Source organism: Lotus japonicus, chromosome 4 (genome assembly GCF_012489685.1).
Source record: "Lotus japonicus ecotype B-129 chromosome 4, LjGifu_v1.2".
Taxonomy (NCBI): Eukaryota; Viridiplantae; Streptophyta; class Magnoliopsida; order Fabales; family Fabaceae; genus Lotus; species Lotus japonicus.
In genome coordinates this window covers 6639517-6742416 of record NC_080044.1, presented here as the reverse complement: position 1 = coordinate 6742416, position 102900 = coordinate 6639517, and the positions used below count along the sequence as shown (strand labels likewise).

The 102900-nt window shown below is 37.0% G+C and overlaps 12 protein-coding genes and 1 long non-coding RNA gene across 19 annotated transcripts; 8 read left to right on the top strand and 5 right to left on the bottom strand.

Moving 5' to 3' along the window:
* Positions 1-717: 717 nt before the first annotated feature.
* Positions 718-2955, bottom strand: LOC130715433 (pentatricopeptide repeat-containing protein At2g33760). Its single transcript, XM_057565530.1, has 2 exons — positions 998-2955; positions 718-889 (listed from the first exon to the last, which is right to left on the bottom strand). Exon 1 carries the CDS (start codon positions 2940-2942, stop codon positions 1179-1181), a length of 1764 nt encoding a protein of 587 aa, XP_057421513.1. The 5' UTR covers positions 2943-2955; the 3' UTR covers positions 718-889; positions 998-1178.
* A 616-nt stretch (positions 2956-3571) lies between these two features.
* Positions 3572-4842, bottom strand: LOC130714793 (CASP-like protein 1C1). The gene is made up of 3 exons (XM_057564741.1): positions 4634-4842; positions 4077-4182; positions 3572-3971 (listed from the first exon to the last, which is right to left on the bottom strand). The coding sequence occupies exons 1-3, from the start codon at positions 4786-4788 to the stop codon at positions 3714-3716; spliced, it is 519 nt and encodes a 172-aa protein (XP_057420724.1). The 5' UTR covers positions 4789-4842; the 3' UTR covers positions 3572-3713.
* Positions 4843-11809: 6967 nt separating this feature from the next.
* On the top strand, positions 11810-15053 carry LOC130715950 (protein LOL2). The gene is made up of 4 exons (XM_057566113.1): positions 11810-12196; positions 13511-13618; positions 14131-14240; positions 14834-15053. The coding sequence occupies exons 1-4, from the start codon at positions 12058-12060 to the stop codon at positions 14900-14902; spliced, it is 426 nt and encodes a 141-aa protein (XP_057422096.1). The 5' UTR covers positions 11810-12057; the 3' UTR covers positions 14903-15053.
* Positions 15054-15186: 133 nt separating this feature from the next.
* LOC130715949 (uncharacterized) lies at positions 15187-17809 on the bottom strand. The gene is made up of 8 exons (XM_057566112.1): positions 17581-17809; positions 17360-17449; positions 16824-16883; positions 16300-16339; positions 16094-16187; positions 15794-15853; positions 15585-15676; positions 15187-15503 (listed from the first exon to the last, which is right to left on the bottom strand). The coding sequence occupies exons 1-8, from the start codon at positions 17706-17708 to the stop codon at positions 15417-15419; spliced, it is 651 nt and encodes a 216-aa protein (XP_057422095.1). The 5' UTR covers positions 17709-17809; the 3' UTR covers positions 15187-15416.
* Positions 17810-34315: 16506 nt separating this feature from the next.
* Positions 34316-35389, top strand: LOC130715891 (E3 ubiquitin-protein ligase RMA1H1-like). The gene has a single exon (XM_057566040.1). It carries the CDS (start codon positions 34514-34516, stop codon positions 35177-35179), a length of 666 nt encoding a protein of 221 aa, XP_057422023.1. The 5' UTR covers positions 34316-34513; the 3' UTR covers positions 35180-35389.
* A 3120-nt stretch (positions 35390-38509) lies between these two features.
* On the top strand, positions 38510-48240 carry LOC130711223 (vesicle-fusing ATPase). The gene is made up of 21 exons (XM_057560746.1): positions 38510-38904; positions 39099-39193; positions 39292-39376; positions 39460-39510; positions 40210-40380; positions 40751-40905; positions 40983-41091; positions 42644-42743; positions 42831-42886; positions 43282-43347; positions 43447-43529; positions 44739-44872; positions 45421-45631; positions 45843-45974; positions 46042-46102; positions 46204-46263; positions 46521-46579; positions 46666-46753; positions 47072-47194; positions 47465-47530; positions 47819-48240. Exons 1-21 carry the CDS (start codon positions 38716-38718, stop codon positions 47960-47962), a joined length of 2238 nt encoding a protein of 745 aa, XP_057416729.1. The 5' UTR covers positions 38510-38715; the 3' UTR covers positions 47963-48240.
* A 2769-nt stretch (positions 48241-51009) lies between these two features.
* LOC130715931 (heat stress transcription factor B-1-like) lies at positions 51010-52882 on the top strand. Its single transcript, XM_057566086.1, has 2 exons — positions 51010-51372; positions 52440-52882. Exons 1-2 carry the CDS (start codon positions 51091-51093, stop codon positions 52782-52784), a joined length of 627 nt encoding a protein of 208 aa, XP_057422069.1. The 5' UTR covers positions 51010-51090; the 3' UTR covers positions 52785-52882.
* Positions 52883-57333: 4451 nt separating this feature from the next.
* On the top strand, positions 57334-62770 carry LOC130711613 (uncharacterized). 5 transcript variants are annotated; one of them, XM_057561304.1, is made up of 6 exons: positions 57351-57921; positions 58742-59699; positions 59801-60325; positions 60528-60989; positions 61357-61702; positions 62474-62770. In XM_057561304.1, exons 1-5 carry the CDS (start codon positions 57464-57466, stop codon positions 61666-61668), a joined length of 2715 nt encoding a protein of 904 aa, XP_057417287.1. In that variant the 5' UTR covers positions 57351-57463; the 3' UTR covers positions 61669-61702; positions 62474-62770. The 5 variants fall into 5 exon arrangements, with proteins under 5 accessions (XP_057417285.1, XP_057417290.1, XP_057417288.1 ...); XM_057561303.1 differs by lacking the exon at positions 62474-62770 and adding an exon at positions 61975-62397; XM_057561302.1 differs by lacking the exon at positions 62474-62770 and having other exon boundaries at positions 57334-57921; positions 61357-62397.
* Positions 62771-74759: 11989 nt separating this feature from the next.
* Positions 74760-78279, top strand: LOC130711616 (monothiol glutaredoxin-S17). The gene is made up of 3 exons (XM_057561312.1): positions 74760-74991; positions 75070-75144; positions 76883-78279. The coding sequence occupies exons 1-3, from the start codon at positions 74821-74823 to the stop codon at positions 78098-78100; spliced, it is 1464 nt and encodes a 487-aa protein (XP_057417295.1). The 5' UTR covers positions 74760-74820; the 3' UTR covers positions 78101-78279.
* A 1073-nt stretch (positions 78280-79352) lies between these two features.
* On the bottom strand, positions 79353-86633 carry LOC130711617 (general transcription and DNA repair factor IIH subunit TFB2). The gene is made up of 16 exons (XM_057561313.1): positions 86464-86633; positions 85904-86066; positions 85345-85512; positions 83220-83288; positions 82775-82868; positions 82481-82581; positions 82325-82370; positions 82181-82240; positions 82036-82104; positions 81787-81870; positions 81583-81666; positions 80802-80887; positions 80446-80536; positions 80192-80272; positions 80045-80119; positions 79353-79844 (listed from the first exon to the last, which is right to left on the bottom strand). Exons 2-16 carry the CDS (start codon positions 86020-86022, stop codon positions 79710-79712), a joined length of 1362 nt encoding a protein of 453 aa, XP_057417296.1. The 5' UTR covers positions 86023-86066; positions 86464-86633; the 3' UTR covers positions 79353-79709.
* A 2702-nt stretch (positions 86634-89335) lies between these two features.
* On the top strand, positions 89336-92041 carry LOC130711620 (transcription factor bHLH10-like). The gene is made up of 4 exons (XM_057561315.1): positions 89336-89503; positions 89827-90692; positions 91178-91573; positions 91691-92041. The coding sequence occupies exons 2-4, from the start codon at positions 90018-90020 to the stop codon at positions 91796-91798; spliced, it is 1179 nt and encodes a 392-aa protein (XP_057417298.1). The 5' UTR covers positions 89336-89503; positions 89827-90017; the 3' UTR covers positions 91799-92041.
* Positions 92042-92977: 936 nt separating this feature from the next.
* LOC130711614 (DNA polymerase eta) lies at positions 92978-98920 on the bottom strand. 3 transcript variants are annotated; one of them, XM_057561308.1, is made up of 16 exons: positions 98792-98920; positions 98525-98645; positions 98313-98424; positions 98047-98217; positions 97592-97756; positions 97374-97477; positions 97055-97174; positions 96624-96747; positions 96252-96365; positions 95896-96111; positions 95488-95596; positions 95306-95406; positions 94454-94523; positions 94247-94368; positions 93519-93627; positions 92978-93436 (listed from the first exon to the last, which is right to left on the bottom strand). In XM_057561308.1, the coding sequence occupies exons 1-16, from the start codon at positions 98865-98867 to the stop codon at positions 93162-93164; spliced, it is 2109 nt and encodes a 702-aa protein (XP_057417291.1). In that variant the 5' UTR covers positions 98868-98920; the 3' UTR covers positions 92978-93161. The 3 variants fall into 3 exon arrangements, with proteins under 3 accessions (XP_057417291.1, XP_057417292.1, XP_057417293.1); XM_057561309.1 differs by having other exon boundaries at positions 94247-94365; positions 98792-98898; XM_057561310.1 differs by having other exon boundaries at positions 95527-95596; positions 98792-98898.
* A 134-nt stretch (positions 98921-99054) lies between these two features.
* On the top strand, positions 99055-99686 carry LOC130711628 (uncharacterized). Its single transcript, XR_009010731.1, has 2 exons — positions 99055-99193; positions 99387-99686. It is a non-coding gene; the product is annotated as an uncharacterized LOC130711628 (long non-coding RNA).
* Positions 99687-102900: the final 3214 nt, after the last annotated feature.

The window sequence follows — 102900 nt, the reverse complement described above, 5'->3', positions numbered from 1 at the left end:
CTCAGACCTCTTCAACTAATTTATGACTAGGAATTGGTTTTATCTTTATTTTGTTGAACTATCTTTTCCTCATTATCCTTATTCTTCTTTCCATTTTCTAGTCCATTGTGTCTTGAAGGTTAGTAGATGATCCTCTCAATTAAGGTTAGTAGACAATCCTAAGCAACCCAACTTGTAAATTCAAGCATCAAACCCATGATCACATGCTTAAGAGACTCGAGTCACTCCCTCTCGGACCAGCTCGGGCCTCTTCAACTAATAGTTATGAGTAGGAATTGGTTTTATCTATCTTTCTTCATTATCCTTATACTTCTTTCCATTTTCTTGTTCATTGTGTCTTGAAGGTTAGAAGATAATACTCTCAATTAAGGTTAGATGACAAACCTAAGCAACCTAACTTATAAATTCTTTGTTTTAGTCAGCTCGTTTAGCTTCAGTTTGGTTTTACTATTTATGGAATCAACCAGATTTAGTTATGTCTTCGATACTAATCCCTTACCATTGCACACCACTAGTATTAGAATTATGTTTGAACTTTGAAGAAACCTCTAAGTTTCCAAAAGGGGTGCCACAAGAGAAAGATTAAAAAATGAAGTCGCCATTTTACCAAAAGAGGAAGAATCAAAATATAGGTCTTTCACTTTCTCTAGTTAATTGCCACGCCTCGGCTGGCTTCTCGATGGAAGTTATTTTATTGTTGCATGCCAAGTTCTTAACTTTGGTTTCAGAACCTATGATACGTTTTATACATATGACATGGATTGATATAAGAATCTCTTGTTACATACACTATAGATAGTCTTTAGTAGCCCTTCACTGCAGGGAATAAATATAAAGCATGTTACAAAATCTCCTTCAGGCTTCAGCTATTTGAAACAGCACCAATGAGCTGCAATTAGAATCACAAAGCTATATTAGGTACCATATATGTACAAAGTGGACAGAAAAACAAAATTAGATCATAGTGGCATTAGTAAGAACAGAGGTTAGCACTCACAAAAATATTGGTAAATTGATATGTTAATCACTATCCGAATTCCTGCAACCTTTGTATTGGAAGCCATATTACAACATTCCTCTCACATACTCTGCTGATGTATATTGAAAGAACATCATTCTCTTCAGAATTGTTCTCAAAATAATCTCCAGTCAATCAAATTCACCCAAGTTAAATCCTATCACCAATAATCTAAACAAGAACATGAGCCTTCTCGGAAATGATGGAAACGAAGCTTATCCCGAATAACTATCTCTCTGTTTGTGACAGCAGAGATTAACTTAATTGCAGCATGACAGTCCTCACACATCCGAAGGTTCTTGACAATCCTGAGAGTCACTCCATGGCTAGTTTTCATCAACCCAAATGCCACTGCCAGCTTCTCACTATGATATCTAAGGGCATACTCCCTTTCTTCTTCCTCCAACTCGTGCATTGCCGATTCGGGAACAGGTGCATAACCTGCTTCCTTGCACCTCCAAATCAATTCATCCAAATATTGATAAATCTCATTGGTCTCAGGGTGTGACTTATCACCCATGCTAAAAAGGTAACTGTTGTTGTTGACATCAATGATGCTATAACCCACTTGCTTTTTCAGTCCTCTTTGGATCATTACATTTCTAACTGACTCTACTTTATCCATCCTCCCTGACAATGCATACATGTTAGAAAGCAACACATAATGGCCAGGATTCTCTGGCTCTAAAGATATGAGATGCTCGGCAGCTTCCACGCCGAGATCGAAATTCTTATGCATCTTGCAAGCCCCAAGCATGGCGGTCCACACCGCCGGAACAAGCTCCTCAGGACTAAGTTCTTTGATGAATTGGTATGCTTCACAGAGCAACCCAGCCCTCCCAAGCATATCAACCATACAAACATGGTGCTCCACTCCTGGAACTACACCATACTCATGTCCCATGCTTGCAAACACTTGGCGCCCTTCATGTACTAGCCCTGCATGAGCACATGCAGATAAGACAGCAACAAAAGTGACCCTGTTAGGAGCTAGCCCTCGTGCTTTCATATCATGAAAAAGCTCCATTGCTTGAACACCATGCCCATGCATACCATACCCGGATATCATAGCGGTCCACGCAATAACATTCCCTTCATTCATCGAATCAAAAACCGCTCGCGCTCTGCTCACATCACCACACCGCGAAAACATGTTTATCAACGAGGTAGCGAGAACGACATTAACATGAACCCCACTGCTAACAACACAGTCATGCACCCAACACCCCAAATCAAGAGACCCCAATTGAGAGCAAGCCGATAACACACAAACAAAACTCGCGGAATCAGGACGAACCCCGAGTTCACACATCTCGCGAAACAGCGCAACCGCTTCATTGGGAAGCCCATTTTGCTCGTAACCCGAAATCATGGAGTTCCAAGCAACGACACTTCGTTGAGGCATTTCATCGAACACCTTGCGTGCAACCGGTAACGCACTAGATTTCGCGTAGAACGTGACGATTGCGGCTTGGACAAAGGGATTGGAGCCATACCCAGAAACGAAAACGTGGGAATGGACAACGGTACCAACTCGGAGAGCGGAAAGGTGAGCGCAGGCCTTGAAGACGGAGGTGAAAGTGTAAGAGGAAGGTGCAATGCGGGAGTGGAGCATGCGACTGTAGAAGAGGATGGTGTCGAGAGAGAAGCCGGAGGCGGAGGTGGCTTTGAGGAGGGAGTTGAAGAGGAAGGAGTCGGGGTTGATGGCGGCGCGTAGGAGGCGGCGCGTGTAGGCGATGGAGCCGGCGGCGCAGGAGAGTGTGAGGAGCTTGGTGATGAGGGCGCGGCTGCGGTGGCAGCCGGTGACGACGAGATGAGCGTGAGCTTGCTGGAGGGGACGCACGTGTGGGCCTGCACGTACCACTGCTTGGTATTCTGCAGATTTTGTTGGTCCTTCTTCTCTATGCTTTTCTTTCCACTCCATCAAAGAAACCAAAGTGGCATTTTTTGTGAATTAATAGAGTTTTTGATACATTATGATTAACTTTTTCTCTTAATTTTCTATCGGATCACGTATTATATCACTCATTTATCTATTTTCTCTTCATATATTATTAAGATGGAAGTGTTTTAGAAGTGCATACATGAGATCTTACGAATTAATATATACATGAAGTAAACATTTAACGTTGAGGTTGAAAAATGGTAACAGAAACAAATTCGGGGGATTTTATGAAATCCGGGGTACATTGATTAATAGACTATTTTATGAAATTCGAGTTACATTGATTAATAGACTATTTTATGAAAAATGAAAGGGTTTAGAGAAACATCTTCAAACCTATTAGATAGGGTGTCTGTGACATATTAGAGATCTTTGCCGTAGAAGATTATCTCCTCTTTACTTTTATGAAGGTTAGTAGAGGCACACTTCATTGGTATGCTGAAATGTTAGGGACCTTCCTGAGTAGCAATATTCACCAATTTACAATTTCTGTCTATAAGGGATTTGAACTCACACCTTTGGGGAGGAGGCTCAAACCCGGGCTGGGACGGCTAGGTGTGTCAACCCATGTTGGCGATAATAAAGGGGAACACATAAAACACATATATCCAAATTTAATATTCATAAGTGTCATCATTTTGATTGTCTATAACTTGGATAAATCAAATACAAGTGATTTAAAGGGACTAGTACTATAGCACACGTGAAGGATCAAGGATGCAAGACAAAATTAAAAAAGAGTAAAAACAACTAGGTAACATGTGATGGATCTGTTTCAGGTTTCACAGGAAGAGTGCATTCTGTAGAGTAAAGGGAAGAAAATAATATAAGAAGGAAGTAGATTATAGCTGCAGCAGAACTAGCAACGAGTGCTCCAGAGACATGGTCACAAAACTTAGGAACTTGTCCGCAAATAGGTAACCAACCGGCATGGCTGTTACCTTTCTTCCCCACCTGAGCTATTGCAAGTGCTGCTGAAACGCTTGAACTGAGTAGCATTGCCATCACCTGATGATCAAAACATATAAAATGTGGAAATTTAATTAATCAGTGATTTACCAAGGATTATAAGAGAGTGAGATTAGATTACACAAATGGTTGCTTAGTGCTTACCACATCCAAGATCACAATCAAACGCCAAAGTGAATTTTGGAAACATGTGAAGAGAACAATGATGAGGCTGTATCCACTTGCTATGGCTTCTGCTATCACAAAGTACCTATATGAAATTTTAAGATAACATAGGGACTAAGCCAATGAGAAGTGATCAATTTAGTACATGTTTGAAAATTATTCTTCTACAATTTGATTCTAAACACGGAAATGACTGAATCAAATTATGGGAAGAAGTTTCTGTGATCAGTAGCTTCTGGATATTAGAAATTTGATTTTGAGAAAAAATAAGTCGATCTAAACATACTATTAAAATTGGTTTTATCTACCTTTGACCCAAGAAAAATCTGGTTCACAAGTTAAAATAGATTTTTCTAAAAAGTTAAATGCTTTTGACACATGAGAAGCACGTTGTGAAAAACATCGATCTAGTGAATTTAGTTGTAAAAACATGGTTTATGGGTTAGCCAGTTTTTCACATGAAACCTCACTTGAAATGTTTAGAAAAACAGAGATTTACGTAGCAAGGAGAAAATGGGTAAAACATGAAACCTCACTTGAATACTGGCTCGTCGCTATATTTTGCGGTGAAAGTTAGGTTCAGGATCTCAGTAGATTCATGGCTTGTCACCATAACAATGGCTGCTGCTATAGTTGCTCCAAAGGCTAGGAGCCTTAGCAAAAGCGTAAGGGCTCTCTTGGTCTTGTTCATGAAGGACACTGCCTTGAAATAGCATCAAGTTGAACAGAAATGAAATTGGTGCTTAGTTTTAAACATACTAAGCTGAACAAAATATGCATTGAATATATATAAATGTGATTGCTGGTGTGGCAAATATTAGGTAGCCAATATATAGGTTCAGTTGCCTTTGAAATGCATCAAAATTCAAAATGTATACTTTTTATTGTTTACCTACAGCATGTATCCAAAGATTCTAAACCAACTTGATTATGACACTTAACAGACATTCGTCAGCCACTGAAGAAATGTGCCTTTGTCACTTAATTCTTAAGAGTAACACATAGCAAGAGCTAATTGGCTTTTGGACAATACAGCTTTCACATGAACAAAACGAGTAAGAAATGATGTCAAGTAATTTTGGTTTAAAGTATATTATGATGAGGAAATGAGGATTGGGGTAAAATTGGTTAGTTTAATTTGTGAATTCGGATTAGAGTTATCCACAGTATATACACTTAGGAATCACTCTAAGCCGAATTATCGCTTGCGTGACACTTTCTGATTGGCTAATTTCCTTAAAAACCATACATGGCAATTATTCTTTCCTTTCTCTTATTCTACAACCTTCTTCTTATCCTACACTTACCTCTCTTAAAACGTATATATAAGACTATAATTCATCTTTCCACTCTCCATAATTTTATCTCCACAACTCTCATCATCTCTTGGTCTCTAGCGATTCATTCTCGGTATTCATCCCCATTTTCTATTCAATCGACCAGTTAAATCTAAATTTTTTTCGTTAACTATCAACAAGTTGAGTGTTTTTTCAATTGCAGGTCATGATTACCAGATCATGGTTTGGAACTACATCTACATAGGTACAGTCGAGATTTTTTTTAACCTCCTTGAATGTTCACTCATAACGGATTGATTTTAGAAAAAAAAAGTTTCATGTGATATATCATGTGCGTTGAATGTCTCTAGCAATAGGAAAGGTAGAAAACATAATTTTTCTACCTCTAGAAATAGGATTTGCAAAAAGTTTCATGTTCATCCCTGCACTTGATGGCGTTGAATGTCTCTCGAAATAGGAAAGGTAGATTCCAGAACACCTCATATCACAGGTTCAACTACGGTCCAGATTCTAGAGTATTAATTCATCAGCAATGCACAAATATCACGTCGAGAAAGTGGTATTGCTTTGTATACTCTGCCCTATGCTATTTCATATTATTAAATTTGAAGTACAAATTTCTGATTTGAATCTGTTTAATTATTTTTCAAATCTCAATAATTAAGTTAAGGTTTGACTAAAATCTGAATATTTTTTTAATCAAATTTATATATTTGGTATTTGATATCATAATATTATTATTTTCCATTAAATCTACTAGATTTTTCTCCTAATCAACTCTATATAATGATATCATAACATATTATGGTAATCATACAACCGCCTCCTATTACAAATTTCTGATTTGAATCTGTTTAATTATTTTTCAAATCTCAATAATTAAGTTAAGGTTTGACTAAAATCTGAATATTTTTTTAATCAAATTTATATATTTGGTATTTGATATCAGAATATTATTATTTTCCATTAAATCTACTAGATTTTTCTCCTAATCAACTCTATATAATGATATCATAACATATTATGGTAATCATACAACCGTCTCCTATTACTCTTCTCTCTGTGTTGAGATTTTTGTGTCATTCTACATGGCTTCAAGATCTGTTTTTATGGTTCTCCATGACTATCTTTATTTACTGATAAAGATTCTTTTTACAAAAACTCTTCAATACTTAAGTTTACAAAACTCGCGGAATAAATAAATAACAATATAACTTCTGTATTAATCAACTCTTCCAATTAAAAGAAATAAACCAACAGAAACATTATCCAAAGCCACGGACTAAGGTCCAAAATCAAATACATCAAATATCCTCTGAAAATAAAACAAAGTACAAGATAGCAGCGGCGGACCTTCATGGTGACATCGGGGAGTTGCAGCTCCCTCACCATTGTCAGAAAAACTAAAAGTATCAATAAGATACAGATGTGTTGCTTTTAGCAAATTATAATAATAAAATACTTCAAAGCTATCTCTCTTTCTCTCTTTTTTTGGCCAAAAATCTCTCTTTCTCTTGTCTTGTACTAGGCACTAGCTACCAATTCACACTCACATGTTTCAAATACTAGCTTTGCATCCTATCTCTTTTCTGTTTTGATGTACGTGCGGTGAAACCTATATATCTCTACAACTAAAACTAAAGCAATTATCTTTCCATTTTAATTATCTTTTTATAAAAATTGTTCTTGATAATCAAAAGTGAAATTATAATCTGTATATATTTCCATTTTTTATAATGTTTGATGAAGATCACTAGACACTTACAGTGAGATGATTAAAAATGAGAGATAAGTGATAAATGTGGTATATGACATAAAGTGATATGAAAACTTGCCATGAGAACGATGGCACCGACTCATGGTGAAGATCAAGAGTTCGGTAACTTCGTGGACGATCGATCTACCTGACCAAGGGAAGGACAATGCCTGGCAGACCGACTCTCGCCAGGTACGTCGATTATATGTCGGCAGTGCTACAATTACCGGCCGCGATCGGCATGGGAACATCGTTGAAACCCAGACGATGGAGTGGGGCAAGGTGAAGATGCCTTTTGCGCCTTGCCGTTTCCTACATCCTGGTGATGAGGGCTCCGGGTCAAATTCTCCACAATTGTCTGACGTGGAAGAGGATCCTTCCGTGGGTGTAGAGGTTGTTGTCGTACCGCCCGTTGCTGAAGCTGCTGCACCAGCGGAGCCAGAGTCGAAGGTCAACCATGACGAGCCCGAGGCCATGGTTCCAGTCAAGAAGCGGAAGAAGTCGGATGGGTGGCTTGGACCGACAGTATTTGAAGCTGGGAAAGTAGAGAAGAGACATTGCGAGTGGCTTGAGGAGTCTGATTCTGAGTGATGTTCGTTTCCTTTGGGGGTCGAGTGATGCGTAGTACTGAACTATCTTGTACTAGTTTTTATTTTCAGAGGATATTTGATGTATTTGATTTTGGACCTTAGTTTGTGGTTTTGGATAATGTTTCTGTTGGTTTATTTCTTTTAATGGTTTAGTTCTTTTAATTGGAAGAGTTGATTAATACAGAAGTTATATTGTTATTTATTTATTCCGCGAGTTTTGTAAACTTAAGTATTGAAGAGTTTTTGTAAAAATAATCTTTATCAGTAAATAAAGATTAATAATTGAATCGACGAAAATTCTTTATGAAATTTATGACGTCTGATTAAAAATAGTTTTTTTAAGGGAATGAATATAGCAGTTAATGTCTTTTAATAATTAACAAAAAAAATAATGTATATAAACACAATTAAATAGCTAGGTGTATTAAAACCGTTTTATTTTTTGGAAATGAATTTAGCATTTATTGTATTTATTAGTTGACTTAAAATAAATGTATTAAAATTACTCCCTCCGTTCCTTATTATAAGTCAAATTTTTTGAAAAAAAATTGTTACAAAATATAAGTCACTTTCTAATATCTAGGAAGCATTAAATAATTTTTTCCAAGTTCACCCTCATATTTAATATGAAAGAGATGATAAACTTTATAAGTATTAAATTGGAGAGAGAAAATCATAGGAAAGTAAATAAGGGTAATCTAGGAAAGTAAATCATTTTTTTTACAAATTTATTACTAGTAACTACTTTTCTTAATCTAAGAGAATTAGTTATTTGTGACTTATATATAGGAACGGAGGGAGTATCAAATAAGTGTCATTATTATTTAACTAACATTAATTTTAGAAATAATCATTGAATGTGTGTATTCGAATATAGAGTTTTAATGTTTTTTTTCTTTATTAATTGCATGGACTTTCTGTAGTGATAAGAATCATTAATTAAAAATGGAAGTTTTAAAAAATTGATTAATTACATTTGAATTTAAATACAAATGTGGAATATTTTTTAATGGTAAAAGAACTTAATTTAAGGCTAATTTTGAGGTATAAATTTTGTTTATAACGAAATTAATGATTTTTAATGTCTTATCTAATTATACCATAATAAAGTTCATAAATAAAAGAAATTAAAACTAATCAATACTAATTAAAGAATAAAATATATGATGGAAAAATTAATTGAAATTTTGACTGAATATTAATGGTTAATAAATTCTCGTTATTCAATTAAACTTAATGTTTAATTTCTGAAAAAGAAACTATTTTTAGTAATATTCATGAAATAAATATTAATTGCATGGACTTTTTGTAGTGACAGTAATCATTAAGTTTAATTAAAGGGGAGTTTTTTAAAATATTAAATAAATTTTAATTTTGAATTTTCTATTTAAATACAAATATGGAATTGTTTTTAATAGAAAAACGTAATTTAAGGCTAACTTGATAAAAAAAAAGTTAATAAGGAATAATGATCTACCTTCGTATAGTCATGGAGAACCACAAAAGGAGATCTTGAAGCCATGTAAAATGACACAAAAATCTTAACACGGAGAAGATATAATAGGAGACGGTTGTATGATTACCATAATATGTTATGATATCATTATATAAAGTTGATTAGAAGAAAAATCTAGTAGATTTAATGGGAAAAAATAATAATATTCTGATATCAAATACCAAATATAAAAATTTGATTAAAAAATATTCAGATTTTAGTTAAACTTTAACTTAAATATTGAGATTTGAAAATTAATTAAACATATTCAAATCAGAAATTTGTACTTAAAATTTAATAATAGGTGTCGCAATAATATAGAGCAGCCACCAATTTATTTTGGGAAATTGGAACCCTCAAAATTAATTCAAACTAGTCTGTGATTAGAGTTCTGAATTCGGGAGTCGTTTATGTGTGTGAAGGTTTTAGCACCTCACGAAGTCCGTAAAAAGGTTACCTATGATTAATTGTGCAAAATTTAAAATTATCTAATTTACCCTAAGAAAAGAATTTCGACCTTACTTAATTGTATTAATAAAGGGAAAAAATTATTTTGAAATTTGGCCTGACAAACTTTGAAGCTTGTACCTACGTATTCCCCTTTATGAAATGTGGTGCTCAGGGTCACGTAGTTCTGAGATTTATTTTAGGTTGGTTTGTATTTTTTAATTTAAAAATAGTTTTATTTATTATATTAACGTATTTTAATTTTTCCATAAAAAATAAATTTTTAGTTTTTTTTTGAACGTAAAATGTATTTTTAGTTGGTGGATATCTTTTAGTTTTATTAATACACGTATATAAACCCTTTTTATATTTTTTACAGATCTGATTTAAACAAAAAAGAAATGCATGAAGTTATCACAAAAGTTTAACAAAACAATTTTACATAACTTTGCAAAGAGAATCACGTGAGACATAGAGAACTATCAATCGATAAAAATTAAACACAATTGAAATAAAGACAAACAATATAGCTTATACTGTACAAATAAACAAAGAGGTGAAGTGTTAAAGCTTATACCTTATAATCGAAAGACAAAAAAATGCTTAGACTGAATACAAGTGCTGCAAGCAACTCTTCTACATCATGCCACGAAGTCAGTATACAAAGTGACTCTTCCAGTATAAACCAATGGTGTTATATATATAGAGGAATCAAGGGTCGGTTATTATATCAATTAAGGTTAGAAACAGTAAGCATCGATGGTTTGAATTAGTAGGGAAAAAGGTTAGGGAATGTGACGTGCTATGATAATTTAAAGAAAGAAGAAAAAGGAGTGGAAAGAGAAGCGGCTGATAGGTTGTGAGGAGAAGCACGGTGGTCACTAGGTTAGAAGGGTATGGAGGCTCCCCTTTTCACCACAAATCTATCTCAATTTATAATTGTTCTCCTAGGTTAGTCCCTCTAGTCCCCCATTTGATGCATCATATATTTTATTCTTCATTTCTTAAATTAAATGGTATATTCTGATTATTTCATGAAATCATTCCTCTATTTTTGTAGAAGATTAAATGTTTAACTAAGAAAATCTCCTAATTAATTTTAAATCCTCTAATTTTATTTTTATTATTATTTTCGAAATTAATTACTTGATATAATTTCCAAAATCATTTAATTTATTATTAATATTATAACTTTGAGTGTTAATTTTAATATATTTCAGATATATAAGCTATATCAAGGTATGAAAAAATTATGCTGACAATAGAAAATAGCATGGCGCAGAGTATATAAAACAATACCACTTTTTCGACGTGATATTTATGCATTTGCTAATGAATTGATACTCTGGAATCTGAATCGTAGTTGAACTTTGTGATGAGGTGTTCTGGAATTTACCTTTCTTATTTTGAGAGACATTCAACACCATTAAGTGTTAGGATGGAAATTAAACTTTTTGCCAATCCTATTTCCAGAGGTAGAAAAATTATCTTTTCTACCTTTCCTATCGCCAGAGACATTCAACGAACATGATATATATCACATGAATTTTTTTTTTCTAAAATCAATCCGTTATGAGTGAACATTCCAGGGAGTTAAAAAAGTCAATATGAACATTATAAATTTAATCTCGACTTCACATGTGTAGATGATCTGGTAATCATGACCTGCAATTGAAAAAGCACTACACTTGTTAATAGTTAACGAAAAAGATTCAAATCTAACTGGTCGATTGAATATAAAAAGGGGATGAATACCAAGAATGAATTGTCGGAGACCAAGAGAGGATGACAGTTGTGGAAATAAAATTATGGAGAGAGATTCAAATTATGAAGATGGGAATGATGAATTATAGAGTCTTATATATGCTTTTTAAGAGAGATGAGTGCAGGATAAGAAGAAAGGTGTAGAATAAGAGAAATGAAGGAATAGCTAACATGTAGGATTTTTTAGGAAATTAGCCGATCATGAAGTGTCACGCAGGCGATGATTGAGCTTAGAGTGATTCCTTTTTTTTTGAAAAGAGCTTAGAGTGATTCCTGAATATATATACTATAGATAAGTAAAAGGGATAAATATGAAAATGGTCACTTGACTATGACCGATGGCTGGTTTTGGTCTCTTATTGGAGTAACTTCCGGAAAAAGTCCCTTTGATGAGGCGAACCACCGTGCTTGCTCTTGCCGGAGACTTGGGCCCACCACCGTTCATACATGGACATTCCACAACAATTAATGAGCTGAAGTTTTTGTTTTTCATTTTTGATTGAATAAGGGACCATTATCAATTCCTAATCCTAAAAATAAAAGTGTTGAAACTTGCGGGGTTAAGTGTTTACAGTCAAGTCAAAAGTGCGGAGCTAAGCACAGAGCGAGGATGCAAAGTCATGAAGCAGAGAAACAAGAAGACGGTGATGGCCCACCGCCGGGGTGGCAACCAAAGAAAGAAGAAGACGACGATGGTCCACCGCCGGGGTGGCAAACAATCCTCACTCCGCCACCGTCACGTCCATCCGGTGAGCTCATAGTCATACCTTCCACTGTAGTTCTGTTTGCATTTGCTTCCCTCTTTTTCTACTTTCAATATTGAAGGATACCCAGTTTTATTTTTGGGTAAAGTTCTAATCTTTTTGAACTAGTTGCGCGTTTTCTAAACAGCTACTGCACAATCTAGGAGATTTCATGGGTGGGTTTTGTTTTGTTTTGTTTTGTCTTTGTTCTTCTGAATCGTATTTTTTTTGTTATGAACTGTGAAACATGCAATCCTTGAGTTTTTTATGTTTTGAAGTGTATGTGATTACAGGCATATATGTATTTTATTTTCTCTGGTGGCACAATGAGGTTCATGTCTCATTGAGTTAGGTTTTACTTTTTTTAAGCTAATAGCTTCAAGATTCTGGTCTAATTGTTTCTCAGTAGAAGATTTTTGAATGAGGTATAATAGCTGCAGAAGGGGTGTAGTGTAATGTTTGGTTGGAGGGGAGGGTTTTTTTAAACTTAGCTTGTTTGGTTGAATTTTTAGGAGGGGAGGGTAGGGGAATGGAGGGGGTACAAAACCCCTCCTAACTCAATTTTGTGTCCCCTCCAAAAGTGGGGGGGAATGGGAGGGAAAACATTTTATTAGACAAAGAATGACCTTCCCTTGTAATCAATGTCTTTCTGCTACCCTGCTACCCATGTTCTTCCTTGGTCCTGGCGTTTAGGCCTTCAGTTATGGACCACATGAATATCAGAAGAAATTGCTAACAGGTCAAAGGGCTGCAAAGCTGCTTGACAAAGTGGCTGAGGGCCAGGACAGCAAGGCAATGCCCCCTCCCCTCAAGTCGTCAATAATCAATAGAGCCTAGAGCATCTTCATGGAAGCTCATTCATCTGTATAATGATCTTTTAGCTCCATTGATTTTTTGATATCGTTACTCATGGTTTAGGTAACCATCTGCTTAAGTGTATGTAGCTCAAACAATTTTTTCTTATGAAACGGATATGTGCGTATGTATTTTGTCTGAAAAAATAAATCTTCTTCATATTGAGTAAACAAAAAAGCGGTTAAAAGTAAATATGTTTTAGAATCCCTCCCCTCCCCTTCTGAACCAAATAAAATTTGGGTTATTTCCCCTCCCCTCCTCTTAACCAAACACAATAACATTGAAAATACCTCCCCTCCTTTCAATAAATCGCACCCTAGGAATTGGTTGTTTATTGCTGTACTGTTTTTGATATGTCTCTAATAGTATCCTTGATTTGTCTTTTATATATAATTTCAAAATTTTGACTTACGCACCAAATTGGATATCAATTTGATGATTCTGACTAGTAAGCTGCATTAACAGGTCTAGCTCAAATGGTTTGTGGTTCTTGTCGTCGCCTGCTTTCATATCCACGAGGTGCCAAACATGTCAAATGTTCATGTTGTCAGACTGTCAACATTGTATTAGAAGGTCTGTTCTTTTCCTCTACGTCTCTGATGTGACCTGGGAGTCTCAATTTTGCATTTTAGGTTATATTTTTATTTGTTTGATCGAGTAAATATTTTCATAAGCAATTCTATGCTTGGTCCAAGACTACTGTCATGTGTAGTTGTGAGCTTTTCTGCTTGGATTAATAATCTTGTATGTTTATTAAAATTTATAATATTTATTGAAAAATAAAGAAAGAAAAGAAAGAATTTTTGGTCTCCATAGAATGGTTGCAGTCCAAACACCAAGTAGGATTTGATGATCCTATCATGCTTTAAGTTTTCAACTAGAGACTTTATTATGGTAAATCTCTCCATTAATGCACATAGGCTGCGTATTGACCTTAAATCTTTCCAATGTTGAAATTCTCACTTGTATAACTCTATTCTATTTTCTCAACGATCACCTTACTAGTTCAAAATGACTGAACGACATATGGCATTATCCTTTTTGTGTTGCGAACTATTTATAAGTAATCCATTCCTTTCTTACAGCTGATCAGGTTGGGCAAGTTAAGTGTGCGAGTTGTGCGGTATTGCTAATGTACCCTTATGGTGCTTCACAAGTTAGATGTTCTGCATGTCGATTTGTGACAGAAATCGGGGTATGTTATCCCTTATCATGCGGTAGTTCTATTTAGATGCATGCTTTTTATCTGAGTTTGAAGTCAATATAAATCATGTAACTAAAAGCAATTTTTGTTTTTTATATATGCTTAGTCTTTCAAGTTTCTGAAATGGAGTTTGTTTTACCAGACATATCATGAAATTACATTGAATAAGTGTTCATATGTCAATTGATCACTATAAATATTCCCATAATTTTCTGTTGAAAAATAATTAAATGCTCCCTTAAACTTTTGAGCTTGTACAATGAAAGGAAGAATGATAAAGACTACATATTGTGATTCACTTAATGGATGAAGGATTGTGCATACAAATTTCACTTGAATTGCTGCTGATCATGAATTTCACTCAATGGTTGATCTATTTTGAAAGGGAAAATACTGTTGAGTATGAATTAAACACCAAAAAATCAAGACACCCAAAAGAATGCTACTCATTAATGGGCTGAAGAAAAGTAGGCTTCACACACACACACACACACACACACACACACACACACATATATATATATATATATATATATCTTGTCTGTTCTATTTAAAAGATAATTTTGTTCATGATTATTTTGCAGGAACACAACAAGCGCCCTCCATGGTCTGTACAACAAAGGAAACCAACTCCTGCCCAAACTGGTTGTTAGTGGTCTGTCCATTGGCCTATTAGCTTGGCCATCCTTGTATAACAAATTAGGAAAATTGTGATCTCAAAATTGTTATCCATATGGAATTATTTGTTAATGTCAAGTTTTCTAAGTAATATTCCTATAATTTTTAGATTGTTTTACTTAAGAACCTTCTATTTTTGCAAAGGTTCTCTACTTAAGAAACCTTAATCACTCTGATTCGATTTAATCTCTTCAAACCTCACAATACTAAAAATAGTCTAGCCAGAGAAAATGGAACAGCAGCAGGTGGAGTCACCGCGTTAAGATCAGGAAATATATATATCGTAATATAATCACATATTGCATTGGAATTGTGTCCTAACTCGTAAGAATTATATTTTCAACAGTTGATCGTAATAAGAGAATAAAATATAAGGAAAACTATGGAAAGAGAGTTCATCTCTAGTTTGCCTATGATAACCACTGTTCAGCTATACGATTAGAGTCAGTAAAAGTGACTGAACTAGAAGATCTCCCTGCATTGAAGTCTTCAATCATCAGGTGGGAAATCATCATCCGAAGTACTCTCCAAGAATGAGCCAAGAGTTTTCCTTAGGATGCTGAAAGTTTTATCATCCTGTGTGACAAAAATTAATCAGAGTGAACACATGAGCAAATGAACCTGCTGAAAATCTAGATCCTGCTGCTTTTTATGTACCTGTTTCTTCTTTTTCAATGACTGTTCCAGTTGAGCAATTTTATCATTGCAGGCTTTTTCTTGCTCCGATATCATAGCTTTTTCCTTCTTCCCTGAAATATTCATAAAGTTGTAGAGAAAGTATTATAGAAAATAAGATCATTGACTTCGGGATGCAGACTTTATATGTTCATAATAAGAATGGATAAAAGTGTATAGCTGTAGCATACTCAGTTGTTCATATCTCGTGAATAGCTTTTCCTTTTCCTCTTCATATTTTGATATGGTATCTGTCAATGGGCAGTGGTAATTAGCATCTTAGCAGCAAAGAGTAAGATTATGAGAAACAGATGAATTACCACCATATATTTCAATTTCAAATGTAGCACTTCATTTTAGAGGAATTACCAGCTGCTGTAAAAAACATAATTCTAAGATATCACCAGTAGTTTCAGTCATTCAGAAGTCAGCTCTCATAGCAGATTATGTTATGTTCAATAGTCCTCTAATTATAATATTACAGGGAGTACCTTTCAAGGCCTGCAGAGAAGCGGCTTTCTCTTTGGAAAATTTCTCATAAAGTGCTTGAAACTTAGCAGTTTCATTCTTCAAGGAACTTTCAAACTGCATGCTTACAATCATTAAACAATAATTAAACAAGGTTTGAGCAACACTTAATTCCCTTCCTGCTTTTGACTCAGTTGTCAAAAATATAAACCATTTGTCATTTACAAACCTCTTTAGAACTCTTTGAAAGTGCCTTAGCAAAATTTTGCCTGATATTGAAAGAAAAAATACTCTTCAGTGCAGTATAGCAGAATAAGTAAATAATAACTTAACTGCATTTTTGGTCCCTATTAGTTTACATATGTGTGATTTTGAATCCTATAGTTTCAATTACTCAAATAAAATCTCTTATTTTAAAATTGAACAAACATGGTCATGAAATTAACTTGTCAACTAATAACTAAAGGAGAACTGACATTAACCACAATGTTCAACATTGCAAATGACATAAATATGGTCTAAACCTGCTATCCATGTCATAAATTGTAATCCAGGTGAAATATTGAAATATTGGTTAGCATAGGACCACATTCTTCAATTTTGAAGGATCAATTAGAACCATAGGAACCAAAATCATACATTTGTATAACCATAGGGACAAAAGATGAAATTAAAACTAAATATATAAATAAAGTCCACACATGAAGGATGCTAGCAGTAGCACATTCTAAACATGGAATGATTCAGATATACCTGTCCTTCTCGAATTTGGACCTCATTTCCTCGATCATAGACTTGACCTCAGAGCCCACACTATCACAAACAAAAAGCACCAATCAAAACCAGCTTTGTACCAATCACAAACAAATAAGAAAATAAAACGGTAATTGCAACAAATTCACAGTTACATCGAAGGAAACACAATAATTTGAATTCAACTTCACAAGTCCATTATAACAAGCATGTTTCTGGATATTTATTATATAATGAAACCCCCTATAAGTCACGAATAATCAGGGAAAAAACTGGTTTGAATCACGGAAACAGAGATAACAAACGTGAATCGATTCAGATTCAAAATCTACATCGCTCGAAGCTTCTTCCACATTCAAATATCTCCACGTACAATTTTCAAAAAACAGAAAAACAATCGTTGATCGAAATTCAAACGCAATCAATACCTGATATCTCAAAGCAGATCGAAAATGGAAACAGAGATAACAAACGGTTGAAAATCAAAATCAAAATCCAGATCTCGCAACTAAAATGAACGTTTCAGACATGTTTACCTAGAAATCGTCTCTTCGTTTTTCTTCTGACCATCCTTCTGAGCCTTATCTCTGATCAAATTCAACGCCGACACGATTCCCTTGAGATCACTGCATACAGAGCAAAGTAGATTCACATTGTGTGATTTCAACTTCGATTTACGATTCAAAGCAAAAGAAAACAACAAGAAGAATCAAGAAAAGGTTAGCAAGCTAGAAATGAATGAATGAGGAAGACGAACTCGGAGAGATCGAAATCGAGATCGAGATCGAGATTGTGTGCGGCGTTTGATCGGTTCTTCTTGTCAGATTTGGCGCGATCGAGTTGTTCGGATTCTCGCTTCCTCGATACGGTTTTGGTTGCAGACATGGCGAATTGGCTTGATCTGAGTAACGAGAGAGAAGCTCACACTCACACTCTCACTCACACAAGAAGCGTGTTGATGAATGTTTACTTCGCGCGCGCGCTTAAACCGTTGTGTTTTTCTTTCCAAATTTCAAAACTTCCGCGTTGTCATTCTCTTTTCCCTCGATAATGTATAAATAAATCAATAAATGATTCTAATTATAATTAAAAAAAAGTATTTTGGCATGTCATAATTAAGTCAAATTCAAAAAATAAAATAAAAAATGAATCCTAGTGCTCCCATTGGTTTGTAAGGCAGTAAGGTACTAAGGTTTTGAACTTTTTGTTAAGGTGATTTATGTGATGGGTAAAAAAAATACTTCATCCGTCCTCTATTATAAGTCACTTTTAACTACTTATCTTAGATTGAAAAAAATAGTTAAAAGTAATAAATTTGTAAGACAAAAACATAGCATTTCCAATGTCACCCTTAGAATTTCTCTCTCCAAATTAAAACTTTTCAAATATAACTACCTCTTTCATCTTAAATATGAGGTTAGTATTGGAAACAAATGAAATGAACGTAAAAACAAACAAGCACTAAAATGGAGTGTTATTAGAACTTTTAATCAATAAAATGACTAAAATTCACTTTTGGCCTCTAGTTATATAAATGTGTGATTTTAGTTATTGTATTTTTAATTGGTCTAATTAAGTCTCTTTACTTTTAAAATTGAATAAATATGATCTATACATTAACTTGTCATTCAATAATTATTTAAAAAAATATGAAGTGCATCATAAAAAAATATGTGAGTGAAATGTTAAAATGGCTTATATCTTTTTTTCGCCATAAAAATCATGATATATTTAATTTTTTTATGATAAGTTACCATGTGGTGAATAGAGCCGAATCCATCCATTTTTTATGATAAAAAAATATTAGCATATGAACAAAATTTATTCAATTTTAAAGTAGAGACTTATTTAGAGTAATTGAAATCGGAGTAAAATCACGCATTTTGAAATAACTAAAAACATAACATTTAATATGAAAAAAATGCTTTCAAGGATAAAAACAGAAAATTTGATATGTTGAGGATGAAAAATGGGAAAAAAATTTAAAATGACTAAAATCGGATATATTAGGCAAAAACATATTTAAGCCTAAAAATATTTAATTCAACCTTATAATAATAAGTTAAATACGCCAATCATGTGGAACCACGTAGTTTCTTGCAGTTTGGTCGGTTAAGTTTTTCTAAACTCGACATGCTTATGCTTTTCCCAAAAAACAATTAAGAAAAGTGAAAGAATACTTAAATAAATAAATATATGCCAAACCCCGCAGCACATGAAGTGGCTTGGGTTATCCCATACTTCTTATAACATGTTGTGGGTTCAAACCTAGCACACACCCTCACCTTCTCATCAACCAAATAAATATATTGCTGGTCATTATAAATAAAATCCTGTCCACCATTCTCCTCTCAGGAGCTCACAAGTCACACCTTCTTCCTTCACTCGCAACTCATCATCTCTCTCAGGGTATCGTGTCTCTTACACCTTCTCATGTTAAACTTCTACATTTCATTCTAATTAAGTCTAAGCAACAAGCTTTAAGAAACTTAATTTATTTATTGTGAATGTGTTGGCCCAATATTTTGGCCCAAGAAAGAAAAAACGCATTCAGCCCAAAACTCTCGAGGAAGTCGAATTCTGACTAAAGAAAGGAAAAGGAAGTTGCACCAAGTTAATGGGGCGGCAAAACTCGACAACAACAATTACTGCTAAACACAGGCACATGTAACACGTGCCACATTGACCAAGTCAAATTCCCCCCACGATGGTCGAAAACATGGCCAGGAAACGGTTGGAGCAGTTGAAGCACACGATCTCCACCACCATGCGCAGAACTTCCGGAGCAAGCATCAGATCGTGGGAGAAACCAGACCCACTAACCTATCCACTGAGGGAAAAAAAAACCGTCAAGGACACGCAGAGCACGAAACTCTATAAATAGGAGAATCTAATTCAGAAAGAGGGTTCCCAACTCAAACTCTGAAAAATTCACCAGAAAGCTCTAATGTCCGCATCAATAAGACTCAAGGAGCAAAACGTGATGATGAAGGAGTACGTTGCAGAACCAACACTTTAGTTTCCCTGCATTTCAGCTTGTTGATTTTCAGTTCTTTTGTGCAGTTTGTTTGTCGAAATCTGCAGTTCATGTAGTTTTCATGTTATTTTAGTTTGTTTGACTGTTTTGTAATCGACTCGTATTCAATAAATTCCAGTTTCATCTGAGCTGCTTGTTATTGTCGAAAACACATTCATGTACACACAACACTTTGGCAAAGCGTTTTCTCAAAAGGACCCTGAAATCTAAACTTCCTTTAGTCGAACTAAGAGGATATTTGTTTACCAAAAATCCGTGTAAACAAATTGGCACGCCCAGTGGGACCATTTTTGTGAAAACTAAGTTTTACAGAAGCGTTTTGTGTGTTTTGTTTGCTGCATGCTATTTGGTATTTGCTACTTGCCTTGATTGTGATTTATATGCACCTGAGAAGTGGTAAGACTATAAGTATGGCAAGCAATCGAGGGAGGACTTCCCCCCAAGGGTCTAACGTGGGCAATCAGGGTAGTCCCGGGGGAAGTAGTGGTAATAATAATGAAGAAGTGTCTACTGGAATGGGGCATGGCACCACTATGCCAACCCAGAATGTAGCAATTTCTGCAGTTGCAGAAATGCCTGTATCTACATCAGTACAGGCACAAATTGTTCCAACAGTTACGAGGGAAAACATGCCTTATGGTATGCCTACGTCTATGATGCAAGGCATACAAGGCATGTATTCGACGTTCCCTGAAAATGTTCCTCCATTCGGCATACCCCTTTTGGGGCAAATGGAACAATGCTAAATTTGGGGAGTCGAGTTAGCCCTTCTATTCCCGGATCTAGTTCACAAATTTATTTATCTACAGGTATGAACACTGGTTCACTTCAAGCCATTAGGCAGCAAGTAGATGATAGTAACCATGAAATGGTTAACATGTTATCTCGACAGATAGGTGAGCTAATCAACCCTGTGCTCCAAAATAATAATGCCAATAATCAGCATTTGGCACGACAGATGGATCGTTTGGCGATAGCCCTGGGGGCACCAGTCGAGATCCAATTGGCGCCAGGGATTAACCAAATCCCGTTGCCTAACCATGTCCCTGCCCCTGTGCGCTATCAGGTGCCTCAACACCAAGAGATGAGGGCAAACCCTTTGTACGAGGCAGTGCAGCCGCCATTGCAAAATGTATATATGGTAAACAGGGAAGAACACGCTGATGGTGTGCTGGAAAGAATTCGACACCAGAACGCTGGGGGGCAACAAAATGTTGCTGCTGTGGTGGAGCAACTGTTGAACCAACATGGTTTCAACGTGGGTTTCGTGAATAGACCCCATTTTGTGTCAGCCTTTACGGAGGAGGTTCTCGAATCAGAACTTCCTCGAGGCTGGAAGGTCCCCAAATTCACTAAGTTCTCGGGGGATTCAGGAGAGTCCACTGTAGAACACATAGCCAGGTACCAAATCGAAGCAGGAGACCTAGCCATCAATGAAAATTTAAAAATGAAGTTCTTCCCGAGTTCTTTAACCAAGAATGCATTCACCTGGTTCACCACCCTCGCTCCTAGGTTAGTGCATACATGGGCTCAGTTGGAAAGAATTTTCCATGAACAGTTCTTTAGGGGAGAGTGCAAAGTAAGTTTGAAGGATCTGGCTAGTGTTAAAAGAAAGCCAGCAGAGTCTATTGATGACTACCTAAACAGGTTTAGGATGCTTAAATCTCGATGTTTCACCCAAGTCCCTGAACACGAGCTAGTTGTCTTAGCCGCTGGTGGTCTGGAGTATTCCATTAGAAAGAAAATCGACACTCAGTATATTCGAGATATGTCTTTACTCGCAGATAGAGTGAGGCACATCGAATTACTAAAGGCCGAAAAGTCCGAGGAAAGGGCCAAGACTACTAAGTGGCCAAAGAAGGAGAAGGTAGCGTACATAGACGCGGATTCAGTATGTCAAAATCCATGTGTCTATCGAGAAGTCCCTGCAGACTTCGATTTAAATGATGTCAATCTGGCTGAACTTCAGCCAGGGGATCCTTATGTTTGTAAAGCATTGAAACCACGTGAAAACAAACTTGGGGAGGAAAACCCCAAGAACACAATTCCTGCTGTGAGAACTTATACTTTTGATGTGACCAAATGTGATGCAATCTATGATATACTTGTGTCTGATGGTTTGCTTGTGGTCTCTAAAGACCAAAAACTTCCTTCTCCTGAACAAAGGAAGGGGAAGAAATATTGCAAATATCACAACTTTTTTGGTCATTGGACCTCACAATGTGTTCGTTTCAGGGATCTTGTGCAGGGGGCATTGGACTCGGGAAGGCTCAAGTATGACGAAAAAGCCAAAAGCCAAATGAAGATTGACTCCGACCCACTGCAGGTAGCTGAAGCCAACTACGTGGAACCTTTCTACATTGGCATGGTTGACATTTCTGAGAAGCTGAATCTGGGCTTGACACTCGAGGAGGCAAAGGAGGAAAACACGGCTGTCGAAGAACCAGACGTCGTGAAAGAAGTGAGCCTAGAGGAGGTTTACCCCAAGGCAGGGGAAACTCTTGTCGAGTTTTTGTCACGAAGCAAAGATAGCGAGAAAGAGGTCATGCTTTGTCCTCGATGTAGTGCCGTTTTCGACAAGTCAGCAGCTAAAGCCTATCAAGATTCTGAGATGAAGAGGCGTTACCAGAGCAAAATGCCTGTGTCTAGAAGGTTGAAGTATCCCCACGAGGAGTGGGTTGAGAGGGATCAAGAACTCGATGGCCACAAAGGCCCGAGGACAAGAATCAAGGACAAGACTTATGTCCCTGATGCTGGTTTGCCAAAGAATCAATGGTTTAGGCCAGCACCCCCAAGACCAAAACCATACCCCAAGTGGCAGAAAATCGACTTAGGCCAGGGGTCATCTTACATCAACAATTCCCGTGTGTCGCGGAACTATTCCTATGGCTCTGGGAATTATTATGCTCCTGAGCAAATGACTAGAACTCAATTCAGACGTTTCCTGAGGAAAAGAAAAGCTGAGAGAGAAAGAGGTGGCAAGTTCCGTTCATTATGGGACATAAAGCCAGAAGACAACCCTCACAAGGAACCTAGTGTGGCGTCAATCATCAACCAGCTCGACCATGCTATCAAACAGGGAACAGTTGTGCCCCCAAACCCGGCCAAAGAAAAAGGGAAAGATGTGGCTGAGGACGAGGATGAAGACATGCTCGACGATTTCGATGATAGCGATGGGGAAGATCTCAACATCATCTGCATAGTGTCTATCTTACCCGCTGAATTCGACAGGATCTCGGAGGTCACCGAGAATGAAGAAGACTACTACGACGAGGAGGAGCCAGATGACAATCCCTTGTGCTACTACGTGATGCAAAAAGGATCCGTTGAAGACGAAAGAGCTATTTTCCAGAGGCCAACGGAGCAGATGAAAAGCCATTTGAAGCCATTATTCGTTTGGGCCAAAGTCGACGAAAAAGGAGTCAATAAAGTTCTTGTCGACGGAGGGGCCACGATCAATTTAATGCCTAAGTTTATGCTCAAGAAGCTAGGCAAAACTGAAGCAGACTTAATCCCTCACGACATGGTCCTCTCCGACTATGAAGGGAAAACAGGTTCTTCTTTAGGAGCAATTATGATGAACATAACCGTAGGAACGGTGGCCCGTTCCACATTGTTCATCGTGGTGCCCTCAAAAGCCAACTACAACCTGCTATTGGGGAGAGAATGGATCCACGGCGTGGGGGCAGTGCCCTCTGTTGGGTCCAGGTGGGCCAGCATCCTGCCTGCAGGTAGCATTCGAAACGGGGCGCTGTCTGCTACGCTATAAGAAATAACGTTGCGCCCTCACTAACACCAATTGGTTTTGGCGTAGTGGTAAGCGCGTGATCCTACAAGTGGTATCAGAGCCAGGTCCCGTGTTCGAATCCCACGGAAGGCATGCTGTGCAGCTAGTTTGGCTGGCAGGTGCTGGGGGGGGGGATTGTTGGGTCCAGGTGGGCCAGCATCCTGCCTGCAGGTAGCATTCGAAACGGGGCGCTGTCTGCTACGCTATAAGAAATAACGTTGCGCCCTCACTAACACCAATTGGTTTTGGCGTAGTGGTAAGCGCGTGATCCTACACCCTCAACTCTGCACCAACGTATTTCCATTTGGAAAGCAGATGGAGTCGTCGAGAACGTGCAAGCAGATCAGAGCTACTACTTAGCGGAGACAGGTTACATCAGCAAGAAAAATTTCGAAAAGAGTTTAGCCACAATTGCTCCTCTAGACACAGTGGCCTCTCAATATTTCAACCCGTATTCGGAGTACTCGGTGACGTTGGATCCCATCAGGGGTTTAAACCTTAATGAAGCATACAAACCTGATGCCATGAGTGGATGGCACAGCGATGAAGAAAAGGATGCCACAACTGAGTGGCAAAATGAGGTTAAAGATGATTAATTCGAGCCTAGCTCGAATTTCGGCTTACGCAGCCGAAAACAGAATAAGGACGGCCTTAGAGGCCGCAAGAATAGCCAAAGAAATGGCTACTGACGAAGCCAATGCCTCAATTCTTCCTGTCGAAATGACATCCCAGGAGGAGGCAAAAGCACAGAAGGATAACACGTGCATAAGGAAAAACGAGCAGAGTGTCGATGAATGCGAATTCGAGGACCTTCGCAATTTGAGGCTAGATTGCATCTACGATGACGGCCCATTAGGCTTCGAAAAGCCAGTGGTCGACATGTCCAAGAAAATGGAAGCACAAGACCCTTTGGAAGAAGTGGACCTGGGTGATGGCTCAGAAAAGAGGCCAACATACATCAGTGCTCTTATTGACCCAGAATTAAAGGATAAGATGGTGAAATTACTCAAGGAATTCAAAGACTGTTTCGCTTGGGATTACGATGAAATGCCTGGCCTCAGTCGAGAATTGGTGGAATTGAAGTTACCCATCAAAGAAGACAAGAAACCAGTCAAGCAATTACCCAGGAGGTTCCATCCAGATGTGTTGGTAAAAATCAAGGAAGAAATTGAAAGGCTCCTTAGGTGTAAGTTTATCAGAACGGCTCGATATGTGGACTGGTTAGCCAACGTGGTTCCAGTGATTAAAAAGAACGGCAAGATGAGAGTTTGCATTGATTTTCGAGATCTTAACGCTGCCACTCCAAAAGACGAGTATCACATGCCTATTGCTGAAATGATGGTGGATTCAGCTGCTGGTCATGAATACTTAAGCTTGTTGGATGGTTACTCAGGCTACAATCAAATCTTAATAGCAGAAGAGGATGTGTCGAAAACAGCTTTTCGATGTCCTGGTGCCTTAGGGACATACGAGTGGGTGGTCATGCCATTCGGATTGAAAAACGCTGGCGCGACCTACCAAAGGGTAATGAATACCATTTTTCATGATTTTATTGAAACTTTCATGCAGGTTTACATTGATGATATTGTGGTAAAGTCCCCATCAAGGGATGACCATTTATCCCATCTGAGGAAATCCTTTGAGAGGATGAGGAAATATGGCTTAAAGATGAATCCCCTTAAATGTGCTTTTGGTGTTATTGCAGGTGATTTTTTGGGTTTTGTGGTGCACAAAAAGGGCATCGAGATCAACAAAAATAAAGCTAAAGCCATTCTCGACACAAGTCCACCAACCAGCAAGAAGCAACTACAATCGTTATTGGGGAAGATTAACTTCCTAAGGAGATTCATTACCAACCTCAGTGAAAAGACCAAGTCATTTTCTCCGCTTCTTCGACTAAAAAAGGAAGACGTGTTCCGCTGGGAAGCAGAGCACCAAAAGGCATTCGATGAACTCAAGAAGTACCTGTCCAATCCACCTGTAATGGTACCACCCATCAAGGGGAGGCCAATGAAGCTGTATATTTCTGCCACAGATGAAACCATCGGGAGCATGCTGGCTCAGGAAGATGAAGATGGCAACGAAAGAGCCATATTTTATTTGAGTAGGGTGTTAAATAGCGCAGAAACTCGATACACTATGATCGAGAAATTGTGTCTATGCCTGTACTTCTCTTGTGTAAAGTTGAAATATTATATAAAGCCAATCGATGTAATGGTTTTTTCTCATTATGATATAATAAAGCACATGTTATCCAAACCAATCTTGCATAGTCGAATTGGTAAATGGGCTTTGGCCCTAACCGAATATTCATTAACTTACACCCCATTAAAAGCGATTAAAGGGCAGGCGGTTGCTGATTTCTTGGCAGATCACACCATGCCTAGAGAGATCATAACCTATGTGGGCATACAGCCTTGGAAGTTATATTTCGACGGTTCCAGCCATAAGAATGGAACTGGAATCGGGATGTTTATCATGTCCCCGCAGGGCATCCCCACTAAATTCAAATTTAGGATCAAGAGTAATTGCTCGAACAATGAGGTCGAGTATGAGGCACTGATATCAGGCCTCGAGATCGTGCTAGCTCTCGGGGCAAAGAATGTCGTCGTGAAAGGAGATTCTGAGTTGGTAGTAAAGCAGCTTACCAAAGAATACAAGTGCGTTAGTGAGCATCTAGCCAAATATTATGTGAAAGCAAGCAATTTGTTGGCTAAATTCGACGAAGCTGGAATAGGACATGTTCCTAGAATAGAGAACCAAGAAGCCAATGAATTAGCGCAGATTGCTTTTGGGTATATGATAGATAGACTAAAGTTAACAGAGTTAATCAAGATCAAAGAAAAACTGAGTCCTTCAGATCTCGACATTATGGTCATTGATAATCTAACTCCTGACGATTGGAGAAAGCCAATTGTCGAATACCTGCAGAACCCAGTGGGGTCGACTGATAGAAAAGTCAAGTATAGAGCTCTAAGTTACACCATTTTGGGCAACGAGTTGTTCAAAAAGAACGTCGACGGCACACTGTTGAAATGCTTAAGCGAAGACGACGCATTTATAGCAGTATCAACTGCTCACGATGACCTGTGTGGTGCTCACCAAGCAGGGGCCAAAATGAAATGGATTCTATTTAGACAAGGTTTGTATTGGCCAACTATCATGAAAAATTGCATCGAGTACGCAAAAGGTTGTCAAGATTGCCAAAAACACTCAGGAATCCAGCATGTGCCAGCTAGTGAATTGCACTCTATTATCAAGCCATGGCCTTTTAGGGGATGGACAATAGACTTAATTGGCGAAATTCACCCAGCTTCATCAAAGCAGCACAAGTATATCATTGTGGCAGTCGACTATTTCACTAAATGGGTCGAAGCCATCCCACTACAAAACGTAACACAGGAAACGGTGATCAAGTTCATACAAAACCACATTGTATATCGATTTGGATTGCCAGAGTCCATTACAACGGACCAAGGCACGGTGTTTGTGGGACGCAAAGTGGCAGCCTTCGCAGAATCTTGGGGCATCAAGCTTTTAACCTCGACCCCTTACTACGCTCAGGCTAATGGCCAAGTAGAAGCAGCCAACAAAGTCCTAATAAGCTTGATCAAGAAGCATGTGGGTCGAAAACCAAAAAGCTGGCATGAATCGTTAAGCCAAGTCCTATGGGCTTACCGGAATTCACCAAGGGAAGCGACAGGAACGACGCCTTTTCGACTGGCCTATGGCCAAGAAGCCGTATTGCCCGCAGAGGTATACTTGCAATCATGTCGAATTCAAAGGCAAGAAGAAATCCCAAGCGACGTTTACTGGAATATGATGCTAGATGAAATGGTCAACCTCGACGAAGAAAGGCTCTTGGCACTAGACGTCTTAACAAGGCAAAAGGATCGCATAGCTAAAGCATACAACAAAAAGGTTAGAGATCGATCTTTTATTACAGGGGATTATGTGTGGAAAGTTATTCTCCCAATGGATAAAAAGGATAGAGTTTATGGAAAATGGACCCCTAGTTGGGAAGGGCCATTTACAGTCGAGAAAACGTTACCCAATAATGCTTACGTGATTAAGGAATTGGGCAATCAGAGTCAATGTGTTACGATAAATGGCAAATATTTAAAAGCATATAAGCCAATGTTGCACGAATGTAAAATCGAATAAAACATGAACGATAAAATTGCCAAATTATATTCATTAATCGAAAAACGTTACAAGTATGGCAAAATACAAGTAAAACTAGAAACCTAAAAAGGAAAAATGGCTCTGTATCCGTCATATTTAGCTTGCATGGGTGCTAATCGACCCACCAGCGCCACCATCTGGCCCTCAAGTCGAGCCTTCTTTTGACGAGCAACCAGGTCTTCAAAGGAGGCTGCAAGAATCGCTACTACTGACTGAACAAGACCTTCAAGATCTTGCTGATCCAAAGAGGCCTGGAGAAAATCGAATTTCTCCCTCCACTCATCTATTTGGTGTTCTTGAAAGAACACCATTACTGAAAGTTCCCGGAACTCTTCAAACAGAGGCTTGGCCTCCAAAAGAAGCCCCTGGAACTCCTGAAGAGGAATTCTAACGCGCGCAACGATTGGCCTATGAAGCAGTTGATCAATGAGCCCTAAAAGCTCATCAAGGCCGGCGGAGGAGTCATACAGGTTCTGGAAAAGGTTCTCTTGGAAAGCCAAATCCTTTATACGACGAAGAATTAGTCTGCTATCCATGGTGAAGAATGAAAGGTTCTTGGATCGCAGAAAGAAGGGAAGAATGGAAAGAAAAGAGTTGCTGTTGAAAGACGAGTAGAAAACTGCTTCATTTATAGTAGGGAAATAACAAACAGACGTATTAATGCAAGCATGCAGTTACCAAAGCGTCAGCCAAACACGGCAAGCCACGTCAACCACTACCACAAGTGAAGGAAGTTCTTGAGTCGTTGAACAGAAACGTGATAAAAGCGTTATAAATTATCGTGGTTTTCCAAGAAACTTGGAAGCTGAAAGGTTAGATTAAGCACCAAGTTAAATGGTGAGGCTTAGCAATTCAATGCAAGGAGTAATGTAGCGAAAGCTGATTCAACGATAAAATGCAAATCGAGAAATAAAGCATGTCGAGCATTGCCAATACAAAGTCATTCATTAATTGGAAATCGAATCGAGTTACAGGACAGGAATGATTGTTACAAAGTTGGCAACAAAGGCCATAATAGATCCATGGCCATTACAATAAAGCAACAATTATGAAGCCTAAATTCTCGATTTGAAGGCTTCAAGCTGAACCCCAGCAGCAGCAATCCTACAATCTAAGCTTTGCTTCATACGCTGTTCTGCTGCTACTTCTTTAGAAAGTTGAGATGTCGAGAGCATCACGCTCGTGCACTCAGCAGCCAGCGCATTCAGTTGAGAATTCACAGCTGGGCCTTCATCAATCAACATAGCCTTTTGCTTCTCGAGTCTGGCTACCTCCCTGTGAAGCTCATCCAGTCGAGCATCAACACTCGACAACTCAGCGGCAATGAGAGTCCTCCTAGCAGTCAGCTTGAGAGCCTCTTCTTTTGCGGGCAATAGGCCATTGGTATTGGAAACCACTTGTGCCTTCTTAGTTTCAATAGATTGCTCCACTGCAATGGCTTTGTCAAGCGTGGCCACAACATCGACCACGAGAGTTTGCAATTCGACGAGAGCATCTGCCTGAATTTGATCAAGTTGTTGGCTTAAGAGGAAGGCAAGCAGTTCTTTCACTTCTTGGCCTACTTGAGGAGTGACTCGGACACTGCCAATGAAGCCAGTATCGAAAACCAGCCCTTTTAACTTAACGAGAGCCGCTTCAATCCGGCTATCATCGGGCACTCCACCAGACTGAGCAGTCTCAGCAATTTCAGCTTGGCGCGGCGGAGACTCGAGGTCCAAAGTACCATCAAAGAAGCTCTGGAAGATAGAGAGAGGATCCTCGACCAAAAGAGCACTGAGCCTTTCACTAGAAGTATGAGAAGAAGCAGCCGTCTTAGAAGAAGCTGAACCTCCCTTAGCATGAGGTGAGATCAAAGCGGCTCTAGCATCTTGTTGAAATCGCTGAGGAGAAAGTCGAGGCCGTTGAGGGGAAGTTTGAAGCTGTCGAGAAGAAGGTTCGGAATGAGCAGAGGCCAGAACATCAGCCTTGGGTGGGGGCATTACGCCAATCACTTGGTCAGGCTGAATGATTGGATCCTCACCACCCTGCACTTCATCATGCGGCACGCTTTCTTCACGAGCAGGGGAAGGCAGGTTCTGCATATCCTGTGGAGGAAAATTAGAAAGGTTATCTCGACATTCTTTGGTATAATAGGGTTCACAACCAGGATGTTGCCAAGCAATTGGTTTCGAGTTAAAATAGAATGTCAGTTTGTCCCACACAGGGTCTGACTCAGTAGAGTCTAAACTCGAGCTAGAGGACTCTAAACCGCTCGAAGAACTAGATAGGGCAATTGGTGGAGGTTTAGAAGAAAACCACGTGGCCCGAGGTACAGCCATTTTAGACATGCCAACCCTCTGAGGAATCAAAGTAAAAATGATTGAGAAAGAGGAAAAGGAAGCAAATTGAAACAAGATGTGAGCTAATGATTCACCTTAGGGCCAGATGCTCTGAGGGGACTGGAACTGGTTGAACTCTTAGAATGGCGGGAAGAGGAGCTGCCAGATTTGCGACTAGACCTTTTCCCGGAGGTCTTCTTGGCTTGAGCCATCTCGACAGGAATTGGTGTAGTACCTCGAAGCAGAGGATTAGAAGCCTGCTCATCAACACCTTGTTCAACACCTTGCTGCACTTCCTCACGTCGACTGGCTGATTTAGCCGGGGAGGGATTTCCCACAGAAGATTCACCAGCGCCTTTAGCCCTCTTTTGGCTCGCAGAAGTAGTTGGGGTGGCTCCCCGTTTTCGACTCTGAAACAAAAGCAAATGATCACAAAGATATACACGTCGAGTAAAAGTCAGAGTTTCACAAGGTTCAGTATTACCTTAGGAATCTTGAGCTTATCAGCCAAGGCAACATCATCATCATCATCATCCTCCACTTCGACAATCGCAGAGGCCACCCGAGGAGAAACCTGAGGGGTCGGTCGAGGAATTGGATCAGCTACAAAAAGAAAACAAAAGAGGATTAAGCCATAAATATCGCAGAGATGCCAGGTCGAAATGATTACCTTGACCAATAAGCGATTTTATCGATATGTGGTTGAAGATTTCAACCGGCACATGGAGAGGATAATTCCATAGGTAACGCTTGGTCCAGGTCACCCGCTTCCGAGGGGGCAGTGCACTGTGGTAGAAGTTTTTGATACTTACATGATCAACCCACTTAGGAAGCACTACCGGAAAAGCCAAAGCATACTTACAAGTGGGCAGTGGTGGGAACCTAAAGCCAGTTTTTCGAATAATAAAAGAAAGACCGTCCTCATCAGAAGGAAGGCTCAATCGGGTTTTCTTGGCTTTAGCTTCCCACATTCGCCTGAGAACTTGAGCTGCTTTGGCAACCGTTTCCTGAAGTCGAGGACCCGGAAAGTACACTACACCGAAGAATTGTTGAAAAGCGTTGATCTTAGATGTATGCATACCTTTGGTTTTCTTTGGGGCCTGCCTCTGCAAAAGAAAAACGTTTGTTATGCGCTGGAAGCAATCCTCAATTGGCGTCGAAATATCATGCCAATAAGCAGACCACCACGCCTTAAACGCCTGGGTGACGTAAAAGGATGGAGTGAAACTGAAAGGACTAAGACCCAGTAGCTCCTCATCGTTATAGTAACCAATGGTAGTGTCGAAAACACTACGTTTGGTGATGGTACCAGGATAGAGGATGAGGGATTTGTCGAACAAGGTATTGGGCAAATCTTGACTCAGCCCAAACTGTCGAGACACAAGCTGAGGATTGTAACCGCAAAGAGTAAAATCATTACTGGCGAAGTTGATGGTTAACACCCTGGGAGACAATATAGTCTGCCAAAGCTCGACTTGGTGTTGAGAAAGGTTCTCCGAACCGGGAAGATTAGGATATGAATTCCTTAGCCACCGAAGGCCGTAAGAGGGTTTGTGATACGGTGCAAAGCTCGAGCGGAAACGTTTCAGCTCGAAAAACATGGTGAAATACTTCTTAAAATCAAACTCGAACGTGGAGGCATCATAAGGAGGGGTAAGAGCGTCAAGCCTGAAAGCATCGATCCTTGTGTTAGACACCACAGGAGGAGAGTTCTTGGCTGGAAGAGATGGTTCGAAAACCGCATTCATCCAAAGCTGAAGAAGCCAGAAAGGACCAGCTGCGTTCAAAGACGCCACCTTAGGATCTCGAATATCGGCGATTGCTTCATTGATCATTTGGTAGAGATTACCGAGCACGAGCCTAGCCATGGCGATAATTCGACCCTCGTGCAACAGATTGGCTAAAGGAAGGAGTTTAGCCGGAATCCTCAAAGATTTGGTGCAGAACACATAGGCAGAAAGCCAGTACAGTAGAAACGCGACATGCTCAGCATCGGAGACTTCACCATTCTCGACATAATGATCTTTAATAAACTTACTGAAAGCAATGTTATCTGTCGGAATGGCGATAGGATCGGTGGGAGCAGCAGAAGAATGATAATTGTCACCCACCACCCAAAGGCCAGTGATGGCAGCAACATCGAGAAGAGTAGGAGAAAGCATCCCAAAGGGGACATGAAAGCTATTGGTGGACCGCTCCCAAAAGAAAAGAGAACTCAGAAGCATGGCAGGGTTGTAAGTAATCGGCGACCTCGACAACTGAATGAGGTCGAAAATGCCAGTCACTTTCCAATGCCCAGACTTACTGGCCTCCACCCTGTTGAGCCATCTCAGATAGGCTCCTTCACCAGCAGATGGGTTAGGAGGCGCAGACCTGAAAGCCCTTTTGGGATCTTTCAGAAAAGGGAAGCAGTAAGAAGGTTGGAATGCAAGAATGAGCTCATCCCCACGAATGCTGGGGTGAAAATGCTCGTAGTCCTCAGGGAGACTGTTGGGCCTGCCCTTCTTCGCCTTCTTCAAAGGGCCCAAAATGGCACGTAAATTGCCATTCACAGAAATAGGAATAAATACCTGGGATTTCCAGATAGCCCGTTTCTCCACGTCGTACGGTGGATCTGGAATGGGAGTGCGCTTGGCTTCATTCATCTCACAAGCAGCAGCCAAAGGGATGACATTGTCAGAACCAGAACCAGAAGCCATGGAAATGTTCAGAGAATACACCGGGAAAACAGAAACCAAACGATGGAAGACAGTCACAAGCAAAATCAGGCGAAAGCTTGAGTGTTCGAAAGCTTGAGGATTTGAAAGCGTGAGTGATTGAAAGAACGGTAAAGCTTGAAGAAGGCCAACAATGGCGTATTTATAGGCAAACGAATAGTCGGATGTGAAGCTGCATTACAGGGTGATGCATAAAATTTTTGAAATCCAACGGTTATTTTATTATATAACCGCAAACCCTAATAAAAAGGCTAGGAAAAGGCCATGATTACTCTAAAGTAGAGACGGCACACGGCAGACGAGGTCAGACGTCAAAGCCTCTGATTGGAGCAAAAGTCAAACGATTGGATCTCTGATGGGACTTGAAATCAGAAAAGGAAAAGTCGCGAACGGCCGTCAAGATCCGTCGAAATGCACGGGCAAAAAATGCTTGATCACTCCAAGGACTGGTAGTCGAGAATCAACATTTTTGGGGGGCATCTGTTGGCCCAATATTTTGGCCCAAGAAAGAAAAAACGCATTCAGCCCAAAACTCTCGAGGAAGTCGAATTCTGACTAAAGAAAGGAAAAGGAAGTTGCACCAAGTTAATGGGGCGGCAAAACTCGACAACAACAATTACTGCTAAACACAGGCACATGTAACACGTGCCACATTGACCAAGTCAAATTCCCCCCACGATGGTCGAAAACATGGCCAGGAAACGGTTGGAGCAGTTGAAGCACACGATCTCCACCACCATGCGCAGAACTTCCGGAGCAAGCATCAGATCGTGGGAGAAACCAGACCCACTAACCTATCCACTGAGGAAAAAAAAAAACCGTCAAGGACACGCAGAGCACGAAACTCTATAAATAGGAGAATCTAATTCAGAAAGAGGGTTCCCAACTCAAACTCTGAAAAATTCACCAGAAAGCTCTAATGTCCACATCAATGAGACTTAAGGAGCAAAACGTGATGATGAAGGAGTACGTTGCAGAACCAACACTTTAGTTTCCCTGCATTTCAGCTTGTTGATTTTCAGTTCTTTTGTGCAGTTTGTTTGTCGAAATCTGCAGTTCATGTAGTTTTCATGTTATTTTAGTTTGTTTGACTGTTTTGTAATCGACTCGTATTCAATAAATTCCAGTTTCATCTGAGCTGCTTGTTATTGTCGAAAACACATTCATGTACACACAACACTTTGGCAAAGCGTTTTCTCAAAAGGACCCTGAAATCTAAACTTCCTTTAGTCGAACTAAGAGGATATTTGTTTACCAAAAATCCGTGTAAACAGAATGATGTTCATTTTTCACCCTAAGTATGTATATATATATATATATATATATATATATATATATATGATATTTTTTCTTGATTAATTTTGAAGAGGTTTCGTATACGAAATATAGACAGGGATTGTTGATTAATGCAATGGATAACAACAATTGTGACAGATCTCATCATTTACCATTTGTAGTACTACTAAATAATTGAAGTGATATATACAATACATACACTCCTCCCTCTTCTCTATTCATGTTTGATTTGACACCTTTGGTTTTATACTTTAATCCCAATTCTTCATTACTTATCTTTTTTATTGCATAGATTGGTGATTGGTCTCTTGCAAAAGTAGCCAAATCTGCAAGAGGGGTTTCTTTAATTCATGGCCTTTGAGCACTATCTTACCCAGGAATGGGAAGGATCAGAGACAGAGACAGTAAGTTGTGATGGTGGTTTTGATTGCAATATCTGCTTGGAGTTTGCACATGAACCAGTGGTGACTCTATGTGGTCACCTTTACTGCTGGCCCTGCATCTACAAGTGGCTCTATGTGCAAAGTGCTTCTCTTGCACCTGATGAGCCACCACAATGCCCTGTTTGCAAGGATGGCATATCACACACAACAATGGTTCCTCTCTATGGTCGTGGCCCAAGTGACTCTAATTTGAAGGTACAACATAAAGATGTTTTGATACCACCAAGACCAACTTGTTCTGGTGCTAAATCTCTCTTTGCAGCATCTTCTCAAAGTAGTGGCCAGCAGCTTCCATATCGCAATCCTTATCAGAATCAAGATTTCAATCAAGAAGAGGAGCATGATGATGAGACATCTCAACAAATGGTCACTAATCTTGGTGGTGCTACCATGGCAACAGGATTCCCCCACCTTGTGTTTGGGATGTTTGGGGTGGGAAGCTCAGCAAATTCATACAACAACCCAAATTCACCTCCCAGGTTTAGAAGGCTAGAGATGCAGGCTGACAAATCATTGAACAGAATTTCAATTTTTCTCCTTTGCTGCTTTCTTCTATGTCTCATTGTGTTCTGAGCAAGCAATTGGGGCTATTTTCTGTTTCCCTGTTGTATAATTTGTCAAGAGGCATGGGTGTTAGCATAAGAATGGAATAGGTTAGTGTTTTTTCTTTTCTTTTCCAATTTTTGTATGTTAGATTAAGTGTATGTTTCAAAACTCTGAAGTTTTCCACATGGATATCAGAAGCAGTATTGCCAAATCAAAAAGTAAACAATCTTTTAGCAACAGCAGTAGATCATCAAATAAATCTATCATTTCTCTATAATTTTCAATGTCATCAAAATACAAATTTTGAACATTTTGTTATTGATTTTTGAAATTTAGATTAAATAAAGGTAAGCAATCATTTTATCAGTTTTTAAAATTACAAACAATATGGTTGTTCAAATCTAGCATAAAAGGTGGGAGGCAAATAAAACATTTTCCTTATAAATCCTCAATGGATAAGAGTCTACAAGCAATGAGCTGTCCAGTGTCCACCCGTGACCAACCACCACATTGCAGTAACATGGAGAACTATAATTTTCTCACTTTTTGGTTTGGGGGAAATATCTATCAAGCTTTGAAACAGCTTTATGAAGCTTCTTTGAAACGGAACCACAAGACAAGGATTATGAGAACAGTCCAAAGTTGGTTTACGGTTTGTCTAGCAGTTATGAGTTGTGGATATACATCCATTGACAAAAATAATATAGGTATACATCACAAACCCCACATGGCAACATACACCACACATAGTCCCTGTTTTTTCTCAATCTTTCTCATTTTATCATATCGTATCATATATTATATTCATTACATTTTTTTTCTTTCTCTCTCACTCTAAGTATATTCTCTCATTCAGTGTCCACTAATACATTTTCATTTATCCAACACTTAAAAAATCATTATATGGTTCAATTTAAAGTAAATTGTTAGATGTAATATTTTAAAAGTTAAATATGTTTTAACAGTGGTAACTCCAAACTTGCGGTACCCTGTTTACATCATTATCATTGACTTGTAGACTACTTCAATGTGTTTGTCTTGCCTACTTTACTTGTTCATCTTGTCTTTCACTTCATCTACATCCTTTTTTGTTCCCATAAAATTTAATGGAGTCACACTCTCAATTTGAGTTCGGACTTCTCCCAAAGTTTCACGCGTATACAATTTTGCAGCTTCACTCTCAAATTTATACAAAAAGGTAGTCAACACAGGTTTTGTGAAAAGACTTTTATAATAAGTTACCAACTCATTAAATATGTACCATCTTAAAGCCGGCTCAATGTTGTGCATGAAGTCTACAAGATTATGTCTTTTGATAATGTAGAGCTTTATACGAGAATTGGTTGCTTCACATACTGAGGTCGTATGTATTATTCCTCCAAAATATTGATCACGGAGATGAGTAGTGGCCTACGATGACCTTTTCTCATACACGCTTGAAACTCATTTGTCTCGCTGAAGCCCGTGCTTAGCAACCATAGTATGTCAATGTTCCTCAAACCCATCAATAGTGAAATGCCAATAAAGTGCTTTCTAGAAGTCATCCAAAAATTTATTGGTCTTCACATGATCCTTTGCATTCTTGAACAAGTGTCATGCACATAGTCGGTTTGATGCATGCAGAAATACTTTTCTGATGGCCTCCCTCATAGCACCATCGTCATCGATGATAACAGATTTAAGGTGTTTGCAGCACATTGTTTCCAAGAAAGTTTCTGACACTCACTTGATAACAGATTTACGGTGTTTGTTACACATTGCGTCGAAGTAAGTTTCCAACACTCATTTGTATGTTTCCACAATATCATTCACAACTAAAGCACATGAAAATATAACCGTCTAGGAATGATGATTAGTCTGACAAAATATAACTAATGGATTGTTATATTTTTTTCTTGTCGTATGTAGAGTCAAAGGCAAGAACATCACTGAAGCATTGAAACTCTTCTCTACTACCACCATCTGCCCAAAAAAATTCTTCAATCTACCATCTTATGTTGTTGTGTATTTTGAATAGAACATGCCATATGTATCAACCTTTGTTGTTAGGTAAGTTAAAGCAACTCGAGCATCCCCACCTTTTATTCTTTTATGTCTCTGCCGACTAAAGTAGTTGTGCATGTCTTCTTTTTAAGAAGCCTACTTAAGAATATCTCTCTTTTTGGGTCGTCAAAATAACTCATGACATGATAGGTTCTTACACTAAATGAATGAAGATTATTAGCTTGAGCTTTATCACCTTCAAAAATAGCATGGTAAGCATTAATCATAGGACATATATGGATATCGTAAGTTTGTGATCGTGATCCTCCACAAACGACCCCACCTTCCATTGGAAAGACCGATAATCTTACGCTTTGTTTGTTACCACAGAGTTTGTGCAGAGAGAGATGGATTAGATGAAGTTTGAGGAGAGATCGAGTTCTATCTCACCCTCATTTGTTTTCAAACAATGTAGCGCAAAAAGAGAAGAAAGAGGGTGGTCCATAAGCTTTTTCTAGCCCCCCACATTTTGAAGAGAGATAGAACTAATGACGTCTTTTTTCCTTTTACCTTTATGTCTCCATGTCTTTTCTAAATGCAATTATGTTATTATTTTATGTAGTTGGCTCTAAATGTCTTTTAATATAAAATGTAACTTTACACCTCATTCTCTTCTCTTTCTTATGTATCTCTATCATACCAAACAACCTACAAATCTACTATATTTCTCACTTATTTATCTCTTCTTTACGCTCTCTTCTATATCTCTTTCTTCTCTACTAGACAAACCGTTAGTGTATTCGAAGCTTTGCTAGTCATTTAGTGCGAGTATGAAGTCCATGGTCTCTTTGTCTATCCATCATGAAGTACTTTGCATCCTCCAACCCCTCTACATTGCATACAAATTGTCGCATTTCAACTTTGTCATTTGAATCTCAATTGCATACATCTCTCCTCACCACAAATCCCCTTCCTTTCGCATAAGCAGTGTAAACAGTGTATACATCAAAATCACTGCTAAACTTTAAATCTCGTATTTCATCAACTATTAAGACTAACACATTCTTATATTCACCATCTGAACATTCTGATTATTTTGTACCATCGCAATTCGTATCATCAATACTCCACCCAATTCATTGTCATCCTCTCCCTCAAAGATTACCTCATAACCATTTGGTCAAACTTATGGCAAACTCCTAAACAGTTTCCTATCAGACCATGTCAATGTGGCATCACTGCACCTCCTTAAGGGATGGCTCAGGAAAATTCGCTTACTTACCTCCTAAGTGACTTGGGTACCTTAGCAAACAAGCAGCTAGACAAAAAAAAGTGTAATAAATAAACCAGAAAAAAAAGCCAATATTTAGAAAAAGAAAATAACGCGATAGCAAAAAAAAAAAGCTTTTGTTGAGAAGATCTATTTGCGTTTTACCATTACCTGTCTGTTTATGGCATCACTCTCCCGCGCAGGTTAGCATCATCATCATCATCATCATCATCATCATCTTCTCCATTTCCCTGTGATCTCTCTGCAACTGCAAGAACAAAGCTAGATCTGGTTGTTGTTGCGAACACAAATGGCGAGGCTCTTCGGTTCTTCTTCCTCCGATTCAATCACGATGATCGTCACCAACACGCCTTCACAGGACCTCGCTCTCTCCAACCTCGCCTACTGCTCCCCCTCCGATCTCCCCAATTTCGCCGTCTCCGGTCGCGCTAACCTCTTCCTCGCTTCCATCGCCGATTCCTTCGTCTACGCTCTCTCATATCCTTCATCGCACCATTTTTCTTTCATTTCCGCATTTCTGCATTTTCAGATTAGAATGCAAATCATGTTGAGCGATTGAGTAGCATAGATTTTCAATTAATCGTCAATTTCTTTGATATTAATGAATTAGTCGCATCATCGATGGTTTTTTGTTTATTTGTTTGAATTTTGTGGCCTTAACTGAGAGATACAGGTCATGAAAGCATTCGCAGTGGTCATATCGCGTTGAATTCAATTCAGCGTCGGTGTGTTAGAGTTTCTGCTGCTGAATCCATAACTGTCACCCGGTTAGTTTGTTGATGTAGTTTTATGTAGTGATTAGTATTCATTTTTTAGTGTTTACCATGGCGATTCGTTGTGATTTTGATTTGTCTTGTTGTTTTAGATTCGTGCCGCCTGAAAATTTTAACCTGGCGCTGTTGACGCTTGAATTGGACTTCATTAAAAGGGTTGGAAACAGGAGTGAACAGGTGTGTTGTGTTCTGTTGTTATCAATTTGTTGCTGGTTAGGGTGGTTTAGGGTTAAGATTGTTGATGGTGTTCTTTCTTGTAGATTGATGCTGTTATACTGGCTAAGCAACTTCGGAAGAGGTTTATGAACCAGGTAAGGTCTTTTGACAAGGCTAGTTATTTATACCTTTTGGTTAACTAGCTAATGTTGGTGGTTTTTCACTTGTCATCAATTGGTTGCTTTTTTATTATTAATATCGGGGCCTTCTGTTTCTGATTATTGCGCTTGAGAGTATTGACATTTCTGAGTGGTTGCCGGATGTTATTGTATATGATATGATATGATACATGGTAGTAGAATTCAGCTCGTCAATTATTTATAGTTATTCTAAATGGTTATGCCAAGCCAACTAATACTATTTTTTATTTGATTTTCATGGTTATTTTAAACTTAAACTGGCTCATGCTTCATGGTACCTGATAGTCTTTCCTTGAATTTCGTAGCTATAATTTTGTTTATTTTTTGATCCCTACATTCTGTTAGGAGGATTGTTTTCTATTCCGGTTGGCAATGCCCTTTGTAGTTTTTTTAAGGAGGGGAACAGAATAGAGAGAGCAGTGAGGGAGAAAGATAGAGATGCCTGGGGATTTCTCATTTCTCTCATTCATTTTTCACTTAAATCATGATTTTTTCTTTGCAAATAGTTGGATGAAAGCTATACAGATTTTCTAATATTCATCAGATTGCCTATATTGTTGTTTTGATGTCTAAGGCATGCTGTTCTATTTCTTGTAGTTTGATTTACTATATCCATGTGTCAAAATTTATTAATTTGGATCTTATTTTACGCAGGTCATGACAGCCGGGCAGAAAGTGTTATTTGAGTTTCATGGAAATAATTATAGCTTTACTGTCAATCAAGCTACTCTGGAGGGTCATGAAAAGTCTAAAACTATTGAAAGAGGGATGATTTCAGATGACACATATATTGTTTTTGAAACTGCACGGGATAGTGGAATCAAGGTGAGTTTCCTAATTTTCCTTTGACATCTAGACTATTTTGCTCAGTCCTGTCTTGATATATTCTGAATGCTTACGTTGCTTGCATAACTATCCCATGATGCTTATTTTAACTTACTTGATTTGAGGATTGTTTGGCTAACCTTGTGAGAATATTCACACAAAAGTTTTATTTTATGGGTAATATCTTCTCTGTATCATTTAGAAAACTGAACCTTGTAATTTAGCACTGATAATTATTACATGCACTTCATTTGAGGTAATGACCAACACTTTGCTAAACAATATAATGGCATGTTATGAAAACTTATATGTACTCGATTGACTTAAATTATCCTTGCATAAATTTACTGGTCTTTTTTCTGCTTTGCAGGTTGTCAATCAGCGTGAGGCTGCGACTAGCAACATTTTTAAGCAGAAAGAATTTAACCTTGAGTCTCTGGGTATTGGTGGCCTGAGTGCAGAGTTTGCAGATATATTTCGAAGAGCTTTTGCATCTCGTGTTTTCCCTGCCCACGTGACATCTAAGTAATAGATCAGCTGTTGTTGTCCATTTAATCCACTTTTTTTATGATATACCAGATTCTTACTTGAAAACCTTTCAGATTAGGAATCAAGCATGTGAAGGGCATGCTGCTTTATGGGCCTCCTGGTACTGGAAAGACCCTTATGGCACGTCAAATTGGAAAAATTTTGAATGGAAAGGAACCTAAGGTTGGAAATCACTCCTTATACTTGTGTAATAAATTTGAATATTTACATAGGGAGCATATCAGGTGAGAGGAGTGGTTTATAATGAGAGATGAGAGGATTAATTGGTAACCATCAGATAAAAATAAATGGCTCAGATCTATTTTCTCATTTTGAAATGCACGTGAGTATCTATGCTCATTCTCTCACACCTTACGTCTTCTTCCTTCTCTCTGCGACTTTCTCTCACCCTCCGCCCCACTTTCTCTCACCCTTTTGATTTCAATCTGTTCCTACGATTCAACCATCTTTCAATTTAATTGGCCATGGTGGATTTGGACTTTGGAAAATTGTTGAAAGGATTATTCCTAGAAATTGCTTGAAATACCTCCCTGATTATAATACAGAAAAAGACAATTCTTGGTCGAGAGAGACGGTGTTGCGCGACCACCGTGCGCAACTCTCTCTGTCACCGTGCGCCGTCGCCACTGCCCTTGCTCCGTCGCCATCTTCCATTTTCAGATCTGAACCAGCCACCATCACCTCCTCTGTTCCCGGCGAACCACCACCCCGCTCTGCTAGTCTGTCGCGCGCCACCGCCACTCTCCTCACCTCCTCTGTTTCCGGCGAACCACCACCGCGCTCTGCTAGTCTGCCGCGAGCTGCCGCCACTCTCCTCCTCCATTATGAGATCCGCCGCCGCTTAGCGCCGCCGCTCGTCCCCTCTAATTCCAGCACCTTGCTTCATCGTTACAAGTATGTGGGCAAAGAGACGAGAGAAGAGAAGATGGACAAAGTATTTGAGATAGGAAGAAGACGGAAGCAGAACAAACGACACCCAAGAGAGGAAGAAGAACATGTCACGTGACTCTTTAAAATGAAAATTAAATCTTAGCCGTTCGTTTTTATCTGATGGTTACCAATTAATCCTCTCATCTCTCATTATAAACCACTCCTCTCACCTGATATGCTCCCTATTTACATATTTATGAAATTATGTATGCATGCATTCAACAGTAGTTAATAGAGAAAAGATATTTGTAATTTCCTTAGTTGAATTAATATCATTCAATCTCCTAATTATTCTTCGTATCGGCCAACAATTGCCTTGGAATATGCTTTTCTTGAATACAATTTGGTATTTTATAAATTTTCTACTATCTTGCTTTGCTAAAAATTTGGCAGAACATGTTTGTCTCATTTGTTGTCACATAAAATCATTTTCATCTGCTGTTATTGATAATGAATCTAGGCTTGATTTGACAATATTGAATCCTGTTACTTGTATTTAACTCTTGTCTATTTCTTTATATGTTGGTTGCATAAGTCTTATATGGGTTGGTGTAACTTCTGGAATATTATCAAATCTCACCCTTCATTTATGCCTTCTATACTGACTAGATTTTTGGGACATTCTAACGTTTTGGTTCCTGTCAGATTCCTTAACTAGTTGACATGCTTGAATAGTTTTAATACTGGGTGGAAAATGTGTAATTTTCTTTCTATAGATAGATATTTGGTAACTATCTTTTGTGGTGGTTGATGAATCTTATTTTTCCTCTGTGACCTGTATTAGATTATAAATGGGCCAGAAGTTCTGAGCAAATTTGTTGGTGAAACTGAGAAGAATGTGAGGGACCTTTTTGCTGATGCTGAACAAGATCAGAGGACCCTAGGTGAGGGACACACACACACACACATGCATTGCATTTTCCATAAGTTAAAATTGCAGATAATTCACTTTATTGTTCACTGTTTTCCAGGGGATGAAAGTGAATTGCATGTTATAATCTTTGATGAAATTGATGCCATTTGTAAGGTATGGTGTTTCTGAACATTAGATAACCATCAATGATTACTGTGTTGCTATTGTCAATTTGTTGCTTACAATTAGTAAGCAGCAATTGAGTTAGCCTTAGCTGGTGGAATCTTTACATTTTAGTTATAGCTTAAACTTTCTTTTTGGTGGGTTCATTTTTTCTTCACATTTTGTTTTAATGTACATAACTAGTAGAAATATGGTTCTGTCATCTTGATTTCTGAGTATGTGGATAAGTGTGACCATTGGGAACATGATGAAATTTCAATTCTGGGCCTTGAAAATGTTGCCTGCTGTTCTGAGTAATCACGGGCAGTGGAGCTAAAGTTGTACTGTGATTGAATCGCCCGACATTATGTATAAACTTGCAATTCTTTTCTTAATGTCTTGTGCAGTCAAGAGGTTCAACTCGAGATGGTACTGGAGTTCATGATAGCATTGTTAACCAGCTTCTTACTAAGGTCAGTAGGTGTTTAATGCCCTTCCTTTTTAATATAATAGTCACAACTTTTCTATGGTAGTCATTGGCAATTCTAAGTGACTATTTGTTTGGTTTGCAGATAGATGGTGTGGAGTCACTAAATAATGTTTTGCTTATTGGAATGACTAACAGAAAGGATATGCTTGATGAAGCTCTCTTAAGGTATCTATATCTTCGACCCCTGTTCTAAATCTTTGAATAAACTTTTGTGTAAAGAATAAATATGAACTGTCAATAAGGATATGCTATATTTGTCATCCAATCTACTGCCCCTCGTTGCTTTTTATAGAATATTGGAAGTTGAGCAGATAAGAAAGTGCAAGAAAATGATAGAAAATGAATGAAAACTTGAGAGATAGAATTTAGAGAATTCAGAATACTGAAGTTAATGTGATTACAAGTTTTATGTAATTAAATTGTGTAATTGTCATGAGTTAACACCTGGGTTACATTCATAGTCAAGTGGCTAGTACACAGAGAGCTGTGTGGGTGCCGGGGTTGCAGAGCGTGGTGGGATGTTAGGATCCAATTGCAAGGTATGTGACTTGGGTCACACATAGGAAGTATGAGATTCTAATGTGGGGTTTATAAGGCTTTGTGCTCTCCAACTACTACAGCTAGCTTTTGTGGTATGGTTCTCCAAAGGTTCGTATCATTATCACACAGAATCAAGGGGACAGTGGTGAAATTTACAGCAAGAGGAGTGCTAGTAGTGCTGAAAAATAGACTTGCTGGTTTGGATGAAGATTATTGCTTAGGAAGCTGAGATGCAGCACTAAAGCATTAAGAATTTGGGGTTTGAATTAGAGAATGAGGGGATGTTTTGCTAGGATAGTTCTGAAATATGGGATGTAGTGGAGTTTTTTGGTTTTCTAGCTAGGGAGTAGGGAGGAGCGGTAGAAAAAAAAGGAGAGGGTGGTTGATAGAGTTGCTAAATATTAAGGTGGTCATAGGTTGCAGCTTGTCTAATGCATGCTGTTGCATAGTAGGATTTGTTAAATGTGGAGTATAAATGGTGTTTGGCATGAAATCTGTGCAGAAAACAATGACTGATCAATCTGCACTTGTGTGTGTGTGTGGAGCATATCAGGTTAGAAGAATTAATCATGACTGTACAATTATGATGGGTGGTCAAGAATATATTGACATAAAACATTCTTGACCATCCGAATCAATTGTCGGAATTAGCTCTCAACTGAGAGCTAATAAGCTGCAAACCTATAGGTTGGTAATAGTTCTACTCATTAGTCATTATGCATGTAATCCTAATTCTAGCCCTGACACTTAAAGTGATTTGTATTGTAGTTATGTGTCTATCTGTGCATGTGGTGCATATCTTTTAGTTATTCATCATTTACTTATGTCTTGTAGACCAGGGCGGTTGGAAGTCCAGGTTGAGATAAGCCTTCCTGATGAAAATGGTCGACTTCAAATTCTTCATATTCATACTAACAAGATGAAAGAGAATTCTTTTCTAGCTCCTGATGTGAACCTTCCAGAGCTTGGTATGTGTTTTAGTAATTCCTAGTTTTGTCTTACTACATAGGTTCACACTCATTTTTATTTATTTATGGATGTAATAAAAAAAGGTTGGATGGTTATGCTTCTTACTTGCATCATAGAATATTTCTTTACTGAGAGATATTGTACATGATCTATTTTAAGCTCTTTGATTTGATAGTTTTTTTATCACATGAAATTGAAGTGGAGTTTAGCAAATTGAAAGCGGATTCAGAGAAACCCGTATGAATTATAACTTTGAAATGGTTTTAAATCTTCTAAGACCGCAATAACATAGACTTGTACATTTTATTTGGGACACAGCAGATTGGAGGTGTCCAATTACTTCGTCATGTATTTAGGTGTGTGTGACATGACGTGTCCAACATGGAGAAGGTCAATACAACTTGTTGGTCCATGTTAAGAGTTAGAGACTGTACTTCATTCCTCTCAATTTGTATTGCATATGCACTTCACTCTTAACCTAGTATATATATGTTGACATGACGTGGCCAACATGAGAGGTTTACTGGGTTTACCTTTTCTTGTGCAGCTGCTCGAACAAAAAATTACAGTGGTGCAGAACTTGAAGGTGTTGTGAAAAGTGCTGTCTCATATGCTTTAAATAGACAATTGAGCCTTGAAGATCTCACTAGGCCAGTGGAGGAAGAGAATATTAAGGTCACGATGGATGACTTTTTGAATGCAATCCATGAAGTTGTTCCTGCATTTGGAGCTTCAACCGATGACCTTGAAAGATGCAGGTACTACTTTTTCTCACAAGGATATAGAGTTATAAGAAATTGGCTAAGCAATTTCTTTTGATTTATTCTTGCTCATTATCATTCTGAAAATGAACATACAATGTAATTTATAGAAGATATTTCAGTAATCAAGTTAGAATATAAGTCTGTCTGATAGTACTGTAGTATCAGAAAATTTGCAATGTGTTATATTCTGTTATTTGATTTATAGACTCCATGGCATGGTCGACTGTGGTGATCGACATAAGCACATTTATCAAAGAGCAATGCTACTTGTGGAGCAAGTTAAAGTGAGTAAAGGAAGCTCGCTTGTTACCTGTCTTCTGGAAGGTTCTACCGGCAGGTATGTGTGAATTTTCATCTTCATTCGACTCTTTTGGTAGTGTTTCTAAATCACTTTGTTGTTATAGTGGTAAAACCGCCCTCGCAGCTACCGTTGGTGTTGACAGTGACTTCCCATATGTCAAGATAGTAAGTTCTCTATATCTTGAATATTGCATGCCAGATATCTGCATTTGTTTTGACTTTTTAATCAAGGCTACGTGTAATTTTGATCTTCTGCAATTGAGTAGGTTTCAGCTGAATCAATGATTGGTCTACATGAGAGCACTAAATGTGCACAGATTATTAAGGTTTGTCACGGTATTTTGAGCGCTTCTTTTGAATCTATTGAATATGGATTGTATATAGTTTCTGAAGACTCAGTTACTGCCTCACTGGCCTTATAAGTGGGTGAGGTTTTAGTTTTACTGAGTGTTGTCAAGTATGTACTTTTGACCTTCAATTATCTCTAGCATTTCAATAGTTACGCTGATATGGTGGTATTTTTGTATTTCCCTAGCTGGTTGGCTGAATCATCTAAATTCTAAGGTCTACTGATTTCTAATAGGTTTTTGAGGATGCATACAAGTCACCGTTGAGTGTTATTATTCTTGATGACATTGAGAGGTGAGATTTTTGATTTTTTTTATCATCCTTACCTATAATTCTTCCTTAATGTATAACATTATTTTTACCCTTGAACATTGATTCAGGTTAACAGAGTATATTGCCATTGGTCCTCGTTTTTCAAACTTGATTTCTCAAACACTACTTGTCCTACTCAAACGGCTTCCACCAAAGGTTTCAGTTTGTCCTTGTCCTTTCAGTTCCATTCTAAAGTATATCTATTAGCAGTTTTAAAGCAAAACTGACAATAATAAAATTGGATTCTCAATGATTTTGATTTTCAACTTGCTTTAACACCTTGGTTTTTTGGATGTTTTTATTTTTTCTACAATAAATTCAAGCTGTATGTTTAACAGTTGAGAGTTCATCTCCACATGTTCAATAACTCAAATCGCCCAATGAAAATTTAAAACCACTCACAAATATTTATTTTTTTTGGTTGATGATACATATAACTCGTATGTTATTTTGAACTTCTAACCATGTTTTCAGGGGAAAAAACTCTTGGTTATTGGTACGACAAGTGAACTGGGTTTCTTGGACTCGATTGGATTTTGTGATACTTTCTCTGTCACTTACCATGTTCCTGCCTTGAACACAAATGATGCAAAGAAGGTAAATATATAGGCTCAAGTGCTCTTTACATGCTATTGACCTTTGCATTATGAATGTTTCCTGTTACCGTCGATGCTTTTCTGTTCTCATGGTAACATATCAGTTGTTTTATCTGTTGAAACGTGAGTGGGTTGTATCACTTGTAACGTGAATAAACAATTCAAATTTGTTTCTTCGGTTTATATGCCAAATTGTAGTTTACATGTATATATCCTTTGGCTCAAAAAATATTTTTGTTTTAACTTTTATTTTTCATTTATAAAATTATAGGTCCTACATGAGTTGAATGTTTTTGCTGAAGAAGATATTGATTCTGCTGCCGAGGCATTGAATGATGTAAGTATAATCACTCCTTTATACTGATTATTAGTAGTAGAAAGAATTGCTGGCGGTCTTCTGTCTATTGATATTTTTTCTCTTGTTGTAATAAATGAGGTTTTTTATTTCCACCATTTCTAACATAATATGCCTTTACTGGCTGGAAGTTAATGAAAGGGTTTGATTAATAATTGATTCGCAAAACTTTTGTATTGGAAACCAGTGGTTGATCAAGAACGTTCATTGAACATTGTAATTGGTACTAACTCTTACTCGTTCATTTTGTGCCTCAATTTTTCTTCACAGATACCTATCAGGAAGCTATACATGTTGGTTGAGATGGCAGCGCAAGGTTCCGAAGGTGGATCTGCTGAAGCTATCTTTTCTGGCAAAGAGAAGATTAATATATCTCATTTCTATGATTGCCTACAGGACGTTATTAGATTATAATTTCCTTGTCTAATTAAGTAAGTGCTTTCACTGCAGAGTGTAGTATCATCCTTATTGTGTTGGATTCTAATTTTTGTTCACATTTTTGTAAATTTTATTCCCGCATAGCGTGATACTTCTTTTTAGTTTTGCTGAGTCTTTGTTGCTTGCCTTTTTTTGCTGATAGTAATTTTATGAGTTAGGAGTTCCTAGTTTCTGTTTTGTTTTAGGCTATGTTTTAATTGAATTGAGCTGTACCTAAACTTGGCATAGTTGGTTCATTTTGTGGATTTGCATTATCCAAGCATCTTATATTTAGAAATTTCCTCGATTATTTTTTAAAATGAAAATGTGGAAATTAACAATATACAGGAACATTTTTAATGTTTGTATATCAGAATATATATAATAATAAATAATAAAATTCTTTTTATTATTAGTAGCCGACTAGCCGTTACGATTTTTTGGGTGCCAACATAGGGTTTTTTTGGTTGGGTTGTCTTTTAGATTAAGAGTACCTTTTATACTAAGAATTATCTTTTATTTTGGTTAGTATATCTTATTTCTTTTTTAGGGATTAAGTTTATCGTTATTTGGATTAGTTTATTTTACACAGAAGTACACTAGGGTAGAGGCATGATTGAGTATTGAATATTATATTCCTGAACTAAATGCTACTAGAATAGTGTAGATGCCCCAACTCGACAAACTGCTGATGGTTTTTTCTTTGAATTTAATAATATAAAAGATTATAAATCTGACGTGGCAGTTACATAAAATATAATTGGTTGTAGTGTAAAACTCATTTACAAACCCATATATCCATTGAACTAAAATAATAAGATGTCAAACTAAATCACATATCATTTATGTTTAAAAAAAAGAGGTGTTGGGAGTGGGACATGGACTGAGGGTGTTGGTTGCGGCCTCATCCTTGCTGTTCTCTACGCTCTCACTGGTGCTTGGTTAAGTATGGGTGGAAGAGGTGGTTCTGTTTATAACGTGGGAGTTGTTGGCTTCTTGAACCCAATTATCTGTGAAATTTAGATTTAGCAACTCAACTCGATCGGACCTAGAGCGGCGATTTCTTCCCACGGCTCCGCCACACCTTCAGGGATTGTTATGAGGGCTTGTTCAAAGGCACGCTGCTCAGACGTAGACCACGAATTCACCATTGTAGCACTTGTTCTTTTGCTGAATGTATTTTGCTCTTGTGATACTCTAATGTTGTGGATTTAATTTATAGACTTGTAATCTTGTGAAAATCTTATCTTCTTCTCTTTCAATTTTGAAATGTTTGTTATCTTTGATCAAACTTATCTAATAATTATTAACTCGTTCAAATTTGAAAAAAAAGATGAATGATCGAGTCTTATTTTATTTTATTTTGAAGTTTGAATCGTTTGTTATCTTAGATCAAATTCTTTTGATACAAATTATCGCAACTATGCGCCACACCGCCAGTTATATTTTGATAATTGCATAGCTTAATTCGTTATAAAGAGGCCGTTCGCAATTATCTACGTCTAATTACGTGACCAAAACAATCACTTTGACATGAGAAACAAAAAGGCTAAGTTCAAGAAAAAAAGAAGAATCCTTTTGGTTGCCAGCAAATTGAAAGATGGCAGGGACCAAAATGATTACATCATAATATATCAATTAGGATACAAATTTTGTAAGATTTATTTATATCTCATATTCTCATTTTTCCTTTTATTTCATATTCAAACTTTATTATGTACCAAAATATTCAAACTTTATTTTGGCAATTTAGTACTAGACTACTAGTGGTGCATGATAGGAAACGTTGGAAAGTTTGCAGGACCCAAAGTGGGTCAGACTTCGCGGCTCTTCCTCTGATTTTCCATATCCATAAACTTTAATTTTGTGGGCCTTTATCCAGGATATATGCTCTTCACTTTAGATACATATGTATCACATTCACATGTAAGAAAATAAGAGAGTTTGTCCAAAAAAAAAAATAATAATAATAATAATAAGAGAGTGATAGAATTAAAAGAAGAGAGTCAGAGAGTGATAGAATTAGAAAATATGTGAAAATTTTAAGATAGAAAAAATGAAATGTGATTGAATTAAACTCAATGCAATAACATATATATAAAAATGATTTGTAGTCCATGCTAGACCGTTAGATTATGCATTTATATAAGTTTTTCACTTTGTAACGGTCAAAATTCTCTACAAAATAGGTGTTTAATTTACATTTCACATACATATATATGTATCACATGTAAGAAAATAAAATCGAAAAGCTATGTGGTCTCATGATAGAAGGATGTCACCCCTCCTATAGTCATTGCATTTAATATGAAAAGAAGAGAGTGATAGAATAAGAAAATAAGTAGTGAAAATGTGAAGATAGAAAAAATGAAGTGTAATTGAATTAGAACTCAATCTAATAACATACAAAAATAATTTGTAGCCCACGCTGAACTGCCAAAAAACACATTTATTTAAGGTTTTCACCACACAAAATAGGTGCTGAACACTACAAAAATAAATAGTCTCTGCAAATCAACGTTGAATAAGATATGATGTAAGGGGATTCAATTAATTAGATGCATCAAACTTGAATAACATTTTGTTTTTATGCACCAATTGGCATATTTTTCCTCAGCCCCCTTTATTTTAGTTACGAAAAAGGTTATTCAGCGCCGTAGCTAGGTGTCATTGTCACATAATGCATGTGCTAGTCTTCTAATTAAACGTTCCTAACTCTGACTAATATAAATAGAAAAACGATGCGTAGATAATTGTAGAGTTGAGACATCTAGTGCTATAAAAGAGAGAAAGTCAGAGAAAAATTTAAGTTTTTATTGTGTGTCTACATTATTTGTATATATCTAAATATATGATATGCATGTCATTGATGTCACATCTCTTTTTCAAGTTAGCATGTGGAAACAAAACACATCGCTAGAACATAATTATTATATTTTCTCACGAGAAAGTTGAAGAAAGCACAAGATCGAAAATGAAATCAATGATAAGAAATAAAGGGAAAATCAATTTCCACGACACTAGTAGTTTCCTAGCTACCAAGTGGTGGGTGGAGTGCTACCACTATATAAAGGAAGAGTGTAGAAAATATAACCTGTTTAGGCAACACACAAGCCAAGCTAAGCATGGCTGAAAATATGGTGGAGCTCAACCTTGATTTAGGTAGCTTCTTCAGCCGTCATGCAGGGCAGTCCCCTAGGCCGCGGTGCCCGGCACCGTTTCTCTTGAAGACCTATGATTTGTTAGAAGAAGGTGGTGCAGAAGAAGATGGTGCCAAAATTGTGTCATGGAATTCAGAAGGAACTGGTTTTGTTGTGTGGTCTCCAGCTGAATTCTCAGAACTCACCTTGCCTAGATATTTCAAGCACAACAACTTCTCTAGCTTCATTCGCCAATTGAACACATATGTAAGTCATTTTAATTTCGATATATCTCTATACTCTAACATATACAAGATGAGTGTTTCTAGCCTGGCGTAGATGAGATAGTAGTTACTATAATTCCCTCAACACAATCAGGTATTCGCACTATACTGTAAACGGTTGGGTACTTGGGTGCATAATGTATTTTTTTCTCATTGTGATTGTTCCCCCTTCTATTTTTTCGATTCATTTACATACTACCATCTTTTTTATTTTCATAAATTTTATCTTCCTATTTCCATTTTCTTACTTCAGGAAATCATATCTCACTTTTATCTTCTATATATCTCTCTCGGTGTGTGTGTGGATTTGGGGCTTAAAGGAATTATCACAATGGAAGCAAACAAATCAAACTACGTGCATCTAATTTCAAGAGTTTGGTCAAGTCAATATAACAGATAGTATGGTCAAATTAGTTATTTTAACACAAAGTCAAAATCGTCGATTGTAGCTTACATGCTGTATTGTTATACTGGGAGCACACTTAAGTTGAATATATATAAAGATAACCTTGCTTATTGCGAATGATAACAATGTCTTTGACTTTTTCACTTTATTTTCCTTTGTTCACAAGAGAGTATTATTAGCATTTTTCTAAATTAAAGAAATCATATCAGATCTAGTGAATGCGAGCAGTATTGGGCTTTAGATATATAAAACTTCAGCATCTTTACATTAGACTTAGACACCATATTTTAAACTAAAACCTTAAAGCATATGCATTTTGTGTAAAGTCCTATCACATGTACTTGTACGAGTGGTGAAGTTGGTTCTCCACCAACATTGACACATTACCTTATTAAACACCATATCTTTCAATCTAAACCTTAAGATATTGATGTATTTATCTTTTGGTGACTCACATATACTAATTTTCTTTTGTATCTTTGATGAGCGTCTTCATCCCGTTAGAGGGCGAGACACTAGGAAAACTGAGACGTTGTGTCTAACTATGGACTTTGTTGGTATTTAAATTTGTGTTCTCATTTTTTTTTTGTGGTGGTATATATAATTAACTTGTTTCATCTTTTCGGATCCTTATACAAACACAGGGTTTCAAGAAAACATCATCTAAAAGGTGGGAATTCCAGCATGAGAAATTTCAGAGGGGTTGCAGGCATATGCTGGTTGATATCACGAGGAAGAAGTGCGAGCCAAGTGTGTTTCCTTCATACCTCAAGTCTTCTTCTGAGGAAAACGCAACAATGACATCTAATTCAACGGAAGAAAGCAAAGATTATCATGAACTACTCATGGAGGAGAACAAGAACCTAAAGAAGGAGAGATTGGAGCTGCAGACGCAGATAGCTGAATGCAAATCACTACAAATGAAGTTGTTGGACTGCCTCTCTCAATTTATGGACAAACACCAAAATAAAGTTAGGAAAACATGCTAATTAATTGATGATTATTTAATGGAAGATGCAAATAGTGAAAAGAAAATTGTGGTGTTGCCGTGTTTGTCATTCAATACAAAATAGTACATGTTTTATCCTTTTTGGTTTTGTTAGATGTAATCTTCATTTGAGAATTTCGGAAAATTACAAAACCCCTAGCTAGTGTTCTTCCTGAATTTAAGCGGGAGCACTATCTCAATCTCCATTGATAGTGCATGACTCGGGTTGAGTTTTCCAACACGATGGAGCAATGCAGAGACACGACAGTGGAGGTGCAAAGGCACTCCAATGCTCGAATATGTGTATGAGCAAAGAAAGAAAAGCTCAAGTTCTTATAAGAACAATAAGTTAGTAAGATGGGTAAAACTTTTGTAATTAAACTATCAAATATTTATAGAGCACAATCTATATATATATAAAGGAGACTTGAGGTTTTGCATGTATTAAATGCATTAAACCATAAAGTTCCCATACATTTATATTAAATACATTAAAAAATAACAAAAAAAATTAAATATATTAACAACTAAAAAAAATTATATAATAAAAAAGTATTCAACTACTTATATTAAATAACAACATTCATAAACTTAAAATTGACTTGAGCTTTACATTTTACAAATATTAAAAATTAAAATTAATAATAAATAATATTTATTAATAAATAATATATATAAAATACTTTTAAATCTATCTATCTTCTATATATATATATATATATATATATATATATATATCTTCTATATCTATATATGTAAGTACTGAATGCATTTAACAATGAAGTTGAACAAAATTTCTATTCAACTTTTAATATAATGTAACTTTTAAAACTCTCCAATCTTTTTGTGTTTGTTTTTAATGTTACAAATACTAGCATTAAACAATGAAGTTGGACAAATTTCTATTCAACTTCTTTTATTATAATGTAACTTTTGAATCTCTCTAATTTTTTTTTTTCGATACACATGCTAATATAATGTAACTCTTGAAAAGAATACATATAGCTTCTATAATTGAAAAAGATATATAATAATCGCATGCCAATCTTTCTAAGTGCAAATTTGAATACATATTGTTTTTGAAAGTGCAAATTCCCTACAACTAATGGAAATATGTCATCTTTCTCTTCACCAATTCATTTTCCCAAATTCAATTAATACTATCGGTTACAAATATGGATCAATTTCATTTTTTATGGGCCATTAATCATTCATCCTCTTATTCAAAATTAGTGAGACATTTCATATTCTTCAATGATTAATCTTCAAGTATAAATACACCTCATTTGTTTGAGTTTTATGCAACTTTCATTCAACCCCCATGAAGTATGAGATATATATATATGGAGATAGAGGCCATGGATCTTGGGTGCTACATGTATTTCTTTTGTTATTTGTTTTCATATCTCGCTTTGGTAAGGTTTATTTGTCCTTTTATGGCTTCTTCTTTGTTCTCTCACCTACTTTGATATTTTTATTCTCTAAAACCACCATTTTTCTACCCTTTTACCCTCACCTTGCTTAAACCCTTCTCGGTTTCTTACTCACTTTTTCCTTGCTAGCTTTCACGCCGGGGTGTTTAATTTGAGGCTCTAATATTGTATGTATAAACTAAATTCTTCAAGGATTTCATTTTTTGCACATTTTTTCTTTTACTAATTTTTGTGGTTTTTTATTTTATCTTAATTATTCTTCATCATTCCCTTTCATTTTATACTAAAACTTGAAGAAACATGTATTTCAGATGTACTATTGTGTAATGTGTATGCTTAACTATATACATAAATAGCATTTCATGATATCGATGAAAAAAAATTTCTTTTGCTTTATGATTTATATTGCAGAACTACTTTTCAAATATAACTCTTTCATTCAAACTGTAACATTACATCTCTTTCCTTAGTTTAACTTTTACTTTATCTCTGGTTATTGAAAGGTTGTTGTTTGCACCTTTCTTTAACTTTGTGCTGCTAATATGTGTATTGATTGAAAAAATTATTTAAATATAATTTTGATCGATTTTATATTAGTAAAAATGATTTGATGATGCATAACAGAGGAAAATAACCATGACTAAAGTTGAATAAAGTTAAATTTAATAAATAATTTTTTACACTGATGATTGTTAAATTTTTTTATTGTTGATATAAAGTAAAAAAATGTCATTATAACTTATTTATGATATTAAAAAATTATTACTTTTTTTTGTTACAAGAGGAAGGCTAAAATAACACAAAAGACTACACCGCGATGTCCAAATACAACGAAGCTATAATGAACAACGGGAGAACTCGCTAAATGCGATGCGGAGAGCCTTCTCTTGACGCAAACCGGGCAAAAATTATTACTTGATTTAAAATATTTCAAATTCAATTAATTATTTTCTATATTATCAGATAAAAAATCTTAAATAAAATGTATATTAATTATTTACATCAATTATTAAATTTGAGTAATATTAATTATTTACACCAATAAAACTCTAATTCTATTCAATGAAATGTCACACCTCCATTATTATCTATTTTATAATTAAATATTTTAATATTTATAAATTTATTTAAACAATAATAATTGTATATAATTTTAAAAAATATTATCAATAAACCCGTGCAACGCACTGGTTTTATATCTAGTGTGAAATGTAATTGAGATACTATGCCTTACTGAAGCCTTTGTAGAATGACTTCTAAGATAATTGTCTAAGCTTGGGAAACTTTTAGCTACTTAAATTTGTGTCAGCTTTGTTTTACTCAGCTAGTTGTTGGACGAGAAAAAACTTTCTTTGGTTGTCCTGGTGAGCCGGCACAACATTCGCTCAGTTGTTAGTCCTATAGGCTGTTGAAGACAATATTGGGCCCATTGGCCATTTGGGCCGGCTAGAAAACTTGGGCTGAGATTTTCAAGGGAGGGAATAAGAAGCTTTAAGAGGAAGAGGAAGGGAGGGTAAGTCTTCCCCTTGTTTGGAAGTTCAAAATTTCACAAAACATCTCAATTTTGGGGAGCTCATAAAAACAACTTGAGAGAGGTTTTAGAAGGCTCCAGAACCCAGCCCACAAACAAAGACTTAGGCTCTTAGATTTAATGATTCTCACACAATTAAATTTAAATGAGAATATAAAGACAAGCATATTCATGTTCTTGAACTTCTTGATGGGCCTTAGGGTTCCTTTGGTATAATGATCTTCCTCAACCAAATCATCAATTTCTATCAAGCATGGAAATCAAACCTGAACCCATGGAGTACCCTTGATCCCAACTTTAATTGGAGAAATTAACTTTGATCAGGTTTAGGTAAAAATCAAATCCGAGCCAAAACCCAAACCTGAAGATGCTCGGATGGAGATGGGTTTAGGGGTGAAAGTGCAACCCTAATGTAATAATTAAATAATTTAAATTCTAAAAGTAGTTAAATAATAGCGTCTATCACATATATTTTACTAAAAATTTGATTTAATTCTTAAGTTTCTTATACTTTGAGATGCCTGGAGTGTATTTCTTTATAAATTATTTGAATTAGAATGTATTTTCTATGTATATTTATTTATTTATTTATTTATAAGTGAACATGATTGAATAAAAAAAATAAAAAGGAAGGAATCAGCTGGCTAATAAACGGTCCAATCAGCATATTAAATCAGGCTATTTCAGAACTGGAGATTAGATCGTCGAATCGACAGTGAACCGTTAAAACTGAAAAGTTTACGATCTAGAAGAAAAATGATAAAATGCAACTGCGGCCTATGGAATTTGAACTCAGGATGCGGAAGGTGCAAAAAGAATAATGGACCACTACTCTATGTCTGATTTAGAAAATGTCTATGCAAAGTGCTATATCTATTTACACTTGACCCACGTTTCCCACCAAAACCAAGTTCTCCACTCAAGATTCTAACATTCAAAGCTTTCCAAGCTATGATTTATACACATCTCTTCACTTCTTTTTCACCTTCATTTTGTATTATTTCTCGTTTCTCTATCAATCAAATCACCTATCACATCTTTACTTTCTCTCTCCTTTCGTCCTATCTCTCTCTCTTCCTCCACCTCTCCACACCTCAAAAATGAGGTGTGAAGATATAATTATTCTTTCCAAGCACACCTACAACTTGTTACTTGCATGTGAAGGGTGAGAAGAAGAAGAATGAAGTGAAAATGGGGTGGGATGAAGAAGATGAACAACAACACATGAAGCTAGATGGAGATAGGGTTTCTATTTTTGCGAAGAGGTTCGATTAGGGTGAGTGAGAGTGATTTGAGGATTAGTTTAAGTAATTTTCCGTGGAACTGTTAAAAAAAAACCATCAAATCAACGTCTTTAAAAGTTTAACACATGAGCATACCACATTAGGCCAATCGGATACAAAGTGTAGTGACTCGAGCTCCGAGTTAAAGCGAGAACTAAAATCACATTTTTATTTCCCGAATCTAATGGATATTTTTCCATCTTAACTTTAACTAGTGTAGTGACTGGAATTAAATCTCGCTCATTTTACCGGAATCAAAACTTACTAAACACTTCAAAAAAAATTGCACCAAAAGGAGATAATGGGAAACATATAGGGATGGTGACTAAAAAAACCAACTAACCAAAGTTCCTCCACACAACAACCCAATCCATAACAAACTGGAGGCAGACTCGACTCACTGAGCAACTCGGTTGCCGCGACTCACTCACGGATGCAACTCAGCAGCTGCAACCTCCTCTTCATTCCGGCGAAGAACCCCCCACGGTTTTCATTCAAACCCTGCTTCTGCTTCAACCATAACTCGGCCGAGTCAAACTCACTCCAAGCCGAGACCCTCAAGACACTGGAATGGAGCTCCATATGCAAGCACCTCTCTGCATTCACCTCCACCTCCATGGGCTCCTCCGCCGCCAACGCCGCCCGTTTGCCCATCGGACGGACCCCTCAGGAGAGCCAGAAGCTTCTCGACCAGACTTCCGCCGCCAGACTCGTCACTCATCCGCCTGACTTCACCGGAATCCATGACTTGACGGAGATTCTCACTGTTGCTGTCTCCGGTCAGCTGCTAACCATCCCGGAGCTTTGCACCGTTCGCCGCACGCTTACTGCCGCCAGAGAATTGTTCCACAATTTGAAACACTTGGCTTCTGCTTCTAGTAATCCACAAAGGTATACTAATGTTACACATATAACTTTCTGTCTGTTATTGTCAGTTAGCTGAGTCGTTAGACTGTTATGATTCTGTTATTGAGTTAGTTAAGAGGTAGCCTGATGCGACATATGTTAGACACTTCTTGTGTCTAAGTGTGGGTGTCGTGTCGCGATGTCATGCTTCATAGGTACGAGTCTAGTGGCGGATGAAGCACTACACCGCAACACGACACCGACACTGCTGCGATGAAGTGTCTGACACGTGTCGCGTCGGTGTTGTACTGAGTGTTGGTGTCATGTTTGACACTGGGACACTTCATATCTTAGAGGTGACCGTGCTTCATAGGTGAGTCCTGAAATTATACGGGAGTTTCATTAAGCCATATATAGATTATTTTCACTCTTAGTTTTCAGTCTTTTCTCCCTAGTTTACATTCTTAATATGTTAATCATTTTCTTAGAGTGGCACTCTAGAAGGTTTATGTGACTTTCATGCTCTCAAATCTAATTTGATTTAGTTCAAAGGGGTGATATGAAGTTACAAACAATAGCCTTCATTCAAGGGTTTTTTATGGACTAATTCTGCTTACAAGCAGCTTCTTTTTATGCATTTTGGCTAGGTGCTGTATTTTTCTTGATTAACTTTGGGGTATAGATTGGTAATGGATTCTCAAGTCCCCATAAGGCCTTAAAAGAAAGTTTAGCTCCAAGATAATGATGGCATGCTGAGTGTAGTACTCCAATTGAACTTGTCCTTTTGGCCATAATTGCTTCCTTCTAGAAATCCTGAGATAATGATCAGAATAAATAACCTTGGTGATTCAATTTTTCCAATCAGGTACATACCCCTTCTTGAAATACTGCGTAATTGTAATTTTCAACTGGACTTGGAGCGTAAAATAGGATTTTGCGTAGATTGCAAGCTTTCAGTAATTCTTGATAGAGCAAGTGAAGACCTGGAGATCATTAGATCAGAAAGAAGGAGGAACCTAGAAAATTTGGATTCTTTATTGAAGGAAGCATCATCTCAAATCTTCCGGGCTGGGGGCATTGACAGACCATTAATAACTAAGCGTCGATCTAGAATGTGTGTCGGTGTTAGGGCTTCCCATAGATACTTGCTTCCAAATGGGGTTGTTCTGAATGTTAGCAGTTCTGGAGCAACATACTTTATGGAACCCAAAGACGCAATAGATCTGAACAACATGGAAGTTAGGCTTTCGAACTCCGAGAAGGCTGAGGAAAGAGCTATCTTGAGTATGCTTGCATCTGAAATAGCAAATTCAGAATCAGAGATAAACTATTTATTGGATAGAATTCTTGAGGTTGATCTCGCTTTTGCAAGAGCTGCCTATGCTGGATGGATGAATGGGGTGTGTCCAATTTTTAGTTTAGGTAATTTTGAAGGCTGTGATTCAGTTGAAGAGGATGATGATTTAACAGTAAATATTGATGGTGTACGACATCCATTACTTCTGGAGTCCTCCCTAGAAAAAAATTCAGATAATCTTACAAGATCTGGAAATGTTGCGAAGTTGGGGAATGGAAACGGAGCAGTGGCTTCTACAAATAGACCACAAGGCTTATCAGACTTCCCTGTGCCAGTTGACTTTAAAATTAGACATGGAACTAGAGTGGTGGTGATCTCAGGACCTAATACTGGAGGGAAAACTGCTTCCATGAAAACATTGGGCCTGGTGTCACTTATGTCAAAGGCTGGAATGCACCTGCCTGCCAAGAACAGTCCAAAACTTCCTTGGTTTGACCTTATCCTTGCAGATATTGGAGATCATCAGGTAATATCTGAACTTTTTTATGGACAATAAAGACATTTGGTTGACATCATGTAGTTGTTTCGTTTGTTGTCTGATTCTTGTTTTTCCCCTCCAAATTGAAGTCCCTTGAACAAAACCTCTCAACTTTTAGTGGGCACATCTCACGTATTTGTAAGTTTTTGGAAGTGGCCTCAAAACAATCACTTGTTCTCATTGATGAAATCGGCAGTGGAACTGATCCATCAGAAGGTGTAGCTCTTTCTACCAGTATCTTACAATATTTAAAGGATCATGTTAACTTGGCTGTTGTGACCACTCATTATGCTGATCTAAGTAATTTGAAGGAAAAGGATACCAGTTTTGACAATGCAGCAATGGAGTTTTCACTTGAAACATTAGAACCAACTTATAGGATCCTTTGGGGATGTACTGGTGATTCAAATGCCTTAAGCATAGCACAATCTATTGGCTTCGATAGAAATGTAATTAATCATGCCCAAAAATGGGTAGAGAAGTTAAAACCAGAACAGCAGCAAGAGCGAAGAGGAATACTGTATCAGTCATTGCAGGAGGAAAGAAACCGATTAAAGGCCCAGGCTGAAAAGGCTGCATACATTCATAAAGAAATCATGGACGTATACCGTGAGGTACAATCTGGTTGTTAAGGGGATTCTGCTTTTTATTATTATTATTATTATTATTATTATTATTATTATTATTATTATTATTATTATTATTATTATTATTATTATTATTATTATTATTATTATAGCTTCTTTATCATCATATTTGCAGTTGATTATTTTGTTGCGTTTTCTCCTCTCACACTCCTTTTTAAATATTGCAAAGATCCAAGGGGAGGCAGAAGACCTTGATAGACGAGAGATGGAACTTATGGCAAAGGAAACTCAGCAGGTCCAACAAGAGCTAGAGGATGCAAAATCTCAGATGGAAACAACGATACAGAAATTTGAAAAGGAACTCAGAGTCTCTGGGCGTGATAAACTCAATTCACTTATTAGAGAATCTGAATCTGTGATTGCCTCCATTGTAAAATCCCATACTCCTCCTGATAGTTTTCCTGTCAGTGAAGCTGATCACGGTTCATATGCTCCACAATTTGGCGACCAAGTTCGTGTAAAGGGATTGGGAGGGAAATTAGCCACAGTGGTTGAGTTGCCTGGGGATGATGAGGCAATCCTGGTACAGTATGGTAAAGTGAAAGTCCGTGTGAAAAAAAGTAGCATCATAGCTATTCCATCCAGTGCAAAGAATGCTGTAACTAGTTCTTCCACAAATCAGGGGAGGCAGGTATGCATTAAAAGGTTTAGATCTTTGCTCTTGTGTTAATGTTTAATAACTGACCTTTCATGGAAGAAATAATGTTATGTACTTTCTCATTAAGAAAGTGAAAGTGATTATGGCTAGCATTGATTAAAAGAGACATTTCTGAACATGGGAAAACTTAGCTTAAGTTGAAAGAAGAACTGCTGTTGATCATGTTTCTAGTTAGATCATCCTCTAATTAGGGCCCATATCAAGTTTATATCTAAAAATTGTTATGTCTCCTTTATAAAACAGGCTTCTTAACCTGATTTGATTTATTCAAAAGTTCAGAGGATAATTTCATTGGTCTAAATCAAAATCCTAAGGTTTAACATTTTGATTTAATTTGTAGAGTCTGCAGAAAGCACAACACAGGGGTAATTTAGATGTCAACAGCAATGATGATCTTCCATATGGTCCAGTGGTGCGAACATCTAAGAATACTGTGGATCTTCGCGGTATGCGAGTGGAAGAAGCTTCTATCCACCTTGAGATGGCAATTAATGCAAGTCGACCATATTCGGTTCTCTTTGTGATACATGGGATGGGCACTGGCGCTATTAAGGAACGTGCGCTTGAGATCTTACAGAGTCATGCACGTGTTTCTAATTATGAGCCTGAAAATCCAATGAATTATGGTTGTACCATTGCCTATGTCAAGTGAACCCTCGTTGCCCTGGTGCCATAAGCCATGCCAGGTTAACCCACTTTTGTTAAGGAAAGCCCTGCTCCTTTCTTACCTGATCAACCAAATGACTAATTTGATTTGTACACAAACAAATATAATCAAATGAGAGATTATAGCAGTTTTAATTTATTGATATCTACACCAGCGTTCTTTGTTTTTTTGATATCATCTTCTGAAGCATTCTTTACCGCTTTTCCTCTAACAGAGTGAATTTTTAATTTGTTCTATCTATATGATGGCTCTAGAAATGGTAGCACCCTGACAATAAAGTATGATGTGCAGTGGAAAGTTCGAAAGTTCGGCTGATAGAAAGTTCATGAAGATACTCCCTTACGGTTATTGTGAGAAAGATAAGAAAGATTTTAGCAAGCAAGGGATTCATAAACCTCAGACCCCAGAAGAAATTGTATAGAAGTCCAAAATCCTTTTGGCCGAGTTCTATGGTAATTCTGGAATATTGGCAGGGAAGGAGGAAAGGGGAGAAAAGAGACTCCTAAATTCTGTAATTCCTACAGTTCACCAAACCTCCAAGTGAAATTTAATGGCTTTGTCCCACAAAGAAGACAGTCCATTATGCTAAAGCAGTGTCTTAGTGTTTATTATTGTTTGTCATTTCTCATGTATATGTTCTAAATTTTAAAAGCACAGACTGTGAAATCACTGTCTTGAGAATATTGCAATGTTTAAACATGGAATTTTTAGTTACCGCTGCTGTATATGCATAAGAAATCAGAGAAGTAAATATTTGAATTCAAATGTTTGAAGTTTGCTGTTCTTGCAGAATTGTGGAAATGAAGAGCTTCCTCTAGGAAGATAAAACAGATGTGGAGAAAGAATGGTCGAGGAAGATAGAAGTACACTCCAGTGAAGTTCAACTAATAAAGTTCCAACCAAGAAAAGAATAAGTTGATTTTCTTTGAATGTACTTAGGCATATCAAAGCTGAATGTCCTCAATCTATAGTGATTTTCTTTACACATTACTATGTCAGTCTTCATTGAGATAATACAACTTCTCATTGAAACTGTAGACATAATTATTTCTATCTAAAGATGGCATGTTTTTGGCAGCCCTTAAAACTCTTGTGGTCAAGATGTGTAAGAATTTCACCACCAGGAAAAGCAGATCTAGTGGCTTCCTTAGCAACCCTGAGGATCAATACAATAAATAACAATACAATTCAGCACTTCACCATACCAACCAAAGCAACTTTTTTTTTGAACTCACCAAAGCAACCTACTAATAAAGAAATTCAGAATGAAATTCAAAGTCTGAACCAAAGACTGAATTATATATGATGATATATTTAGGATTACCAACTTAAGTTTGAATTTTATATTTGAGCCTTATTGATAAGATATAGGCTTAATTGCAACTTTGGTCCCTGACGTTTACCAATTCCACGATTTTAGTCCCCCACCTAATTTAATTACACAGATGGTCTCTGACTTTGCTGGCAGTCTGCAACGTTGGTCCTATCGTTTGTTTGTTAATGGAGGAGGTTTACGTGGATGGTCACTTAGCTGATGTGGAAGTTGAATTGGAGAGAGAAAGAGACCAGCAACTGATTCAACCTTTTTCCTCGCCTCTAGGGACTCGTTCGTTCTTTATCTCTTCCTTTTCGCTAAATCTCAAGCTTCGAAACATCTTCCTCACGGTGCTTTGTTTTTTAAGGAGGAAGAGGGTAGAAGATGACTGTTGTAGGTCTCACGTGCAACTCACGTGTTTCCCTCTCTTCAGTCCTTCTTTCTCTCTCCAATTGGACATCCACGTAAGCCTCCTCCGTTAACAAATAAACGGCAGGACCAACATTGCAGACGGGCAGCAAAGTCAGGGACCATCCGTATAATTAAATTAGGTGGGGGACTAAAATTGTGGAATTGGTAAACGTCAGGGACCAAAGTTGCAATTAAGCCTGAGATATATTGTTTATTTTTGAAAGCAAGATATTGTTTGTTGATAAATTTGTTAAGAATAGGATTGTTTTTTTTAACTATGAACTAAAAATAAACCTATCAATAAGGTTCAAATTTAAAATTCAAAATACTCCTATCAATATCAAAATATATTCCTAATATCAGCAAAGATAAACTTCTCTTATATATGTACCAGATTATACTGCGTAGTTTCTAGCTTCTTGCGTCTTTTTGCTGTGACTGGTAAAGTAGTTTTCATAAGGTCTTCAATTTTTTTGTCATTCAGTTAATAGATCAAGAGATTAATGGCGGCCAAGAAATATGAGGGACCTGCAATAGGAATTGATTTAGGCACCACCTACTCATGTGTTGCTATATGGCAAGGACAGAACAATCGAGCTGAGATCATTCCCAATGAACAAGGAAATAGAACCACTCCTTCCTGTGTTGCTTTCACTGATACACAAAGATTGATTGGTGATTCTGCAAAATATCAGGGTGCAATAAATCCATCAAACACCGTCTTTGGTAATCACTTTTCTTTAGTTTATGTGTCTTAATTTCATTCATGACTTTTCTGTTTTGATCAGAACAAAATGAATTATACATCAATATTGTTTTTACTTTTGCAGATGCAAAGAGGCTAATTGGTAGGAAATATCGTGATTCGGTTGTTCAGGATGATGTTAAGCTCTGGCCCTTCAAGGTCATTGCTGGAACTCATGACAAACCCATGGTTGTTGTTAAGTACAAGGGTAAGGAAAAACGCCTCGTTCCTGAGGAAATCTCATCCATGGTTCTCTCAAAGATGAAGGAGATTGCTGAGGCATTTTTGGTGTCACCTGTGAAGAATGCAGTTATCACAGTGCCTGCTTATTTCAATGACTCTCAGCGAAAAGCCTGGTGCCATTGCTGGCCTCGATGTTATGAGGATAATCAATGAACCAACGGCCGCAGGTCTTGCATATGGCCTTCAAAAGAAATCTAGTTTTGCTGGAAAGCCACGAAATGTGTTCATCTTTGATCTCGGCGGTGGCACTTTTGATGTGTCTACTATCACTATAAAAGATGATAACTTCGAAGTGAAGGCCACTGCTGGTGATACTCACCTTGGAGGAGAGGACTTTGATAACAGAATGGTGGACCACTTTGTTAAGGAGTTTAAGAGGAAGCACAAGAAGGACATTAGTGGGAACCCAAGAGCCTTAAGGAGGTTGAGAAGTGGGTGTGAGAAGGCAAAAAGGACACTCTCATTCACCCCAGGCACCACCATTGAGGTAGATGCTTTATTTGAGAGCACTGACTTGTGTTCAACAATTACTCGCTTCAGATTTGAGCAATTGAACAATGATCTCTTTAAGAAGTGTATGGAGACAGTTGAGAGGTGTCTTGAAGACTCTAAGATGGACAAGAGTGACATAGATGATGTTGTCCTTGTTGGTGGATCTTCTAGGATTCCCAAAGTTCAGGAACTATTGCAGGATTTTTTCAAAGGTAAGGAACTATGCAAGGACATCAATCCTGATGAGGCTGTTGCTTTTGGTGCAGCTGTGCAAGCTGCTTTGTTGACTGAAGAAGGCATTAAGAATGTTCCAAACTTGGTGTTGATGGATGTTACACCATTGTCTCTTGGTATATTAGCAAAAACAGATTTCATGAGTGTGGTGATTCCTAGGAACACTACCATTCCTATCAAGAAGACAAAAATATGTACATATGATAACATACCTAGTGTCTTGATTAAGGTTCTTGAGGGTGAGAGAGCAAGAGCCAGTGATAACAATGTGTTAGGCTCCTTTATTCTTTCTGGCCTCCCTCGCGCTCCTCGTGGCCGTCCGATAGATGTGTGCTTTGCTATAGATGAAAAATGGCATTCTAACTGTTTCTGCTGAGGAAAAAAAATCACTGGTAATAAGAATGGGATAACCATAGCCAATGTAACAAACAGGCTGTCAGCTAAAGAAATCAGAAGAATGATTCAAGAAGCTGAGAATTACGAGGTTGATGATATGAAGTTCAAGAACAAGGTGAACTCAATGAATGCTCTTGATGATTACCTTTACAATATGAACAAACTTATGAAAGATAAGTGTGTCAGTTCTAAGGTCCCCCCACTAGTCCAAGTTAAGATCAATTCAGCTATTGTAAAGGGCAAAAAATTGCTTGATGTGGCCAGAAGCAAGAGACTTTTGTGACTTATTAAGTGAGCTTAAGAGCATTTTTGAACCTGTTAAAGCCAAGATCAACAATGGTGGTTGGACTCATGAGGACAGTGATGAGGATTATGGTAGCACTACTGGACCATCAGAATCAATTGCTGCTTGGACCAAGCGGCACTTGAAGAAGCTTAGTTTAAGAATTTAGTTTGAATTGTTTTTAGTTAACATTCCAGAATGATATTCCACTTAATTGGATTAAGCCACCAGTAGGGCTATCCTTACTTGGAGTAACCAATTTTTTCCTTGTTCTTTATTTTCTTAGTTTTTCTGGAATGTTTTTAGTAGAATTGCTTCCTAGGGATATTTTCTTAGCTTGGAAAGGGATTGCTTTAATTCCTACCATATAATTATTAATAAAGAAGTAATTTTTTTTGGGAGTAAGATTTTAGAATTTTTACAATTTTTAATAGATGCTAAGAGACATATGGCGAATTTATTATTCAAGATGATATATTGTTATAATAATTTTACTTTTAAATGAGTTATTAATTTTTTTTGCAATTTCAAAGAGTTATTATATTTATCTTTTCAAATAATTAATTTTTAGGCTTAATCCTCAAATTAGTCTCTGTCTTTGTCTCGTCGTCTGATCTAAGTCTCTCATCGGAAAAATTTGTGCAAAAGGTCCTCATCAATGCAAAACGTTTGGAGCAAGTCCTCACTGGAGGGCGGAGCTCCGGCGAGTGATGATATGGCCTGCTGACTGTGTTAATGAGGCTTACATGGATTTTTAAAAAAATAAAAAAATACCACATCAGAAATTTAAATTTAATTAAAAAAAATAAAATTAATTAACAAATCTAACCCTAAATTAATTAGAAAAATTAAATCCATCTTCTTCTTTCATATTTCCAGAACCTACCCTTTCTTTTCCTTCTTCCTGAACCCAAACCAAAGCCTTCACCACCGCCGGCCAAACCATGGAGGCAGGAACCACCCCCATGGCAACCTTAAAAGCTCGAAAGAAAGCCATGGTTCGATTCGTGTTCGCTTGGTCTTGATCTGGCTCGATCTGGCGTGATCTGGGTTCGGATGCGACTGGGTCTTGCTTCAGTTTGGGCTTGAGTGGTGGTTATGGCTTGTTGGTTGTCGATATGGCTTCAAGAGGTCGATCTGGGTTTTTCCTTGCTCGTCGTTGGCTCTGGGTTCTTCTTGTTTTGTTCCCTTCTTTCTTCTTCTTCTTAACTGATGGAAGCACGATGGTCGTGGTGATAGACTCTGTGGACGGCGACGAGAAAGCTTGAGGGAGGGCTTCGATCTGTTCCTGGACGGTGGAAACGGTGGCATCGATTTGTTCCTGAGGTTTTGGTTGTTTGTAAATTGGGGATTAGGGTTATTTGATTTTGGTGTTTTGGGTGTTGTGCTCTAGAAATTCTGGGTTGAAATTGGGGGTGGGGTTGGTGCTGGATAGGAGATCGAAAATGAGCGATGATTTTGGAACACTCAATTCAGCAGCTTTTTAAGGAAAGAATGAGAAGGAGAACGAAAAGGGGGAATTTTTGTGTAATTGAGAGGTGAACCTGGTCGAGATTGAAGAAGGGATTGGTAGCGCGTCGAGGAAGAAGAGAGGCAAGAATTCGAAGAGGAATCAGCGTCCATGATTGTTATCTCCAAGGCACACAAGAACGACATCAAGAAGCCCAAGAGACACCGCCACACTTCCACCCGAAGAAGAGTAAATTGTTGTCGCTAATGGAGCTATTAGGATTCTCAACTTAGATTTCTTATTTAGGCTCTATATGTTTTGTTTTTGTTTCAAACCTGTCTCTATATTACAGTCATTTTCATGGTTTGTTCAGAATTCAGACAGAATGGTTGCTTTGATCTGTTTCGTTGAAGACATTTAAATTTTTCTGGGTAGTTCATATGTTTCTGATTTTCTGGATTTTGGGGTTTTATTTTGTGGGTTGGATGTTGTTTTGGAATAAGGTTAATTTGTGGGTAAATTTTTGGAGTTTGGGGGAGGGGTTGATCTTGTGTTAGAGTACATTGAGTTTGTATTTACTATGCTGCTGCATCATCTTTTGAGTAGTTATGACAGCTGACATATGCAGCTGTTTGTATTCTCCTATTTATGTCAGCTGTTGGTATTCTCCTATTTATGTCAGCTGTATGTTACAGCTGTTGGCATTCTCCTGTTCTTCTATATAAGGATATCACATCTTCTGTAATCACTCAGATTATCAATAATACATTTTCTGTTATATTTCTATTTCTCTCTTCTCTCTCTCATTGCTTCTCTAATTTTAACATGGTAATCAGAGCTTCAATCGGTCCTTGATACATGGCTGCTGCACCTGCTTCCGTTGTCAATGTTCTTGAGTCTCTGTCTCGTACTGCAACAATCAAGCTTGATGATTCGAATTTCTATTCTTGGCGTCAACAAGTTGAAGGTGCGATTCGATCGCATCAGCTTCATGATTTTCTGGTTGATCCAGAAATTCCACAACGTTTTCTGACTGAAGAGGATCGTGTAGCTGCGACTGAGAATCCAGCTTATACGACTTGGATTAAGCAAGATTCCATGGTGTTTACATGGCTCTTGACGACTCTATCTCCGTTTGTTCTTCCAACGGTGATCAACTGCGAGAGATCATCGCAGGTTTGGCGTGAGATCCTTGACTTTTTTGAGAATCAGTGTCGCGCACAGTCTGCTCAGCTCAGATCTGAGCTGAAGAACATAACCAAAGGTTCGAAGTCGATCACTGAATATCTTCGACGCATCAAGACGATCGTCAACACTCTGATTTCCATTGGTGAACCCGTAAGTTTTCGCGATCACCTTGAAGCGATTTTTGATGGTTTACCTGAAGATTATAGTGCTTTAAGCACGATTATCTTCACTCATGCTTCTTCGAGCACGATTTCTGAGGTCGAAGCGATGATCATTACTCATGATGCTCGCCTGGAACGATCACGGAAACGTAGCCTTAGCGATTATACTGCTTCTGCGTTGCTTGCGCATACACATGCGTTCGCATCGGTTCCTGCTCCGATTTCACCTCAGATCTCCCGAACGCCGCCACCTTCTGTGGATTTGACGCCGTCTCAGGCCAATTATGCTGCTGAATTTCGTGGTGGACGTGACTATCGGAATGATCAACAACGTCCAAATTATCGTGATTCTGGTGACAATCGTGATACCTATCATGACCAGAATGATTCACGTGGACCAGGCGATGGCCGTGGTGGCTATCCTGCTGGTGGACGCGGTGGTGGACGCGGCCGTGGGCGCGGCCGTAATTTGCAGTGTCAGATTTGTCAGAAGTGGGGACATGATGCGAGTGTCTGCTACCATCGCGCCGTTGGAGGTGGTTCTGTACAGAATGGCACCTTTACTAATATGCCTAGTCCTGCACCTTTTGGAGCCTTTCCTCCTATGCCTCTTGGTTCTGCCACTTTTGGCTCTTCCTCACCGTCTTTTTATGCTTCTGGACCTGCTCCGTGGAATTACTTTGGCTCTTCCGCAGGACCTTACAATGGTGCTTACCCTCCAGGTTCTCAGTTTCCTGCTTTTACTGGTGGTTCTCAATATTCTGCACCTGGAGATGTTTTTGGTCCAGTATCATCTTCTTGGAATTCACCTCGGCCCTCACCTCCATCTTATCCGGGCCTTCTTGGCTCTCAGCCTCGCTCTCCTGCTCATGCTATGCTTGCTGGTCCTCTGCACCATGCTTCTTCTTCCGCATCTCAGCGTCCTGACAAGCCTACTTTGTGGTATCCCGATTCTGGTGCCACTCACCATGTTACCAATGCTGCTGGAAATTTTTCAGACACTTCTTCATTCACTGGAACTGAGCAGATTTTGATGGGCAATGGCCAAGGTTTGCCAATTCACTCTATTGGTTCTTGCACCATTCCCTCACCATATGATTCACACACTGTTCTCACTCTTAGTCAACTGCTTCTAGTTCCTTCTATCACCAAAAACCTTGTCAGTGTTAGTAGGTTTTCCAAGGATAACAATGTTTATTTTGAGTTTCACGCTTCTTTCTGTCTTGTTAAATCACAGGAAACATCTAAAGTGTTGCTTCGTGGAAGTGTTGGTTCTGATGGCTTATACACCTTTGATGATGTCAACGCTGCTAGTGTCTCTTCTAGTTGTTCTAAATCTGATTTGTCTACTAGTACTCCTTCTGTTTTATCTACAGTGTATCCAGGTACTGGAAAATCACAGAATATGTCTTCTGTTTCCAGTTTAGGTAATTCCAGCTATGACTTGTGGCATTGTAGACTAGGTCATCCTCATCATGAGGTCTTGAAAACTACTTTACAACTATGTAATGTTCCTTTGCCTAATAAAACTTCTTTTGCCATGTGTGTTGGTTGTTGTATGGGAAAGGCACATAGGTTGCCCTCTTCTTCTTCTTCTACTGTTTATACTCTGCCTTTTGAGTTGGTTTATGCTGATTTATGGGGACCAGCTTCCATAGAATCCTTTGCTGGTTTTTCATATTTTCTTACTTGTGTTGATGCTTGCACACGATACACTTGGATCTATCCCTTAAAACACAAGTCTGACACCTTTCAGACTTTTAAAAACTTCAAAGCATTGGTTGAACTGCAGTTTCAATGTAAGCTTAAGAGTGTGCAAACTGATGGAGGAGGAGAGTTTCGATCCTTGATTCCCTATTTTACTCAGTTAGGGGTAGTTCATCGTGTGACCTGTCCTCACACACACCATCAAAATGGGAGTGTGGAGAGGAAACATCGCCATATTGTTGAAACGGGACTTGCTTTGCTTGCTTATGCCAAAATGTCATTGCACTTTTGGGATCACGCTTTTCTTACAGCTACCTATCTTATCAATCGGATGCCTACTTCTGTTTTAGGAGGACAAAGTCCTTATTTTCAGTTGTATGGTTCTCAACCTGATTACAAGTTCCTCAAGGTATTTGGGTCAGCTTGTTATCCTTTTCTGCGCCCGTATACCAATAACAAGTTGGCATATAGGTCCCAAGAGTGTGTATTTTTGGGCTACTCTTCTCAACACAAAGGATACAAGTGCTTGGATGCTCAAGGCAGAGTCTATGTCTCTAAAGATGTGTTGTTTAATGAGCATAGGTTCCCTTATGTTGAAATATTTCCTGATTCTGCTACAGAAACAACTTCTCCAGAATCATTTTCTTTGCTGATTCCTCTTGCTGCTGCTCCAAATATTATTTCTAATGCTTCTCCAGCTGCTGAGCCTGCTTCTCCTGCTATGACAATGCATTCTGCGGGTTCTGATTCTTCACCCTCTGGCTCAGTGGATGTCTCTCCTTCGTCTGAGCAATCTCCAGTTATCTCTGCACCTGTTTCTCCTGCTGTGACAGTGCATTCTGAGGGTTCTAATTCTTCCTCCTCTGGTTCAGTGGATGTCTCTCCTTCTTCTGAGCAGCCTCCAGCATCAGCTGCTACACCTGATAATGTTCAAGCTGTCATCCCTGTTAATGCTCATCCAATGCTCACCAGAGCAAAGAATGGCATTGTCAAGCCTCGCTTGTTTCCTTCTGTCTTGTTGACAGAAGTAGAGCCTACTACAGTCAAACAAGCTCTCAAGAGCAGTAAGTGGTTCAGTGCAATGCAGCAAGAGTATGAGGCATTGATGACTAATAAGACCTGGACTCTTATGTCACTTCCAGCTGGAAGAAAGCCTATTGGTTGTAAGTGGATTTTCAGGATTAAAGAAAATCCAGATGGAACAGTGAATAAGTACAAGGCTCGACTTGTAGCTAGAGGGTTCAATCAAGTGCATGGCTTTGACTATTCTGAAACATTTTCTCCAGTGGTCAAACCTATAACTGTGAGGTTGATTCTATCTCTTGCTATTTCCAAAGGGTGGCCTCTTCAACAGTTAGATGTGAATAATGCCTTTCTCAATGGGAACTTAGAAGAAGAGGTTTACATGGTTCAGCCACCTGGATTTGAACAGGGTGATAAGTCTCTTGTGTGTAAGCTTGACAAAGCTTTGTATGGCCTAAAACAAGCTCCTCGAGCCTGGTTTCACAGGTTGACTGCCACTCTTGTTCAATTAGGGTTCAAGGCTAGTAAGTGTGATCCCTCCTTGTTCACTTTGTCTTCACCAACTTGCTGCACATATGTTCTAGTATATGTGGACGATATTATTATCACAGGAGGTTCTTCAGTCCTAATTCAACATCTTGTTGACAAACTGAATTCTTCTTTTGCTTTAAAACAGTTAGGAAAACTTGATTATTTTCTTGGAGTTCAGGTTACACACTTGTCTGATGGCTCTTTGCTACTTAATCAGACCAAATATATTGAAGATCTTCTTGAGAGAGCAAATATGTCTGAAGCCAATGCTCTGCCCACTCCTATGATTAGTAGCAGCAAACTGTCAAAGTTTGGAGGTACTTGCATGAATGATCCCTTTCTCTATAGATCCATAGTTGGAGCATTGCAATATGCTACAATTACCCGGCCGGATATCAGCTTTGCAGTCAATAAAGTCTGTCAATTTCTGTCTCAGCCTCATGATGAACATTGGAAGGCAGTTAAGAGAATTCTGCGGTTTCTTAAGGGTACCATTCATCATGGGTTGCTTTTTAAGCCTTTCTCTCTTGATCGTCCAGTAGCACTTCATGCCTACTGTGATGCAGATTGGGGTTCTGACCCGGATGATAGACGGTCAACTTCTGGCTCATGTGTGTTCTTTGGCCCCAATTTAGTGTCTTGGTCAGCTAAGAAGCAAACTTTGGTTGCTCGCTCAAGCACAGAAGCGGAATATAGGAGTCTGGCCAACATAGCAGCTGAGATTCTTTGGATTCAATCCTTGTTGACTGAGCTGCATATTCCCTTCCAAACACCAACAATTTTCTGTGATAACCTGAGCACCGTAGCCTTGACTCTTAATCCGGTCCTTCACACTAGAACTAAGCATATGGAAATGGATCTTTTCTTTGTGAGAGAGAAGGTTCTCAATAAGACTCTTATTGTTCAGCATGTTCCTTCTCTTCTGCAGAAAGCGGATATCTTTACTAAAGCCCTCTCTTCAGAAAGGTTTCATGAGCTTAAGGACAAACTCAATGTGGTTGACAAATTTTCATTTGTCAAACCACCTTGAGTTTGAGGGGGTATGTTAGAGTACATTGAGTTTGTATTTACTATGCTGCTGCATCATCTTTTGAGTAGTTATGACAGCTGACATATGCAGCTGTTTGTATTCTCCTATTTATGTCAGCTGTTGGTATTCTCCTATTTATGTCAGCTGTATGTTACAGCTGTTGGCATTCTCCTGTTCTTCTATATAAGGATATCACATCTTCTGTAATCACTCAGATTATCAATAATACATTTTCTGTTATATTTCTATTTCTCTCTTCTCTCTCTCATTGCTTCTCTAATTTTAACATCTTGATTTTCATGTTTCTGAGGCTAGTTGTTGGTTCAAGAACATGAAGAATGTGAGGAAGATGATTTGTTTTTCTGGGTTCAAGTTTAGTTGAGGAAGATTTTTTCCTGGGTTGGAGATCATGAAGGGAAGAACATTGATGAACTCATTAATTTTTTTTGTGTGTGTGTGTTTACTTAGGATTAATATTTATGAAATTAGAAATTAAGGATTTTGTAATTAATAATTTTAATTAATTTAATTTAATAATTAAATATGTTATTTAAAATTAATTAAAAATGACGTGGATAAAGCCACATCAGCATTCACCGCCACTCAGCAAGCTCGTCGGAGCTCCGTCCTCCGGTGAGGACTTGCTCCAAATGTTTTGCATTGATGAGGACCTTTTGCACAAATTTTTCCGATGAGGGACTTAGATCAACGGCGAGACAAAGAGAGGGACTAATTTGAGGATTAAGCCTAATTTTTATCATTTAACTTAAATTCATTCTTTTAAATTTAATTATATCGGAAAAAATTTTTGCTCAAGTTTGAAATAATATAGTTATTCATGTACCCAAAAAAAAATATAGTTATTCTCTTAACTTATATAATTATTATAAAATTGTTAAAAATATCTCATGATTTAAAATTTTAATTCTTATAATAATTTTACTTAATTTTCAAATGACTTATTATATTTAAATTTCCAAATGATTGAGTTTTTTTATCATTTAACTCATCTTGGTAGTTTACTCACTCTACCAGAATTTGATGTCATATATCTCTTATTAGGTTTACTATTTTACTACATTCTTTAACTTTTTTTAATTGATTTTTTAAATAAGTAAATTGAATATTCAAAATTTTATTTTATTTATTTTTTGATAAGAAAAAGTTTGAGTGACTTGGGCTTTGGTGTCCCTATGGCACTGTTATGATGCATGTGTTTAACCTTGTTGAAAATTTTCTAAGCCATATATTATTTGTGAAATACCATTTTTATAACTTTATTATGCCTACATGTACGATCCAACACTTTTTCTAACTTTTTTTTAAACTACATGTATCTTTCATTGAGACAATCCTGCTCGAGTCAATTGTAACTATTACGGGTTGTTCGAGCCGATTATGATCATTTTGGGCGGCAAAACTCATCCTATCAATTATTTAACACAACTGCATTCACAAATACGTGAAACAAAGAATATACATCAAACAAAACAACTTCACATCAATCAATTGATCATCTATACATGTTGGGAGATTTTTCTAGCTTAATTTAATTGTGAGAATTAAAATTCTAACACAAATATAAGATAGTTGAATAAAAGGACTAGACCGATTTTATGAGTTTAAATTTTTTTAGTCGTAGCTCAAAAAAGAAAATAGTTCTTCATATTTAGATCACTTCCCTCCCAGCCCCACACCACCACTTATGGGTATCCCCACCCCTGGAGATATGAACCTTCGACGTATGAGGATGTGAGAGTTAAACTCGAAACCTTAAGCTAGTCGTGTCAACCTAGTTTAATATTTTATATCATATAATAATATTCTATTCTTTTTACTATATTTTGGATCAGGGTTAGGGTTTGTTTGTTTGCATTATTATTTCATTCATTCATCGATTTCGACAGTGTGTGAGACTCCGAAGCAGAATGGGTGGTTCAGTGAGAGACGTGAAGTCAAAGGCGGAGCTCGATGAGGTGGTGCACGGTGGCGCCGCCGTGGCGCTTCACTTCTGGGCATCATGGTGTGAAGCTTCCAAACACATGGATAAAATCTTCTCTCACTTGTCAACTGATTTCCCTCATGCTCACTTCCTTAGGGTAACGCTTCGCTTCCCTTAATTGATTACCCTCCTTTTCGTTTTTGATGTTTTGCTTCAATTTTTCATGATTTTGCAGGTTGAAGCTGAAGAACAGCCTGAGATTTCTGAGGCTTATTCGGTTTCTGCTGTTCCTTTCTTTGTCTTCTGCAAGGTATGCTTCCTTATTTCTATTTTCTTTTTCAATTTTTAATCTTTTGCTGTAAAGTTTAATTTGCAAAACAAGTATTTGATGTTGTTTATGTGCATAAGAATGAAAATTATATAGATATATGTTGTATTTTACAATTTTTGTTTACCTATAGTTTATTGAACTTTAATTCTATTAAGGTTGAAGAGGCAGCAATAATTAGATAATGATAGTATTTAATTATATCTATAACCAATCGTCTGTTGAAGTTGTTCAGCACTTCGTCCCTTAAGCAAGTGGTTTGGGGTTCGATTCCCAACTCTTGTGAATGGAAAAAAAACTTTGGCCAGCCCCCTACCGGTTAGTGTGCTGACCGTGGGGCGAGGGATTTGTCTCACAGCTATTGGCTGTGGGGATACCTTGGCTAAGACAAATTTTTTTTATAGAATATAGATTCTCTATTTTGATTTGAGATTTGTGTAGTTTATACTAATAATTGTAGCCATCTTGTGTCCTTCAATTTTTAAAAATTTTGTATCCCTGTGTTCATCTAATGTCGTGTCTGTGCCAATAGTTTACTGTTCCTTGTATCATCATCTACTGTTTAGTGTTTGCTGTTGTAGTAAATTTTAGTGGTTAATCAGTGTCAATTCCAAATTAAATGGCAGAATGACTTAGTAGTTAATAAAACCATGTCCTGGGGGAAGTATATGTCGTGTATATTTCAAGGTGTTAAGGCTCTCCTGCCTGCCTGGTACCTCTGCCAAGAAAATGCTGGATTGTTTTTAAGTTTGTTCCACCATTGCTTGTTCTGTGTATGTATTAGGTTCATTTTTACATACCGCCAATGACAGCAGTTCTGTTATTATATCTGGTGAGCAATAGAGTACAGTTTGTGGGTCTTGTATCTGGTTGACAATAGAGTATATTGTTTGTACGTAGTTCTTGTATCTGGCTGGACAACAGAGAATAATTTGTGGTAGCGTGGTTGATGTTTTGTTTTTGGTTGAGTTATATGGGGTTTGGGGGAGGGCTATTACTTCAAACTTGCCTCATCACTAATGGTGAGTTAGCCCAAAGGCCTATCTCTTAAATGTATGAGGTTGTTGTTGACTGCATAGTGGAGTCCATTCAGCATCTGAAATGAATGGTATTTTCATAAATAGGCATTTGGAGGAGTAAGCCCCATATTCTGTCTTGGTTACCTGGAGTGAAGTGGCTGTGGCTTTGATGTTTGACCGCTTACAGAAAAAAAATCATAAAATAAAAAGGGTGTGACAGGTCTATTATTCTATTGGTCTTTAGTCTTCACTCAATTTTAGGGAAAATATCTTATCTGCACAAAGATTGAGCCTTTTTTATGTTGTAAAGTATCCACATACATTCTCATATTGTACTTTGGTAATGTCTCCAATCATTTCTTTTAATGAGACTATTTATTCATTGCATGATCATTTGCTGCATTGGAATAGCGAGACTTCCTTTGTCTGCAGTCAAGACAACTGGATATAAACACTAAACTAAACTGGATTTATAACTTATCGGAGTTATTTGTTCTTTATCTAAGCTTTTGCAGGTTTATTATTCAGACTCGGTTTCGATATTTTTCTTCCTTTTTATTATCAAAATTTCTCCATTGCACAAAAGAGTATCTTTGTTGTATTGCCTATGATGATGATTCAACCTGTCATTTGGGGTTAAAATGTCACTTTTTACCTTATTTTCTTGATTTTATAGTTGATTAGTAGTCATTATTTTTCAGGATGGCAAGACCGTTGATACCTTGGAGGGAGCTGATCCTTCAAGTTTAGCAAATAAGGTTGCTAAAGTAGCAGGCTCAGTTAACCCTGGTGAAGCTGCATCTCCTGCCAGTCTTGGAATGGCTGCAGGATCTGCTGTTCTTGAAACAGTGAAAGAATTTGCAAAAGATTCGAAGGAAAAAAGTCAAGTTCAAGTTGGTCAAAGTACTCCTCTAAAAAAGCGATTGCAGCAGCTTATTGACTCCCATCCTATCATGCTTTTCATGAAAGGAAGTCCTGAAGAGCCACAATGCGGATTTAGCAGAAAAGTTGTTGATGTTTTGAAGAAAGAAAAGGTCAAATTTGGAAGTTTCGATATCCTGTCAGATTTAGAGGTTCGTGATGGCATAAAGAAGTTTTCTAACTGGCCTACGTTCCCTCAGCTTTACTGCAAAGGAGAACTTCTTGGTGGGTGTGACATAGCAATTGCTATGCATGAGAGTGGAGAATTACATGAGGTTTTCAAAGATCATGGGATTGATACCGTTGATGAAACACAAGTATCAGATTCAGGAAATGCCAAGGGTGGCATTTCTAAATCTACTGATCTGAGTACAACCTTAACCTCTCGGCTGGAGAGCCTGGTAAACTCAAGCCCGGTGATGCTGTTTATGAAGGGAAAACCAGATGAACCGAAGTGTGGTTTCAGTAGGAAGGTAGTTGAAATTCTTCAGCAAGAGAGCGTTCCTTTTAACAGTTTCGACATTCTTACTGATGAAGAAGTTCGTCAAGGACTCAAGGTTTATTCAAACTGGTCTAGTTATCCTCAACTATATATCAAGGGGGAGCTTATTGGCGGATCAGACATTGTGTTGGAGATGCAAAAAAGCGGAGAACTTCAGAAGATTTTACATGAGAAAGGGATACTTCCAAAGGAGACCATTCAAGATCGTCTGAAGAAATTGATTGCCTCTTCCCCTGTGATGCTCTTCATGAAGGGTACCCCAGATGCTCCAAGATGTGGTTTTAGTTCCAGAGTTGTAGGTGCCCTTCAAGAGGAGGGTGTGGATTTTGGCCACTTTGATATACTGACTGATGACGAGGTGAGACAGGGATTGAAGACATTCTCAAACTGGCCTACCTTTCCTCAGCTCTATTACAAAAGTGAGCTGATAGGTGGTTGCGATATTGTGATGGAGCTGCGAAATAACGGGGAGCTGAAGTCGACTTTATCTGAGTAGTTTTGTTATTATTCCATAAAATAACTGGGGTTGTATCTTTGAAGCCATTTTGGCTGTGTGTATTGGAATTTGGAAAGAGTCTGATGATACTATACATGACCATTTTCGACCTGGTGTCAGGGAGGTTGTGTTGTTCGACATTATGATGTTCTATTTATATATCACCTGATTAGAGGCTAGTTTTCAGTGTTTGCAAATTTTTATCCCCTTTTGCACCTATCTGTGGCAGTGTGATAGCATATTTGAATAAGCTTTTATTTTTTTAGAATAAGTTCTGTCTAAAATCTACTTGCAGCAGATGCTTCTCCCCCGAATTGATTATGCCTTTAAAAATGAATTGTTGGATGATTTTAAAACATGTACTAAGTAGCTAGTGGCCATAGACTGTCATTCTGTCAACAATTGGAGTGATTCCTGAAATGCTAGTCCTTCAGATGAGCAACCAAATCCTTTCAAATGCACCTAACATGACACTATAAACATGAAAACCTGCCTCCTATGGAGATCATAACACCTCATTCTGACAATTCACTGATCTTCTCAAAACTCATCCCGCATTTTCTTCACACGCTTAATAAGCAAGGAAATCCAACGAGAAGAGCGTCTGCCACCTAAAATATGAACTAATTTAAATATGATTCAATCCAATCTAATTTGAAGTAGTTCATATTGAATTGATTTTTTAGTTTCAGATTTAGTTCCGTAAAATATAAAAAAATATAATAAAAATTAATTTGAAGAATTAAATAAGTCTATAACTATTATATTTAATCTCGATTTAATGAAACTTAAAATCTACTAATAAAATATAATGTTTTTCATTCACCCATATAATTACTCAAATATTTGTTAAAAGAATAATTGTATTTGAATACATCATTACAATAAATATATTAGTAAATAAGTTTCAGAAACCACCATGGAGGAAACTAAATTTCAGAAAATTAAAAACTTAATGACGTAATTTTCTTGAGAATGGTGGAGTTTGATGTGGGAATGGTGGTAGCATCGCTTATGGTAATATGCTTATACCTAGTGAAATAAAATCTAAATTCACAGAAAAAAAAAACAATCAACCATTTTCTATAAGCAACTTTTGCAGGAATTTCTGTATTTTAACCTACATCTTGCTTTTATCAGCATAATGTATGTTTTTTTTTTTTTATGTCTTGCTTTGCCTTGAGACTTTGGAAGCATCATCTTACCAATAAGCTGGAAATGTTGGAAAATTTTGTAGTTTGGACAATTAGTGTGCCAATGGCTTACATAGTTTTATTGAAGAAAGTTGTTGACTTAGATTTGTGATTATAAGCTTAATATTTCGACCACAACAAATTATAATTATTTTAATAAATACAATAAATATAAAAGCTTCAAAGCATCAAAATAATTTAAAACAATAGCCAGCCCCCTCATTAAAAAAGATTAAAAAATATTCATAGAAGGGAAGAGTATATGAAACATCAAAAAGATGTGGCTGCCAACTGTGGCCACATTGCTTCTTTCATCCTGTTTCCTTTCAAAGAAGCTCAAGATAAAGCATTTTTGTTCCAGGTTCTCCATTGCACATTGGTAGGACCAGAATGCATCCGATGTTCTTCCTTTCCTGCTACTTTTGGCTGCGCAAATAATCTCGCACGTATGTATGTACCTCAGCCTTGACCACCATAAGCATCTTCTTTGAATCTTCCCATAACATACCATTCCATTCCCTGGCACAGTCACATGCACCTTCAAATACATCCTGCCCACAAATGAGACAAACAATCAAACAGACATTACAAGAGATTATTAAGACGTCAAAGATGCTAAGGACGTGTTTGGTTCAGCGGTTAAGAGTCCTATAATCACTTTTAGAGAGAAACCACAAAGTGTAGCTTCTGAAGTTTCCGTGTTGTGGATTGTATGCATATCACCAATCCAAACATGCAATAAGTTGCTTACCCTAGAAGGGAACTCGTCGTAATAATATGCATCGTTCATCTCAACTCTGTTCAGATCAGCTTCCCACAGCCTAATCTGTCATAATTACAATGCTAAACATCAGAAGAAAAAAAAGAAACCAACTCGCAGAATATTAAGATCCAAAACCTGATCAGTGACATTTTCAGGCACAGATGGTATCCTCTCTGCAACGCGAGGATGAGAATTCTGCTGAAGGAAACTGATTATCTGCAACATGATATACACAGTTGTTTATACGAGATTGTCTGAATTAAAGTTTCTAAAAGTCAAGTCAAAAAGGGTTTCCTCATGGAAATTCTTGGTTTCTTCGTTGGAAACTGGTTTACATAACTGAAAGGGTGAAAAAGCAGATACTATATGATAAATTTTCTAATACCTACCTGATCTGCTGTAATGCCATTTTCAAAAGCATTATACAAGCTTTCTTTTGTAATAGCTCCAACAATAAGATTTGGAAGTTGATACTCTACCCTGGATGCATAACAATTATTCACTATTAGATAATTAGATATGAATAAAAACACATTTTGTTGAGACAAATAAGCAGCTGAAAAGTTTACTAGCAAATTAACAATTTCATAATATACATTGTATTAGTTAGCATATTGAATAGCATCTTCCAGGAAGATCAACTTCTAATATCCACAAGATCTAAAACAAAAAGTGCAGGGGAAAGGGAGGAAAGACTAAGGCTTATTTGATGAAAATTGAAGAATATAACATTTTGGTGGCATACCTTGAGAATAGCCGCAATATCTCACAATGTAATTTCGAAGTTGAGTAAGCGTAAACTCTAAAATTGGTTTCCACAACCACAAATCCCTAAAAACATTAAACAGAATGACATATTAAATTCAATAACATTCGCAACTCTTTACACAAAAAAGTATTTGTTTTCAAAAGAAAAGGCCACATTTATTGTTGCTACCATCTGTAACGGAAAATAATAAATTCACGAAAAAACCAAAGATCAATTGAATTTGACATGTTAGAGCTTAGAGATCATCAATCTAAGGTAGTGGGAGATAGTAGTTCAACAAAAGATTCACGCACAAGAATCAACAGATTTCCCAAGTGTAATCCAGTAAAAATTGAAAACTCTAATAAACATGAGTTTTCTGTGTGAGTTTTCTGTGAGTTAGAATTTCAGAGATGAAGCAAGCAAGACACCAAACCTGCCCAACAGAAACATCCATGCATATACTAACAGCAAATAAAGCAACTTGGCCATATATAAATGTCTCAAAGCAACATCTAAATCTGTTTTTCCTTTCTTCTTGTTGATAAAAGAATAAATTTTATTATAAGAAAGAAGGAATATAAGGAGAAGAACATGGCAAACTATGTGAACAAGGAACAAAGGGAAAAGTGCAGCTGAAACAAACAAAACTCACTAGTCACTACAGAGCCCCTACCCGATAGCATGCCTGTTAAGAAGTTTACCAAAACCACATGCTGAAACAAGACTACATTTAATTTTCCATCAGAATAAATTCATTGGGAAACCAAGAAGAGACCTCTTTTCTAGATGATGAGTCAGCCAAGCTCACTGAAAGATTGGTGGCCAATTTTGTAGGTATAAACCAACTTTCTTTCCTTCCCTATAAAGTTATCACAAAAAGAAAGAAAAAAGGAGACAAATACTGATTATTAAATATACAGTTAAAATTATATGAGCCTCATTATATTATCGACAAAAATAAGCAAAGAAATATTATAACCTGTTGAAGTTTAACCAGTCCAAGGTCTGCTAGGTCCTTAATTATGTTCCTCTGAAAATCGGTCAATGTGTTTATATTATACGCCTAATGCATTGAAAAAAATTAAGAGTCAGTTTTTGTCAAACACAGCTATAGGGAGAAAACGAATGAGATAACAAAGTTTATCAGATCAACACTGGTGGAAGTAATGTAGAATAATTAAACAGCTTCATAATCAACAGATTCCCACCAAGGAATAAGATTTTTTACCTCCCCAATGACATGAAAACTAAGCTCTAGCATGAAAGAGATCAAGTCAGCGGCCTCAACACCTCTCTCCTGCACTAAAAGTGGATGAGGGAGAGTATGTAGAAAACAAATAGCAAAGAAATTAAATAGAAAATGATAGAGCTACCTCAGAATTAGATATATATTCTCTGATGATGTACCAAAGCTGTGCATTTGTATCCATCAGCTGCAATTCATAAGGAAAAAAGTCTATATTTAGGAGACTGCATTGCATTAAGTTCAAGTAACTAATAGATCATTTGATGCATACCAAAAACTGGAAACCACTTTCAGTCAATTTTGGAGCTTCTCTATCTCTGTATTGGTACATAAAAAAATGACATCAAATGTGAGATATAGTTTGCAGCGCCCACATACATATATCACTGTTACAAATGAGAAGTAATAATGCCAAGTAAAACAAAACCTTTGACTCACGAGACGCCGCTGGAAAACTTTCATCAAAGAAGAACTTATATTTAAGGATTTTTCAGCATGACTTGGGCTTATAAGTTGCAGCAAGAAACGCTAGTTCATCATTCACAAAACAAAGTCAGTGGAGAGTTTAGGCTTCATTTTAGTCAAAATTTAAAGAAGGCACTTCAGATTAATTATATCAAATAATTAAAGCAACTTATGAAACAAACAATATTAAAGATTAAATTTCTTAAGTAAATGTACAGAATAAATAGAAATTGAAATCAAATATAAAACACTGTACCTCCCATTGTTCTAGAGCATAAGCCTCAAGATCTTCTAAGGTTGGTAGTCTCACAGTGATATTAGAAGGCATTGATTCCCTTGGCAAAGTTCCACTGTCATTTATTCACAAGAAAATATTACCACAGCTGAAGCTAATATTGAACTTGTCTGACATCAGTTTACATCTTAATAACTACATTAGAGAAATTGCTTTTCATAATAAATTCAGGATGCATGAGAGACTATTAAATGCCATTCAGGTGAAGAAATTCCATGGAGACCACCTACTATCTATATAGGTTTGTTAACTCAAAATAAATAGTGGAAGGGATTTTAGCATGACACAGACATGTTTTGTATATCCTCATGGCATCAAGGGAACAAGATGAGATGAATATTATCATTAATAGAAGCTTATCCAAAAATATGAACAGAAAAATAAGATGAAATGAAGTACCACTCACCCATGTAGTAAAAGTTTCTGGAGACTTCTCTGAAATGTTGGATTAACTTTGTAAGTCTTTTCATTCTTCCTGCCAGAAGAAGAAAAATTACTTATGTGGAATGGTATAAGGAAAGGCTTCAAAATGATAATTGCACTGTTCTGGAACTGTGTCTTTTAAAGCTAAACACAAATACACATAATGAGATGGACAATAATCTATATAATCCAGAGAAGTGACTCTGTTAGGGTTGGAAATCCCAAACAGCCAAAACACAATAGAAATAGGGGCAGGTAGGTAATTTACTGGATAAAATAACTGATCTATTATCAAAATAAAAGACACAAGAAGGAAACCATCTTAACAAGGGAAAACCCTTATAAGGTATAAACCTTTTAACTTAATAATCAATTGCTTGCCTTCCCCTAGTGACAATACTCCTATTTATAGTAACCTACTCTAATAAGAATAATATCTTAAATGATATGCTCCTAATAAAAGATAATATCCTAATAAGAGATAGAAAATCTGATGTGAGTACCATCATTCCCAATTTCCATTCAATGATTCCAAATCAATTTAGGGTCACAATGCAAGGGATGATTTCAATCAAACATTTTCTCCCTACTTTCAATTAGGCTAGGGGACATAAGGGTTGGGTGGGATGAAGGGTGAAGGGTCCAGGGTTCGAACCCTGAGGAGGGACTAATTTACTAACAATACTAACAACTAACATTTTCCTATCAAAAAAAAAAATTTGTGTCAACATGCCTCCAACAAGATGGGTTGGCTGAAAGGAATAGTAGACTAACTCAACACTATCGGGCTCTTATCTGTCAAGGAAAGGTTCGTAAATCATATAGGGTAGAGGCTGTTCTCACTATCTCATACATGATAAATAGATTCCCCTCAAGAATTTTAAATTACAAAAGCCCCATTGAGGTCCTTAACAGCTCCACACTCATGGACCTCCAACACGGTCTCATACCTAGGTTATTTGGGTGCACAGCCTTTGTCTAAGTTCATAGCCACCATAGAGCTAAGCCTGACCCTCGGTCTATAATGTGTGTTTTCCTTATGTATTCATCCACTCAAAAAGGGTAAAGTTCTATGACCCCTCATCCAAAAAATGGCATATGTCTGCTGATATCATCTTCACTGAAAATAAGCCTTCTTCTCTAAGTCTTACCCTTAAGGGAGAATCTCAATGATGGAAGATAATCCTTGTGAGTCATGAGTTCCTTGAACTACCTAATTAACCAACACGTGTTGTTAAGCCCTTTCCGTCACCAAATATTGCTCCTAATTCTGATATCAAGCCTAATTTGGAGCCTCCTAAATCAGCTCAAGGATACTGAGGGCTGTTATGTTCAAAATTATCTTGGACGATTTGAAGATCCAATATGAAGGTCTTAGAAGCTCTATTGTGGCAACAAGTCAGCTATTAATATTGCTCATAATCCCATATAGCATGATATGATCAAACCCAATGAAAAAGGTAGACATTTCATCAAAGAAAAATTAGAGGAAGGCTTGATGTGCATGTCCTATGATAGGGCATATCACACTCAACTTTCTCCTGCTGTATACATGCTTAATTATGGGCTTCTCTATGTGGGCTGTATCACAAACTCAGGATTCTATATCATTTTTCACTGATTCCACAGTGAGTTTGAGAGGTAGATATCAGAGTAATTAAGTGTTTAGTTACTAGTCACTATAGTACCTCATAGCAACAATAGATAGCATTACGATCTTTCAGTTACTGTATTGTAGCTGAGTCAGCTTGTAATAGCTGTGCTTGTCAGAGCAGTCAGTCTTACAGCTAAGGTGTGTCACTTAACCATCAAGTTCGTTACTAAGCTAGTCTTCTATAAATTCTTGTGAAGCGGATGTAATTATATACAACTCATTCATTAAATAATATTACAATTCAGAATACAAATTTTCTCTTTGTTTTCTCTCATTCTCGTCAAACTCTATTACATTTTCTTTCACTTTCCCATTCTGATTGAACCCTAATACTAAGGGTTCACTTATATGTCGAAATCAAATGAATCAGTTTGAACCATTCAGAAGCACTCTACTTTTCATCTTCATGAAACATATAGAAAATGAAACTTTTCAAGATAGAATAATCATGTACCTGTCAGCAGCTTCAATGAAAACTCTCAACTGAACCAATCTATCAATGGCAACTCTGTGCTTTGAAAATCCATCTGGAAGCACCCACTCCTCCAATAATTTAGCTGACACCAGCCCATCAATATGCAGGAGCTGTAAAACATATTTCTTTGCTAGAGGTGGAAGAGACCTGATATTAACAAAGTAAAACATAAGAAACTAATAAACAAATACCATTTAAGTAGCCCACTTTTTTTGGTGCATCGGAAAGATAAATTGTACCCTTCAGAGATTGATCCCTGGACCTCCCCCACCCAACCTATATGTCCCCTAGCTCTTACCAGTTGAGCTATCATTCGGGGACTTAAGTAGCGCACTTAATTATAAACATAAAGAAAAAAAATTACAAAATAATTCCACAACAATGGCACATATTTTGAATACAGAATTCCCAAGAGCTATGAAAACTACACAATCTGGAGAGTAGATCCCATAAAAGAACCTAATATTATTGTAAAAAGACACATAATCTTTTACATAAGCTAAGAAAACATGAAAAGTTGTTTTGTGGGGACAAAAACCTGAGAATAGCTTCACAGATGAATCCATTTTCATAGAGCTTATCAAGCTTCATGGAGGGCATGGAAGCCACCATGTCCATGAAGTTCTTCGCAATGATCCTAACCTCAGGCATTCTCATACACCTTTTTCTTCACCTTCAGTTTGTTTCTAATTAACAAGAGCCTGGAGAAAAGTAACAGAGAACATCCAATACAAAGGTGAGCAATAGAAAAGGAACCAAGCTTTAAAAAAACACTAGCCAATTATAGTACAAATTCAAAAGCTTGAATAATATCAACCATGTTACAAACCAAATTTCAAGTCAAACAAAATACTAATTAAAAAAAATAAACAAGAATCTAGATACTCAACCCAAATACCAATTCAAATAAACCATAACAATGAAAATTATGCCAGCAACATCAAATGGTGAAATCAGAAAAACAGGGAATAGTGCAACAACCTAGGATAATAGTACAACAACATAGGATGAATCGAGACACAATTATTACTCTACCACACTTGAGAGTTGAGTGACAGTTGAAGAAGAAGAAGAACAAATTTAAGAAGAAGCACTCACAGTGAAGAAAAAGGGTGATGCGACGGCGGTCCTCCTTCCCTCAACGGCGGTGCGGTGGAGGTCCGGTGGGTGACGACGGACGACAAGGAGGTTGTTGGAGGTGAGGGCTGAAACGGTAGACAGTAGTCACCGTCTACTCCCGTCAGTAAGGGTGGTACTGAGTTAGCTTTAAAAACCAAACGGGTGCTCAATGTATTATTACAAAACTTCAGGGAGGTGAGTGTAATTTTTAGAAATTCGTTATTGGTGTCCTCTAGTCTCTAGACCTCTACTCCTCTCACATTTATTCATGATGTCACTCTTATATTCATAGAATCCGACCAGGGTCGTGTATGGATATTTTGGGGTCTAAAGTGAAAATGTTATAATTTTTTAATAAGAATCTTTTAAAAACTTAATATATTATATAAATTATCAATTTTTTTATTAATCTTCTAGCTTCATGCGGAGAATAATGAACAGTTGAACACTGAACGCCAAAAATGAAATAATGAGAGATTTTGCAACGCGCTGATATCAAGTTTGTTTGATAATTCACTTCAAGTAGAAGCAATGAAATTTTGTAGAGAAGAAATAATGAATAAAGAACAAACTTGTACAATAATATAAATATATAAGCCACACAAAAAAAATTAATCATTATAAATAAACACCAATTTTCTCTCTCAAATCTCGGTACTATATAATATATGTGTACTAAATTATTTTTTATGGGCCTAAGACAATTAAGGGGCCTTAGGCCATTGCCTCAATTGTCTAAAGTCATTCACGGTCATGAATCCAAAAAGATCCTTATCAATTTTTACGCTCGCACATACAAAGTGCGTCACGTTCGCACTTTAAAGTGTGACACATAACACTTTAAACTGCGAGCGTGACACACTTTAAGGTGCGAACGTGATGACACACTTTAAAGTGTGTTTACTTGCAGAATAAAAATGGTAGTAAATGATGATGAACTTTCCTGAAAGTAGAATGGTGACATCGATGGAGCAAGCTCGACAACGACGAGCGATGGACATGCTAGTGGAGATGTGTATGGGTGGTGTGGGTGAGGGTAGAATGAGGAAGGAGGAGAGAGGATTGTAAGTGGTGAGGGTGGGTGATGGGGAATTGAGGTGAGTATTTTTTTTTTCATTTAAGGTATTTTAATATTTTCGTCATTTTAGAGGTGACATCAATAGATTTGAGGGTAACACTAATAACAACTCCCTAAAGTTCATGTAAGTACTTCGATGTGTCATATATTAATTTATAGTTTTAAAAAAACAAATTTTATCAATTAAATTCTTACTATTTGAAATGCATTTTCCCCCTCGTCCCTTCGTTCATTATGTGCACATTGGTCCTTTATATAAGAATCAACTTGGAGTTTGTGGTGAATTAATTACTTCCTCTGTTCCACCAAGATTGTTGTTTAAGATTGTGATAAGGGTAAGATGACAATTATTGATTAATTGTCATCCTTCTGGGTCCCGCTAAGGTGGGCCAAAGCCCTCTCCCGTATCAAGCCAAAAAAAAATCAAACATGTTTTTCGGTCGAACTAAATATAAAAGGTACACGATGTAACAATGATTCATGCCAGAATTATGCTGTTTTTGCTCGGACCTACTGCAGGTATCACTTGGATCAGAATGCACGCAATCAGGCTCGAAGGCGCGCAAGACTCCGCTCGGCTACAGCTACGACTCCGCTCACTCCTGCCCCTAGCCCTCCAACTGAATAGTGGTCAGCTGATGAGCTAGATGTTGCTGTTGTTTTGGAGGATATGTTGGTCGCAAAGATTATTGTTTCTTTGCGGGATTAGAGATTAGAGAGAGGCTGATGTAGAGAGATCATTGACATTTTTGTATGATTGAAACAATTTTTAGAGGACCCATTTTGATTGGATGACAGTATTTTTTTCTTCCGTACAATTTGATTTGGTGATCAGTTTTGTGATTGGAAAGATGACAATTATTGATAGTATAATGTTACTAAAGTACCCTTATTTAATTTTACTAGTATCAAGTGCAACTATTAACTTCAACTTGGATAGAAAAAAATGTAGTTGATAAAGAAGATGTGCGGTTGATTAATATGAAATGTGATAAGTAAGAGAAAATTTATTAAATAAGCGTATAGGTGGAAACAATTAGCGAAAATACATTAGTTGTCCAAAATAACAAACATTTTGGAATATTGAAAAAGTGCGTAAAACAACAATATTTCTGAAACGGAGGAAGTATTGTTTTTTACTCTTATTTAATTGAGTATGCTCTCTCTCTTTTCACTCACAAAAACATTAATGATTCATATAAATTAAAAAAAGTGAGTTCAAGTCAATCTTGAAAGTTCAATATTAGAATATATTTAATGCACTAAACTACAGAGTATTAACTAAGAAGTACTCCCAAGAAAAAAAAAGTTATTAACCCTGTTCTTTATTTGTCAATTTTAAAGAAAAAAATTGTTTTATATATCTGTGTACATTTTAAAAAAGCATTAAGTGATATTTTTCTAAATAATACACTTGTGAGAGTAATAAGCGAGGAAAAATAAAATACATTTTAAAGGGTAAAATAAGAAAACAAATAATATTTTTCTATAAATTAATAAAATTAATTACGCTATTTAATACGCGTATTTCTTCGCTTTATAGACCGTTAAAGAGGAAAAGAGGAATGGAGATAACACACCAAGAAAAATTAGAGACCTTTATAGTTTTGAAGCCAAACGCTCTTGCTAGCATTTCTACCTTCATTTTTTTTCATGATTAAGTCTTGTGGTCCAACAAATTTCTCATGAATTTGACAATGTGGTCCCAGGAAGAATGTCTATAACTGAATATGTAACTGAATGACCCAATTTTCTTCCAATTCCAATGCATAAAAGATTCAGCCATACTTTATGAGATATTTACCCTTTTTTTGGCACCACAATCATTCCTACCTCCCTCTACCTTTATCTCATCCTTTCTCAGGAGTTTGGATTCACACTCCAACAAGGGAGGAATTCCAAATGAAACTGTTATCCAGTGGTTTCCCCCATCTTGTATAGGTAATCCACAACAACTAAAATGATAATTAATTACTTCCTTCTTGATTTAAGTAAAGCCCTTAAATTTCTAATTTGGTTCTAGGACCACCTTCAACAAAACAAGATTCAAATGATCAAATCTCAAATATATTATTCAGTGAAAGTTCTAAAAGAATCTCTGCTTTTTCTTGTGGTTGATTTGTGGTGTTTAGCTGTTTGTTCTGTTTTCCCCTCTTTTCTTTTGGATATTTTCCTTTGTGATATTTTTTGTATGCATTCACTCACATGACTTGCATGTTTCTTTATTTGAAATTCCTTATTTTGTTAATTTGTGTCAAATACAGGAGACAGACCAACATTGCATGAGCAACTGGTTGCTTTGATCCCAACACAATAGCAGAAGGTTTAAACTCTCAAAAATATAACTTTCCTCAAGCTCTGCAACAATAACCATAGCCTTGAAGAAGAGAATTTCAGGCTTTCTGTGGAGTCTCTCTCATATCCCCATCACAATCCACAGCACCTGAGTTTGAGCATGGATAACTCCTATAACAACAACAACAACAATATGGATACCAATTTGGTGCAAGATGTGATTGATGACCTTCCCTATCAGCAATCCATGTGGGACCCTAATGTTCAAGAATTCCAAAATATGAACTATGCTAATCACTTGGAACACCAACCACATGAACAACAATTTCACCAAATTGAGGCACAAAGCTACAACCCCTCTTCCATAATGGACCCTCCTTACCCTGCAATAGATCTCCACTTACCCACATGCTCAGCTTCATCTTTGCTCACCACTCCACCCAATTTTCACAATTCAATGGGATTTCTAGGAGACCTTCCAATAGGATCAGACAACACAAGTGCTGCATCCTCAGTTTTGTGTGATCCTTTGTTTCATTTGAACCAAGTTCCTCCACCACCTACTGCCTTTAGAGAGCTGTTCCAGTCTCTCCCCCGCGGCTACAGCTTTCCGATGAGCTCCCAGAACGGCTCTATTTTCGGCGGAGAAGGCGATGAGATAGATGGAGATGGTGGTAGCCAGCTTGACATGGGGGTGCTGGAATTCAATACTATCAATAGGGTCACAGCTTCTGTTGGCAAAGGAAGGGAAGGAAAAGGTACTGAGAAAGAAAGAAGAGAGCAATTGAATGGAAAATACAAGATCTTGAGGAGTCTTATCCCAAGCCCCACCAAGGTACACAACATCTACGAATTGGATTCAAATAATCCTTTGTTCCCAAACTAAGTCTCATTCTCTCTGTGCCACCAATAAAAGTATCTAAACATAAACCACATTATAACAAATCCAGATTGACTCTCACTCTTTGCAAACTCAAATTGACACAAACTTTGTTTACAAACACAAATTCAAACACATACTAAAATGTTAACATGTCAATTAAAAATCACCATGGAAGTTTGTAAGTTCCCACTCATGTATTTTTTAATTGATATGATAACATTTCAATCGTGGAATAGGAAATTGAGACAAAATTTAGAGATAGAAGATCTCGATCCGAATTAATAGTTAAACTTTGGCCGTGATTTCTTACAATGATTCAGATTAATCAGTAAAAAGTTGAATTGTTTAAAAGTTTCAAACACTTGTCATTTTGCGAGTATCCAAATTCATTTTTTTTTTATGAATCAAGCTAGTGGGTTAAGTTCTGTTTAATGCAGATTGATAGAGCATCTGTGGTGGGAGATGCTATTGACTACATAAGGGAACTGATTAGAACACTGAATGAGCTCAAGATATTGGTGGAGAAGAAAAGGTGTGGGAGGGAGAGGTGCAAGAGGGCCAGAACTGAAGATGATGGTGCAGAGAGCTGTAACATAAAGCCTTTTGGTGATCCAGATGGGCATATTAGGACCTCATGGCTCCAGAGGAAATCGAAAGATAGCGAGGTTGATGTCCGGATTATCGATGACGATGTTACAATCAAACTCTCTCAGAGGAAGAAGATTAACTGCCTTCTGTTTGCCTCCAAGGTTCTGGATGAGCTTCAGTTGGAAATTCATCATGTTGCAGGTGGACATGTTGGTGAATATTGCAGTTTCTTGCTCAATAGCAAGGTTGGTATTTCTTGAAAGATGAAACTTAGTAATGATTATTAGTTCTTTGTATGAAATATGAATAGAATTATCAATTGTTATAGTTGTATTCAAGTGTGATCTGTTTCATTGATGCAGACAATTGAAGGTTCATCAGTCTATGCAAGTGCCATAGCCAACAGAATGATTGATGTTCTGGACACTCAGTACTACGCAGCAGCAGTTCCACACTCAAGTAGCTATTAGAGATGGGAAGATTAGTGTCATGATCAGGCACCAAATGTCTCTATTAATTGATATTCACATTAGATTAACATAAAACTATATCATTATGATAAGGAAGATTGTAATAAGTTCATAGGGATACCAAGGAGACAAGCTCAACTGTTTCTGACTTTATGGTTGATAATATAGTTTCTTCAATTCTGTTGCTAAGTTATTGTCAGGATTTTCGTTGTGATACTAAATTGTTTTTCCTTTTTTGGATTATGCAGTTATGCTATCTACCTTTTTGTCCTCTTTTTGGCTTGCAATTTTTTTTTCAAGTACATGAAACAAATCTATGGTATTCCTCCAGGTGGAGAATGTGCTTCAAATAACCTCAAACAAACTCACCCTAAGGGTGTTAAAAGTTATATTTTTAAAAAATTAGATAAATATAATATTTAGAAACAAATATCCCCACAATCAATTGAGTGGATCCGTCAGTCACCCAGGGCAGTTAGTTAATTAGTTAACGTGTATAAAAAAAGGATATTAAGAGTGATATGATGAGAAGTGGAAATAACTAATTTTGACCAAACAATCATGTATTCATGTGTGTGTTTTAAGAGTGAGAGCATGAGAAGTGAAAATAACTAATTTTGACCATACAATCATGTGTGAAGTATCCTGGTGTTCCGTCTTTGGTTATAATGCCACCATATATTCCACTTCTTTTTCGTCCAACAACCTCTATCAGTTTCATCTCCTCCAAATTGCAAGTTTCTTGGTGGACCCATCCTCATCAGATTAAAAGCTCCACACTCACAATGATTCTTGTTTAGGCGTGTGAGGCTCATATAAAGAAATAGAGAAAACTAAGAGAATCTGAATATGAACTAATAAAGAAAATGAATTCATACATGAATAGAAGTGTACAACTAGCCTTTGTAGTAGTTAGGCTATGTGGTTATGAAGTAACCACTTGAACTCAATTGAATAGAGCTAGCTAACTAACTATAAATCTAACTAACTCTATAGCTAATAGCTCTACTCTAGTATAACTAACTAGAGTTACTCATTTACACTAATATCTTCCCCTTAAACTCAGGGTGTTGTAATAATGAACTTGTCAAAAACTGAGTTTAGATCATAGTTTAGTGAACCATGCTGAGATTAATGTTTTTGTCAAAATATCAAAAAATAAACCCAAAACGTGAAAAATAGCAAATCTATGTTGAATTTTGTAGGAAAGAATGATAAGCATGCATATTTACACTTCATCAAAAGGAAAATCATATTACAAGGTTCCTATAAAATTCTCAACCAAGTAGGCAATCCCCAATCAGCTACACGTTTACGAAACCTCATAATATGTACCATAGACAGACCAAAGTCAATAACAAATTCATCTCCTATTGTCAGGTAAAAAATAGTGAGTAATACTAGAACCTCGTTTAACCACATTAGGCCGCTTATGAGGCCTCCGCCAGGTTCTAAACTCTTCCTGAATTTCTGGTGGTAATTCATCAATGACAGAGGGGTCAATCTCATCAATGTTATAGCTCCAATCTTGCCTTCCTTGTGGAATATTAGCTAGGCTACATTCACTGTTGCTTGTAAGAATCTCTTCATGAGGATTCTCATTACTAGTTAAATAATTATCACTAGCGGACTGGGAACCTATTGCATTGATGGTGTTAAGAACAAGAATCAGAAATGGGATCTAGTAAATATAATAAAAGGGAAGGGATTAGAAAATTACCAGCTGATGTTGATACTGTAACACCATGAGAACTTTTAACATTCTTCGGCTCGAATAATGACTGGGAATTATGGTAATTATTGAAGCATTTTACAATTGAACAATTTCCCTATAACAAGAAAAGAAGAATAGAAAAATAAAATTATCATACTGCAAAAGCTAAAAAGCATTAGATTCATGGCTGACACTCCACATCAACTAAAGCTATCAGAAATTAATGTACCTATTAATTATGATTTAGGAGAACCTAAAGGTTGAACAGTTGATATGATATGACACTGTTAATTCTTTTCGCAAATTATGTACATGACAGGGATCATATCAATTCGTGTGTGTATTAATCATCTGTGATTACATGATACCAATCGCTCTGATTCATGCATGTTTGAACCATCTGCCATCTGACCTTTGTAGGCATCTACTAGACTGACAACTGGTAAATTTTCCAGTTCTTGTTTGATTCTTGAAATGAATTGTTTATATGCTGTGATTGGACCGGTATTGTAACTGGTTTCCAGCTTAACCAATTCAGATTGGTCGGTCCAGTCCAGTTTGTAGAGATAGAACTATGATTGGAGCCAAGATAAATATTCTTGCTAAAGAAACAGTTTTCAGAGAAGCACTGCCAATTCTAGATCTATGCTTTGCAGGATTATAACCTATTTGATTGTTTCTATGCTGAGGACTGTAGGGTAAGCAGTTAAAATAGAGCGGGTGGCAAAGCATACCTGAGGCTTCTTTTCCACAGTCCTTTTCTTTTCAACTGCTTTCAAACTGGATGTATTGGAAACAAGCTGAGGTTGTTTTGCAGGTAAATCTCTGGGTGGCTCACTCTCTGTAATTCTGTCTTCTAATTGAAAAAGATATGTTGATCATAATCCAAGAAGGAAACAAGAGAAAAATGAGAATGAGTTGAAATCACTATGACACCGTACCTGGGGGTGACATGATGGAGGATTCTTCAGTCAAGCCCTCTGCTTTCCAGGATAAATTACACAATGGATCCTGTACAAAAAAATGTTAGGCCTGTTTTCTGCTTATAAAACTTTACATAGAGAGCCAAAAGCCATGGATGCACAAACATGTAGAATGCTATCTGGACACCCAGTAATAAAACCTTGCGAACTCTTGTAGTTTTACAAACTTAATTTTTAATACAAGGAAGGTTTCCTTTTACGGTCTATTCTCTTTTCAAAGAATGAGTGAGGAGTATATACTCCAATTCCTCTAACAATATTATGAAGAACAAGACTGTACAAGAAGCCTTAAACAAACTTGTTTAGCAGTATACTAACGATATCAGACAACAATTGCTTCTAAAAAACTTCAAAAAAATGGAGGATCTGGGTATGGTATCGAGACTATAGCAATGTTAAAGTATTTAAGCTTCACAGACAACATTTGTGCATAACTCTTGTTTTTACCCATAAAGAAAACACAATCAAATGAGAAAATGTTAAGTCGGGTAGAAATACCAATCAGGAGAATATCTTTCATGAGAAATTTAAGTTTTCAAATCTTTATTGTTAACAAATTCCTTTTTTATTCATACAAAGGACAGTAAGCATATCACTGTTAAATATTTCTACCCGATCGCAATACGTGTCACTAATACCCTTCAAAATCTACCCAACTTCCAGTCATCTCAAATTTGTCATCATAAAAACCTACTGGTAATATTTTTTGTGAGTGAATAATCGCAAAGAGAACAATTTTTTATGTGCACAATATAATTACAGATCTATACATGGAATCTGACCATTACATATGTGCTTATTTTGGTATACCTGTTGATCCAAACAAGCTTTTGAATGCATTATTCCTGTGTCTTCTTCAGGATATTCAAGCTGTAACTCATTGGGAATTACTCCCAAACAATTTTCACTACCTGCATACAGCCACTATCAAATTAACATGAAATGTAAGAGAATGAAGGATTCAACTAATGAGTAATGAGAACAAGTAAAACCTGAAGGTGATGATGGTGCAGCTTCATCAATGTTATTACCTAGTGGTTGATTTGATGAAGAACCAGATAGAAATTTCCCACCAAAGTATTTAACTATTGAATGTGTCCCCTAGACAAAAATGCAGTTTTAAATATTAAATATTATTATGCGACCCTAAAGGCTATCACTTTCTTAAGACCACCAAAAAAATGGAAAATAAAGTTGTAAGGCTCATGTTGACAAGCAGAAACCAAACAGTGAACACAGCTTAGAAATACTGAATACTGATAGTAATATAGTAGCAGCTTACCACATGCCATAATAAGAACTGCAGAAGGTTCTTTCATTTTAAATTTTAAATGTTAGTAATATCCCTAACCGTTATGAGGTGATCCTATAAAGTTAGTAACCGAGTAGTTCAAACTTACAGATGGTATGGGGACAATCTTACTAGCAGAAACTGAAAGTGACGTTATTCTCCAGTTGTTACTTTCACTGCCATGAGTTCTACTGTTGTAGAAGCCCAAAAATTCACGTAAACCAGCATTAAATAGAGTTAACGCATCCTCTTGAATCTTTCTAGTCCCATATCTTAAAGGACAAGATTTAGAAGGAAACTTTTTAGGCGAATCTGAATCCCCTTTCTGCAAGAAAAAGCTGAAATAAAATTGATGTAGATAAAACTAATGAAGAGGATAAAACAAAACCTCGCAATCAGAGCCAGAGAAAATGGAAGTGTTTATCTGAGTGCAAAATTATACACAAATCAGTCACAAATAGACACCTTATGTGCTCTAGCATGCAGAGTCAGTGTGTGCGCAATTCGTTTGTTTTGATCCATGTCAGAATGAAGGCGTTCACTCAACTCTTCACACAGTTCATTAAGCCATTGCTGAACCTAAAGAGAAAATATAAAGAATCACAAAAAGATATGTAATGATATATGGACAAGTTTGTAAAAATGAACAAAAAAAACCATTATAGTATAGTGCCAGAAGCCAATAGAAACTCCAAAATAATACACAAAAAATATCTCTAGGAACAATAAAAATAATCTCCAAAAATAAAACACAGCATCTCTAGGAACAATAAAAATATATGATCCAAGAACCATCAAATAAAGAACCAGCAGTTCGGCTCAGATGAGAATTCATACAGAAGCAATAGTTTTCAAAGCCTGAGGCCCAGGGAAAGTCTTGCCAGAACCGTGGCTCTTGGGAAGTAGTCGCCCCTGAACTTCTTCACCACTGATTCCTCTTGCAATATTCCACAACCAAGTACTGCAGTGCTGTAAAAGCTAGAATCAGGGATAGCATACAAACAGATTGCTACGAAGACAATCAAATGGACCATCATGAAAAACTAAACAAAGAGATGAACTATAAAACTTCTAATATATTATTAAAATTTGTTAAAGAATTAATCTGGTAATCCAAGTTAAGGTAATGCATGCATGTGACTAAAGAGTGACTCAAGTAGCTGCTTAAAAATGAAATCACAAAAATGAAATCAGCAAAGATAAAGCCAAATTATATTCTAGTAGATAAATAGATATATACCACACCATGTTTGAAGACCTATACTCACCCAGTATTGATCCCATATCGTTGTTGTAGCTTCTCCTCTGAAAACTGAAGCAGATCACCAACGGTGTTTACACCAAGGTCACTTTGTAAGGAGCTCCCTAGCTTTCCCCCAAGCTGTTTCCTGAAAGCCAAGTTTTTTTCAACGTTTATGCTTTAAAATCTAAATGACCATGAACTTAGGAATTTCGAAAGAGTTACAAAAGTTGCAAAATATACAACCATGTGATTCATAAACTTCAAAAATATGTAAAATCAAGGTGATATAGCATAAAATTTAGATCTGACTGAAATACATGACATCTTTTAGGTAAGAATATTACATTTTCTTTATTGGCAAAGAGTGAAGCAACCCTTCCACAGATGACTGTGGCACAACTGTTTGTTGAGCAGGTTTGTTCATGCCACTAGCAAGTTTAGCCAACATCTGAGAAAAGCATCAGACATAAGTTACTGGCAATTTAAAACATCAAGGAGATATCCTAAGAACATTGTAAGATATTTGTTGACAAAATGATTATAAAAACACCAAGACTTTTACCTTATTATGAGCAATACCAGCAGAGCATGTGAATTCCGTTTCTTTCAATACCGCCATCCTGAGATCAGCAACAATGAAGGCCCCACAAGCTAATAGCTTATCTTGGTAACTAGCATCGCTCCTACAAAGCCACTTCCTAACTTCTTCTTTGGCATCATCTCCATCCTGAATAAAAAACCAATTTCAATACTACAATATAACCTGACATTATATTATTTTGAAAGAGAAATTAAAGTAGCAGTGAACTAATGCATGTATTTGAGAGTCAAGAGAAAAAATATATGAAAAGCTAGAGACATGGAGGCACACCAACCAGATCAAACAGTTACAATTTAATTAATTTTTAAAAGACAAAGAAAACCTACTAAATATACAAGAAAATAGCTGTTTTTCTATATTGAGAAATTAATAGAGTAATCACAGAAAATGCAGGACCTCTAAGGACAGCCTCTGACCTTAATTTCAAGCCCCAAAACATGTGACTTGATAATTTCCTCCTCCAAAACTCCCATGTTCTCAGGGGGAGACTCCATTAACATTTCTCGGGCAGCATCAGTTAGGTCAAGATACACCTCATCGATTGAAGCCCTCTCACAACGACCCTTCTGCGAAAGAACCGAAACAACCTAGAAAAAAAATAATTTGAAATTCACCACAGTTCAACACCAGTCAACAATTCCAAAGATAAATTCATTTTGAAAGTGGTATTTATAATGAGTACCTCCGAACCGGCATTCCTATATGAGTTGAGATCAGCCTTGCCGCGCGCAACTGGGACTTGAACCAGCTGAATTTGCGAACAAACCTCCTTGGCTTCATCGCCCCGCATTGAACTGAAAAAGAAAGTGCCATATAATTAAATAATGACATGATACATACCACTCACTAGAAACACAATTAATATGAATGATAGTGATTGTTGATTATTGTTACCGTTTGACACCGAAGCTGCGAGCTTCATAGCTAACAGCAATCAAGCCCCCACCTTTGAAGGAGTTGTACTGCACAACCGCAGAGGGCAAACCCCTTAAACTCGGTTGCTTCCGCTGTTCAACTGCGAAACAAAACAACAATGAATTATTGAATTTGAATACAAAATTGACATTCACAGTCATGGAATTTGGGGGTTCAGAGAAGAGAAGTATCGAGTGATCGTGGATGGAACCCTAGCCCTAGGCTAGGAGAATGCGAGAAGGGAACCTTGAACGTAGAAGCAATCCATGTCGACGTGAGCAATGACTCTTGCATCACCGGACTCTGGTTTCGCCACCGGCATCGCTGTCGATCGAAGAATTCTGCACTCTCTCTTTTTCCCTCCTTATCCCTTTATTTATACTTGTTTTTTCAAAAATTATTAATAATGAAAATATAGTTACAATTTTTAAATTTATTTTATTAGCTTATAAACTCTTTAAAGTATGGGTCTCTGATGTTTCACAAATGTGCTGTCTGCAGCCCCTGTGTTTAAAATGTGCGGTGTCCCTCATCTATCTAAAATGTGCTAACGATGCCTTTCCGTTAACTTCAGCTAAGTTTCTTGAGCTTGTACAATCGAGACAATATCCACTTGATCGGTCTCGGCGATGCCCGCTTCGATATTATGTTAGTCTCTCTGCTCTTCTTCCTCTGATTTCTCCTTCTTTTGATAAATTGGATTTGAAACTTCACTATTCCTCTGATTTGTGTTGCAATTCTCTCTTTTTTTTTTTTCCTTCACTTTGATTTTTTCGTTCTCAGAAGAATTATTACTAGGTTGGGTTAGGGAAATTAATGTGGTTTTATTGATCTGTTTTAGGTGTCAAATGATGGGGGTGACGAGAAAGGATTTGGGAACCCCAGTACTGGAAGTTATAATGACAAGTCGATGCCCAATTTCTACTCTTCCCAGATCTATGGAAAATGGCAACTCTATTTCAAAAAAAAAAAACCCATTTGGGATATATGAAGCTGCTTCTCTTTTGAATTTGATATGAATATTAGTCAGTTTGATTGAGCATTAGAATTATAGCCTTCAGAAGCTGCTGCTATTGGTAGCTTTACTAGCTTATAATTTACATGTTCTGTAATGAGATGCAATTTTATTGTTTTTCAATCATGCATTAGTTGGTTTATTTACTGTTCTTTCTCTTTGTTTACCCATTGAAAATCCTAGTGTAGGAACAAGCTCAACTCCTTTCAAGAAGGGTGCTACCATGGTGTGTTGGGTTGCAGAGGAAAGGGTAAATAAAAATGAAGAAGATGATGTTGTGAGGGAGAGGAGAAAAACACAAGAGTGAGAGGGAGAGATGTGAGTAGAGAGTGAGAGGGTGAGGCGTTGGCTAAAGGGTTTTGTGACGGATTATTCTGTCACCAATCAAATAAGTGACACGTCAACATTTCCGTTTGGTCAACAGACGGAACCTAGCGGAAGTTAACGGAAGGGCGTCATTATCAGGTTTTAGATAGACGAGGGACCTTGACCACACGTTTTAAACACAGGGGGTGCAGGCCGCACATTTGTGAAACATCAGGGACTCAAACTGGAATTAAGCCTAAATTAAATTAGGATATGATAATTGTTTACCAAAAAAGAATATGATAAGTGAACTTATTCAATCATGACTAATCTGGCGAGATTAGTCACGTGTGACATCTTTCCCTTGTGGAGACTGATAGTTGAAGGAAAAAAATAAAAATCAATCATAAATTGTTTATTCAAAGGTAATATGACAGTCAATAGTCATGAGACAAATCGTCAAGGCTTTGAGATCATGTTAAATGGGTAGACGTCTACCAATAAATGTTTTTATACCCCGCCAAGTAATTGAACTCTGAACTAGATACTTAAGAAGTTCAACTATATACCAATTGTGCTACACTTTGTTGGTCAATCATAACTTTTTTGAAAACGCTATCTTAAGATAGTATAAAACTTATTGAATTTATTCTATTTTTATTCTTATTATTTAAATAAAATTTCTTTTTTTTTGTGCTTCTGAAAATAAACAGACAGGCAGAAAAACTACACTACTCCTAAACTATCCTTCAGTAGAAGGTACTCCAGCTCCGGCGTAAGGGAAGAAATCTCCCAAACTCCCGGAGAATGTGCATGCTTTGCCAACCAATCCGCTGGGCCATTCCCCTCACGGGAAATCCAACTCAAGCTAGTCCTCCAGTTTCTATTCAGAAGATCATGTACTTCCTCGAGCACGCAATCATCTTCATCCTAAATAAGATTTCTTAATAACCGTTTTCACAATATGAAAATTTGAGAATTGTACCACATTGTCTTGCAATATTCTTATTATTTAAATTTTCATACAGATATATATTATTTTAATTAAAGTAAATGTTATATTATCTCATCATTTAATAAAACAGAAAGCTAAAAAAAAATTTAAAAGTACTATCATATCTTTAAGATGATTGTAACAAAAAAAAATATCTTTAAGATGATAAATAATTTAAAATATTTAAAATGGGGATTATTTTAAAACTTTCATATCAATAATCATACACACTTATCAATTGTTCCTATTTGTGAACTTTTAGTTAATGCAACTAGTTTTGCCAAACATGAAGCAGCTGATTGTCTTGCTGGTTTGGGTGCTCGCCTCCAACTCCCTTTCACATGTTTTAAGGTCCCTCCTCAAGAGCTTTGTGCCATCTTAGTTAGGGACTTGTTAGACTTGTAACTTTTCTTTCTTGTCTTTTAATTTTCTGATGTACAGAAAAAAAAACATTATTATTATGGAATTAATTTGCTTACCTCCTTTCAACTTTCACATTTCATCTAACTAGTATTTTGTACATGTGTCATGCACGATAAATAATGATACAAAACAAATAATATATCAAAAGTAATGAATAATGTTTTATTTGCGTTCAAAAAAAAAGAATAATGTTTTATTTGCAAAGCCACGAATTCAAAGCAGTCCAAAAAGTTGATGCAAAAATATAGAAAATTTATGCATACAGTCTTTAAAACAATAACTTTTATTAGATAGAAAAAAGTCGATATTGTTGAGGTTGATCGTAATGTAAGTTTTACATTGCTAATATAGGAAGGAGGAGGTCAAGAAAAACACTTGGAGATATCTCACATTGCTTAGCATAATGAAGGGTGAAGGAATTCAAGACTATATATGAAGAGCTTAAGCTCTTTGTTTCAACACACAAAGTACAAACGTCGAAAATCACTTTAAGCTTATATTTGTGTTTTCTTTTTCAACTATACCTTGTTTTAAAGAGAGGATGTTATTTAAAATATTTGCTTTGGAGAGTGTGGGGCTATTGAGATCACGACGTGGCTGAGAATAAAGTTTATATGTTGTAAAATATTTACAAAATGTTTATTCTCTAGACGTCAGTTTTGACAATGGTCATGGTTTTATTTGGTTTTAAAATTTTTCACGTAATATTCATGTGTTGTTGATTGCGGTTCTGCTTGTTTTAGTGGTATCAACATCTTATGTGTTCTTCGGTTGTGTTATTTGCAATTAGTTGTATAAAAGCTTCCGGTTTGATTAGATATCAAAATCTTAACATGCTCAGTGGTTGCAATTGTGTCTTATTTTTCATAAAAGTGTGATATTGTTTGTAAACGTGCTGAAGAAATGTGATATTGTAAAAGTGTTCTTTAGAATAGTTATGACTAAGGAAGATTTGATACTTAAGAACGAATAAGGTCAAGAAAACCACGTGAGAAAATCCTACATTACTTAACGTGGTGAAAGGTGAAAGAGTTCAAGACTATATATGAAAATGTCAATTCATAACTTCAAGGTCTCGAGTTTCAACCTTGTAGTCACCTTACTGAATTTTTTTAACATGGAATCAGCAATCCGCATTGCACTAGGCATCACTGTATCAGATGTAGGGGAGCAGTAGCATGACTGATGTTCAAATCAAGGGGGACATTTTAAAGCTTGCCTTTAGTAATTGCAAAAAAGAAAAAGGAACATGTAGCGAATTATATGGCTTTATGTCTCATCAAAGGAAGGAAATATTACTGGGAGCTACATAAATGCATTGTGATTGGTGAGCTAACTATGGGGGTGCTTATGTTTGTCTTATCACTGTTACATTAAACAATGAAATTTTTTTAGGAGTTGTGCATTTAAAACTCCCATGATGCATACTGTGTTAGGCTTTAAAATAAAGTGTTAATTGTTGTACAATATCTAACAAACTTTTCTAGTATAATTCTCACAGATCAATTTTTTTTGACATAAATCCACTACATTTTTAATTGACATGCAATTCAAATTAAGTATATCATATTCCCACCAAACATAATATGAAGTCACTACTTCAACAACTTCTCAAAA

What these genes read in the sequence shown, in the direction of transcription:
- LOC130715931 (XM_057566086.1), top strand. Translation starts at nt 51,091, where the DNA reads ATGGCTGAAAATATGGTGGAGCTCAACCTTGATTTAGGTAGCTTCTTC. An exon ending in TTCGCCAATTGAACACATAT is followed by an intron (nt 51,373 to 52,439) that starts GTAAGTCATTTT and finishes ATACAAACACAG; the next exon opens with GGTTTCAAGAAAACATCATC.
- LOC130711613 (XM_057561304.1), top strand. Translation starts at nt 57,464, where the DNA reads ATGCAACTCAGCAGCTGCAACCTCCTCTTCATTCCGGCGAAGAACCCC. An exon ending in CAGATATTGGAGATCATCAG is followed by an intron (nt 59,700 to 59,800) that starts GTAATATCTGAA and finishes TCCAAATTGAAG; the next exon opens with TCCCTTGAACAAAACCTCTC. An exon ending in CCACAAATCAGGGGAGGCAG is followed by an intron (nt 60,990 to 61,356) that starts GTATGCATTAAA and finishes TTTAATTTGTAG; the next exon opens with AGTCTGCAGAAAGCACAACA.
- LOC130714793 (XM_057564741.1), bottom strand. Translation starts at nt 4,788, where the DNA reads ATGAACAAGACCAAGAGAGCCCTTACGCTTTTGCTAAGGCTCCTAGCC. An exon ending in AGCGACGAGCCAGTATTCAA is followed by an intron (nt 4,183 to 4,633) that starts GTGAGGTTTCAT and finishes AATTTCATATAG; the next exon opens with GTACTTTGTGATAGCAGAAG. An exon ending in TGATTGTGATCTTGGATGTG is followed by an intron (nt 3,972 to 4,076) that starts GTAAGCACTAAG and finishes TTTGATCATCAG; the next exon opens with GTGATGGCAATGCTACTCAG.
- LOC130715433 (XM_057565530.1), bottom strand. Translation starts at nt 2,942, where the DNA reads ATGGAGTGGAAAGAAAAGCATAGAGAAGAAGGACCAACAAAATCTGCA.
- LOC130711620 (XM_057561315.1), top strand. Translation starts at nt 90,018, where the DNA reads ATGGATAACTCCTATAACAACAACAACAACAATATGGATACCAATTTG. An exon ending in TTATCCCAAGCCCCACCAAG is followed by an intron (nt 90,693 to 91,177) that starts GTACACAACATC and finishes TGTTTAATGCAG; the next exon opens with ATTGATAGAGCATCTGTGGT. An exon ending in GTTTCTTGCTCAATAGCAAG is followed by an intron (nt 91,574 to 91,690) that starts GTTGGTATTTCT and finishes TCATTGATGCAG; the next exon opens with ACAATTGAAGGTTCATCAGT.
- LOC130715949 (XM_057566112.1), bottom strand. Translation starts at nt 17,708, where the DNA reads ATGTCTGCAACCAAAACCGTATCGAGGAAGCGAGAATCCGAACAACTC. An exon ending in TCCAAATTCGAGAAGGACAG is followed by an intron (nt 16,340 to 16,823) that starts GTATATCTGAAT and finishes TTTCAATATCAG; the next exon opens with GCAAAATTTTGCTAAGGCAC. An exon ending in TTTCAAAGAGTTCTAAAGAG is followed by an intron (nt 16,188 to 16,299) that starts GTTTGTAAATGA and finishes GTAAGCATGCAG; the next exon opens with TTTGAAAGTTCCTTGAAGAA.
- LOC130715891 (XM_057566040.1), top strand. Translation starts at nt 34,514, where the DNA reads ATGGCCTTTGAGCACTATCTTACCCAGGAATGGGAAGGATCAGAGACA.
- LOC130711616 (XM_057561312.1), top strand. Translation starts at nt 74,821, where the DNA reads ATGGGTGGTTCAGTGAGAGACGTGAAGTCAAAGGCGGAGCTCGATGAG. An exon ending in CTCATGCTCACTTCCTTAGG is followed by an intron (nt 74,992 to 75,069) that starts GTAACGCTTCGC and finishes ATGATTTTGCAG; the next exon opens with GTTGAAGCTGAAGAACAGCC. An exon ending in CTTTCTTTGTCTTCTGCAAG is followed by an intron (nt 75,145 to 76,882) that starts GTATGCTTCCTT and finishes ATTATTTTTCAG; the next exon opens with GATGGCAAGACCGTTGATAC.
- LOC130711614 (XM_057561308.1), bottom strand. Translation starts at nt 98,867, where the DNA reads ATGCCGGTGGCGAAACCAGAGTCCGGTGATGCAAGAGTCATTGCTCAC. An exon ending in TTTTGGGGCTTGAAATTAAG is followed by an intron (nt 97,757 to 98,046) that starts GTCAGAGGCTGT and finishes TTTTTTATTCAG; the next exon opens with GATGGAGATGATGCCAAAGA. An exon ending in AAGCTTGTTTGGATCAACAG is followed by an intron (nt 94,524 to 95,305) that starts GTATACCAAAAT and finishes TTTTTTGTACAG; the next exon opens with GATCCATTGTGTAATTTATC.
- LOC130715950 (XM_057566113.1), top strand. Translation starts at nt 12,058, where the DNA reads ATGCAAAGTCATGAAGCAGAGAAACAAGAAGACGGTGATGGCCCACCG. An exon ending in TGTCAACATTGTATTAGAAG is followed by an intron (nt 13,619 to 14,130) that starts GTCTGTTCTTTT and finishes CCTTTCTTACAG; the next exon opens with CTGATCAGGTTGGGCAAGTT. An exon ending in GATTTGTGACAGAAATCGGG is followed by an intron (nt 14,241 to 14,833) that starts GTATGTTATCCC and finishes ATTATTTTGCAG; the next exon opens with GAACACAACAAGCGCCCTCC.
- LOC130711223 (XM_057560746.1), top strand. Translation starts at nt 38,716, where the DNA reads ATGGCGAGGCTCTTCGGTTCTTCTTCCTCCGATTCAATCACGATGATC. An exon ending in ATTCTTGATGACATTGAGAG is followed by an intron (nt 46,580 to 46,665) that starts GTGAGATTTTTG and finishes ACATTGATTCAG; the next exon opens with GTTAACAGAGTATATTGCCA. An exon ending in CTGCCGAGGCATTGAATGAT is followed by an intron (nt 47,531 to 47,818) that starts GTAAGTATAATC and finishes TTTTCTTCACAG; the next exon opens with ATACCTATCAGGAAGCTATA.
- LOC130711617 (XM_057561313.1), bottom strand. Translation starts at nt 86,022, where the DNA reads ATGAGAATGCCTGAGGTTAGGATCATTGCGAAGAACTTCATGGACATG. An exon ending in ATCTGTGAAGCTATTCTCAG is followed by an intron (nt 85,513 to 85,903) that starts GTTTTTGTCCCC and finishes TGTTAATATCAG; the next exon opens with GTCTCTTCCACCTCTAGCAA. An exon ending in ATGGCATTACAGCAGATCAG is followed by an intron (nt 80,273 to 80,445) that starts GTAGGTATTAGA and finishes ATCATGTTGCAG; the next exon opens with ATAATCAGTTTCCTTCAGCA.